Raw genomic sequence first — 143,680 nt, forward strand, 5'->3', positions numbered from 1 at the left:
TCCAGCATATACAGGACCAGTGATCACAGTAACCCATTATATGTGTCATACATAGTGTATTGTGAGTCATAATTCCAGCATATACAGGACCAGTGATCACAGTAACCCATTATATGTGTCATACATAGTGTATTGTGTGTCATAATTCCAGCATATATACAGGACCAGCGATCACAGTAACCCATTATATGTGTCATACATAGTGTATTGTGTGTCATAATTCCAGCATATACAGGACCAGTGATCACAGTAACCCATTATATGTGTCATACATAGTGTATTGTGTGTCATAATTCCAGCATATACAGGACCAGTGATCACAGTAACCCATTACATGTGTCATACATAGTGTATTGTGTGTCATAATTCCAGCATATACAGGACCAGCGATCACAGTAACCCATTATATGTGTCATACATAGTGTATTGTGTGTCATAATTCCAGCATATACAGGACCAGTGATCACAGTAACCCATTATATGTGTCATACATAGTGTATTGTGTGTCATAATTCCAGCATATACAGGACCAGTGATCACAGTAACCCATTATATGTGTCATACATAGTGTATTGTGTGTCATAATTCCAGCATATACAGGACCAGCGATCACAGTAACCCATTATATGTGTCATATATAGTGTATTGTGTGTCATAATCCCAGCATATACATGACCAGTGATCACAGTAACCCATTATATGTGTCATACATAGTGTATTGTGTGTCATAATCCCAGCATATACATGACCAGTGATCACAGTAAGCCATTATATGTGGCAGTAGGTCCATCCTGTCTGAGCTGAATGTTGTTATGTCAGATGTGTCACCATTCCTGAGCATTAGAGCAAGTCCGGGAGTCTGAGGGAGCAGCAGAAGAACCCAGCACTGCCCTGGATATATATGTACATATCGGTCTCCTTATGTACTGGATAGTGTATTATTATACAGTATTAATAATTAACCCTGTTGATGGTCTATAGCAGTGCACCCCTAACAGTGCATGTTTACCACATCTCCTAGTTGGTGCACAGGTGTATTTATTACTGGCTGACACATTTAATTTATGATACTGAGAAGAACATGCAGCACTAGTAACATTCTATTATATTACTATTTCTATTGTGGTCATGGTATATGCTGGGGAGGGGGGTTTCCAGGCAGATGGAAACCCCCCCTGCGTTTGCCTATGCTGTCAGGGTCCTCTTCCATACCCCCACACCGACTCCTGATTGGCGGACACTTACTCCAAGACAAAGCTTGTAACCCCCAGCATATCTGGATAGAGTGGTGCCTCTCACCTCTTACTCCGAGCCTGAGTCCCCTAAGCATCCGCTGAGACTCCCCAGCGGCATACACTAAGGTGGTGTCCAGCACATCAGGGCCGCGTCTGAGGAAGTCCTGCTATGTTTATCAGGCACCCAAACTCCATGGCGCCGAACACGGTGAGCTGGGGCGGCGCTGTGGGCGGAGAGCGATATATGAAAGTTGAGGAGAGGCGCTGACACCAGGCCGAGGACCTTGGCAGCACTGAGCGGGGCGTTGTAACCAGTGATGTCTCTCGGCCACCGCATCCCTGTTTAAAGTGCACAGACCAGCGCTGTCCGGGCAGAATCTACTAAACTCGTTGTGGAGATCACCGGGTCTCAGCGGTGGGCGCGGTGTGGGCTAGGTACTGCAGCGTGGGCTCAGGCAGCTGGTAGTTCCTTTTACCATGGAGGATTGTGCTGGTCCCCTCGGAAGCTTGGGGCCCGGAACATGTTTTCCCCTAGCCCCCCCCTCCCCCCCCCTGTCGCTGGGCCTGCTTAAGTATAAATTACTGTATATAGCAAAGGAAAAGAAAAAATAACTCAGATATCGGCTTCCAACCATCAATATGTTATTCTGCCTGATCTAGAGCCTTAGCTAAGCAATGTCTATAGGCGTGTCTTGTTCTAGATTGTAAGCTTCTATGGTTCTCATACACAGGAACTGCAGACAGCAGTCACAGAGACCCCAGTACACTCACCTGATTTGGGATAGGTGTCTATCAGAACATCTCCGTCTCTCGCCTGGAAGTTCCAGATTTGCTCCCAGTTTTCGGCAATGCAGTCAGCAATGGCCATTCCCTGGATGAGTGTTAGTTTTCCCCGCATCGTGGCACCTGGGCTGACAGTGTGTGAAGCTCAGTGATGACTGTCCTTGACTGTGTGTTCCAAGCCGGAGAGACCTATAAACTGCTAAATGGGTGTGACTACATAGTTATTATCAGGCCAGAAACACAGCAAAGCACTAAGGCAAGTCCTGTAACATACACTCAAACACTGCAGTGAGAGCAAAGGTGCTAAGTCACCTCACCAGCTCTACAGGTATCTACAGAGGCTTGCAATAGTATTCAAACCCCCCAAAGGGTCAACAGACTTGTCTGTATTACAAATGACACTTAAGCTGGGTACACACTGACAGATATATTGGGCGATCAATTGATCGCCCAAAATATCTGCTGCCCGTCGGCCAGTGAGTACCCGCGATATGTTGGTGAACGGCGACGTTCACCGACACATCGCATTGGCTGTGCTGCACAGCTGATGGACAGATATGTCTGCAGACTGCCAGGACACACAGCGGCAGCCGCGGGCAGTGGGACTGGACACGCCCCCGACCCGTCCTCCCGGCCAGACACAGATGATGGCCGTTCAGTGAGTACTGACGACCATCATCTGCAGATATATCTGTATAGTGTGTACCCACCATGACATAGTATTGTGAACCAGGAGGTTCTTAAAATAAACAATTTCACTCTCATAATTCATTATTTGTTTGCAGATTTAAATAAATGCTGAAAAATGCTGCTTGCACAAGTATTCAAACCCTGGTAGAACCGCTTCTTGCTGCAATAACAGCTGTAAGCCTGTTGCTACCATGTTTGCGCACTGCTTGGGAGCGATTTTTGCCCATTCGTCCTTGCAGATTTGCTCCAAGTTGCTCAGGTTGGTTGGATGATGCTTGTGGGCTGCAATGTTCAAATAGTGCCACCGATTCTTAATTGGACTGAGATTTGGGGGGCTTCCGGTAGGCGGAGCATCGTGATGGCCGCATTTTCAACAGTGGCAGCAGACATAGAGTTGTGCAGGAGAAGATCAGTGATTTCTAACAGACTTGTCATCGGGGTGAATGGATCAATATTGCTACCGGAATCCGGCCTGTGCAGTTTGAGGCCTACCAGCACACTGGTGGCGTGGCGTGAGATTATCCTCATAAAAGCTCCAGTCTTCCCTACCTACATCCTATGGTAGATTGAATACTGCGGGGCAAATATTAATACGAATCCTGGAATTATTCACAAAAACAGGCCCCAGCTGACGACCACCGTCATATCCTGAGGTACGACCACCGGAGATTACATAGTGCCGACTAATCTCTGGTTCCCTGTGGTGCTTCGAACGTACATCCTCCAACAGCTACTTACCTGGGTCTGAATCCTAGTCGGAGGTGCCAACCCGCCGGGGGAGAGCTGCGGACATCGGTGTGAGAGTGGCCCCCTGAAGTGGTGACAACTCAACTGTGGGGTGAAACCGATGTGTGGCTCATCGGTGAGCCCAAGACCTGCTGTCCCTGGCCGGATCTGCTGAGCTCTGCCTGAGCCAATCCCCCTGGCTGTCCCATCCGCCTGAAAGCGGCACCCTACTTTGTGCAAGGAACTGAACATTAGACCCCCACTACCAACATTGGGCCTGATTCAGAGCCGCTCGTAAGCGGCCGCTCGTTCGCTCCGAGCAATGTTTGCCCAACTGCGCATGCGTATGGATCGTTATACGCATGCGCGAACCAGTCAGTGCGGTCGAAATTCATGTGCTCGCAAAATAGCGAATACCTGATAATTTGAGTGACAGAATGAGGCGTATGTGGGTGGCAACAGGGGAAGGTGCTTGAAAACGGGGAGTGGAGATCCGAACGCAGGCGTGCTTAAAGGTCAAAACGTGCGTTTTATGGGTGTGCATAATTAATACAGCAGCGTCATCGGCCACGTCACTGGGTTATTTTATAGCCAGAACTGCTCGCAAGATTGTGGTAGCAAAAACCAACCACAAGAATAGCGAGCAGTTCATACGCTGGTCGATGTACTCGATTAATCTAATAAATAGCGGACATGACGTAGGATGCGAGCGGCCAGGGGGCGTATTTATCCAAAAAACTACCGCAAGTTTTGTTCGCTCGCTCAGACCTAGAGGCGTGAACAGACCGCAAAGAGCGAACGGTTCATTTGAATAGCCACCCCTATTTTCTGGATGAGCGAGCGCTAATTGCGTCCGGCTCTGAATCAGGCCCATTGTGCTCTCCGGTGACAGCGGGCCTCATACCCTTCTAACCTCTGTCACACCTACAATAAGGCCACTTTCACATTTGCCGGTTTTGGCCGGCCAGGCAAGAACCGGGCGGTAGCAGGCCGGATTTTTACAGGCATTGTGTGCCTTTCACAAGCAGCGGCTTTGAGCCGCTATTTATGGGTTGGGGTTTTTTTGGCAATCAATTGGGCATGCGCAGCAGCAGCCAGTGTGTGTGAAAGGAAACATTGGCGTGCAGGGATGGCACGGCCACGGCACCGTCCTGCACAGTAGATATTTCCGGCTGTTGGACAGCCACCGTGCTGTGTCCGTGCCGTCTGAAAGGACCCACTGATTCCCTGCATTTACTAGATGTCACACCCGGCTAAAAACCGGCAAATGTGAAATAGCCCTAACAATCCATTGTTCCCTGTCCTATGCATTGATCTGTGCGACCTAACCCTATTCCCCTCCTTTCATACCTATCTAACTTCCCTCCCCATCAGGGACTTAACTAGGGTATTTGAAGCCCCCGTCCAGTAGGTGTGCACATCGAAGGAGTGTGGCAGGAAAAGTGGGCGTGGTCACTAGAAACTAGGGGCGTGGCAACATGACACCACCGTTACACGTAATTCATGGAACATTCCTTTCCATTCCATAATGCACCTTAATACCCCAAGTAGTAGTGCCCCTTATGCAATGTCCCCAGTAGCAGTGCCCCCAGTAATGCACCCTTATACAGTGCCCCCAGTAATGCCCCTAGTAGTAGTCCCCCAGCAGTACCAGACAAAGACACACGTAAAAAAAAAAAAAACTACCCACCTACCTGAATCCCAGGTCCTGCACCCGCCGCCGCCTGCTCCTCCGTCCTCCTGGGCCGGCCCGCTCTGCATTATGGGAGAGACGTCATGACATCTCTCCCATCACCCACTGCGAAAGCCAGAAGATGAAGCTCATGAGTGAGCTCCAGCCCGACTCCGCAGTGGGCGCAGCAGTCAACAAGAGTCTGTCTGACTCTCATTGGCTGCCATTACAAACACACCGCCATCAGGAATTACCGCGGCCGGTGCCACACGGTATTCAATTGTTTTCTTGCACCCGATCTCCCGTCTAAAGTGACAGGAGTTCATGGGGTGAGTTTCAACTGATTAGAACATCGCGCCAATCGCGCCCCATCAAGGTCGGGTTTAGCCACGTAAAATGGCTACAACCGACCAAAGTGCTGGGCGCGATCGTGAAAAGTGCCATTTGGTTACTTTTCGAGCATTTCAGCTCGCACCCCCTGGTGGGTGCGAGCTGAAATGCCGACGCAGGCAGCTGATTGCACCCTACAGAAGCAACAATTGAATAGCATCGTCGGGCATGTAGGTGGTTGCAAACAATTGAATTGCGCCCTTTGACATCGTAAAAACATTCGCCTTTTTTTTGTACAGCCGTGCCTGGGTTCCTGTTGCCTTGTGCTTGGGATCATTGTCCTGCTGACAGGGGAACCTCCTCCCAAGCTCTCGTTGTCTAGCAGACTGATGCAGGATGTCTTGCGGTATCTTCCTGTGTTTTGCACCATCCAAGCGTCCATCGATATTAGCAAGTTGCCCAGTCCCCGCTGAGGAATATCCTCCCCACCACATGATGCTGCCACGCCTATACGTCACTTTTGGGATAGTGTTTTCTGAGGAATGGGCAGTATTAGGTTTGCACCACTCACAATGTTCTGAATTGGGACCAAGAAGCTCAATTTTTGTCTCATCTGACCCCAAAAACCTTCCCCCACATTATACTTGGGTCACTCTGATGTTTCCCGGCAAACTCCAGACCTGGCTTGACGTGGGTTTTCCTCAGTATTGTCTTCTTTATTTCCTACCCTCCCATGCCGGCCAGGTGTGTGCGGAGCTCCTGCTATGGGTGACTAGTGCACCCTCACCCAAGTCTCAGGGGGTCATTCAGACCCGCTCACGAGTGAAGGTCGCTCGCAAGCGGGTCGATGTTGGGCGCATACGCATGACGGAGGGAGCTCCGGCGAGCGACGAGAAATACGTCGCTCAGGGTCTCGCACCAAAGGGGGCGTGCTGTCGATGGTGACTGACAGCAGGCCCCCTTTGGGGGGCGTGCCGGGGTCGTGGCTGCCAGACGGAGACGTTCCCATGGGAACGCCTACCGTCTGGATCCGGCCCCACTGACATCACTAGGGATGTCAGTGGGAGTGATTTTGGCTCTGATAGAGCCAAAATCACTCCAGGGCTTGCGGTCACCGAGACCCTACCGCAAGGGTCTCGTCGCAAGCCCGATGGTCGTGACAATCGCGACCATCATCATGGACGCTCGCATAAGCTGTGGGTGGTAACCCACAGCTATGCGAGCGTCCAAGAGGCCGCTCCATTTTTAGGGAGGAGGGCCCAGATTCAGAGCGAGCGCTCTGGTCAGAGCGTCCGGCTCTGAATCAGGCCCTCAGCCACTGAGCTCTGTAGCTCCTGCACAGTGACAGTGGCCTCACCATGGCTCCCTCACACGTCTCCTCCTTGCTCTGATGCGGAGTGCCGAGGGACGGATATGTCTAGACAGCAGCCGGGGGTAGGATGCAGCTTGCATTTCCTCACAGTTGATCCAACGGTGCTCACTGTGATATCCCAGCACTTGAATGTTATTTTGTAGTCTTTTCCTATCTTGTGCATGTCTGTAACATATACAATATCTTTCATCAATGCTCTTTGGTCGTCATTTTCCCAGCTTTAGGTCACATTCACAGTATGACCAAAGTTATGTGATTTACGGGGCCTTTTATCCATAAAAGCTGGCTTTTTTAATGATTCACAGCTAGAGCTAACTGAAAGCCTATTGTAAGGGCAATATCCTTCATCTGTGCAAACTTGGAGCTTCCACAGCACAGAGGGTTGAATAGATCTGCCAGAAGCATTTTGCAAGTTTTCAATAAAATAAAAAATAAAAAACACTGCACACAAATAATGAATTTTAAGTTCTAAAATACTGTCTGGAACAATCAGTGTCTTTTGTATTACCGACAAATCTGTTCACGTTGCAGGAGGTCTGAATATTTTTGTAAGCAACGTTAAATAGGAATTTAACCCCATCGCTGCTTCTAAATAATCTTACTAGATGGTCATTTACCTGGTTAAGGGCATCAAGAGTGTTAACTAAACTGTCCACGCTACTCCTTTGTGCCGGCTGTGAGAATACTCAGGGTTGTGTATCTCTTTCTGGACCTGTCACATATCTAATGCCGCCCAGCTGCTGTATTATAAGAGGATATCAAACAGGAATAAAGAAAATATAAGCAGCGCCATAGTGGTGTCAATTAATCGCAAATACATATGGGTATAACACCTTATTTATTCAAAAATATATAAATATATTATATCAATCAACCTATAATCATAAGCATCCTGCACAAAAACTTATTTGCAAACATACAGTGTACATACGAAGTACATCGACCAATATGTATAGCAATCTGTGCGAATATATAAAAAAAATCTATTCATAGTTAGCTCAATGATTTAAGTTCAGTCCAGAGCAACGTGAGAATAAAACCAGAAAGCCGTCTTTGCTAGTAAATATGTTAGCAAAATGATTGATGGAGCCGGCTTGCAACCTGCCGTGTGCTCCAATACAGTCACTCACCGCCGGTATCCAACCACTGTGGTGTATTAAAGGGGCAAACGGAGCTGGATTGCGACCTGCCAGATGACGCTCCTATGCGATTGTATCCCCTGATACCTCCAGTATACACTCTTGCTGGTCTCCAGATATTGAGATGTGTAGTAATGAGGGGGCCAGCAGAGCTCTGATGCGAGGGGGCCAAATGTAGCTCTGATGCGACGAAGACCCCTGATATTTACTAAAAATGAATTGTGAAAAAATACCTGGAGATGGCGTTATCCAGGCTTTCCCCCAGTTACCGGACTCCTGCTCCGCTCTAACAGGCAGAGCAAAGCCCAGAGCCGGCCCCAGGGATCAGCTGTGTGGTCACTGCTAGAAAAAAAAAAAACTTACCTGAGTCCAGGGCCGGTGATCCGGTGATGTCCTCTGTGGCTCTGGTCAGCTGGTCACCCATCCTGCACTGTGACCCGGGTCACAGTGCAGGATGGGAGACCAGCTGACCGGAGCCACGGAGGACATAAACGGAGCACCGATCACCGGACGTAAGTGAAATTAGGGGGGGAGGGTTTAGCGGTGGTCGGTCGGTGCATGCGCGGGCACCTTGTCACTGTATTTTTCTCAGAAAAATAGTGATAAGGCTGCGGAGGGATCCGCAGGGACAGAGCTTTATCGCAAGCTCTGTTCCCTGCAGGGGATTTTTAATAAATCCCTGTGATATTGCCTGAATTCGCAATGTGAATTCAGTTGGTAATATCACACTACAATCTGCATTTGAAGGCGTATTGTAGTAAATAGAGCCCTTAGAGTGTACAGGAAGTGGAACCTATCCATCACGCTGGCTTATAAGGTGCGCAGTTACCAACAGAACAGAATGAACAACAGGTTGTAAATGGGTTTACAACACATGAATAGGACTGTGACATTTAAAAATTAACCACAGTAAAAGGAGAAGTTACAGCAAAGTGTTGCTTGTGTGGTTCTTAAGGTGGGTACACACCTGACAGATACATCTGTAGATGGAGTGATCTGCAGATGTATCTTTAGATGATGGTCGTTCATACACACTGAACGACCATCATCTAACTTGCAGCCGCAGGTCCCGCTGGACAAGGAGGGGGGCACCCCCCCTGCAGCTGTCGCTGTACGTGTGGTCTACAGACAGCCCGTACACACTTGCCGATGGACAGATGTCTGCAGACCGCCCATACGCACTTGCCAATGGACAGATATGTCTGCAGACCGCCCATACACACTTGCTGACACAGATATGTCTGCAGACCGCCCATACGCACTTGCCGATGGACAGATATGTCTGTAGACCACCCATACGCACTTGCCGATGGACAGATATGTCTGCAGACCACCCGTACGCACTTGCCGATGGACAGATATGTCTGCAGACCGCCCGTACGCACTTGCCGATGGACAGATATGTCTGCAGACCGCCCGTACACACTTGCTGATACAGATATGTCTGCAGACCACCCGTACGCACTTGCCGATGGACAGATATGTCTGCAGACCGCCCATACGCACTTGCCGATGGATAGATATGTCTGCAGACCGCCCGTACACACTTGCTGATACAGATATGTCTGCAGACCACCCGTACGCACTTGCCAATGGACAGATATGTCTGCAGACCGCCCATACACACTTGCCGTTGGACAGATATGTCTGCAGACCGCCCATACGCACTTGCCGATGGATAGATATGTCTGCAGATACATCTGACCATCAGCTATGCAGCACAGTCAATGCGATGCGTCTGTGAACTCAATACCTCCCCCCCCATGCCCTCTCTCCTCCTCACCTGCCTCCCCCCCTTCCCCACTGGTCAACGCTCTCTGCCCCTCACAAGTGCCCCCCCCCCCCCCCGAGCTGCCACCGAGCTTTGGGAAATTTCTGGGGAGACCACTGGTAAAGTCTCCGCAAATCCCACATTTATGACACGTATGTGACAGGCCATTTATGACACGTATGTGACAGGCTTTATCAGTTTGTACAGTGTAATAAAAAAGTAATTTAATTTCGAAAGTTTCACAATTACGGCGTTAGTACAGGGTGTGCGGGCAGCGGCGTTAGTACAGGGTGTGCGGGCAGCGGCGTTAGTACAGGGTGTGCGGGGCAGCGGCGTCAGTACAGGGTGTGCGGGGCAGCGGCGTCAGTACAGGGTGTGCGGGGCAGCGGCGTCAGTACAGGGTGTGCGGGGCAGCGGCGTCAGTACAGGGTGTGCGGGGCAGCGGCGTCAGTACAGGGTGTGCGGGGCAGCGGCGTCAGTACAGGGTGTGCGGGGCAGCGGCGTCAGTACAGGGTGTGCGGGCAGAGGCGTCAGTACAGGGTGTGCGGGCAGCGGCGTCAGTACAGGGTGTGCGGGCACTGCAGCGGCGTCAGTGCAGGGTGTGCGGGTGGGGCAGCGGCGTCAGTGCAGGGTGTGCGGGGCAGCGGCGTCAGTGCAGGGTGTGCGGGCGGGGCAGCGGCGTCAGTGCAGGGTGTGCGGGCCAGCGGCGTCAGTGCAGGGTGTGCGGGCCAGCGGCGTCAGTGCAGGGTGTGCGGGCCAGCGGCGTCAGTGCAGGGTGTGCGGGCCAGCGGCGTCAGTGTAGGGTGTGCGGGCCAGCGGCGTCAGTGCAGGGTGTGCGGGCCAGCGGCGTCAGTGCAGGGTGTGCGGGCCAGCGGCGTCAGTGCAGGGTGTGCGGGCCAGCGGCGTCAGTGCAGGGTGTGCGGGCCAGCGGCGTCAGTGCAGGGTGTGCGGGCCAGCGGCATCAGTGCAGGGTGTGCGGGCCAGCGGCGTCAGTGCAGGGTGTGCGGGCCAGAGGCGTCAGTGCAGGGTGTGCGGGCCAGAGGCGTCAGTGCAGGGTGTGCGGGGCAGAGGCGTCAGTGCAGGGTGTGCGGGGCAGAGGCGTCAGTGCAGGGTGTGCGGGGCAGAGGCGTCAGTGCAGGGTGTGCGGGCCAGCGGCGTCAGTGCAGGGTGTGCGGGCCAGAGGCGTCAGTACAGGGTGTGCGGGCACTACAGCGGCGTCAGTACAGGGTGTGCGGGCACTGCAGCGGCGTCAGTGCAGGGTGTGCGGGCACTGCAGCGGCGTCAGTGCAGGGTGTGCGGGCCAGAGGCGTCAGTACAGGGTGTGCGGGCAGCGGTGTCAGTACAGGGTGTGCGGGCACTGCAGCGGCGTCAGTACAGGGTGTGCGGGCACTGCAGCGGCGTCAGTACAGGGTGTCCGGGTCAGTGGCGTCAGTGCAGGGTGTGCGGGGCAGCGGCGTCAGTGCAGGGTGTGCGGGGCAGCGGCGTCAGTGCAGGGTGTGCGGGCCAGAGGCGTCAGTGCAGGGTGTGCGGGCCAGAGGCGTCAGTGCAGGGTGTGCGGGCCAGAGGCGTCAGTGCAGGGTGTGCGGGCCAGAGGCGTCAGTGCAGGGTGTGCGGGCCAGAGGCGTCAGTGCAGGGTGTGCGGGCCAGAGGCGTCAGTGCAGGGTGTGCGGGCCAGAGGCGTCAGTGCAGGGTGTGCGGGCACTGCAGCGGCGTCAGTACAGGGTGTCTGGGTCAGCGGCGTCAGTGCAGGGTGTGCGGGTCAGCGGCGTCAGTGCAGGGTGTGCGGGCACTGCAGCGGCGTCAGTACAGGGTGTGCGGGCACTGCAGCGGCGTCAGTACAGGGTGTCCGGGTCAGTGGCGTCAGTGCAGGGTGTGCGGGACAGCGGCGTCAGTGCAGGGTGTGCGGGGCAGCTGCGTCAGTGCAGGGTGTGCGGGCCAGAGGCGTCAGTGCAGGGTGTGCGGGCCAGAGGCGTCAGTGCAGGGTGTGCGGGCCAGAGGCGTCAGTGCAGGGTGTGCGGGCCAGAGGCGTCAGTGCAGGGTGTGCGGGCCAGAGGCGTCAGTGCAGGGTGTGCGGGCCAGAGGCGTCAGTGCAGGGTGTGCGGGCCAGAGGCGTCAGTGCAGGGTGTGCGGGCCAGAGGCGTCAGTGCAGGGTGTGCGGGCCAGAGGCGTCAGTGCAGGGTGTGCGGGCACTGCAGCGGCGTCAGTACAGGGTGTCCGGGTCAGCGGCGTCAGTGCAGGGTGTGCGGGTCAGCGGCGTCAGTGCAGGGTGTGCGGGGCAGCGGCGTCAGTGCAGGGTGTGCGGGGCAGCGGCGTCAGTGCAGGGTGTGCGGGGCAGCGGCGTCAGTGCAGGGTGTGCGGGGCAGCGGCGTCAGTGCAGGGTGTGCGGGGCAGCGGCGTCAGTGCAGGGTGTGCGGGGCAGCGGCGTCAGTGCAGGGTGTGCGGGGCAGCGGCGTCAGTGCAGGGTGTGCGGGCCAGAGGCGTCAGTGCAGGGTGTGCGGGCCAGAGGCGTCAGTGCAGGGTGTGCGGGGCAGAGGCGTCAGTGCAGGGTGTGCGGGCCAGAGGCGTCAGTGCAGGGTGTGCGGGCACTGCAGCGGCGTCAGTGCAGGGTGTGCGGGCCAGCGGCGTCAGTGCAGGGTGTGCGGGCCAGAGGCGTCAGTGCAGGGTGTGCGGGCCAGAGGCGTCAGTGCAGGGTGTGCGGGCCAGAGGCGTCAGTGCAGGGTGTGCGGGCCAGCGGCGTCAGTGCAGGGTGTGCGGGCCAGCGGCGTCAGTGCAGGGTGTGCGGGCCAGCGGCGTCAGTGCAGGGTGTGCGGGCCAGAGGCGTCAGTGCAGGGTGTGCGGGCCAGAGGCGTCAGTGCAGGGTGTGCGGGCCAGAGGCGTCAGTGCAGGGTGTGCGGGCCAGAGGCGTCAGTGCAGGGTGTGCGGGCCAGAGGCGTCAGTGCAGGGTGTGCGGGCCAGAGGCGTCAGTGCAGGGTGTGCGGGCCAGAGGCGTCAGTGCAGGGTGTGCGGGCCAGAGGCGTCAGTGCAGGGTGTGCGGGCCAGAGGCGTCAGTGCAGGGTGTGCGGGCCAGAGGCGTCAGTGCAGGGTGTGCGGGCCAGAGGCGTCAGTGCAGGGTGTGCGGGCCAGAGGCGTCAGTGCAGGGTGTGCGGGGCAGAGGCGTCAGTGCAGGGTGTGCGGGGCAGCGGCGTCAGTGCAGGGTGTGCGGGCCAGAGGCGTCAGTGCAGGGTGTGCGGGCCAGAGGCGTCAGTGCAGGGTGTGCGGGCAGCGGCGTCAGTGCAGGGTGTGCGGGGCAACGGCGTCAGTGCAGGGTGTGCGGGCCAGAGGCGTCAGTGCAGGGTGTGCGGGCCAGAGGCGTCAGTGCAGGGTGTGCGGGCCAGAGGCGTCAGTGCAGGGTGTGCGGGGCAGCGGCGTCAGTGCAGGGTGTGCGGGGCAGCGGCGTCAGTGCAGGGTGTGCGGGGCAACGGCGTCAGTGCAGGGTGTGCGGGCCAGAGGCGTCAGTGCAGGGTGTGCGGGCCAGAGGCGTCAGTGCAGGGTGTGCGGGCACTGCAGCGGCGTCAGTACAGGGTGTGCGGGTCAGCGGCGTCAGTGCAGGGTGTGCGGGTCAGCGGCGTCAGTGCAGGGTGTGCGGGGCAGCGGCGTCAGTGCAGGGTGTGCGGGGCAACGGCGTCAGTGCAGGGTGTGCGGGCCAGAGGCGTCAGTGCAGGGTGTGCGGGCCAGAGGCGTCAGTGCAGGGTGTGCGGGCCAGAGGCGTCAGTGCAGGGTGTGCGGGCCAGAGGCGTCAGTGCAGGGTGTGCGGGCCAGAGGCGTCAGTGCAGGGTGTGCGGGCCAGAGGCGTCAGTGCAGGGTGTGCGGGCCAGAGGCGTCAGTGCAGGGTGTGCGGGCCAGAGGCGTCAGTGCAGGGTGTGCGGGCCAGAGGCGTCAGTGCAGGGTGTGCGGGCCAGAGGCGTCAGTGCAGGGTGTGCGGGCCAGAGGCGTCAGTGCAGGGTGTGCGGGCCAGAGGCGTCAGTGCAGGGTGTGCGGGCCAGAGGCGTCAGTGCAGGGTGTGCGGGCCAGAGGCGTCAGTGCAGGGTGTGCGGGCCAGAGGCGTCAGTGCAGGGTGTGCGGGCCAGAGGCGTCAGTGCAGGGTGTGCGGGCCAGAGGCGTCAGTGCAGGGTGTGCGGGCCAGAGGCGTCAGTGCAGGGTGTGCGGGCCAGAGGCGTCAGTGCAGGGTGTGCGGGCCAGAGGCGTCAGTGCAGGGTGTGCGGGCCAGAGGCGTCAGTGCAGGGTGTGCGGGCCAGAGGCGTCAGTGCAGGGTGTGCGGGCCAGAGGCGTCAGTGCAGGGTGTGCGGGCCAGAGGCGTCAGTGCAGGGTGTGCGGGCCAGAGGCGTCAGTGCAGGGTGTGCGGGCCAGAGGCGTCAGTGCAGGGTGTGCGGGCCAGAGGCGTCAGTGCAGGGTGTGCGGGGCAGAGGTGTCAGTGCAGGGTGTGCGGGGCAGAGGTGTCAGTGCAGGGTGTGCGGGCCAGCGGTGTCAGTACAGGGTGTGCGAGGCAGAGGTGTCAGTACAGGGTGTGCGGGGCAGAGGTGTCAGTACAGGGTGTGCGGGCAGTGGTGTCAGTACAGGGTGTGCGGGGCAGTGGTGTCAGTACAGGGTGTGCGGGGCAGAGGTGTCAGTACAGGGTGTGCGGGGGCAGAGGAATGTGCTATTTATGTAAAATCACAATATTACTCTGCTCTACTCACAAACTACCCTACATGACTCAGGCTCTGGATGCTTTATATGTGGCCAGGTCTAAAAAAACCCAAAAACCACTGTTACAGCACCTCAGTAATACGGCCAGGATGGTTCTCTCAGTTCCTCCCCCGTCCTCCTCCTTCCCGCAAACACTGGGATCAGAGGATTGAGAACATTTTGTCCATGGAAGATGTCCGCCTGTCTGCGGCAGATACATGTACTGGGACTTGGTGTCAGTGGCTGGAATACAAAGCCTCAGATAGTTATATATAAGCACCATGTATCCTTCCTGCCTCTTCCTCCCATTACTTCTCCTGCAGCCCTGGGTTCCCCGACTCCTTTGTAGCTTCTACTCACTTTCCGGTTCCCCTCACCGCACCTCTATATGGGGCCTATTTATGTATTTATCATTAAATATTTGAAGCATATTTCCTGAAAACACCCGTTATCGGGGGATATGCGAAAATATTAAGTATCCCACAGATGTATTATGGAGGGATTGCAGCAGATACCTGTGTCTCCAATATCTCCTGCTGTCCCTCCATTTCAGACATCTGCAACCCCCATAAGTTTCTATAGAGAAGGTAAAGCTGTCACATTTACCAAGCTCTGGAATACGGCGTTTGGTCCTCGCAGCTTACGTCATCTAAAGATGGCGCTGTGCTGCTTTCGCCTATGGGCTACACTTCGCTATATTTACCAGGAGTGGGTTCCTCCGGAAGCCTCCCCAGCAATGGCGGCCGCACATGTGGGGTCTGTAGACCAAGCAAGCACAGTAGTCCCGATAGTGAAGAGAGCGTTGATGCGGTCACTTCACTCCGTGCACAATGCAGGGACGGGCCCCTTTCTGAGTGCCTGTCCCTGCGTGCGCTATTTCATACATTCTGCCGATATTATCGCATACGGCAGTGTGATCATAGGTGCTAATATCGCGCCCAGGTCGCACGGAGTATGTGATCAGTGATATATGAGCCCTTGTATCTCATTAGTCATGTGGCCTCTGGGCCCAATTCAGAGCCGGACGCTATTTGCGGACGCTCGTTCTTAAAAAGGGGCCGGATATTTAAATTGAGCGCTCGCTCTTTGCGGTCTGTTGACGTCTCTATGTCTGAGCGAGCGTCCGAAAAATGCGCTCGCTATTTTGTAAAGACGCCCCTTTGCCGTTCGCATCCTACGTCATCTCCTGTATTTATTAGATTAATTGAGTACATCAAAAGGCATCTGACCTGCTCGCTATTCTTGTGGTAGGATTTACTTCCCGCTATCACTGCGAGCAGTTCAGGCTAAAAGACAACCAAGTGACGCAACCAAGTGGTCGATGACGATCCTTTACTAATTATGCACTCCCATTAAACGCCGTTTTGACCGTTTGGCACGTCTGCGTTCAGATCTCCACTTCCCCGTTTTCAAGCACCTTCCCCTGTTACCACCCACAAACGGTACATTCTGTCAATCAAATAAGCAGCCCCACGTTTATTTACGAGCGCACGATCGCAATGACTGGTTTGTGCATGCGCATTACGACCCATACGCATGCGCAGTTGTGCGAACATCGCTCAGAGCGAACGAGCAGCCGCTTACGAGCGGCTCTGAATCAGACCCTCTGTTTTATAGTTTGTCTTAGTTCTTAGTGACGTCGTTCTCCCGTGTCTCCAGCATGTAAGAGACCCAATGTCAGATTCCTTTTATTACTTACTGTTTGTACTCTTGCCAGTATTAAAAACAGTTGTACAAAAAAAAAAAAAGAAATGACCCTAAATGACGCACAAGTCTGAGGGGAAGGCAGAGACGTGAGGACCGCCCCGATCTGTTGCGAATTTACACCCTATTTGTTTGTCATTTAACAACCACATTAGCTGGTACCCCTCCCTCCCCCCTACCGCTCCACCTTGCCTTATGTCAATACTGATACAGAAAATACCGGGATTCCATAAGGTGCTCACCGGTAACGCCACATAGGTTTATACCGTCTCTCAGGGAATAACAGGACTATTGGCGCCAAAGGGCTTATTTCATGAAATGGTGGCTGATTTAACTGCACCATAAGGCTTTACCAGTACTGTCAGATCTGCAGGGCGGGTTCCTGTTACTATATATACCAGAGGGTTCCCAAACGTGGTCCTCAAGGCTCCCCAACAGTTCAGGACAGCCACGGTTGAGCACAGGCGGTTAAATCAAATTGGCTGAGATACTAATTAAGTCACCTGTGCTCAACCATGGCTATCTCTAACACCTGAACGGTTGGGGAGCCTCTGCTATATACATACAATTAATCTGATTATTACATCGGTTGTGTGGCTTTAACTGCATCAACGGTGAGAAGAGGAGGTCAGAATTAATCACCGACAGCAACCAGTAATATATCAGCTTTCATTATTCTCGCTTGTTCACTGATGTGAGATGATATCTGATTGGTTGCTGTATGCACAACATAAAAGGAGCATTGTACATATTTGCAGTTTTGTTAATTTTTTTTATTGAGTAATTCACAGTATAAATGTCACAAGGAATGAAAATCAACAAATATTCCCGACACTGCTGGCGATTCTCCTTCTAGCCACAGGGGGGCGCTCAATCTTCACTTTGGGTCCTGAAATTTCAAAGTGCAGCCGCTCATCATTTTCTTGTAATGCTCTTCAAATGCCTCGTTCTGCTGAGCCGTAAACACGGTCTTCCAGTCTCCCACCGTACCTGTCAGAGTCCAGAACAAAGTGCATCTATCAGCACAAAAACATAACCCGTGCCAGGTGATCACTGTACTGTGTACGACGCGTTTCATTGAACAACCTCACAGTACATCGTCACATGTTACTCTGCAGTTACTGCTTGGACATCCCTTCTCTAGTAAAATGAAACTCGTGCAAAAGTAAAACTGCGGCTGTAATGTAAAGAATGCCCGTCAGCTATGCGTCAGAGTCAGTGCCACACATGTGCCAGTATGGGCTGCCGGAGGTCTAAAGGTAAAAATATTTTTAAAAAAGGAGCATAGAGACCACAGTGTGTAACGCCAGCGAGCTTTTCAGTACTTTATAAACTGGAAATAAATGCAGGAAATTGCAGAGAGACTTAAATGGTGATATATTAGGCCCCTATTTCCAATAATCAGGTTCCAGCTATCATTATCCTGCAATAATCAGATGGAAGCTGATATATGATTAGTTGATATTTAGGGTCAGATACATATTTAAATGGACGCCAGTTGCACAAATTCGCACAGTGCATGCTCCAAAAGTAGGGCGGGCATGTCTTGGGGATGTATTTAGAGCCTGAGGGGTCTATTCATCATAGTTTTGTACCTGTCGTACGCTGGGTGCTGGTCCGCTATACGTACCCTCTGCCAGCGCTGCAGGGGAATCTCCATTCCTGGTCTGTCCCGTCTCTGGGAGCAGTTTGGGACGGAGACGGGATAGGTCATAGCGCATTATTATATAAATATTTGCCCCCTTATGTAGGTGCCTGTCTCAGCCTAAAGACTCACCTGGGGCTGTTGCCTACCAGGGGTCAGAGGGGCATGTGATCACATCTTCCAATCAGAACTCAGCACGCGCTCTTCTTACACCTTGTGCTGTGCCCTTAGGACTGACTGCGTGATAGAGGCGTCAGGCCCGCCCCTGGCGCCATGACTATGTGTAGCCACCAGCCTGCTATATGATCAATGCGCTGCAGCACCTGACCCTCCCTTTTACCAGTAACAACAGACGGCTGCTGATGTGGGCTGCGGGTATTGGACCAGTCCCCTAGGACCCATGCTGAAGGAGGGGGCGATTTCCCTTTGCAGCGCTCCAAAGAAGATTGCTGGTACACACTTAAAAGATTTAAAGAACGATGGAACGATCACTTCATTAATATGTACAGCCTCGCATGCGATGGCGTGAGATTGGCCGTGCTGCATGACCAATCACACGATATCGCATGCAACCCACGGGAGCGCACAGTCGGACATAAACACTGCATGATATGCAAGTGTGTACCCACCCGGAGACTGTGCTATTCAGGATATGTTGTAACACTGTTGTATAAAGATACAACTCAGATATTCAGTATATAATGATATATGTATAATATAGTGATTGTGGGTTTTAATTCGCCTTGAATCAGTAACTACTGTGCAGATAACTGAGCGTTGTATACTATGTACAGTAGCGAGAAGGAATGGAGCAGGCCATGCACCGGAAACCAGGCAAAAATCCAAAACTGAGCCAGGATCACAATTTTTTGTAAAATAATTGCAAATTACTTAGCCCCATCCTTCCATCCCTAAATTATCCCCCGGCCGATATCACTCTGCCCCTAAACAATCTCGTTCTTGCAAGAAGGACAAAGCCATTAAGGTTCGGAGAACAGAAGCACCAGTCAGTTTCCCGTATTAGGGCCGCCAGAACGGATCCCAGGTTCCAATGTGAGCAATCGGCACGCGGAATGGATTATCACTCTTAGGGCTGCATTTAAGAACGAGTCGTAACCCCTTTAGCACTGGTTTAGGGAGCTACGTCCAATGTTCTCTATTTAGCAAACATCAATAAGCTGAACTAACAGTCACAAATATATCTCCGGCACTGAAACACCACAGTCAGGGCAGGACTGGCCACGTGGCACTCCTGGTAAAGGCCGTCTGGCACTTCTGGTGGGCTGGTCTGGAACGAAAGCCTGGACGAGCAGCTCCGCCTCCCGGTACTCTGTATGGCCAACATGCAGAGAGACGATGCGTGCCACAGGGCCACGCCCCCGTGAGGCGTTGGTCACACCCCTTTCCCGTGCACACAGAGGGATGCCGGGGCCGAATTACAGCCCCAGTCCGTCCCTGCTTTTTTTTTTTTATAAATATGCGCAGTCTCTGCAATTTAACCAGGACGTGATCTAAGAACCAACGCCTTGAGGTTCCGTGTAACCTGGCGCTAACATTACACATCTCACCTTTTCTCATAAAGCCGCTCTGTGATTGGTCAAGTATGCTTTCGGGGAAGCCAGAGTAATTGGCCATCGGGTTGTTCCTCATGTGCTCGAAGGTGCTGAGTTTTGCGATCTTGTTTAGTACGTCATCCTGGAAGTCTTTGCCCAAGAATTGCGCCACCTTCCGAATCTCTTGCAGGGGGTTCTGTGGGTTGCAGAGGATGGGAATGAAGCTTAATTACAAAAAGATAAATGACAATGTAATGTCAGCTCTATGATCGTCCTGCTCTGGCAGAGGTTCCACAACCGTATTACGCTCCACGCGCTTTTCTTCCGGAATAGTAATGGACAACTTTATAGATAAGTGGGAAATTTTAAATATTTGTGGGGCCTATTTCCCTGATCTCTAAGTAATAAATAACATTAGTTTTACCATCAATAGACGCTTTCAGTTCTGCATCGTAATCTCACTCTCACTGGTACCAATATATAAAGGAGCAATACACACAAATATATAAAATACTAAAGTATATACGTCTTAAATTACCATTAATAAAATTGCAATGGTTCTAGGGAATCCTTGAACGTGAAAATAGAACAATAAATCTGGGTAAATCCAATAAAATAGTGAAACAAATCTGCGTCTCAATAATAAAGGTCACTATTAGATGGAGAGCGCTGGTATTTCGGTATAGAGAGCGCTGGTATTTCGGTATAGAGCGCGTATATGAGTGTAAGTGCTGGTTCCCTGGCGCAGATATGGTGATAATATTATATTATTACAGGAATAGAGAATACAAACGGCTAAATGCTGAATTTAGCACCAAAACATCGTTATTTTCTCACCTTTTTCATGTCCTCAAAAAATAGATATAAAACGTTGCGTTTGTCTCGCTGTTCCCAGAATCCTTTCACGTGCTCATACCAGGAGCCCCATCCCACTGCGAATATAGGAACCAGCGTTTAGGGAACACATCAAAGGCACAAGCTCATTACTGATTACTGTATACACATATAGGGGTGTGTTCAGCATTCCCTAATTTCTACATAAGTATAAACATTTTCACCTACTTTTGTAGAAATTACCTATTGGCATGGCCATAACTAGGGTGGTGCTGCTGGTGCGCTGGCACAGAGCACACATGCCCTCTGGACGGAACTGCTTGCCTCCACCCGTAATCACGGCCAATACTTCTAACGCCCGCTACAATGTATAATAGTAGCGGTGTGTCCGCGGCTCTTTATCTGCCGGGCGAACCGCTACTATTACACATTACTGCGCTGCAGCTTCCTGCTCCTGTGGTCCGCCCCCTCCCTGTTCAAGTAGTGTCACTATCTCAGGGAGGGACTGGGAGAGATGTCATGGCGTCTCTCACAGTACAGTCCCCTGCGCCGAGGAGCCGCCGGGAGGCGAAGGCGCTGCTGCTGCTATTCCTCTGGTGCCTGCTCCTGCCGGATATCCTGCGGCACAGTGGGCATAATGTATAATGGGCATTACTACTGTGTGGTTTAATTGTGTAAGGGGCATTACTACTGTGTGGTCAAATTGTGTAAAGGGCATTACTACTGCGTGGCGTAACGTATATAAGAGACACTACTATGTACTGCAATGTAAATAAGGGGCACTACTGTGTCTCATAAAGTGAATTGGGGGTACTATAGTGTGGCCACACCCTCTCTCTATGAGACCACACCCTTTTTTCGGTCATGCGCCTGTGACGCGCACTGTCCCTGTTTACAATATGGGGAGGGGGGCCACCAATTCACTTTCTGGCACAGGGCACCAAATTGTCTAGTTACGCCTCTGCCCATCGCTACCATTCATTATAGAGGTAATGCAGGAGATATCACTGATACCTTTCAGTCCCGATCTGCCCACATACAATAGTATCGGGGACCTAAATTTACCAAACTCCGATCAAAGAATTCTCTGTTTGATGCCGAGATTGTGATATTTGCCACAGTCGTAGGATTCTTTTTGATGGCTGACGCTAGGAAGGTGACACTCGGCCTGATTCTTGGTCGCACATTATTTGAGCGATTTTTTTTTTTTACTGTGCGCCACGTCTGTGTTCGTACAGAGTCGCAGCTGCGAGTTCAGATGCACGCAGAAATGTACAGAGCATTCCTGGGCGTGGAATGGAAGGTGTGTATTCAGATGCACGGAGACGGTCTTACGGGAGTTTTGCGGGCATGATGCTGAAGTGTTGCGTACACTGGCGCTTAATCGCTCACATTGGAGTCCATGCTCTGACGAAAGATCTGCACTTAGCACCTTTGCATGCGCACGAGCAAACTATGGAATAGTTTACACGCTGGTGGCGGTATGTCATCCTCAGACATATTGCGATGGCGGTGATGACCCCACTATTTGATGGCCCCATTCCTACTCCTTTAAGATGCTTCCAGCTGACCAAAAGCTAAATGACAACGTGGGTGATGTCACTACGCGGCGGAGCCCACCTTCCGTCCCGCTGCCCAGGTCCCTCCACTCACCGTCACCCTTCATAAACCGTTCCACGTAGTTCTCAAAGGACATCGGCTCAGGGTGAAACTGTAGAATATGATCAAAGTGATAAAAGGAAGTCGCAGTGTCTCGGGCGTTCCGGGCCACGTAGATCACCTGGAGAGGACAACAACATTCTAACGTCCATCCCATTTCTGGCCAACCAGTAACCAAACCACCAGAGACAGCCTGTACCTTGCAGTTGTGCTTCCAGAAAGACGGGGGAACCAGCTGGATGGGGAGGTGGCTCTTCAGCACTCGGGGGGACGGCATCGCATTCACCTCTTCTATTCCTGCAATGATAAGATCATAGGACCGACATTCAGTCACCAGAACACTCACAGGGGAGACACTGCTGTCCCCGAGCCTGGGAAGTGTGGTCACATCTCTACCGATCTGGTGTAACTGGCTGATCTATACACACATTACAGGGAGACACTGCTGGCTCTGAGCCTGGGAAGTGTGGTCACATCTCTACCGATCTGGTGTAACTGGCTGATCTATACACACATTACAGGGAGACACTGCTGGCTCTGAGCCTGGGAAGTGTGGTCACATCTCTACCGATCTGGTGTAACTGGCTGATCTATACATACATTACGGGGAGACCCTGCTGGTCCCGAGCCCGGGAAGTGTGGTCACATCTCTACCGATCTGGTGTAACTGGCTGATCTATACACACATTACAGGGAGACACTGCTGGCTCTGAGCCTGGGAAGTGTGGTCACATCTCTACCGATCTGGTGTAACTGGCTGATCTATACACACATTACAGGGAGACACTGCTGGCTCTGAGCCTGGGAAGTGTGGTCACATCTCTACCGATCTGGTGTAACTGGCTGATCTATACACACATTACGGGGAGACACTGCTGGCCCCGAGCCTGGAAAGTGTGGTCACATCTCTACCGATCTGGTGTAACTGGCTGAGCTATACACACATTACGGGGAGACACTGCTGGTCCCGAGCCTGGGAAGTGTGGTCACATCTCTACCGATCTGGTGTAACTGGCTGATCTATACACACATTACAGGGAGACACTGCTGGCCCCGAGCCTGGGAAGTGTGGTCACATCTCTACCGATCTGGTGTAACTGGCTGATCTATACACACATTACAGGGAGACACTGCTGGCTCTGAGCCTGGGAAGTGTGGTCACATCTCTAAAGATCTGGTGTAACTGGCTGATCTATACACACATTACAGGGAGACACTGTTGGTCCCGGGCCTGGGAAGTGTGGTCACATCTCTACCGATCTGGTGTAACTGGCTGATCTATACACACATTACAGGGAGACACTGCTGGCCCCGAGCCTGGGAAGTGTGGTGACATCTCTACCGATCTGGTGTAACTGGCTGATCTATACACACATTACGGGGAGACACTGCAGGCCCAGAGCCTGGGAAGTGTGGTCACATCTCTACCGATCTGGTGTAACTGGCTGATCTATACACACATTACAGGGGAGACACTGCTGGTCCCGAGCCTGGGAAGTGTGGTCACATCTCTACCGATCTGGTGTAACTGGCTGATCTATACACACGTTACAGGGAGACACTGCTGGTCCCGAGCCTGGGAAGTGTGGTCACATCTCTACTGATCTGGTGTAACTGGCTGATCTATACACACATTACGGGGAGACACTGCAGGCCCAGAGCCTGGGAAGTGTGGTCACATCTCTACCGATCTGGTGTAACTGGCTGATCTATACACACATTACAGGGGAGACACTGCTGGTCCCGAGCCTGGGAAGTGTGGTCACATCTCTACCGATCTGGTGTAACTGGCTGATCTATACACACATTACGGGTAGACACTGCAGGCCCAGAGCCTGGGAAGTGTGGTCACATCTCTACCGATCTGGTGTAACTGGCTGATCTATACACACATTACAGGGGAGACACTGCTGGTCCCGAGCCTGGGAAGTGTGGTCACATCTCTACCGATCTGGTGTAACTGGCTGATCTATACACACGTTACAGGGAGACACTGCTGGTCCCGAGCCTGGGAAGTGTGGTCACATCTCTACTGATCTGGTGTAACTGGCTGATCTATACACACACATTACAGGGGAGACACTGCTGGCCCAGAGCCTGGGAAGTGTGGTCACATCTCTACCGATCTGGTGTAACTGGCTGATCTATACACACACTTTACAGGGGAGACACTGCTGCCCCGTGCCTGGGAAGTGTGGTCACATCTCTACTGATCTGGTGTAACTGGCTGATCTATACACACATTACAGGGAGACACTGCTGGTCCCGAGCCTGGGAAGTGTGGTCACATCTCTACTGATCTGGTGTAACTGGCTGAGCTATACACACATTACGGGGAGACACTGCTGGTCCCGAGCCTGGGAAGTGTGGTCACATCTCTACCGATCTGGTGTAACTGGCTGATCTATACACACATTACAGGGAGACACTGCTGGCCCCGAGCCTGGGAAGTGTGGTGACATCTCCACCGATCTGGTGTAACTGGCTGATCTATACACACACATTACAGGGGAGACACTGCTGGCCCAGGGCCTGGGAAGTGTGGTCACATCTCTACCGATCTGGTGCAATGCAACTAGGGGGTCTCGTATTACATTTGTATTTTGGCAATGTCTGGTTCTACAAGTGTCATTGCTTCTGAAGCACAAGAAATTTAATATTAAAAGGTTAGAATTTGCGAGCGCAAAGCTTGGCGTCCATTCATACTACCCCAGTGCTTAGTAGTACTTCACCATTTGTCCTTTCTGTGTCTTGTCGCCTATATGCCTCATATATCTTGAGAGACTTCATGGAAGTGATTCTGCTCATAAATAGTTTATGCATGGCCACCCATGGTGCATCTGCTTAGTGTAACCCACGTGCGCTCTATTGAGGGCTGTGTGCGATTACCACTGAAGGGCGCCATTTTACCGGTGATTTGTACAACTCTGTCTACACCGCTGATGCGAGACTCTGGAGAGGAAAGTATAATACATGGGTGCAGGATGGGCCCATGAGAGAGAGATATATCTGCCAGCAGTTTGCTGTCTCAAGCACCAGTTGCCAATGACTGCTTTAATATTTATATTATATTGGTCTTGGCACATGCTGGGTCACCCCGGTCTGCCCACTGCTCCGCCCCATCTACCACTGTATATACTTACCCCTTCCCTGAGCAGGTATATTATAATATGGTGGTTAATTTTGCTTTTCATTTTAAAGATTATAACGTATCCCTTGATTTACAAAAGTGATTATTCCTCTTTTTTTGTAGAAGAAAGTAGAGGAAATCTGAGTGACAACAGAATGCATGACCATGAAATCCAGGATAGGGGGGGTGGGTGACACCCGTGCCCATGCAATGTTCTAGCAGTTCTGTAGTGAGTACAGAACAGTCTCGGGATGAGGAATTCAGTGGGCCACGCATTTTTCATGGCGAGTCTGAATTGGACTTTGCATTCCAAGGCCCAGGAACCTGGCCAAGCCAAACTTCCTGATACGCAGAGAGGTGCTTTGTAACACGCATTTGGGCAGAGAGTAACGGAGACTGAGCTTGATCAGAGTAACAGTCCAAGGGCAGGAAGAAACCTCACAGAAAAAATAAATAAATATGTTTTCTTTTTGTTTGTTTTTTTAAAGAGCCGCCAAATGGGCAGAGAGTAAGCGGATCATGGCTGGCATATAGCGTGTAAACAAAAACAGACCATACAGACCGTTTTCCCATCTAATTTCAAGACCAAAACTAATTTATTTGGCTAAATGGAAATAAAATACTGAGGGACAGAATTCCAGCAACTGAAAATTCCTTTAATCGCAAAATGTGTTTTTGTTCTTTGAAAAACACTGGCGCCTTCATTAGGCGAGGGCGGCATTTGGTAAAGACCTTGACGACCGAACAGCACAAGAAGAAAACCAATGGGGATCTGTTCTTTATGGATGCGATATTGTACTTGGCTGAGCGGAGTAGTCCACCGCGAGCATCAGGTAAACATCTGCTTTGTAAACCCTACAATGGAAAATACAATTCAACGCGTTTCGCACTTGCTGCCCCGTACTCAACAAATTCTGAAAAATGAAAGTAGTAGTTTGTTCAGGCGCCATCCTCAGATGGGGCTAGTTCCCGGAGCCCCACACCTTCATACTGGAAGGGGTTTCGGAGTGCGAAGAGGGATCAGTGTGGATCCCACCGTCTCCAGCGTCCCTCTCTGCGCAAACCCAAGCGTGAAGGCAAGTGCGCTTATGCTGCCCGGCTGTGTAAACTATCTGTCCCCCAACTGGAACAATGCTGAATTGTTCCGAAACTTTAGAATCTGCTGCCAAAACACGCTGCAAATTGAACACTCAATTATTAGGGGCCAATCAGGGCTGGTTAATTAAAAAAGTCCCCTATAACTCCCACCTGCATGGACATTTGTACCGTCCGAAGAAAGGTCAAGTCAGCTACTTGGCATCTGATATTCAAAATGTATTTTTGGACATCATCGCTGGGAAGATAAGGGGTCAGACACTTAATGACATCACAGCGGCAAAATTATTTTTTCTATGGCGTTTGACTGCACACCCGATGTTAGCCTTGTGGAACAGATGTCTGAAGCCATTAAAGACGTCAAAGATAGCAAACTTCGCCCTTAAGTTGTTGAAAGATTTATAGATTTTTTTGGTTTTACAGTAGGTGAGACGACCGACCTCTCTCTCAGTGAACTAATCCTGCAGGAAAGAGGGAGAGACGGATTAAATCTTAAAACTTGTTGTGGGCAGTCATATGATAATGGTGCCAACATGGCTGGAAGGTACAAAGGGGAACATCGCGGGGGCTTCCAGAAAATAACTTTGCCTATTGTGTACCTTGTGCAGCAAAGTGGCATGACTTGCTTGGAGTACCTGGTGCTAGAGTGACTTCAGAGGGAGAGACCATGATCTATACGCATTTGTTGTTGCCTATACTTCGTGTAATGGTTACTCTCATATCCCTAAGTAAGACCAGATGTCACAGGAACTAAGATGATGTAATGGCCATCTACATTCACTGCAGGAAAATCATTGATGCATTAAATTTACCTTCCTAAGCTCCATCCTTCTAACACATGCAGAAATGATCTGCATACCTGTGCCAGTGTCCCCTGACTGTGACATCGGTGATTCCAGACATCTCTGGCTCCTGACCCTTAAGGGACAATTCTCTGACTCGTCCTGACCCCTGGCACTGTATGGGACAACTCTCTGGCTCCTAAACCCTGACACTTTAATGGACAACTCTTTGGCTCCAGATCCCTGCCACTTTAAGGGACAACTCTCTGGCTCCTCGTGACCCATGGCACTACATGGGACAACGCTCTGGCTCCTGAACCCTGGCACTGTATGGGACAACTTTCTGGCTCCTGACCTCTGGCTTTGTATGCGGCAACTCTCTGGCTCCTGCTCCCTGGCATTGCATGACACCGATTCCTGCTCTGTTGGCTCTGCCATTCCTCACTCCACCCCTTGTATTCCTGGCTGTGCACTCAGTGACATTTGGCACAGATTCCCTCTGCTGCAACGTGCTCTATTCAGATAGATACCAAACGCCTGTAGTATCCATTGGCTCCTGTATCAGGCCCTGGGGGGCTCTGCGCAGGGATGGTGCAAGGTTTCTCAGCACCCTAAGCCAAACTTCAGCCTTCTGCCCCTACTATGAGGTTACGCCTTACCTCCCTATTCCTCCCCCTGACCAGGAGCAAATTACTACATTTCTGTCAGATAGAGAACTATCCGGAATAAATGTATTTATGGACACGTATAAGGACTGGGCACAATTTGGAACTAAATATTGCAACAGAAGTTTTAAGTGTCGCTGATACATGGGGCTGTACGGGTAATAAAAGTATATTCGCCTTCATCCGGGTGGTGTGACGTACAGCGGCAGAAGTTGAGTTTTCCCATTTTACATGCACCTTGAAGTTCCTATTTGCAATGTCCATAACAAAGGACAAGACTGTATCTATACACTAATATTCTGGACCTGTTAGTCACTAGATTGCTAGCCTCTGTGCCCGGTGGTGCCAGGGGTTCTTTTTCATCTTATAATATTATATATTGCACAGCTTGGCACCATTCTCTCTGTGCACCAGGATTTGATCTGAATGTTTAATTCTCCAAATTTAGATAAAACCCACTGAGCACCACTGTATGGAATTGCTGTGGTCTTGTGAATACAAAAAAAACTATATAAAAAAACAAAATAGGATTCTGAATGTATAAATCTACATTACCTGGCACTGCTGTGGGCAAAGCCGCCTCAGGACCTGCCAGCCAGTGAGGGGTTAACTTGCCTATTGCGAGATATCAGCCTGAAATGACCCATTCCCAGCCTATTGCTGAAATCTTGGAACCCTCCCAGCACTGGTGCAGAGTAACAGTAATCCCCAGACACTGCTGAGAAAGAGGCAGCCCTGAGACGCAGGGAAGGAGGAACCAGGGACAGGTGATGCTATTCACTAACATCTGTATCTGAGGAATTATTGGGGTGTTTGCGGAGAGTGGAGATTATCTCAGGGGTACAGATCCATCACAGCTGGTAATAAGAGACGTATCAGATATACGGAGTACTATATAATATATATATAGGAGAGCGCTGTATTATCACAGTGTGTATATTTATTTACGTCCTATACATGTAATCTGTGTTACACACTGGAATCTTATTTATATGTATTATAATGGTGCGATGGGGCTATAACAATATTATATGTGTACAGTTATATAATATTAAATATAGGTGCTATAGTATCAGTGATACTATATAGTGATTATATAGTGATTATTTTATTATATCCAGTACAAGTAATCTGTATGTATCTTTTTCTAGTATACTTTGTACGTTGTTTGTGTCCTGTGTTTATTTTAATATTGCTTTTGCTGTGGGACTACAGGTACCAGTGGGCCCGTAATGCCCCACATGCTTGTACTTGTGGTTCTCCAGGTACCATCAAGCGAGGAGGGGCTTGCTGGGATCTGTAGTTCCACAGTAAAAGACTATATTTTTACTTTTATCAAATGCACTACACTACCAACCCGGCGCCCACCGCCCCAGGGGTGCCGGGGATAGCCCCAGGCTATCAGCCTAGGCCTGGGGTGCCATGGAGAGGGGGACCCCTTTATTTGGGGGTCCCCAGCTCCCCAGGAATCCCCGGCCTTGGCCGACTAGCGGTCAGGATTAATGCTTCGGCTGGGGGGCCCGGTGAAGGGGCTCCCCTGGCTGTGGCATTAGCCCCCCGCTAGAAAAAGTCCGGTGCTGGTTCCGGATAATACAGGGGGACCCTACTAATTTTTTCCCCGTATTTCCAGAACCAAGACCTGGTCAGAGGCCAGTGCTGGTTGCGCAAAGTACGGGGGACCCCTACGTCGTTTGTCCCCTGTATTTTGGCAACCAGGGCAGGTTCTGAATAGCCCGGTGCTGGTTGTGCTTAAGTACAGGAGACCCCTACATCGTTTGTCCTCTGTATTTAAGCACAACCAGCACTGGGTCACTAAAAGCCCAGTGCTGGTTGCTCTTTTTGGGTGGGCAAGACATTTTTTTTTATTTTTGTACACAGGTTTTTATTTACCGCAGCAGCACAGACAGGTGTCTCTGATCCCGTGCCATTGAAATACACGGCAGCACAGAATGGTCTCACTGATCCCGTCCGTGTTTCTGGTCCGTGCTACATGCATCTGTGTCATATCGCACTCGATCTAATGAATATGCAAATCATTAGATCATGCACAACAGATTGGGTGAAGACCGTTCACTTCAGCTATTGGGGTGGGGGGGTTCAAGGTCGATTGCATTGGATACAAATCGCACCGTGTATGGGCACCTTAAGACTAGCACACAAGTCAGGCTCTTGTCGGCCAAAATATAAATACACCTTACTGGTCATCTGCCTTCCTCCTCTCATATATTTGCTACACAGTATCTATGTAGTTTAAACAGTAATTAAATTAGCGTGTGACTTAATCAAATATGCCTGCTGTACAAATAACACAGAGAGCGGGATGCACTATCCTCTACTGACCACATTCTCATAGGCACCAACTTTGGCCGCATGGGCAAAGCAATCTGCAGATGGCGTTGCCCAATAGAAGACTATGGACTTCTTATCACATTCTGACCTTAAGGGATCCAATTAAATTCCTCCCAGTGTCCCCCGCGGCGCACATCATTCTGCGCATGCGCAATAGGACGGCAGAGGGACTTCTGGGTTTTAAATCCCCGGAAGCCCCCCTCCATCACAACGCACAGCTCTTATCAGGAGAGTGGTCTTTAGCGATTGTCTTCATGTATACCGGCTTTATTTACGCCCGGTTACATGTGATGAGTTGCGGGATGCGCGGTGGTTGATGCATCTCGCCCATGGACACACAGGAGACCCCCTTAATGTGCATTTTAAAGAAAGTGCTGTAAATTAACATTAGTCCTTTGATGATCTCAGGATACAGTCAGTAACATTACACTTCCTATGTGACAATGTCCCAGATGGCAAAGCCGTATACAACAACATACCTGTGATATACATTCCTAAGGTGCATTTCTTACTTATTGTATACACCTTTACATTCCCACACATTAAACCCACCATACATATACACACACTGTGCCCACTCTGCCAGTCTATACACATTGTGCCTACTCTGCCTGCCTATACATTGTGCCTACTCTGCCCGCCTATACACACACTGTGCCTACTCTGCCCGTCTATACACACACTGTGCCTACTCTGCCCATCTATACACACACTGTGCCTACTCTGCCCGTCTATACACACACTGTGCCTACTCTGCCCGTCTATATACACACACTGTGCCTACTCTGCCCGTCTATATACACACACTGTGCCTACTCTGCCCGTCTATACACACACTGTGCCTACTCTGCCCGCCTATACACACACTGTGCCTACTCTGCCCGCCTATACACACACTGTGCCTACTCTGCCCGCCTATACACACTGTGCCTACTCTGCCCGCCTATACACACTGTGCCTACTCTGTCCACCTATACACACTGTGCCTACTCTGCCCGCCTATACACAATGTGCCTACTCTGCCAGTCTATACGCACTGTGACTACTCTGCCAGTCTATACGCACTGTGACTACTCTGCCAGTCTATACGCACTGTGACTACTCTGCCAGTCTATACACACTGTGCCTACTCTGCCACTCTATACACTGTGCCTACTCTGCCCGTCTATACACACTGTGCCTACTCTGCCCACCTATACACACTGTGCCTACTCTGCTCATCTATACACACACTGTGCCTACTCTGCCCGCCTATACACACTGTGCCAACTCTGCCCGCCTATACACTGTGCCAACTCTGCCCGCCTATACACACTGTGCCTACTCTGCCAGTCTATACACACTGTGCCTACTCTGCCCGTCTATACACACTGTGCCTACTCTGCCACTCTATACACACTCTGCCTACTCTGCCACTCTATACACACTGTGCCTACTCTGCCACTCTATACACACTGTGCCTACTCTGCCACTCTATACACACTGTGCCTACTCTGCCACTCTATACACACTGTACATACTCTGCCCGTCTATACACACTGTGCCCACTCTGCCTGGCGCTCAGCACCAGACATTAGGCACCAGGTTCTGCAGCACAGACGCAGGGAGTTCCAATGAATACACTTTATACATGTAATATATCTATACATATCGATACTGGGGCACAGGACTGCTTATTACATATCTTGTTTCTATATAATGTACCCTGGTCCTGGTGCCGGAAGGTCATTTGAAGCTGTTGCCTAGCGCTGTTAGTACATTTGATAAGCATAGGGGGGTTATTATAACTCTTCCCTAAGGATGTAATTAATACTTTGGGAGATTTGTATAATCCCGTCCTGGAAAACATATAAATGAGTAGTCTTCGGAAGTATACTAGAACGTTTCCTCCGTGTCTCAGTATTTGTAGAGGGGGATTCTCCAGTTACTGCTGCGCTCGCTGTGCACTTACCTGGTTTCATCATGTGCATGAGCTCGATGAAGGGGATCCGCTCATAAACGGGGGCTCTCTGGCACATCTGCTCGTCAGCATCATGCATGATCAGGTCAACAATCTCCTGCATCCAGGTGGTTCCTGATAACCAGACGGGACACAATATTTACACTTAGAGAAATAATAATCCTTTAATACTGAAATCCTTTCTTTACAAAAGGCTGTTTCTACTTCCAAAAAATGGGACTAATGCCAGGGCGAGGGGAGGGGGAGCGGAGGGCGAGGGGAACGGGAGCGGAGGGCGAGGGGAGGGGTAGGGCGAGCTGAGACATCAGGAGAGAAGATTTAAAGAAAAATGCTGAGAAACTGTAAATATGTAACTTTATGCTTTGGACAAGGAAATCCCGGCTTCCTATTTATATCATTACTGGACGTTTGCAGTGTATATCTCATCCTATAACAGTACAGACTGCAGTCTGATAGCTCTGTATATACCAGAACAAGGATATTCATTTCTAGATCTACTGCATAAGTATAAATTACTGTTTATAGTAAAAGGAAAAACTAATTTGACTCAGATGTCGCTTTCCAATCACAATACTAAAACATCAATATATTCCCCAGAGCCTGAACTAACCAATATCTGCACGTTCCTTCTTCTAGATTGTAAGCTTCTATGGTTCTCATACACACAGGACCTGCAGACAGCAGTCACAGAGACCCCAGTACACTCACCTGATTTGGGATAGGTGTCTACCAGGACATCTCCGTCTCTCGCCTGGAAGTTCCAGATTTGCTCCCAGTTTTCGGCAATGCAGTCAGCAATGGCCATTCCCTGTATGACGGTTAGTTTTCCCCGCATTGTGGCACCTGGGCAGTCGGTGTGTGAAGCTCAGGGCGGCTCGGTGATGACTGTCCCGGACTGTGTGTCCAACAGCATGTGCCAAGCCGGAGAGAGCTTTAATCTGCTGGAATCATGCCCCAGAGGCAGTGGGTGCGGCTATATAGTTAATATCAGACCACAAAAATGTCTGAATAAAATCCAGGGAACACGAGAGAGACAGAGCAAACACAGCAAAGCACTAAGACAACCCCTGTAACATACACTGCAGTGAGTGCAAAGGTGCTAACCCTCCTCACCAGCTCTACAGGTATCTACAGTGGCTTGCAATAGTATTCAACACCGTATTACAAATGACACTTACACAGTATTGTAAACCAGGAGGCTCTCAAAACTCTATTTGTTTGCCGATTTAAATAAATACTGAAAAATGCTGCTTGCATAAGTATTCAAACCCTGCACACTGGTACTTGGTAGAACCACCTTTTGCTGCTGCAACAGCAGCTGTAAGCCTCTTGCTACCATGTTTGCACACTGCTTAGGAGCGATTTTTGCCCATTTGTCCTTGCGGATTTGCTCCAAGTTACTCAGGTTGGTTGGATGAGGCTTGTGGGCTGCAATGCTCAAATAGTGCCACCGATTCTAATTGGACAGAGAGTTGGGGGCCTAATCATCATAACATAATTATCATTAGTTCAAAGACTCGTTCAGAGCCATTCATCATTCCTGTATCACTTCCGAAAAGCTGCTCATTTTGCGGAGTCATCTTTTCGGACTCCGATGTCCGTTCCGGCCCCCCTCCCTTTCCCCGCGCCCTCCGTTCAAGACATTCCTCCCATCCCCCCTCCCCCCGCAGGTGTCAGATGCCCCCGCCGCTTGTCTAGACAGCAGCTGGGGGTAGGATGCAGCTTCCAATTCCTCACGATTGACCCAATGGTGCTCACTGGGATATCCAATCACCTGGATGTTATTTTGTAGCCTTTTCCGATCTTGTGCAGGTCTATAATGATGTCTTTCATCAATGCTCTGTGGTCGTCCTTTTCCCAGCTTTCCTTCACATTCACAGTATGACCAATGTTATGCGATTTTTAATGATTCACAGCTAGAGGCTAATTGAAAGTCAATTGTAAGGGCAATATCCTTCATCTGCGCAAACTTGGAGCTTCCACAGCACAGGGGGTTAAAAAAAAAATATATATTTTGCAGGTTTTAATAAAAAAAAAAAAGACTGCACACAAATAATGAATTTTACATTCTACAATACTGTCTGGAACAATCTGTGTCAGTGTATTACCGACAAATCCATTCACTTTGTAGGAGGTCTGAATACTTTTGTAAGCAACTAAATAAATAGGAATTTAACCCAATCGCTGCTTCTAAATAAGCTTTCTAGATGGTCACTTACCTGGTTAAGGGCAACAAGAATGTTAACTAAAGAGATCGTCTTCTGATTGTTATATAACAGTGTCTAGTACACGGGAATGTATAGACTTGACTAACCCGCCGCGCCACTCCTTTGTGCCAGCTGCGGGAATACTCAGGCCATGAAATCATACCTGTTCTCCAGTGTCACATATCTAACGCCGCCCAGATGCTGTATTGTAAGAGGATTATCGAACAGGAATATGCCTGACAAGCTCAGGAAAGTGAGCGGAGGATCAGGTGCCCAGGAAGCAGAATGGCACTCCCGTAGAAAATACCTACAGAATGGCGATCCTTGCAAGCTGATGAGATAACCCCCTTTCATCGAAAATAAGTCCTCCATCAATATTTATACACATTCATTAGACAAATATAAGGGGGACAAAGCACTTTCGAAGGGTCCACTATTCTAAGGCCAAACTTTGTTTAGTTTGAATGATCGTGAAATTGATAAAATCCACTGAATGAAGCTTCAGCTACACAAGTCACTCGCGCACAGTGAGGATGCCACTTTAATGTGAGGCTGCGTTTACGAGACAGGATGAATTGGTATGAAATACCGGTTCGATTCCCGGCAGCGGCAGTCCGACATCAGCAGAGTTCCGATCAGCGGAAGCCCGACAGCGCTGGAAATCCCGATCGTGGATAGGTGAGTATCTACTAACCTAACCTAACCCCCCCCTAACCCTCCTTAGGGGTGCCTAACCCGAACTTCCCCCCCAAGTGCCTAACCCTAATCCCCCCTCTAAGTGCCTAACCCTAACCACCCCCTTCCCCGCTGCCTAACCCTAAGTCCCCCCGGGGTGTGCCTAGCCCTAAGTCCCCCCCCCAGGGGTGCCATACCCCAACCCTCCCTCCCCCTAGCCTAACCCTGAGTCCCCACCGGGAGCCCTAAACCTAACCCTCCCCCCCCCCCCCCGCGGCTGTCCGCTCGCGGCGCCCGGCATCACTACGATCGGGATGCCGGGCGCCGGTCTCGGGGAAATGCGTCTACATCTAGACGCCCGGCATTTCACCCTTGCCGGGATATGACAGTCGGGAAGCCGGCTGCCGGTATTTAGGCAGTCGGCTTCCCGATTGCATACCAGACAGGGGATATAATGAAAGATAAGCAATGAAACAGTGCCCCCAGTGGCCAGTGATGCAAGACTTTCTAGGTTCTAGGTAAAAATTTAGAACATAGCATCTCAAGTCGGGAACATTTCATATACTAATTGCTTCTTTCCCTATTGGGGAACCACTGTGTGTGTATTTGTCCTCTACAAAAGCCTCTTTGGGTAACTGCAAGAGATCTCGCAGATGGAGGCCTGCACACGTGCAGTACACATCTTGCCTGGGGCGTTTCTAGAGAGGAGGGGGCCCCTGTGCAGTCTCCGGCCAGCGCCGGAGTTATAGACTCTGGACACTAGAGTGTGCCCAGAGTCTATAGTGTATGCACAGGTCACCGGGAAAATGGCCGCGGCCATTTTCCAGTCGTTTTACAGCGCCAGACACCTGCGCCGACGTGGGACACCTGATAGGCAAGATTATGGGTGCAGTGTGTGCGGTGTGTTCCCTGCACACCCTGCACCCATTATAGATACGCCCCTGCATCTTGCGCATACACAGTCCTCCCATCATCGGCGATGTACGCAAACCATCGGATTTTGCATTCATCTCTGAATGAGGCCCACAGCACGGAGCACATCTCAGGCGTTATTCCCACCGACCAGAGTTCACTCCAGTTTGGTCCCCCAGGCTGGAGTACTGCAGAGTCCCAGCACCAATAAACTTTGATTATGTGCCAACACTGGGGATGCTGGCCTGGAGACTGGGTCACCCCATGTAACTCTCTGCACATCTCCTCCCTCTGCCTACATGGCCCCACAGCAGAGATAAACTTTGTTCCAGATCTGATTTACTTTTTTTGTTTATTTATTTAAGGACTTAAAGTGTGCAGGAAGTGGAACCTATCCATCGCGCTGGCTTACAAGGTGCGCAGTTACCATCAGAACCAAAACAACTACAGGTTGTAAATTGGTTTACAACACACGAATAGGATTGTGACATTTAAAAATGAACCACAATAATTGAGAATTTACAGCAAAGTGTCGCTTGTGTGGTTCTTACAGTTACTGCTCTATAGGAGAGTGCATGTGTGTGTATGTGCGTGTGCGTTTGTGTGGGCGGGGGGGGAAGGTATGGGAGCAGGAGTGGGCTGGAACATGTCGTCTGGGACGGGTCACCTGCAAATGGCGTTGGGCCCATGTCATTCATTACTACAGTGTTGGTCCTACAGGGCCTCCGACTGTGATAAAGGAGGGTGACGGAAGGGAGGAAGGAGGTTCGGATCCTGGACAGCTGGGAGAGAAGAAATTCCCCCTCCCATGCCCTCTCTCCTCCTCTTCCTCCTCTCCCCCACTGGTCCACGCTCTCTGCCCCTCACAAGTGGGGGTGGGGGGCGCCAATGCTCTCTCTGGCACAGGGCACCAAAAAGGTCTAGTTACGTCTCTGTAGTGAAGAGAGCGTTGATGCGGTCACTTCCCTCCGGCACAATGCAGGAACGGGCCCCTTTCTGAGTGCCTGTCCCTGCGTGCGCTATTTCATACATTCTGACGATATTATCGCATACGGCAATGTGATCACAGGTGCTATTATCGCGACCAGGTCGCACGGAGTATGTAATTAGGGGTAAATGAGCCCTTGTACCTCGTTAGTCATGTGGCCTCTGTTTTATAGTTTGTCTTAGTTCTTAGTGATGTCGTTCTCCTGTTTCTCCAGCATGTAAGAGACCCAATGTCAGATTCTTTTTATTAATTATTGTTTGTACTCTTGCCAGTATTAAAAACAGTTTGTACTAATAAAAAAAAAAGAAATGACCCTAAATGACGCACAAGTCTGAGGGGAAAGGCAGAGACGTGAGGACCGCCCCGATCTGTTGTGAATTTACACACTGTTTGTTTGTCATTTAACAACCAGATTAGCTGGTACCCCTCCCTCCCCCCTACCGCATGGCATCTCACTCTCTGTAAATCAGATGTTAAGCGCAGTCTAACAGAGCGGAATCACGGTTGATAAGTTAAACATCATGATTGGTGATCAAAATGGCAAATTATGCCACAATTCTGCACTTATATGAGCTCTATATATTTTACTGTAATTGGGCCAATTCATCAAGCCTTACATTGAGTTGTGTAATTACCTTTACCACCATTCATCGGTGTCCTTGTTGTTTTAGTGTTTGTGCTGCCAGATAACTCAGCTGTCACACTGCCGCTCCCTGCTGCCAGGCACACCAACTGCCACCCTTACTGCCGTCACGCTGTGCCCCAATGCCAGTCACCTATGCTCTCGCTAGCGCTGATAAACACATTTTCGCTTCATTCTACTATAATCTAGGCTGGTCTCCATGCATAGCTTTCATAGAGAAAGAGAGAAGAGTGACAGGAGGCATTTGACATGTTTAGACCCATTAGGCTGGGTCAGCTGACACGATTAGGACTGGGGTAGTAGTTGGGTTTCATAGGGTTAATTGGCTGTATGGTTTTTATAGCCTGTGATTGGTTGGGTGTAGGAAGGGGTGGAGCTGGGCTGTGTATTAGGTTATTTGTACCCTGTGTAGAATATTCAGATATTCCCTGACTGTTAGATATTAGGAGGGGGGTTGGATACCTTGCGTGGAGTATGATGGGTGGGCAGGCGGCCTCCTAGGTAGGCCTGGGGCGCTGATGTGACAGATGGTGATACTGTGAGTAGGGATGTTCTATTTTCTCCACCATACTTCTGTATTAAAATTGAATTATTTGCCTCCGTGTCATTATTTAGGATAAGGTTACGTGTATGTTACCTGTCTGGGAAGTGTGGGCTGACATCACTTTAAGGGGCCCATTTATCATTGAATATTTGCAGCTTAATCCCCAAAAAACACCCGTTTTCGGGGGTTAACCGCAACTATTAGATTTCCCCCAAATGTATGAAGGAGGGACCGCGGCAGATATCCCCAGTACCTTCTCCAATCCATCCATTCCCGCAGGCAGCCGCATCCCGCATCGGTTTCTATGGGAGATACGATGCTGGCAGATTTACCAACATCCGCAATGTGTTGCATTCCCCATATTGGCCCCCGGAGCTAACGCCATCCTCAGATGGCGTTAGCCCATTGTAGCCTGTGGGCTACACCGCGCATAATTAGCCGGGACTGGCGGCTGCGCATATACCGTCTGCGGGACTGAGCCCCGGGAGCTCTCCGGGCACATCGCAGGGACGGGCGCCATTCCAAGTCCTTGCCCCTGCATGTGCCAGATGGTACAGTCAGGTGAGATGATCGCATTTTGCAATGCGGTCATGGGCGGTTTTATCATTAATAAATGGGCCCCTAACAGAGAGAGATAGGGCTTATTTATCAAAAAAATATTTGTTGTGGTATTAGTATAAAGTCAGACATGCGGCCATCAATAGGTGCTGCTGCGCCTGACGGAGAATCCGGCCCTATATGACCACCCCACTACCATCTGTCGCCATTTAGGTATTTATTCATTATTTAGGATTAAAGGGATAAAATACCATTAATGATTGAATGTGATTTTCACCATAGTGAAATATGAATATATATAGATGTTCAGTAGATGTGTTACATGTATACATACTCGTATAAACTAATGTATCAAATAGGGAATTACTTAAATAATCAAGTTTATATGTCTGATGTACATCAAATGTATTATTGTAAGGGGAGTTTGAACAAGGTTTCCTGCTTAGGGCATAGAGTAATGATACGGGCACTGCTATGCACAGGTGTGTGCAGACAATTAAGATCAAAAACAGTGTAGCAGACAATGGTCATTTATACAACGAGTTAATCCATTGTTCAGGCCAGGGCCAATGACAACAGGGGCAATTTAGCTACTATACCACCAAGAGGTCACATCTATTGATGCCAACACCTATAGGTAAAACAGATATATCTGCACATCAAACGTTATAATTCCAAAATACCCTCCTTGCTCGCCACCTAGAGGGCAAAAGTGAGCTGAAACCTTTACAACTCTTTGAATCTGGTTTAGGGAAACCCGTAATTATCTGCTACATTGGACAGAATGGGAGATGGCAAAATGCTTCTCTTTTTCTATATATATTACAATTATTAGTTTAGTCACGTATACACACACACTTTTGCTGCAGCACAACAGGACAGGTTGCTGATGGGGCTGGGGCTGGGGCCGGGTATCAGTATCAAAATGACGCAATTCACACAGAATAGTTTCATATTAGTCCCGCCCCCTTACCACAGACACAAATTGCTGCAAGAGGTTGGGGCTTCAATAACGGGGCGCTAGCCCAAGTACAAATTAAAATGGACCCATGAGGGGGGTCATCTGCGTGCTCAGGCCAGGGTACCCCGCTCCACAGTCTCTAACGGTTTCGCTGTTTCTAATTGTCTTGTGTTAGTGGCTGTAAGATGTAACAAAGGATATGATTTTGGTAGCATGCCAATGTTCCATTTTTTGGATTTCGCAAGAAGTGCTCCTTAATCCAGTCCAGTCGTTCTGCTAAAGCTGTTGTTCATCAAAGCTGGAACCTTATTCCAATATGAACTGATTCCCAACAGCACAAACATTTGGATAGATCTCTGTTTGGCCCTCAGACATGTATCCGCACTGGGACCCATCTGCGTAGGAACGCTCTGCAGAACGGACAAATGAGGTCAGAGTGTTCCTTGTTGATGCTAAAATGTTTTCATACAAATTCCAGCTCAGCCTCAGCCAGGAACATTCTCATGTTACACGTTCTAAGGTCCTCATCCAGCCTGAGCCGTGGTCAGAACATGCGAGGCCCACATATTAATACCTTATCCTGGGAGCAGGGTGCTCATGAGCAGGGCCGGCCCTGACAAATTTGATGCCCTATGCAAGAAATTATGGGTGCCCTTTTCCCTAGTACTGTATGTCCGTGGAGCTACCTCCTGTGTGCCATGAGCCTAACACCCTGGTGGTCTCGGGTGCCGAGTAAAAGGTGTCCCACTGGGACCTTACCTGCTCTACCAACCTTATTGGGCACATAGAGCTACCCTCTGCATCGGCCCTTCCCAGGCGTGGTCAGCGTCGCTCCTCAGCTTGCCAAGCTCCGAATCCTCTATTGCTTCTCGGCACTGGCTTGATTCCACCAGCTACTTAACTCTGCCGGACTTCACCTGAACAGCGAGAGGACCAATATAAGACCTTTCACAAGAGCCCATTTGCCACCAGAGCATAGGACCTGGAGTCTTCTCTCTTCCTTCTGCTGCGATGTATCGGTGCAACGTATTGTCGCCTCTTCAGGACCTCATCTATGCTCCCCCTACGCTGTCGTACTTACTGGCTTTGTACCGCTCGCACCAATAAAAGCCAGAGCGATGACGTGGCTGCTGGTCTGCGAGTGGCTCAAGGCCAAGTTTGAAAAGCTGCTCCTCCTCCTTTAGCGCTGGTGGCTCGTTCCTAGTGTTTTCTACAGATTCTCTGCATCCGTCAGGTGGATTCCCAGACTATCTGAAATAATCCCAGATTGGTGGCGTCGCCCATGGACAGCCCTCTTCATCAAAATAATCAAAGACTGTAATGTATCCGAAAACCTCCAGGTATTAGCTGCAAAATCAGGGTGACCTTGTGGCGGAACAGTAAATACATGTAGGATTTATCCTTTAACTGTAAATGGAAACTTTACATAGTGTCCCCTGGATCAAAAGAATATGCGATCGCCACGGAAATCGGTATGATTTACCGCTGGACGCATGTCCGGCAGGTGAAATCCCGACACCAGCATCCCGGCAACAGTGGAAATCCTGATCGTCCTCAGGAAAGTATTAGCCAACCTAATTCCACCCCCTAACCCCCCCCCCCCCGTCCCCTAGTCTAAACCTAACCTCCCAGGGGGGTGCCTAACCCCAAATCCCCCCCCCCGGAAACCCTAAACCTCCCCCCCCCCCCCCCGCGGCTATCTCCGCTCGGCGTATGTCTAATGACAGGAGTATCGACGCCTGTCTTTAGACCCTTGCCAGGATATAACAGTCGGGAAGCCGGCTGTCGGGATTCGGTCCGCCGGCTTCCCGACTGCATACCATTGCCGCTATGCCCTTGTTCCTCAATCCAGGACTATTCTGACTGATTCAGACCAGGAGTAAGGCTACCTATGGCACTCCAGATGTGAGGGACTACATATGCCAGCATGACCGAACAGTAAAACTTTAGCATATATATTTTCCAGATTTCAGAGTTCACAATAATTGCTTATTTAAAATAGTCCAAAATAAAACATACACTCGCAGCTACCCCTCCTCCTATCTGTTCCAGATCACAATTGTACACTTCATAGAAATAAAAGGGGGTAGAGCGCGCCTATGGGTCAATTCAATTAAGAGACTTGCAGCACAATTCAAACTCACAGTTCTGAGGTTATTTGAGGTTTTTTTGTGCGCACTTACCTGAGCAGGTACAAAAGGTTGGGAAAATCTTTATCTGAAGGTAAAAATGTCAGGGCAAAGTGCAGAACATCTCTTGTACACCCCTCTGAATGAATACACTTGGAGGGGTTTAAAAAGCATAGTTTGGCCAATAAAGACATGTCAGTATTCAAGTGAATTTTGCTAAAAAGCTCAATAATGAGTGTAAATGACGGGGGACATGTAGGGGGGAGGTGTAAATGATGGGGGACAGGTAGGTGGAGGTGTAAATGATGGGGGACAGGTAGGTGGAGGTGTAAATGATGGGGGACAGGTACGTGGAGGTGTAAATGATGTGGGACAGGTACGTGGAGGTGTAAATGATGTGAGACAGGTATAATGAGGTGTAAATGATGGGGGACAGGTATAATGAGGTGCAAATGATGGGGGACAGGTATGTGGAGGTGTAAATGATGTGGGACAGGTAGGTGGAGGTGTAAATGATGGGGGACAGGTAGGTGGAGGTGTAAATGATGGGGGACAGGTAGGTGGAGGTGTAAATGATGGGGGACAGGTAGGTGGAGGTGTAAATGATGTGAGACAGGTATGTGGAGGTGTAAATGATGGGAGACAGGTATGTGGAGGTGTAAATGATGGGAGACAGGTATGTGGAGGTGTAAATGATGGGGGACAGGTATAATGAGGTGTAAATGATGTGGGACAGGTATAATGAGGTGTAAATGATGTGGGACAGGTATAATGAGGTGTAAATGATGTGGGACAGGTGTAATGAGGTGTAAATGATGGGGGACAGGTATAATGAGGTGTAAATGATGTGGGACAGGTATAATGAGGTGTAAATGATGTGGGACAGGTGTAATGAGGTGTAAATGATGGGGGGCAGGTAGGTGGAGGTGTAAAGGATGGGGGACAGGTAGGTGGAGGTGTAAATGATGGGGGACAGGTAGGTGGAGGTGTAAGTGATGGGGGACAGGTAGGTGGAGGTGTAAATGATGTGAGACAGGTATGTGGAGGTGTAAATGATGTGAGACAGGTATGTGGAGGTGTAAATGATGGGAGACAGGTATGTGGAGGTGTAAATGATGGGGGACAGGTATAATGAGGTGTAAATGATGTGGGACAGGTATAATGAGGTGTAAATGATGTGGGACAGGTATAATGAGGTGTAAATGATGTGGGACAGGTGTAATGAGGTGTAAATGATGGGGGACAGGTATAATGAGGTGTAATTGATGGGGCAGGTAGGTGGAGGTGTAAATGATGTGGGACAGGTACGTGGAGGTGTAAATGATGTGAGACAGGTAGGTGGAGGTGTAAATGATGGGGGACAGGTATGTGGAGGTGTGTATGATGTGAGACAGGTATGGGGAGGTGTAAATGATGGGGGACAGGTAGGTGGAGGTGTAAATGATGGGGGACAGGTAGGTGGAGGTGTAAATGATGGGGGACAGGTAGGTGGAGGTGTAAATGATGTGAGACAGGTATGTGGAGGTGTAAATGATGGGAGACAGGTATGTGGAGGTGTAAATGATGGGAGACAGGTATGTGGAGGTGTAAATGATGGGGGACAGGTATAATGAGGTGTAAATGATGTGGGACAGGTATAATGAGGTGTAAATGATGTGGGACAGGTATAATGAGGTGTAAATGATGTGGGACAGGTGTAATGAGGTGTAAATGATGGGGGGCAGGTAGGTGGAGGTGTAAAGGATGGGGGACAGGTAGGTGGAGGTGTAAATGATGGAGGACAGGTAGGTGGAGGTGTAAGTGATGGGGGACAGGTAGGTGGAGGTGTAAATGATGTGAGACAGGTATGTGGAGGTGTAAATGATGTGAGACAGGTATGTGGAGGTGTAAATGATGGGAGACAGGTATGTGGAGGTGTAAATGATGGGGGACAGGTATAATGAGGTGTAAATGATGTGGGACAGGTATAATGAGGTGTAAATGATGTGGGACAGGTATAATGAGGTGTAAATGATGTGGGACAGGTGTAATGAGGTGTAAATGATGGGGGACAGGTATAATGAGGTGTAATTGATGGGGCAGGTAGGTGGAGGTGTAAATGATGTGGGACAGGTACGTGGAGGTGTAAATGATGTGAGACAGGTAGGTGGAGGTGTAAATGATGTGAGACAGGTATGTGGAGGTGTAAATGATGTGAGACAGGTATGTGGAGGTGTAAATGATGGGAGACAGGTATGTGGAGGTGTAAATGATGGGGGACAGGTATAATGAGGTGTAAATGATGTGGGACAGGTATGAGGTGTAAATGATGTGGGACAGGTATAATGAGGTGTAAATGATGTGGGACAGGTGTAATGAGGTGTAAATGATGGGGGACAGGTATAATGAGGTGTAATTGATGGGGCAGGTAGGTGGAGGTGTAAATGATGTGGGACAGGTACGTGGAGGTGTAAATGATGTGAGACAGGTAGGTGGAGGTGTAAATGATGGGGGACAGGTATGTGGAGGTGTGTATGATGTGAGACAGGTATGGGGAGGTGTAAATGATGGGGGACAGGTAGGTGGAGGTGTAAATGATGGGGGACTGGTATAATGAGGTGTAAATGATGTGGGACAGGTGTAATGAGGTGTAAATGATGGGGGACAGGTAGGTGGAGGTGTAAATGATGTGAGACAGGTAGGTGGAGGTGTAAATGATGGGGGACAGGTATAATGAGGTGTAAATGATGGGGGGACAGGTGTAATGAGGTGTAAATGATAGGGGACAGGTATAATGAGGTGTAAATGATGGGGGACAGGTGTAATGAGGTGTAAATGATGGGGGACAGGTAGGTGGAGGTGTAAATGATGTGAGACAGGTAGGTGGAGGTGTAAATGATGGGGGACAGGTATAATGAGGTGTAAATGATGGGGGGACAGGTGTAATGAGGTGTAAATGATGGGGGGCAGGTAGGTGGAGGTGTAAAGGATGGGGGACAGGTAGGTGGAGGTGTAAATGATGGGGGACAGGTAGGTGGAGGTGTAAATGATGTGAGACAGGTAGGTGGAGGTGTAAATGATGGGGGACAGGTATAATGAGGTGTAAATGATGGGGGACAGGTATAATGAGGTGTAAATGATGGGGGACAGGTATGGATGTGTAAAATGATGTGGGACAGGTATGTGGAGGTGTAAATGATGTGGGACAGGTAAGTGGAGGTGTAAATGATGGGGGAGAGGTAGGGGGAGGTGTAAATGATGGGGGACAGGTAGTGGGAGGTGTAAATGATGGGGGACAGGTATGTGGAGGTGTGTATGATGTGGGACAGGTATGTGGAGGTGTAAATGATGGGGGACAGGTAGTGGGAGGTGTAAATGATGGGGGACAGGTAGTCTCAGCTGTCACCAACAGCCTTCTATATGGTGCTGCTATCTCAGTTGTCAAATTTTTTTGGGTCCAGGATGGTTTCCCCGTTTTTTCATGCTCTTCTCCCAGGTTGCCTATTGTAGAAAATCTCATTTCTCGGGTGCACGCTTTCACATGATGTACGCGGGTTTCATGATACACGATATTTATGATATAGATTCGCTTTCACAAACTCGCTCCTAATTAAATTGACCCCCTAGTGTAACATGTATAACCGTTTCACCCTTATAGAGTGCTGCCGTATTTATGTGTATTTTGGATCAAAAAATTTAGTTTGTTTGAAATCACTTTTCAAAACTTCAAAGCCAAGCATTCCAATTCGCTGATCCACCACAGTATCCTCCTGTAATAAGCAAACACACTCTGGTGCTACTCCGTACAACAAAGGGAATATATTCAATAACAAAAAAAACAAAAAAAAAAAAGAAACACTTGCAAATAAAATATGCTCACAAGACAATAAATTCAGGCTTATCTGAAGTAGCATCCGCGCTAGGGGAAATCGCCAGACTCATTCTCAGACATCAGTCACAAGGAATCTGACCAAAACAAAATCCAGCTGATTTCAAAATGTGCTCCTCTTATCACCAGAAAAACAGTGGGAGGCCACGGAACAGGTTTTGTTTCTCAAAACCTCATCAGGGGTGTGACCTCCCACCTCCGATTCTTCCATTTTATTGTAACCCACTAAGTGCTTTATATTGCCATAATTAACGCCAGTGCCAGCATAAAAACACATTGTGTGTGTGTGTGTGTGTATATATATATATATATATATATATATATATATATATATATATTTATTATATAGAAATCCAATGGTCCTGCACTCATGTCCAATAGGTCCAGCAGAGGGGTGCGACCTCCCAAGACTAGCGTGTAGTCCCAATATATCCAAAAGAAGTCCTTATACAACAAGAACAGAGGGCACTCCCCAAAAGCCAGTAATTTATTTTATTCCAATATCTCACATGGGTGAATAGATTTGATCGACGTTTCGATGCCGGAGGACCTTTGTCAAGATAATCATATGTATTCAAAAGATAGTTGTTTCACCAGCACACGTGCATCACCCATAGCATCATAACATATATTAAACACTGGTCCCCATATATACCATACCTGTTACCGCCGTGTGTCTAGTCCCACATGGAGCGCATCACGGAAGTGACGAGCACTTCCTGTCATGTGACACGGGCAACACGCTATATCACGGCGCATTGCAATGCGACCAGATAGACATTGGTCTCCAATGCGCTGCGGGCACATGACCTGTTAATCAGCACATGTAGCACGCTGTGTCTCCGCGCATTGCTAGGCAACCAAGAAACCACCGATCTAACTCACAGGGCTTGTACAGGACTAACGTCACCTATAAACAGCGTGACAGCCATGTAAACAAACATCAATTACTATACCACTGCTGAGCATCATGGAGCTATTTACACAAACTATACACCATCGTTTCTAAACCCCTAACTCACAAATAGTAAACGCAAGCACTAATGATCCTAATTATGGCGGATGTCAAAGGCAAGATACAAATGAGGACCAGTAGTACATAATGAAATACTAATACAACTATAAAAACACACCTATAATAAAAAAAAGAACATTAGTCCAAAAAAAAGGACTATTATGATGACCCACTATCACTGCCAAAGGACCCTGCAACTTATTTCAAAAACATAGTCATTGGATTGGACTCATTTAGTCCACGTGGGGTTAGTGTCCCAAGTCGAAAAATCCACAGACTCAATTTTGCGCAATTTCAGTACCCTATCCCCTCGCCTTACGGGGGGTGGTACCCAGTCAATCAGTTCACACCCTCAGTGTGGCTACCTGATGGTTCAACTTCCAAAAATGTAAGGCCACCGGTTTGTCTGATATTCCTGAGGTTAGGGCTTGGCGAATGGATAGCCGATGATTAGCCATCCTTTCTCTGAAGCATCGCGTGGTCATGCCAACATATCCCAACCCACACGGACATGCGAGTAGGTATATGACATGATCCATTGTACAGACCAACTTCTACTTAATCTTTATCTGACGCCCAAAGGATGTGGAAAAGAGGGACCCGTCTGCATTGCGTTTGAGGTGACGCCTTCCGTACACCTGTAGCACCCAGGTTTCTGGCTATGTAGCCAAGTAGACGTATACTCTGGTGTTGGTCTCAGTGTAGTCCTCACTAGCATCTCCTTGAGGTTAGGTCCTCTCTAATAGGACATCAGAGGTGCTCGCACAACAACCGCCTCCAGCTTTTTATCTGAGGAAACAATGGGCCAATGTTTTCTCAACGTTTTCCTGACCAATGGTGTCTTATATGTACTTACGTACACCATCCGTTCTTGTTTTTCAACAATGTTTCCTTGTATTCCCGTCAGGGCATGACGAGCTTTGGCGAGGCACCTCTGTATCACATCTTTTTTATAGCCACGTTCACTAAATTTCATCGTCATCTCGGTCAGTTCTTCCATTCTAACACTATCCGTGTTATTACGAAGGACCCGGAGATATTGTGAAACCGGTAGACTTTCCAATAGATGGATAGGATGAAACCTGGTAGCATACAAGATAGTATTCCTGTCAGTGGCTTTTGTGTACAGGGTAGTCCCCAATAGGTTTCCATCCTTGTAAATTGAAAGATCTAAAAAAATTCACCTTCGCCACATCGATTTGATAAGTGAATTTCACTGGGTTATATAAACATACATTGCCGCGATCCTGCAAGCCGGCATCACAGAAATCAAACAGGTTGGATTTCGGCAATTTGACGATCGCGATCAAAAAATTATCACAATTGTCAAATCGACGACATTTAACATGACAAATTCCTGTGATCCGGCGACGGATCGCAGAACATAGATGGTGGGAGGTTGGCGTTTCCACCCCGACACGCCGGCATTTCCTATCGCATCGTGACAATCGCTGAAGTATGGGCACCTTAAGGCCCACACATGAACCCATTTTTTATTTTTTTTTCAATACTTACCTCTCCGGAGGTCCTGCAATGGCTGTGGCAGGGGGTATTCAAATCACCAGGAAAATAGTGCGGCAACCATTTTCGCACATGCGCAGTAGAAAAGTAAATTGCTGGGAAAATGGCCGCCGCACCATAACCTCGGAGACCTGAGCATGCACAGTAGAAAAATAAGAATTGCCAGAAAAACGTCCACAGTGCCATCTTCCCGAGGACCATGGTTTGCACAGTAGACTTTGGTACAGCACCAGCCTACTAGCGTTCACTAAAGGTGGGTACACACTATACAGATATGTCTGCAGGTGGTCATTCATACACATTGAACGACCATCTGCTTGAGGTCGCAGCTCCGCGCCCCTCCCCGCAGACTCTGCTGCATGTGTACGGGCGGTCTGCAGACACATCGGCCATCGGCTCTGCAGCAGAGGTCTGTTAATGATGTCACTCAGATAGATCGCTGGTACACACTGGCCGACGGGCAGCAGATATATTGGCCAATCAACTGTGGCATCATATAAAAGGATAATCCACATCATATTATCAGACGATCGGTCATATGGCGTGTACTCAGCTTAAACTTATACGGTGAAGGGTTTATTTAAAAAAAAAAAAGTGTGGGTTCAAAAGTGGTAGACATCTGTGCGACCGAACAGGGCCCAAACCACACACTGTTACATAGCACCCGCGCTATATTAGGTGCACCTGAAATAAGACAGATCTCTGCATATTCCCAGCACTGTATAGTGGGGTCTACACATCCTCTCAACTCTCGCCTGTGCGAGAATGCCGCATTGCCGCTCTGTTACACCCCTTAGTTGCAGGTAAGCGGAGACGCACATGACTCGAAATTGCCTGTAGAGGAAATCATACAGTGCATCCGGAAAGTATTCACAGCGCTTCACTTTTTTCCACGTTTTGTTATGTTACAGCCTTTATTTCAAAATGATTTTTGTCCTCAAAATTCTACACACATTACCTCATAATGACATGTAAAAAGTTGAGTTTTTTGCCAATTTAATTTAAAAAAGAAAAAAAAAAAAATACGTAAAGAAATCACATGTACGCAAGTACTCACGGCCTTTGCCATGAAGCTCAAAATTGAGCTCAGGTGCATCCTGTTTCCATTGATCTTTGAGGTGTTCCTACAGCTTAAATTGGAGTCCATCTGTGGTAAATTCATTGATTGGACATTTTGAAAAAGGCATACACCTGTCTATATAAAGGTCCCACACTAGACAGCGCATGTCAGTCAGAGCACAAACCAACCATGAAGTCTCTGTAGACCTCAGAGACAGGATTGTCTCGAGGCACAAATCTGGTGAAGGGTACAGAAAAATATCTGCTGCTTTTGAAGGTCCCATTGAGCACAGTGGCCTCCATCATCCGTAAAAGGAAGAAGTTTGGAACCACCAGGACTCTTCCTAGAGTTGGCCGGACGTCTAAACTGAGCGATCGGGGGAGAAGGGCTCTAGTCAGGGAGGTGACCAAGAAACCAATGGCCACTGTCAGACCTACAGCATTCCTCTGTGGAGAGAGAACCTTCCAGAAGGACAACCATCTCTGCAGCAATCCACCAATCAGGCCTGTCTGGTAAAGTGGCCAGACGGAAGCCACTCCTTAATAAAAAGCACATGGCTGCCCACCTGGAGTTTGCCAAGGACTCAGACCATAAGACACAAAGATTGAACTCTCTGCCATGAATGCCAGGCATTATGTTAGGAGGTAACCAGGCACCACTCATCACCAGGCCAATACCATCCCTACAGTGACGCATGGTGGTGGCAGCATCATGTTGTGAGGATGTTTTTCAGTGGAAGGATCTGGGAGACTAGTCAGGATAGAGAGAAAGATGAATGCAGCAATGTACAGAGACACCCTGGATGATAACCTGCTCCAGAGCGCTCGACTGGGGCGACGGTTCATCTTTCAGCAGGACGACGACCCTGAGCACACAGCCAAGATATGAGAGGAGTGGCTTCAGGACAACTCCGTGAATGTCCTTGAGTGGCCCAGCCAGAGACCAGACTTGAATCAGAATAAACATCTCTGGAGAGATCTGAAAATGGCTGTGCACCGACGCTTCCCATCCAACCTGATGGAGCTTGAGAGGTGCTGCAAAGAGGAATGGGCGAAACTGCCCCAAGATAGGTGTGCCAAGCTTGTGGCATCATATTCAAAATGACTTGGAGGCTGTAATTGCTGCCAAAGGCGCATCAACAAAGTATTGAGCAAAGGTTGTGAATACTTTATGTACATGTGTTTTGTTTTTTATTAAATATGCAACAAAAAAATATAATCTTAGTTGTCATTATGGGGTATTGTGTGTAGAATTTTGAGGACAAAAATGAATTTATTCCATTATTGAATAAGGATGTAACAAAATGTGGAAAAAGTGAAGCATTGTGAATACTTTCCAGATGCACTGTAGGGCATAAAATCACAAGTTTCGCAACTTCCTAAGGGGAGGTAATGTTCCGCATATTTAATTGTTTACCATATTTTGAATTTGAGGCATTACTACGCGGCATCATCATTCGATCAATACAGGACACTGCTGTGAGACCGTATTGACAGAAGTCCTCATTCAGGTCACTACACTTGAAAATCTACTGCACAAGTTTACAACTAAAATGACAGTGCCTTATAGTGGCCATTTTGCCAGTCGACATAGGGCCCGATTCAGAGCCGCTCACTCTGAATCATGGCCCTCCTCCATTAAAATGGAGCGTCCTCTTGGACGCTCGTATAGCTGTGGGTCACCACCCACAGCATATACGAGCGTCCAAAAAGATGGTCGCGATGGTCTTGACCATCGGACTTGCGACGGAAACCCTGCGGTAGGGTTTCCCAGCCACAAGCCCTGGAGTGATTTTGGCTCTATCAGAGCCAAAATCACTCCCACTGACATCACTAGTGATGTCAGTGGGGCCGGCTTCAGACGGCAGGCGTTCCCATGGGAACGCCTCCGTCTGGGAGGCACGCCCACCAAAGGGGGCGTGCTGTCAGTCACCATCGACAGCACGCCCCCCTTGGTGCGAGACCTGGAGCGACAGCTTGGTTGTCGCAGTCCGGGTTTCGCGCATGCGCACGACGGAGCTCCCTCCGTCGTGCACATGCGCAGTGGGGAACATCGACCCACTTGCGAGCGTACTGCTGCTTGCGAGTGGGTCTGAATGACCCCCATAGTTCGCACTTGTGTGATCAAAGCAAGGTGTTCACAGGAATCCCATCAGTCAGTGTAGCCAAAATACAAAAAAACTCAGTTAGCTGAGCAGTGTCACTAGCCAGTCAAAAGCCGCATACACCCCCTTAAATGTACTTCTGATTTTCCGCTAGTTCTGCAGCTCTTAAAAAAAAAAGTTAAGTCAGTCAAACCCACGCGCACTTGTTTATTTCAATAGAAGACTAGCAGTAGTGTTGTAGCCGATTTTAAGTTTGACAATCGCTTTCACTATCCATATATTCCGACCTTATTGTGCCAACTCCTCCCTCGCCCATATGATACTGGACAGGGTCACCTAACTTTAGTGTAAAACTAATGGCAAAAAAATAAAATAAACTTTCAAATGTGCAAGTAAATTTTACACAAACCCTAGTGGTGCATTAAGAGATCCAGCTACATCTAGGTGGTATTGTGTACCCGTTACGTTGAGTCGGTGGGACAACCATCACTGGTCATACAGTGTGGATATTGGGGGTCCTGTAGTGACAATCAGCAACCTCACCGCACACAATGCACCTTAGTCATGGAAGGCAGGCCTCTGATTCGATAGGTCACTCTCAGAAGGAGGGATTGGAGGCCAGATACTAGCGTATAGAGTTTTAACCATTTAGTTTATACCCATGTGTGGAATTTAGTGCAGCAGTAACCACCGTGAGAAGCCTGGAAAAAAGCCACATTCACATAAAGACAGTAAAAATGGATCTTCCGAAATGGTTTTTATTATGTACAGAACAGATCGGTGACACCTGGTACATTTAACCCAGCTTGGTGGCCAGTTCCTTGGCCTTCGCCTTCTCAAGCTTGGCAATTCTGGCCACTGACTTCGGTCCAAGGATTCCACCGCCCCAGTGACGACGGATCTAAGGAAGGAGAGAAAAAAAAAAAAATACATAAGTTCATTTCAAGAAGGAAAAGCGATATATGTAATCTCATCCTGTAGTGTATCAGATCATTGTCAAGAAACCCACTAGGGACAATGGCACCAATGTAACATCCTTACACATTAACTCTGCAGAAAGGTATTTTGTGGCTTCAGAAGAGCCAATGGTTTCCAATAAGACTAGCGGTCCCATAAGCCGTACAGGACGTGGGGGAACTCCAGTAGGGAAGTGCTGCTGATAGCCCTTAAGGACCTGCAGATTCTTATATAAAATAGGAGTCTCCAGTTTTAAGACTAAGTCACCGAATCTAAGGAAAGCAAAGTTACATAAACTTTTCATGTTTAAGACCATTACCACCTAGATTGAAAAGTAGCTGGTAGGCATCTCCTCTCACTGGAGCTTCAGGAGACCCGTTGAGAAGCCTCAATGTAATACTTTCATATCACACCCAGCTCAGATTTAGGTCCTCAGAATACCAGAACCAGTTTAGATACTCTGAGAAAGCCAGTGTTCTGCAATATATGCATTTAATCCGTGCCGAGTATATCTCAGAAGTAGCTGCAGTGTGTCCTGGATCCGCTGTATAAGCGCGATAAAATAAAGTTCTGCATCCATGAACGTTCAGAAGGGTGGAATGTAAGTAGCTTCAGAAAGGGAGCATCTATCACGGGAGAGCTGCAAAGTAGAAACCCGCCTACACCCATGCCTCTTACCTCATCATGTCTTTCATTGTAGTTGGTCTTAACCGATTCCACCAGCTTAGCGAGTGCCCCCTTGTCTTCCCTGTGAATGAAAGCAAAGGTCAGCGTTGTGCACCAGACATAACCCCCAGTTCATTACAGTAGCAGAACCTTCGCTGCTCAGGGTTAAAAAGCTCTAGGAACCACACGGTGACATTCAGGTAAAGAAATTCTGTTTACATCATTGCTCAGAAGGTGGTCACACACACACTGGGGTAAAGACACCCCAAAAGATGAGGACACTTACGGGTTGACTTGTGTGAAAGCGACGCTTGTGCAGGTCTTCCTGTGGACCAGGCGCCCCAGTCTAGCTTTGCCCTTGACGATACAGTAGGGTACCCCCATTTTGCGGCACAATGCAGGCAGGAAGACGACCAGCTGGAAGACCAGAGGGTAAAGCAGGCTGAGCAAAGCTCTTAAATAATAAATTTTTACACACACACACAGTATAAGAAACTGGATGCTATCAGAGGGCAGACTTGGGATTGCTCAGGGTTAAAAAGCTCATTTTTGATCTTCACAATTGATCAGGTGAAGAAATTCATACATCATCGCAATCTGCAAGTTCCGCCATAACCAAGAGAGAACTTCTATCTAATTCACAACTATGGGAGTCCGTGATCAATAACAACGACTCTATACAGTGACCAGGCATCTGCCGGGGCCATTATACTCATTACAATTAAGCCAATGTTAACCCCTCCACACACCTCGATAGGATCCACATCGTGTGAGATGACCACCAATTGTGCCTTCTTGTTTTCCACCAGAGTGGTCACAGTGTTGACACCTGAAGGAGAAAACATTCGCTCAGCTTTTCGCATGATCAGGAAACACGGCCGTACAAGTCCCGAGCGTCATTGCTCAGGGTTAAAAAGCTCGTGTTATAATCCACACGGTGTACTTCAGGTGAAGAAATTCATACATCATGGCAATGAGCACGGCGAGGACGCACTACAAGAGCCCTGCGGTCTACCTGCTCTGATTACAGGGGGCCTCTTGGTGGGGACGTCCGGTTTGCCAGCCGCTTTCTGTTCGGCGCGCGCCAGAAGCCTTTTCTTCTTCTCCTGCTTCGTTTCAGGTCGGTATTTGTGGGCCAGTTTAAAGAGCTGAGTGGCTGGGAGGGGGGAGAGAGAGCGAAGGAGAGACGTCAGTGGCCAGCCTGCCAGAACAAGGCGCACACTATGCATTTAGCACAATGTGCATCAGAGATCTTGGTGGAAGAGTGTAATCACCGATATTCAGATAGCAAATATTAGTGACATCATTTGCACATGAATAACCAGCCATAGGCAGGAAAAAGCCAATACAGCAAATACAACAGTACAACCAAAATTGAAATAAAAATAAACCCCACAAGCCACGCACCCACTGACAGAAAAACAAAAACACAGGCACCTATGTAAAGTTTAACTTCGGTTTTTGGCATCATCAAGAGTTCAGATTATGGGGTCTATTTACTAAGCAGTGTTATGAGAGAGTGAAAAGTGATAAGAAAGTGATAAGGTACCAGCCAATCAGCTCCCAACTGTCATTTTTCAAACAGCCTGTGAGATGACAGTTGGGAGCTGATTGGCTGGCACCTTATCACTTTTCACTCTGTCTCCTAACCCTGCTTAGTAAATAGACCCCTTAATTACATAAGTGATTCTTAAGATGCATATAAAATTAACCTCTAAAGGTGCATACACAACGATTTCTTGAACGATTTAACTAAAACGATAGTTGAAAAAAAAATCGTTCAGTTTCTGAGTTATAACGTTCATGCGCGTTCCCGTTTGTAGTTCATTCTGACTGACCAATTGAACGATTTTCATTAAAGGGAAGTTACAAAAATCGTTTGTAGTTCAAAAAAATGGTTCATTACACTTTAGAAAATCTGACAGAAAATCGTTGGTAACAAAATAGTTGTGTGTGTATACAGCTTTAGTACTAACACAAATAGGTTTCCATTAAACCCTATTGTTTGGCTACAGACACCTCACCAGTGACAAGGGGGCACAGCTATACAATCAGTTCCCAGCACACTATAATGTATCCTACAGATTGGCCACTAGCACAACGCAGGACTATATAACCTCCCTCCTGCATGATACCCAAAAAAGGTTAGTGTCTGGTAATAAAGTTAATACAGGAAACTTGTAGAAAAGAAAACTAAGTGACTTCTATTTTTCGCTTTGTGTGTACAATATACAATTCTTATTTAGATGGTCAATATAGTCAGCGGTCAAAATACACAGACTAATTTTGCACAGATTAAACAAATGAACTCCATTAAGTGCAGGGATTTGTGCGTACTAAGAGCCAATATAGCCACCACCATAACAGAGCACAAGCTTCTCACCCGTCTGCCGGTCCAGGGCCTGGGTGAACTGGTTGATGGCGGGCGGGACCTTCAGGCGCTTGTACAGGATAGATCTCTGGCGCTGGAGCCGGACATAACGAGGCCATTTCACAAATCGGGTCAGATCCCTCTTGGGTTGGATGTCTTGACCTGGATTAGATGCAATAAACCAAACATGGATGAAGGAGACGCCACAAACAGGAGGCGGCCACACAATGCAGCCTCTACACTGTGCATCAGCGATCTTGGTGGAAGTGTGTAATCACCACTAACTCAGATAGCAAATATTGGTGACATCATCTGCACACGTGTGACGGCGTTTAACAAGGTTTTCACCAATGGCATGTAGATGCCTCTTAGTATACAAGATACAAACATGCCTACAAATATACTGTACAACCATGACATCATTACATGAGCATAAGCCACAGGCGCTAGCTCAGAGGTGGGAAGCATAGGATAATATTAGTAGCTATGACACCAGCAATTTACAGAGACTGAGGTTCCCAACAGCATTATACACCTGGCACTATGGAAAGGTTCATGTAAAAACCAACCGCAATACAACAGTTCAGTCTGGACTAGCATCTACCACCATGTACATTTCCCATCAACACCTGCCGCCATATTGTTTTCACATCTCATTTACACTTGAATCAACCAAGAAACCCCCTTGTATATATACACCCACCAATGAGCAGCAGAGCCTGGCTCACCCAGCATACAAATGCCCAATAGCAGTAGTACAAAGTGATTAAACAGCCCCCGGAGCAGAACATGGAAATCTACATCTACCCCAGACGTACAGGGCGCACGTTACACTCACCAATCCCATAGTTCTTTGGCCTCTTCTCAAAGAGAGGGTTCACAACCTTCTTTGCTTCGACCTTCTTGACCACAGAAGGGGCCGGTGCCACCTTCTTCCCCTTGGCCTTCTTTCCCTTAGGCTGGCAGGGGAAAAAAATGGCGACAGGCGTAAGCAATCAATAAGCTCAGCGCACACATCATGGCATACCCTCGAAGTATGCTACATACAAAACCCCATAACCACACTGGGTGGACAGGAACTAGCGCCCAATGGTTGTGCATCAGCGATCTTGGTGGGTAAATGTGTAATCACGGGTTCAGACAGCAAATATTCCATCACATCATCTGCACACCTCAGACACGGCATGTCAGCGAGAGCAACACGGCATGTCATGCCAGCAAGGGGAGGGGGGCACAACACGGCATGTCAGCGAGAGACAACACGGCATGTCATCTCGGGAGCAGCACAACATGGCATGTAATTCCAGGGGACTACATAGAGCCAAATAGTTAACTATCTGAACAATACATACAACACTATATAAAAGTTATATCAAGCATCATACACAGAGAACACTATAACAGTGTCACACACACACATACAGTAGAGGGGACATCATACATATCTCCATAGTATATACACAATGCATGTATACAGCAGTAAAGTGGTGCATGATAGAGTTTATACATAGTTTAGATAGACCTAACCTCGCAGCGGATGTAACAGTACACACACACACACACATACATACATATCCCCCCACACACACACACATATCCCTACACACACACACACACATATCCCTACACACACACACACATATCCCTACACACACACACACACATATCCCTACACACACACACACACATATCCCTACACACACACACACACATATCCCTACACACACACACACACATATCCCTACACACACACACACACATATCCCTACACACACACACACACACACATATCCCTACACACACACACACATACATCCCTACACACACACACACACACATCCCTACACACACACACACATACATCCCTACACACACACACACATATCCCTACACACACATACATATCCCTACACACACATACATATCCCTACACACACATACATATCCCTACACACACATACATATCCCTACACACACATACATATCCCTACACACACACATATCCACACACACATCCCTACACACACACACACATCCCCACACACACACACACATATCCCTACACACACACACATATCCCTACACACACACACACATATCCCCACACACACACACACACACATATACATATCCCTACACACACATGCACACACACTATGCGGAGATACAGGGGAAAGGAGGTTAGAAGTTAGGACAGGCCGAGGCCTCTCCGGGGTGAGCAGGCCGCACGGAAGCCTGGCGCTGATAACGTGACCCCTGCCCCATGGACAGCGCTCAGCGGCGGCCTGAGTAGCCCGGAGAGGCCGCGGTGTGAGGTGACCAAGCGCCGCCCCGTGTAGGTGGGAGATACCCCCGGGAAGCAGGAGAGCGGAGCCCGGGGCACACACGGAGCGGTGACCTGGCCGGGATGGGGCCCGGGGGGAGGAGGATGGAGCCGGATACGGGAGCCGGGATCTCAGCGCACTCACCATGGCGGACGGGGGCAGAGAGAGGAAGACCAGGGCATTGTGGGTAATATTTGTACTGCGCGCCAACTCTCGCGAGACTCCCGGCCAGTGAGCGAGATCTCCGGCCCAGCTACAGGAGCAGCGTCATACAGGGAGTAACACAGGGAGATGAGAGGCTGCTACATTGTATCACCTGTCTCATAGTAACTGCAGCATATACACTATATAGTGATGTCACCGCCCCATGCAGCGTCATACAGGGAGTAACACAGGGAGATGAGAGGCTGCTACATTGTATCACCTGTCTCATAGTAACTGCAGCACATACTACACTATATAGTGATGTCACCGCCCCATGCAGCGTCATACAGGGAGTAACACAGGGAGATGAGAGGCTGCTACATTGTATCACCTGTCTCATAGTAACTGCAGCACATACTACACTATATAGTGATGTCACCGCCCCATGCAGCGTCATACAGGGAGTAACACAGGGAGATGAGAGGCTGTTACATTGTATCACCTGTCTCATAGTAACTGCAGCATATACACTATATAGTGATGTCACCGCCCCATGCAGCGTCATACAGGGAGTAATACAGGGAGATGAGAGGCTGCTACATTGTATCACCTGTCTCATAGTAACTGCAGCACATACTACACTATATAGTGATGTCACCGCCCCATGCAGCGTCATACAGGGAGATGAGAGGCTGCTACATTGTATCACCTGTCTCATAGTAACTGCAGCACATACTACACTATATAGTGATGTCACCGCCCCATGCAGCGTCATACAGGGAGTAACACAGGGAGATGAGAGGCTGCTACATTGTATCACCTGTCTCATAGCAACTGCAGCACATATACTACACTATATAGTGATGTCACCACCCCATGCAGCGTCATACAGGGAGTAACACAGGGAGATGAGAGGCTGTTACATTGTATCACCTGTCTCATAGTAACTGCAGCACATACTACACTATATAGTGATGTCACCGCCCCATGCAGCGTCATACAGGGAGTAACAGGGAGATGAGAGGCTGTTACATTGTATCACCTGTCTCATAGTAACTGCAGCACATATACTACACTATATAGTGATGTCACCGCCCCATGCAGCGTCATACAGGGAGTAACACAGGGAGATGAGAGGCTGCTACATTGTATCACCTGTCTCATAGTAACTGCAGCACATACTACACTATATAGTGATGTCACCGCCCCATGCAGCGTCATACAGGGAGTAACACAGGGAGATGAGAGGCTGTTACATTGTATCACCTGTCTCATAGTAACTGCAGCATATACACTATATAGTGATGTCACCGCCCCATGCAGCGTCATACAGGGAGTAATACAGGGAGATGAGAGGCTGCTACATTGTATCACCTGTCTCATAGTAACTGCAGCACATACTACACTATATAGTGATGTCACCGCCCCATGCAGCGTCATACAGGGAGATGAGAGGCTGCTACATTGTATCACCTGTCTCATAGTAACTGCAGCACATACTACACTATATAGTGATGTCACCGCCCCATGCAGCGTCATACAGGGAGTAACACAGGGAGATGAGAGGCTGCTACATTGTATCACCTGTCTCATAGCAACTGCAGCACATATACTACACTATATAGTGATGTCACCACCCCATGCAGCGTCATACAGGGAGTAACACAGGGAGATAAGAGGCTGCTACATTGTATCACCTGTCTCATAGCAACTGCAGCACATATACTATATAGTGATGTCACCGCCCCATGCAGCGTCATACAGGGAGTAACACAGGGAGATGAGAGGCTGCTACATTGTATCACCTGTCTCATAGTAACTGCAGCACATATACTACACTATATAGTGATGTCACCGCCCCATGCAGCGTCATACAGGGAGTAACACAGGGAGATAAGAGGCTGCTACATTGTATCACCTGTCTCATAGCAACTGCAGCACATACTACACTATATAGTGATGTCACCGCCCCATGCAGCGTCATACAGGGAGTAACACAGGGAGATGAGAGGCTGCTACATTGTATCACCTGTCTCATAGCAACTGCAGCACATACTACACTATATAGTGATGTCACCGCCCCATGCAGCGTCATACAGGGAGTAACACATGGAGATGAGAGGCTCTCTCTGGCACAGGGCACCAAACGTCTAGTTACGGCTCTACAAATATATGTTCAGTAATTACATTATTTCCACAATCGATCTATTGGTCTGTGCTATTTATAGAATAACCCATCACATCATGTAATAATATCTTATGCCTCAGTACAGGCGCTGTCGCTTTAAGACTCTGTTCGATCAACCCAACTTGAAACGGGGCTCTGGTCGGCTGAAATGACTGACGTTTTATAGTCAGCCAAGGAGAAGTTAAGGAGTGACATTGCAGCCAATCAGCGAGATGTGTGGGCGAGGCTGTTATGGGGCAGCGGCTAGCAGGGTAGTCAGTAACAGTGCATCGGCTTAGCAGCAGTCTGCGGGGCCCGTTGCCGGGTAAGTTATGGGGCGCTGACCGGCCTGCGCTCCATAGACTGTGGGGGCGGCTGCACATTGTGTGTGGGTTGCTCTGCAATGCTTCATCAGCTGGGGATTAGCAGTTTATTCAGTGCTCTAGTATAGACTTGTTATTGGAACTACCCAACAGCATAGGGGTCTGCACCTCCCCCCCCCCCCACACTTCCTCTGGGTCTGCACTCTATGGGGAGCTATATAGATTGTAGTAGCCCAGCAGCAATGTTAGGGGTGAACATTGCAGCCCTCCAGTGAACAGTGGAGGGGCTTTGTCATCAAATCATGCACTGATGACTAACCATTACATAGGGGCCCATTTATTAATGATGGCATTTGCAGTGTGATCTGGTGCAATATTAGCGCATTGTAAGATGCGATCATACTGCCCAGGTGTAACAAAAAGCACCCTGCAATGTGCCAGGATTGAAGCGACCGCGTTCGCGGTCTCTACTCTCCTTTGCTGAGACTCCAGCGCATGCGCTGCAGCCATTGCCGAGGGGTGGGTTTCTATGGAACCCTCTCCAGGTAGATTTTGCAATGTGTAGCCCATAGACTTCCGCATCTTACACCATGGTGGTAGCCAATCTCCAATACGCAATACATTCTGTAAGTTGGAAAACATAGCGGCATCGCATCCCCGGTGGGGATGGAGTGATTGCAGCAGGTATCGTAAATATCAGCTGCAGTCCCACTGTCATACATTTGGGGAATGCTAAATATTTTCAGTCCACCCCCCCCCCCCCCCCCCCAAACAAAAAGGGTTCTTTTGGGTAATAAGCTGCAAATATTTATTAAATGGGCCTCAATGTCCATTTGGTGGGATAAACAATCACTTCCATACTATTAAAGTTAGCACATACATACTAGGGAAAACCCCTAACTATACAGGTATTATAAATACATTTAATAAGACATTAACATTAAATGGCTATGCTAACCAAACAGAAATATAAACCAGTACTAATAAAATACATCCTATTAATATGATGTCCTACCATCCAAATCCTGGGATTGCCACTTGCACTTCCCACTGGCTGTAACACGTTTCCACCTTAGACAGAACCAATAGTTGCTCACAGGGGAGATTAGCGCTACTCCAGATCTATGTAATATATCACAAGTTCTCAAACTCTGTCCTCAGGACCCCAAACAGTGCATGTTTTCCAGGTATCCACATAGAATCACAAGTGAAATAATTAGCTCCACCTGTGGATATTTTAAAATGTCAGTGAGTAATGAGTACACCTGTGCACCTGTTGGGTGACCTGGAAAATGTGACCTGTGTGGGGTCCTGAGGACAGAGTTTGAGACCCTCTGTAATATATGAATGAAAGGAACCAGGATGAAGCAAAATCCTCAAATCCAGTTGGACTCTGCTATAAGCACCTATCATAGCAATTTTCTCTACAGCAGAGGTTCCCAAACTCCACCATTACAGTCCAGGTTTTAAGGATGTCCATGTTTAAGCACAGGTGGCTTAATTAGCAACTCATTCAATTTAATTTAACCATCTGGGCGTGGAGTGTGGGACCCTCTGCTCTACAGGAAAACGCATCCCCCAGCAAAGAATGTTTCATGATTTAAACTCATTTGAACCAATAAGGTGCTAGAATGTCATAATTATCTAAACTGCACTTTTTTTTTTTTTAACCCTTCATCTACTCATAAAATTCAAGAGTTCTTGTAAAGGCATAGGGCAAAATTTACTAAGCGGCGGTTTCTATTCTATTGTAAACCCTGGCGGTTTGGTGGCGGTTTCTATTCTATTCTGCAGCGGTTTCTAAATGACAGCCCTGTTCTATTCTAAAATGTGTCTTGACTGTGGTTTGGCGGCGGTTTTGCTATCTGTAGATTTACTAAGTCCAAAACCCCTGCAAAGCTGCCATCAAAACACATTTTAGAATAGAATAGAACAGGGCTGTCATATAGAAACCGCTGCAAAACGGCCACCAAACCGCTGGGGTTTAGAATAGAAACCGCCACCGAACCGCCGGGGTTTAGAATAGAATAGAAACCGCCGTCAAATCGCCGCTTAGTAAATTTTGCCCATAGTGTACAAGATATCTAAAAGTAGGAAGAGGATCTTCTGTGCCCTAAGGGCGCATGCAGACTGGATGATAATTGTGAACGACATATCGTTCAGTGTGTATGCAGTAGACGACGGACGATGCGCGCTCCCGCTGGTCGTTAATTATATCCCCAGTCGTCTGAACATGCAGCTCAATCTGGGCATATAGTTAGAGATGCAATACTGCCGAATGCAGCATGGCCCCGCCGTCGTTGCCGGCTTCGGCAAGTATGTATGCACGTACCGATGCCAGCACCCCCCGTCGGGCCTGCCGCTGACTATGTTGCTCACTGGACACATCATCCAGTATGTATGTGCCCTAAGGCACAGGTTCTCAAACTTGGTCCTCAGGACCGCAAACAGTGCATGTTTTCCAGGTCTCCTCACAGAATCACAAGTGAAATAATTAGTTCGACCTGTGGATCTTTTAAAATGTGGTTGTTGTACGCTGATCAGCTGTCACATTACTATATCGCTGTCTCTTATTCTTTTTCAGTGAAGTGAAGTCATGTCCCAGCAGAGAGTGCTACCACAGAGCAAGGAGACGCTGCTACAATCCTACAACAAGAGGCTCAAAGATGACATCAAATCCATCATGGACAATTTCACAGAGATCATCAAAACCGCCAGGGTCAGTATTTCACATATCTCTATATGAGCTGGTCCTCTGTACCGTATGATCTCTGTATAGGAGCTGCTCCTTAGTACTGTATGATCTCTGTATAGGAGCTTGTACTTAGTATTGTATGATCTCTGTATAGCAGCTGGTCCTCTGTACCGTATGATCTCTGTATAGGAGCTGCTCCTTAGTACTGTATGATCTCTGTATAGGAGCTGTTCCTTAGTACCGTATGATCTCTGTATAGGAGCTGGTCCTTTGTACTGTATGATCTCTGTATAGGAGCTGGTCCTTTGTACTGTATGATCTCTGTATAGCAGCTGGTCCTTAGTACTGTATGATCTCTGTATAGCAGCTGGTCCTTAGTACCGAATGATCTCTGTATAGGAGCTGCTCCTTAGCACTGTATGATCTCTGTATATGAGCTGGTCCTCTGTACTGTATGATCTCTGTATAGCAGCTGGTCCTCTGTACCCTATGATCTCTGTATAGCAGCTGGTCCTCTGTACCGTATGATCTCTGTATAGGAGCTGCTCCTTAGTACTGTATGATCTCTGTATAGGAGCTGCTCCTTAGTACTGTATGATCTCTATATAGGAGCTGGTCCTCTGTACCGTATGATCTCTGTATAGGAGCTGGTCCTCTGTACCGTATGATCTCTGTATAGGAGCTGGTCCTCTGTACCGTATAATCTCTGTATAGGAGCTGGTCCTCTGTACCGTATGATCTCTGTATAGCAGCTGGTTCTTAGTACTGTATGATCTCTGTATAGCAGCTGGTCCTCTGTACCGTATGATCTCTGTATAGGAGCTGGTCCTCTGTACCGTATGATCTCTGTATAGCAGCTGGTCCTCTGTACCGTATGATCTCTGTATAGCAGCTGGTCCTTAGTACCGTATGATCTCTGTATAGGAGCTGGTCCTTAGTACCGTATGATCTCTGTATAGGAGCTGGTCCTCTGTACTGTATGATCTCTGTATAGCAGCTGCTCCTTAGCACTGTATGATCTCTGTATAGCAGTTGGTCTTTAATACAGTATGAACTCTAGCATGGGATATATAAGTTTCCCCTTAATGGCAGCTCTTACATTGGCTTCTCCATCCAATGACTCATTAAGATGTAAGATGGTAAAATCACTTGTTGTATAGAACTGACTATAGTGTCGCTGTGAGCAGTCCTGCAGGGCAATCTCTCTAAGCTGGCAAGTAACGGGTTTATATTGCAGATTGAAGAAGAGCATCAAGTCACCCGTTCAACGCAAGGAGAGCAAGACAACTACGAGATGCACGTCCGATCGGCTAATATAGTAAGTATGGCTGCCAGCGGACGATTTATCCATCACCTTCCTTCACAATCAGGGATTAGTACATTTGGAGTAAGTGGAAAGGAATAATGCTAAATGTTATGCGTTACCTGCACCAGTTTCTGGGCTATAGTCATTGTTGGAGGTTACATGGTGTCTGTAAAGGACAGATTCACTTAGCCGCCTGTTTCGTGCGGTCTCTTTACCTGCGCCAAGTGCCTGGAGCTATTAAATTAGAGACCAGTCACCGGCCCCGAGGCAGCACTTTACGCTTATTTCTATTCGTAATTCCAAATGGTGAAATCACGAATAAACTGCTGGCTCGGGGTTGATCGCTGACCTCCAATTAGCTCCGGACACTTTACCCAGGAGAAGAGACCATGTGGCCAAGCCTTCGTGTTGGAAGTTACGCAGGGTTTGTAATAGTATAAGTTACACAAACCTCCTGAAATTCAGTCTCTGTATCACCATTATGCCATGGGTTCCAGCCTGGCAGTATACTTGTATCATTTGACTACACACTAATGCCTCTACCTGTAATGTAACTAGCGTTCCTCTTATTACCAGCGTTCTATTTAAAGGTTTCCAAAGCGGGCCATACATCTAAACGCAAATTCCAGTTCTGCCATTGCTGATCCATGTACTCCGATGATCAGCAATTTGTCGGGGATCGGCAAAAAAACATGTTAACAATCCCCGACTTGCCGATTTTGACCATTTTCAGGTCGGAATTGGGAAATCGAGATTGTCCAACATGTTGGATTTTCATGATATCCCGTCCTAGGCGTGGTCAGAACGGAGAATTGTCCCGATAACCGCTAGATGTATGGACCCCATCAGCCTAAATGCATATCTGCACATTAGGCAAGAACTCAAAGTATCTTTCAGTAATGGATATATTCCTATACCAGGCAGTAATAAAGGGTTTCTACCTTCAGAAAATATTTTGTGATGCAATATATAGGGGACAATTAATTTAGTGCTTTTCTGTCCCCATCATGACGATAGAAGCTGGGGTAACTGTGGGGGTCTCCTGTGGGACGTTCGCTCTCTCATGCAGAGATATTGGATCTATTTCACTCTGGGACTGCTCAGTCGCTGGAAACAGACCTGCGGTACTGTAGAAGACTCCATCTGCTCGAAGCAGAACTACAGGACTTCCTATGTGGGATAGCAGGCACCCAAAAATTATTTCCAGTTACCCCGTTGCAAATCCGGTGTCCCTTCCAATGATCGCAGACCGGATAGTTGGTTATCTTTAAATAAATTATCCACACACCATATAATGAAAAAGAAAGCATGATAGCATGGTTTATCTGTTTATGCACCAAGTGGTCTCTGCAGTGTCCTTGAATAGTGTTACAGGTGGTAGGTTTGGTGTGTATAGGGTTAATGTTTCCCTTGTGTTATGTTGATACTGGGAGATATTGCACTGGCTGTTACTGGAGCCGCTCTCCTACCCAGTAACAGTGTAGGGACAGGTCGGAGGTGTCGCTGGCATTGGCGATGGGCAGGTAGGTGCCTTAATCCTTCCTTCCTGTGTGTTCCAGGTCCGGGCAGGGGAGTCCCTCATGAGACTGGTGTCTGATTTGAAGCAGTATCTTATCCTGAACGACTTTCCCTCTGTGAACGAGGCCATTAACCAGCGGAGCCAGCAACTGCGCGGCCTACAGGACGAGTGCGACAAAAAGCTGATTTCACTGCGGGACGAGATCGCTATAGACCTTTATGAGCTCGAAGAGGAATATTACTCCTCCAGGTATAAATAGGGTCCTGGAAATTTGCTCCTCTTCTTAAGGGGTCCTCGTCACCCATCTTGGACTAAGTTTCCAATGTTAGTTTACTCGGCTGGAATGAAGTCTGACCGCTGTGCCTTACCGGGGACGGCTAATGTCCATGAAAAATAGATCCCTGTTGGTATATATCATTTAAATTTTTTTAATATACATCTCTATTCAGCATCACGTGCAGATTATATTCCACTTAGACCTTTATATATACAGTACAGTATTTTTCTGTAATACTACAAGTTTCTATGAAACTTTAACTATCTGACCTAGATGAGAGGGTTCCCGTAATTATACAGACTTGTCACATGACCTCGTCATTATGGTGCCTGAATGTAGAGCTCAGCCAATCCAATCACAGGGCCATCCTGGTTACACCCCGCACGCAGAGGGCATTTATGACAATTGTCTTTTTTTATCTTTGTGCTGAATTCCCTGTTTTATTTTGCACAGTGTACTCACTTATGTCGTTCTATTTTAAACTACTTTAAAGATTTGTATAACGACCCGACTATTATAACTTGTCCGGTTCATCTGCCTTAAACAGTTTGTGTATATATAAATATATTTTAGCTACCAAAGTCCTTTCTATGCCTCTCGGCCTCAACAAATTTTTATATAGCCTGTCTATATATTAATATATGAATAATAAAGTGAGTTCTGTATTAAACTTCCTAAACTGTTTGACTATAGATTTAATGTACAATAGAATCTGCTGCTCGCAGTATGGGAGGAGGAGAAGTTATAAAACACATTATTACAAGTTATAAGCCGCTAAAGTACCTCTAAGTTGTCTTTTATATTTACGGACTATTTCTAGTTTAAAGTGATTGTCCTTTTTTCATGTTGGTTATTTGCTGTTTATCCCCCATTTTTGGGAGTACCAACATTAGAAGCACATAAGTATAACAATAGTAATGGATACGTCCTTACAGTGCTCTATTAATTAAACCTAATTAATCTCAACCATTATAATCCAGTTAAAAAGAGGATAAACTGAATATTTGGGCATCACTGAGCTGTTCCCCTGCTGTTAGGATTTGTACGGTGCGCACACAGACTACAGGGTTTAAAATGCTGGGGGTAAATTTTATGTTTTATTTCTCTAATCTTGTTTGGAACCTTTTGGGGTCCAAGTTATCGGCAGCCGTTACAGCAGCCAGCAAATCGCGTATTTCATACGCACCCCTATGGGCCTGCAAAATAATATGCGCAATTTAGGGACTAGACCTGGGAGATTTAGGGTGCGGCTTTGCACCAAACGCCATTGCAACAACCCATCACCTGCATTTCGCCCCTCATTGAATTGACCTTACAGTGTCCATTTTGGCTACCTAACAATGGCTCCCTGTTATAACCAGGTGGTCACTATGTAGCATGTATGCCCACATGTTGTACGCAGACAGTCACTAGACAGCTGCAGTCTCCTGCTGACCCATCTCTTACCTAAATCTCATTTACTCATCCAGAAACATTGATAATTAACAGCAGGTTAGAGGATGAGCAAGAGAACCAATAACATATATTTATTTAGCTGTGAGTTCTGTGATGCCACCCTTTATAAATAAATCTATGTAAGTACAGAAATAACTACATAACAATGACCTCTTGTTTGCAAAGAGCTGTTCTCATATATATATTCCCTATTTATCCTCCTTGTCCCTCCTCCCTGTTATCTATTATACCTGTCACGGGCGATGTGTGAGACGCAGGGTAACTACAGAGACTGCTACAAATCATTGTAACATTACAGTTTAAACAAACAGTCGTCCAGTAATTCCTTATTCTAAAGCCGCCAGTCTCCTCTATAAATGACACTTTAATGAACATTGCATAAAAATACAGTGAATACTAAGCCGCTTTTATCTCTTTCTGTTATGTAGGGAGAAGGAGAAGATACTGCTCCTGGGAAATTTACATATAATTATAATTTAGTAAAGCGTTGTAGGAGGAATTTAGACCCCATTTATAAATGTAAACTATTTCCTATTACCGTTGTAAGTTGAAGGTGATATCCTGTAGCCCTGCCCTGTTTCCGGTATTAATGATTAAATTCTAGTTTATTTACCGGCTCTTGTATAACTGCCCCCACTTATTTTATGACAACATGATTACTGTAATAAGTGTAGACATCACAGGGGGGGTTATTCCCATTCTGTGGGAGCACTGATTAGCAGAACAGGCGTTCAGATATAATCACAGATAGGCTACGCCAGCGGTTCCCAAACTTGGTCCTCAAGGCACCCTAACAGTCCATGTTTTAAGGATATGCATGCTTAGGCACAAATGGTTGAATAAAACGGAGGTACTAATTAAGCCACCAGTACTTAAGCATGGATATCCATAGAACCTGGTCTGTTAGGGTAGTTCAGTAACACAGTGGAGTTCTCACCTCTTTCAGCACAACAATTCCGCAAAGAGAGACAATAGATTGTAACCCTTACTGACCACCAAACAGGATAGTCACCTCTGAGTACTGTCACATAGAGGCTGATTATTGGAAACCTGGGGGTCTAGTTACTAAGCAGTGTTAGGAGACAGAGTGAAAAGTGATAAGGTACCAGCCAATCAGCTCCCAACTGTCATCACACAGGCTGTGTTTGAAAAATGACAGTTGGGAGGTGATTGGCTGGCACTTTATCACTTTCTTATCACTTTTCACTCTGTCTCCTAACACTGCTTAGTAAATAGAACCCCTGGAGTGTTGGTTGTAAAGAATGGTCCAGATCCTCCTATTTACCCCCACAAGCTCCATCTTGCCAGCTCCTGCCAGGCCCAGTAAGGTTTATAGGTCTGAAACTTGTTGAGAAAATTCAGTGCGTCAACAAGACTCTTCCATTATGGAATTGATGCTTGGCTGTGATTTAAATGGGATATTGGCTGTAGGGGGTAGCATGTTTGCTATTTTTGTGGTCTATGCAATGAGCAATGTAACAGTCCTGTCTATGGACGTGGAAATGAATTCCTGCCGCTGATTTCTTAACGCTTTGCTTCTGTCTTGCTTTTTTTTTTTTTCTCTCTCTCTCTCCCTCTTCCTCTCTTGTCTTCCTCTCGCTGACCTGGACACTGTCTGTTTTCCCTGCTGGGCTTTGTGTTGTAAGCTACAGTGTGTGTGAGCCAAGCAATCTGCCGCTGTGCGACGCGTACATGATGAGGGACAGCCTCGACTCCTCTCCGCAGGATCTCTCCACCCCGCTGGTGTCCATAACGTCGGAGGCAAGTTCCACCGCCAGCCAGATACACACGTCTCCTCACCTGAACGGGCACGGTGCTGGCATGTTGGAGCACAGCTGAGGGTAACCGGGAGCGCACCTCGCTTCACCGTGTAGACCACGCTGGCTAGCACAAGAATATCTCCACTGGAGGGATACCAATCCTTTCCCACTCTAAGTTGCTCAGTTTCCTGGCTGATAATAACGTAGATGGCAGGTAAAACCGGATCAATGCGGGCACCAGTTTCGCAGTGGGGCGTATTTAGTAAAATAGTGCTATGATGCAAATGTGGCCCAATGATGTTTAGAAATTGAAAGCCGCGCTTCGATTATAGCCCGATACTGCACATCTTATTAAATAAGCCCCACTGTCTCTAATTGGCATATATTTGCTGGGACAGAATGGACAGTCTCCCATTAGGTGCTTTTAACCATCAGTACATGGAAGGCTTGGCGTCAGTAGATCGCAGAATATATTTTGGGACAGTATTATCCTAGTGACAGAAGAACCATGAGGACAATTGCCATGTGTTACTGGTTTGCACGACAGCTGGAGATGACCAAAGATCTCCCGTCACATTAGAGGCAGCAATGTAATAGCTCATTCCCTCCGACAATGAGTCGGGTTTGGACTTGATCACGTTAAGCACTGAACTGGGTGAGTTTCCAGGCCACTTGGGTCAGAGGGGAACATTCAATGTTGTGTTGCGGGAATATTAGGTAGATGAATAGTTTATGTAGGAACCAGGTCGCCGACTTGTCTGAGGACGTCACGAGATTTAAATTGTATTTGTCTTGTAGACATGTTTGTGTATAAGCTTCGGATGGGGAAATAAAGAGTGTATTTGTAATTCTTGTGCGGGTTTACTAACTGCAGAAACATGTCAGGGCTTAGACTTGCTGGATATGAATCTGAGCGCCAAGCCGGCATTCACGCAAATGGTCGATGTTTTGTGCATGCGTCTGATTTGCTAAAAACTCGCACAGCGCTAGTGCGCAATGCACTGTAGTGGGCAGAGGCTATTTGGACGCACGGAGCCTTTCCAAGTGTTGCTTAAGTGTTGAGAACTCAAATGCAAGAATGGAGGCCATAATCTGACGGAGAATCTGCACCTAGCGTGGGGCAGATGCAATTTTCGATGGCGCGACCGATCTTTACCTCTAAAGACAGAGTGGGTGTCTCAGTCCTTGTACATTTAGACACAAGGATGTACACCAGCATACATTCGCATGTAGTTCTGAAAGAATGACAGACATCCGTTGTAGTTCTGAAAGAATTGACGCAAATCATTTCACATGATTTGTTACATTATATTAAACTGATCATCACATCCTGAGGTTTGGTGATTGCAGGCTCTGTATAGGGTCTAGACTTGGTCATGTGTGCTAGGCTATAGCACCTGGTCTATCCAAGCATGGAACAGGTGAGCATTCTAATATTCACTAATACATAGCAAACAGCTTATATATCATGCTAGCCATTTACTTTCCATATTCCCCTTTTTCTCGTATCCCTCCATTAAATAAGATGAGATGCGTTGGGCGCCATTTTATCTGTAACATAAAAGATGGCGGCTGCTGGGTCCTTGGGAAGATAACGCTACATAAGATGCTGATTTCACATTTCACGCTTACAGGCGTCGGGGAAGTACAAGACTCGCAGTCCAACGTTAAACAAGATAAATATGAACCCTATTTATGATAAAAGATCATCACCTGTGACCAGACATTACATCGGTACTTTCAATATATGGGGTGAAGATATATGTACAGGATGTTACTAATGCAATGACATAACATTATACATTAAATTCTGCAGGTACATGCACTAATTACAGAGGTAATATGGGTAAGAGGCGCAATTTCTTCTTATGTGATCACAAAAAAAATAAAAACATTTCCAGCGACTACTGTGACCAAAATGCTGTACAAAAATAATTTATTAAGCTGCGCACACACAAGGGAAAAATGAACGAAAATAGTTTCCTAAAATCGTTAATTTACTAAATGTAATGAACGATTTTTTTTTTTTAACTACAAACGATTTTGGCATACTCCCTTACTGAAAATCGTTGGTCAGTCTGACTGAACTACAAATGTGAACGCGCATGAACGATAATCGTTCATCATTTTAACTCAGAAAGTGAATGATTTTTTCCACAATTGAACGATAAACGATATCGTTAATCGTTCAAAAAATCGTTGTGTGTGTGTGTGTGCACCTTTATTATTTATTACCAGTTATTTATATAGCGTACACATATTCCGCAGCGCTTTACAGAGAATTTGGCCATTCACATCAGTCCCTGCCCCAGTGGAGCTTACAATCTATATTCCCTACCACATGTACACACACACACACACTCTATGGATAATTTGCTGTGAGGCAGTAACGCTAACCATGACACCGTCTGTGCATCACAAAATAACGGGTGTAGTCCCCCTCCCACTGATGAAAGGCCAGCATCCAGGGTCTCCGACCAGTCCCCCATGTGCTCACCACTGCCCACTTTCTTCATGCAGGCCTCGGCCGTTGGGCAGGAGTGTGGGCGCTGCGGCAGACATGACTGGACTCTTGCCGCTGCTGCTGTCCCATTTTATTTCTCAGACAACAGTCAGAGGGTCCCGATTTAGATTCGTCAGTCAGACGCAGACGTGGCCGCATTGCAGGCTCAGAGAGGCCCATGTCCGTCTGTATTCAGACTTGGCCACATTACTTCTATCCATCTGATTTTGAAAGTAGCCACCGTCACTATTGGTGCGTATTTGCACCAGTCCTGTCCTTTGTGCAGGTGATCCCCTGCAATCAGGCGGATCTCTGAGCGCGGTCACCTCTACCCAGCTGACCTCCAGCTACACCCTCACAGCCGCAAGGGCATAGCCTGTAGTTGCTCAAATTGCACAAGGTCAGCTATGAATATAGAAAGTTCCATCTGCAAAATGTGTTATCCAACAAGAACATGCTGGCTGCGGGGGAGCGTGCATGCTGGCTGCGGGGGAGCGTGCATGCTGGCTGCGGGGGAGCGTGCATGCTGGCTGCGGGGGAGTGTTCGGGGAGCGTGCATGCTGGCTGCGGGAGTGTACCGGGGGCGTGCATGCTGGCTGCGGGAGTGTGCGGGGAGCGTGCATGCTGGCTGCGGGAGTGTTCGGGGAGCGTGCATGCTGGCTGCGGGAGTGTATGGGGAGTGTGCATGCTGGCTGCGGGGGAGCGTGCATGCTGGCTGCGGGAGTGTGCGGAGAGCGTGCATGCTGGCTGCGGGAGTGTACGGGGAAGGTGCATGCTGGCTGCGGGGGAGTGTACGGGGAGCGTGCATGCTGGCTTTGGGGGGGTGCATGCTGGCTGCAGGGAGTGGGCAGGGAGAAGGACAGTTGTCCAGGTACATACAGGAACCCAGGTAAAATAAATATACTTATGCTGTTTGCCATCAAATCCATTATAATTATTGAATCCTATTATAGCAAATACAGACAGACATCGGGTTTTTAAAAAATGTCCAAGACGTATTCACATCCTATTGAGGGTGATTATAGTGGTAATCGGTATGAAATGCCACCGGCCGCATGGCCGGCGGTTCGATTCCCGGCAGCCCGACATCAGCAGAGTTCTGGGCAGCGGAAGCCCGACAGCGCTGGAAATCCCGATCGTGGATAGGTAAGTATTGTCTAACCCTAACCCTTCTTAGGGGTGCCTAACCCTAACCTCCCCCCCCAAGTGTCTAACCCTAATCCCCCCTCTAAGTGCCTAACCCTAACCACCCCCTTCCCCGCTGCCTAACCCTAAGTCCCCCCCCGGGTGCCTAACTCTCCCTACCCCTAGCCTAACCCTCCCGGGAGGGTGCCTAACCCTAAGTCCCCCCCGGGAGCCCTAACCCTCGCCCCCCGCGGCGCCCGGAATCACTACGATCGGGATGCCGGGCGCCGGTCTCCCAGCGTCGGGGAAATGCCGGGCGTCTACATCTAGAGGCGCGGCATTTCACCCTTGCCGGGATATGACAGTCGGGAATCCGGCTGCCGGTATTTAAGCAGTCGGCTTCCCGATTGCATACCTTATAGTGTGTAGTATTTATACAGCACAGAATAACCATCCTGATCTGCCCCATGTTGGCCCTTACTTTCCCCTGGGCTCCCTGTAGAAGAAGAATACAGGGTGAGGAAAGCACATTGCTTACCAACCACTATAGGCCTAGGGTGCGAGTTTGGCCAATGCCTGTTTTCCATTCATCAATGGTGATTTTTACACGTATTCTCCTTAATCATCAAATCGCCAGTAAGATATTACTATTACTACATTCTATAAGTGTTCCGCAGCGCCATACACAGGGTAAAACAGGACAGTACAAATAGCGCCATACACAGGGTAAAACAGGACAGTACAAATAGCGCCATACACAGGGTAAAACAGGACAGGACAAATAGCGCCATACACAGGGTAAAACAGGACAGGACAAATAGCGCCATACACAGGGTAAAACAGGACAGGACAAATAGCGCCATACACAGGGTAAAACAGGACAGGACAAATAGCGCCATACACAGGGTAAAACAGGACAGGACAAATAGTGCTATACACAGCCACTGATGCAATGTGCGCAAATTAAATGTACAGGGGGCCTGATTCAGCTTGGGTCGCAGTTGCTAATGTGTACGGAATCGGTCGATTGTTGCGTATTGCGCATACGTATGCATCGCAGTGCATGTGCGTGAACTCGCCATTGCGAATGCACGGACTCCACGCAGGCCATTAGCAGATTGATTGACAGGCAGAGAGCGTTTGGGGGTGGTGGCAAGGGAAACGCAGGTGTGACCTGGAAAGTTAGCAATTTGTGAGTAGGGTCTGACCTGCCGCAATGCTGGGTGTGGGGTGATGTCCATCGATGTTTCCGATGTTTGGGCTGCAATATTGGGTGTGGGGTGATGTCCATCGATGTGTCCGATGTTTGGGCTGCAATGCTGGGTGTGGGGTGATGTCCATCGATGTGTCCGATGTTTGGGCGATGTTAGCCCTGAGACAGCATTGCGAATGCAGCATTTGCATATATTCGCCTAAGACCTGCCTACAGAATTGCGCACAAGTTAGCAACTGCGATCCAAGCTGAATCAGACCCAGAGTCAGCTGAAACCTGTAGCTGTCACTGGCTGTAAATGACGGCTCTAGGTCATCTGAAAAAAAATAAAAAAGCAGATGATTAGGGTCCAGGGGCTGAGAGCCCGAGGAGAAGGTGTAGCAGGTGTGCATGAGGAGGAGGTGAGGAGAACTGGAGGGAGGAGGGCCCTGCTCATGGAACTTACAGTCTAAACTGCAGGGGTGGGCAATAAGCTGCCCTTAAGGTGTTCTTGAACTACAATTCCCAGCATGCCTTGCAATAGTTTTAGCATGGCAAAATGGCAAGGCATACTGGGATGTGTAGTTCTGCAACAGCTGGGAGGGCGCTAATTACCCACCCCTAGTCTAAAGGGATGGGGGAGACATAAGGAGTGATCCAGTGTAAGGGGAGCTAAGGGCAGGAAGCAGGACTGAGGGAATTGGAGAGTGCAAAGGGGTGAGGTAAACTATGTGGTGACATGGTTAAGTGCACCGACTCTGTTTGACACAGGATATAGGTGCAGAGCTGTTAGACATGGGATATAGGTACAGAGCTGTTAGACACAGTACTTACATGCAGAGCAATTAGACACTGGATATAGATGCAGAGCTGTTAGACATTGGGTATAGGTGCAGAGCTGATAGACACGGGATATAGGTGCAGAGCTGTTAGACACAGTACTTACATGTAGAGCTATTAGACACTGGATATAGATGCAGAGCTGTTAGACACAAGATATAGGTGCAGAGCTGTTCGACACGGGATATAGGTTCAGAGCTGTTAGACACGGGATATAGGTGCAGAGCTGTTAGACATTGAGCTGTTCGACACAGTACTTACATGTAGAGCTGTTAGACACGGGATATAGGTGCAGAGCTGTTCGACACGGGATATAGGTTCAGAGCTGTTAGACACGGGATATAGGTGCAGAGCTGTTAGACATTGAGCTGTTCGACACAGTACTTACATGTAGAGCTGTTAGACACGGGATATAGGTGCAGAGCTGTTCGACACGGGATATAGGTTCAGAGCTGTTAGACACGGGATATAGGTGCAGAGCTTTTAGACATTGAGCTGTTCGACACAGTACTTACATGTAGAGCTGTTAGACACAATATATAGGTGCAGAGCTGTTCGACACGGGATATAGGTTCAGAGCTGTTAGACACGGGATATAGGTGCAGAGCTGTTAGACATTGAGCTGTTCGACACAGTACTTACATGTAGAGCTGTTAGACACAAGATATAGGTGCAGAGCTGTTCGACACGGGATATAGGTTCAGAGCTGTTAGACACGGGATATAGGTGCAGAGCTGTTAGACATTGAGCTGTTCGACACAGTACTTACATGTAGAGCTGTTAGACACTGGCTATAGATGCAGAGCTGTTAGACATTGGGTATAGGTGCAGAGCTAATAGACACGGGATATAGGTGCAGAGCTGTTAGACACAGTACTTACATGTAGAGCTATTAGACACTGGATATAGATGCGGAGCTGTTAGACACAAGATATAGGTGCAGAGCTGTTCGACACGGGATATAGGTTCAGAGCTGTTAGACACGGGATATAGGTGCAGAGCTGTTAGACATTGAGCTGTTCGACACAGTACTTACATGTAGAGCTGTTAGACACGGGATATAACGCAGAGCTGTTAGACATTGGGTATAGGTGCAGAGCTGTTAGACACAGTACTTACATGTAGAGCTATTAGACAAAGGATATAAGTAGAACTCTATTAGGCAATATGTAAGTGCACACTATATTACACTTCCTCTCACACATATTCTGGGACACTCGTTAAGGAAAATAATTATTTGGATATTTTCTCCAAATGACCGTTTCTTCAAACGACCCATCACCTTGGGATGAAAGAAAGCATCAGGACCACCTTCCATATTAACAAACAACAACCTTACTCTACCCAACTCCCGTCAGCTGGTGCAAACTATCATCCAATTTAGTGGGAATCTGGGAGCATCTCTGGAAGTGGAACTGCTCAGCGTCACCAGTGAGCAATGTCTCTTCTGTCTTGGTAATTTTGCTCAATATTCATGATGCCCGGTGGCGTCAGGACGAGGCACATGGAAATCATGTTTGTCTCCGAGATTTTCACACAGTATTAGCAGCAGATACAGTATGAGTGGTGACTATATAGGCACAGAGCTCTGTTAGACATGGTATATAGGTGCCGAGCTCTGCTAGACAAGATACATAGGTGCCGAGCTCTGCAAGGTACAGTATATAGGTGCCGAGCTCTGCAATGCACAGTATATAGGTGCAGAACTCTAAGGCACATTGTATAGGTGCAGAGCTCTGTAAGGCACAGTATATAGGTGCAGAGCTCTGCAAGGCACAGTATATAGGTGCAGAACTCTAAGGCACAGTGTATAGGTGCAGAGCTCTGTAAGGCACAGTATATAGGTGCTGAGTTCTAAGGCACAGTATATAGGTGCAGAGCTCTGTAAGGCACAGTGTATAGGTGCAGAGCTCTGTAAGGCACAGTGTATAAGTGCATAGCTCTGTAAGGCACAGTATATGGATGCATAGCTTTGTAGACTCAGTATATAGATGCAGAGCTCTGTTAGACATAGACTATAGGTGCAGAGCAGTTATACAAGTATATAGGTGCAGAGCTGTGGTTCACACTGTCGAAATGTGCCTAGCTTTGTTAGACACAGTATTTTGGTGCAGAGCTATAATACAGAATATATTGTAATATATGTGCAGTGTTTTGTTATACACAGTATATAAATGCAGAGGTGTGTGTGACACAGCATTTAGGTGCAGTGCTGTTCGAGAGTATAAAGATGCAACGCTCTGCCAAACACAGCATATAGAAATAGGTGCAGAGCTTTGTTATACACACAGGGGCATATGTACCAAAGCTTGATGTGAGATAAAATTGTGAAATATAGATCACCAACCAATCAGCTCCAAACTATCATTTCTTAAACACAGCCTGCAAAATGTAAGTTAGAAGCTGATTGGTTAGTGCTATATATCTCACATCAAGCTTTGATACATATGGCCACAGTCAGTATAGGTGCAGAGCTCTGCATAAAGGAACAGCCTTGTGCACATAATCACATATTAGACCTCCAGCATCCCATCATGCTCCGCGCAGCAGCCGATCTATCTTACAGCAGCACCACAGAGATGTAACCAGTCTGCAGACCTGTGGAATCGATTGCAGAACGACGAGTCCCTCACTGAAGCGGAAGACTGTTTACTAGATGATATCTATGCTCAGTTACTCTGGTCTGAGACTCCATGTGTTGGGGCTTCCTGCGTGGCTGTGACTGTGAGCAGTGTTACATTGTATCTAATAATATATACCTTATCTATAGGGGTATAGTACAGTGTTACATTGTATCTAATAATATATACATCTATATTATACATTATCTATAGGAGTATAGTACAGTGTCACATTGTATCTAATAATATATACCTTATCTATAGGGGTATAGTACAGTGTTACATTGTATCTAATAATATATACATCTATATTATACATTATCTATAGGAGTATAGTACAGTGTCACATTGTATCTAATAATATATACATCTATATTATACATTATCTATAGGAGTATAGTACAGTGTCACATTGTATCTAATAATATATACATCTATATTATACATTATCTATAGGAGTATAGTACAGTGTCACATTGTATCTAATAATATATACCTTATCTATAGGGGTATAGTACAGTGTTACATTGTATCTAATAATATATACATCTATATTATACATTATCTATAGGAGTATAGTACAGTGTCACATTGTATCTAATAATATATACATCTATATTATACATTATCTATAGGAGTATAGTACAGTGTCACATTGTATCTAATAATATATACATCTATATTATACATTATCTATAGGAGTATAGTACAGTGTCACATTGTATCTAATAATATATACCTTATCTATAGGGGTATAGTACAGTGTTACATTGTATCTAATAATATATACATCTATATTATACATTATCTATAGGAGTATAGTACAGTGTCACATTGTATCTAATAATATATACATCTATATTATACCTTACCTATAGGAGTATAGTACAGTGTCACATTGTATCTAATAATATATACCTTATCTATAGGGGTATAGTACAGTGTTACATTGTATCTAATAATATATACATCTATATTATACCTTACCTATAGGAGTATAGTACAGTGTCACATTGTATCTAATAATATATACATCTATATTATACCTTACCTATAGGAGTATAGTACAGTGTCACATTGTATCTAATAATATATACCTTATCTATAGGGGTATAGTACAGTGTTACATTGTATCTAATAATATATACATCTATATTATACCTTACCTATAGGAGTATAGTACAGTGTCACATTGTATCTAATAATATATACCTTATCTATAGGGGTATAGTACAGTGTTACATTGTATCTAATAATATATACATCTATATTATACATTATCTATAGGAGTATAGTACAGTGTCACATTGTATCTAATAATATATACATCTATATTATACCTTACCTATAGGAGTATAGTACAGTGTCACATTGTATCTAATAATATATACCTTATCTATAGGGGTATAGTACAGTGTTACATTGTATCTAATAATATATACATCTATATTATACCTTACCTATAGGAGTATAGTACAGTGTTACATTGTGTCTAATAATATATACATCTATATTATACCTTACCTATAGGAGTATAGTACAGTGTTACATTGTATCTAATAATATATACATCTATATTATACCTTATCTATAGGAGTATAGTACAGTGTTACATTGTATCTAATAATAATTACATCTATATTATACCTTATCTATAGGAGTATAGTACAGTGTTACATTGTATCTAATAATATATACATCTATATTATATCTTATCTATAAGGAGTATAGTACAGTGTTACATTGTATCTAATAATATATACATCTATATTATACCTTATCTATAGGGAGTATAGTACAGTGTTACATTGTATCTAATAATATATACATCTATATTATACCTTATCTATAGGAGTATAGTACAGTGTTACATTGTATCTAATAATATACGTATAGTACAGTGTTACATTGTATCTAATAATATATACATCTATATTATACCGTATCTAGGAGTATAGTACAGTGTTACATTGTATCTAATAATATATACATCTATATTATACCTTATCTATAGGGAGTATAGTACAGTGTTACATTGTATCTAATAATATATACATCTATATTATACCTTATCTATAGGAGTATAGTACAGTGTTAGATTGTATCTAATAATATATACATCTATATTATACCTTATCTATAGGAGTATAGTACAGTGTTACATTGTATCTAATAATATATACATTTATATTATATCTTATCTATAGGAGTATAGTACAGTGTTACATTGTATCTAATAATATATACATCTATATTATACCTTTTCTATGAGTATAGTACAGTGTTACATTGTATACCTTATCTATGAGTATAGTACAGTGTTACATTGTATCTAATAATATATACATCTATATTATACCTTATCTATAGTATAGTACAGTGTTACATTGTATGTCTATAAGTATAGTACAGTGTTATATTGTATCTACATTGCATCAACTTATATACAGTGATGTTTATTTAGTAATTTTCTGTTGATATGTTGCACTATTGAGTGAAAGATCAAACACCCCCTAGTTCTGCATCTAATCCAGATCTAGCGTCACCGAGGCTCAAAGTCTGAGTTTTAAAACTCATGATGTATGATAAATGATGCTCCAGCCAATCAGCTCCTAACTGTCATCTGTTTAAAAAATGACAGTTGGGAGCTGATTGGCTGGAGCACCATTTATCATACACCATCAGTTTTATCACTCGTAGCATATGATAAAACTCATTGGTAAATGGGCCCCTTAGTGGTATCTTTTTCTAAATAGCAGCTTTTCAAAGTTGGTGGTTTTGCCAGCAGAATTTAAAATGGCGGAACCAGACGTGTTATACATTTCGTAGTATTGCCGTTTTAAATTCTGATTGCAATACCGTCTACAATCGGCAACTGTGAAAAGCCGCCATTTGGTAAGTTCCCATTATGCTGCTTGCAGAGTTATACACTCTAGTACAGGTCTAATATGTGCCTTTGGTTCCCCGGAATCCCTTTATTTCTCCTAGGGGGCGATTCAAATGTTTTTTTGTTCGTGATAATTAATGAGCGCCCAGTTTGCTATTCAATTTTTCTGGGCGCTCATTAATTATCACCCTCTTCGCCGACAACTAGACGAGGTTTAGCCATGTAAAAGGCGCCCTAACAGGGTGTTTCAGACACATTTCTGCTCGCACCCTCCTGAGTGCGTGCAGAAATACCGGCACCTATCGCGCACTGACAGAGCAAAAACAGTTGAATCGCCCCCCTAGAGTCTTATGTCAATCAACTGAGCTTTGATATTCCTCTCTGAATAGTTTGGGCTATGTGCTATGTCCTAAAATACAATAGAAAACCGACAAGGTGGCAGACCTAGCTCACCCAAGTGTGACGAGGTCTAGCGATAATATATGGTATAACTTCCGCTAGATAAAGTTATTTGAGGTTAGAGCCCATTAGCTTGTCAGCGTAGACTCATACACAGCCATGGTGTTTCTGGGGGCTACTATGATCTATTATATTCTGTATTTTTCATTGTTATGTGTTCTTTATTTGAACACAAATCACATAACGTTAAGTAATATATGTATTTTCAGGTGCCAATGGCCTCCCTGGTCAGCAAGGATTCCTTCTTCCAGAGTCTTGGCAGGAAAGTGTGCGCTCAGCAACCTACAGAGCCGCGGAAACGGAAAACTGGTGAGAGCCAGGAGAACTCGGTGCTATTGGTGGGGCCGCCTTTGTGGCTGGTGCTTTGTGCTGTAATCTGATGATGGCACCAGTCAAATTCCTTCACATCAGACGGTATAATAAATAAGCCATGATAAACAATATACCTGGAACCAGGTGTCGTTCCTAGCGCTAAGCTCCGGTAATGTCCTGTAAATACTCAGCCGTCTTGTAACATTATTTTATAACTGATGCTGATGATTATTTCCAGCTCTGGGCAGCTAATTGCTCGTATTAGTACATGAAAAATATTAACTAAAAATAAAATATTTCCTTTGTGAAATCAACTCTGTCTGCATCAGTAATATGTGTAACCCTGTCATTTCCCAGCATTTAATGGCGGTGACTCGGAGGACAGCAGCGGCCCCAAGAAAAAAAGGAAGAAGAAGCCACGGAAGCTAAGAAACAACCGAGTGACAAAGGGGGGTCCCCAGATACTGCCCCCAATTATCCCAAAACCACAGAGAAAAGGTGAGCGTAATCTGTATATAGGGCCTGATTCAGAGCTGCTCGTTCGCTCCGAGCGATGTTCGCACATCTGCGCATGCGTATGGGTTGTAATACGCATGCGCCAACCAGTCAGTGCGGTCGGAAATCGTGTGCTCGCAAAATAGCGAGTGCCTGCTAATTTGAGTGACCGGATGAGGCCTTTGTGGGTGGTAACAGGGGAAGGTGCTTGAAAACGGGGAGTGGAGATCCGAACGCAGGCGTTCCAAACGGTCAAAACGGGCATTTTTAGGGTGTGCATAATTAACAAAGCAGCGTCATCGACCACGTCAGTTGGTTGTCTTTTAGCCTGAACTGCTCGCATGATTGCGGTAGGAAAATGCTACCACAAGCACTGCGAGCAGTTCATACGCCTTTCGATGTACTCGATTAATCTAATAAATAGCGGAGATGACGTATGATGCGAGCGGCCAGGGGGCGTCTTTACAAAATAGCGAGCGCATGTTTCGTTCGCTTGCTCAGACATAGAGGCGTCAACAGACCGCAAAGAGCGAGCACTCAATTTAAATAGCCAGCCCCTTTTTCTGAACGAGCGTCCGCAAATAGCGTCCGGCTCTGAATCAGACCCATAATGCACACGTTTTCCCGATACTGATGTCACAGCTCCATCATGCTGGAATAGGCATTGTTCATCACCAAGCTGTTCTTGGATGGTTGGGAGAAGTTGCTCTTGGAGGATGTTTTGGTGCCATTCTTTATTCATGGCTGTGTTCTTAGGCAACATTGTGAGTGACCCCCTCCCTTGGCTGAGAAGCAACCCCACACATGAATGGTCTCAGGATGCTTTACTTACAATACATTTTTAGCCCACAATGTAATAATCCCCTCAGTACGGGTTCTTACTGTCTCCACCGCTGGGATCCATCTTGGCCAGCCAGGCATTATTGGCCAGTAACGCCCCGTCATTCGTGGTTATTAATGATATTCCCAGTTTGTTCACCAATTTACTGTTTGTGCGTTTTGTATTGATAGATCATTAACTTCAGATTTTTGGGGAATATTCTGTTTTTGGATGAGGTTGAGGGGCTTCTGAAGAAAAAGTTGTCGCCCTCTCTAGGGCCTGATTCTGAGTTGCACGCGGCAGCTATTGCGCAGTCACCCCTCTGTGCCTTTATGCAAACACAGCTACAAACTCCGCCCCTTGTGTACATCCGTTCAGCCGAATGTGCAATAATGTAAACTTTATTATATCTTCCTCTCTCTGTGTAGACGCAGATCCGATCTCCTTCTCTACCGTTGATATATTAAAGAAACGTCTCCATGATAAGATTGAGGAGTCTCGCGGTCAGGTGAGGAGGTTCCCAGTAATCTGCATGTTGTAGCTGTAAATACACCTAAAGAGCCACCTGTGGCCCTCATGTATGTAAATATGTGTTGCTGTCCTGAAGTTGATATTTTCCGGTGGGTGTCTTGCATCACTGGTGGCCAGGGATCCATAACTCATGCCTGTATGGGAATCCGTAGTGTTCCCCGCATTCTATATAGTCCTATAGAAGGATTAATACTAAATTCTTTCTGAACACAGGTTTCCAACAAAGCTCTGTCTGCTGAAGATATAGAGAAAAGACGACAGAAGAGAAAGCATGAGAGAGAGAGGAAGAAGAGGAAGAGAAAGGAGCTGAAGATGAAGGCTCTACGAGCAGCAGAAACAGATGTAGCCCCCAAAGTGGAAGAGATTGTGGAAGAAGCTAAAGAGAAGGTCCAAGCACCATTGGTCTTCAACAAAGTGGAAGTCCATGACGAACCTCTCAACATAGTCATGCGGAAAAAGGAGAAGAAGGAAGCGGTGAAAGGAAACATTACGCCCATGACCGGCAAGAACTACAAACAGCTGCTGAGCCGCCTGGAACTGCGCAAGAGCAAACTGGAAGAGCTGAAGGCTAAAGACCAGGAGAAAGCCAAGGAATTTGAAGCCAAGATCAAATGGACAAACGTGTTGTACAAGGCCGAGGGGCTGAAGATCAAGGACGACGAGGGGATGCTGAAGACGGCGCTGAAGAGGAAGGAGAAGCAGCGGGAGCAGAGAAAGAAGCGCTGGGACAAGCGCACGGAGCTGACGGCGGAGAGGGTGCAGCAGAGGCAGAACAAGAGGGATCGCAACATCAAGAAGAAGAAAATGAACAAGCTGGAGAAGAAGAAGAACCGGGCGCGGAAGAGAGGCCGCGTCATGCCCGAAGACCTGGCCAAAGCGAATATTAAGTGAACTGTGACTCGAGTTTTATAATGAGCCGCCCTCCCGCGTACAGAGCGAGTCCGCACTGTACTATATATTCGGCCACTGCCAAGTTCGTTATCCTTTACCCGGATCTAGAAGAGGAGACGTTCCGGGAGATCGTGTTACAGTGACCAAGATGTGTAACTGCTATTCTCAGATATAATATAGATGTCTCTATCGGTAAGGGAGATGTGATGAAGATTAAATGTCACTGAGTAAGTGGCTTCCCTTTATGACAACAGTGTTGGAGAATGTAAATTTGCTTTTACGAGTCCTAATATAAATAAAAAATTTCTTAATAACTTGGAAAGTGCGATGTTCTGCAGACGCTGATATTCTGAAATAGCCGATCTCTGTAAATGTAATATAGACAAATTGATAAAGCAGATATGCATTGGTTTCTGTAACACCATAAGGGTTATTCTATAAAGTTGTACAATACCTCAAGTGTATGAAATATCAACCAATTTAGTATCGGCTCTCATTACCCCTTCTCACTTTAGACTGATGAAAGCTGCAATCTCATAGGTTGCTGTGTTGACGACCTCATGTTACTAATCTAGCTGTCACTTATTGCGTAGGGGAGATGACGGTTTTCCTTGTCAGATGAGTTGTGTGTTTTTATCATTTTACTCTCCATTATCTCTGTTTTGTTGGCTCATTTACCAAACGTAGGAAGAGTTTGCTCCACTGCAAATGCTGCGATCCCATCATGCTCCGTTCCCAGTCTTGCAGTGCTCCCCTGTACCCAGTGCACGATATAGACCACCGTCTGAAAAGGGGACATGGCCTCACGGGAAAGGGGTTTGGCCTTGTGATTCGCCTCCTTCCCCCAGTTTTGTCTCCATGCACTGCTGGCTCACTGGGCACATGGCACAGAAGAGCCCCCCCCCCCCACTAGTGATGCCACTGCCTTTACCCGTGTTTGGTCTTGTTCAGACGTTCCTCAAATAAACAATTATTTTAAATATCTTCTGAGTTAGAAGCAGGGGCAGATGGAAGATGTGCAGAGTGTGTAAGATTTGGGAGGGGACGTGTCCTAACTCAAATCTAAATAGCAGTGTAAAAATAAAGTTACTCTGCATCTGTGGGCTACATGCAAAAGTAGCCAGTAGTTATGCTGCATGCAAATTAATAAATGTATCTGCCTCCCCCCGCCCCTTGTATTGGAACATGATTTGTCCAGGTGCAAGTCACCTGCTCCTGTTACATTGCTCCCAAGTCAATCAGCTTCTTAATATGTGTGCGTGTGTGTGTGTGTGTGTGTATATATGTATGTGTGTGTGTGTGTGTGTGTTTATATATATATATATATATATATATATAATCGACAGGAGAGTGGCACTCACGGCACATCAAGCAGAAGAAATGGCACAGACACACAGACAGTTTGTCTTCAACGTTTCATTCTATAATCAGAATTTGGTCAGGAAGCATATACAATACAAAAAACACATCTTACCTTATACCCTCCACCCAGCGTGTGAAGCGACCTCCCGCGAACGTCACGGGCAGGCGCTCATATATGACGTCATCGCGTATCAGCGCAATGCACGTCAGTGTGTACAAATACCATAGTGACAATCACCATAGATACAAATACAAAGAATATAACATTCAATAACAAACAGGGCTACAGAGGCCATCAATATGACATATAAAAGGGACATAAAATATGCATTTAAGAGAGAAACCAGCAAAAGACCTTGTTATATTTATATTTTATGTCCCTTTTATATGTCATATTGATGGCCTCTGTAGCCCTGTTTGTTATTGAATGTTATATTCTTTGTATTTGTATCTATGGTGATTGTCACTATGGTATTTGTACACACTGACGTGCATTGCGCTGATACGCGATGACGTCATATATGAGCGCCTGCCCGTGACGTTCGCGGGAGGTCGCTTCACACGCTGGGTGGAGGGTATAAGGTAAGATGTGTTTTTTGTATTGTATATGCTTCCTGACCAAATTCTGATCATAGAATGAAACGTTGAAGACAAACTGTGTGTTTGTGCCATTTCTTCTTCTTGTTGTGCCGTGCGTGCCACTCTCCTGTCGATATCCTTGTGCGTGATCGCATTGTGGAGGCACCCGGCTGCTATTACATTCTGTGTGGGAGTGCTGGACCATTTGATAGAGATATATATAAATATATATAATATATATTATATTAAAAATTGTACATTAAATATCAATTGTGTATTATGCAGCGATACTAGAAAGTTTGTGAACCTTTGAGATTTCTGCTGAGATGTGACCTTTAAATGTTTTCGTCTCTTCTTCCGAGTCATAAGAACAACTGAAATGTTGCGTGACTTATATCACTGCTCCTAGTGTTAATTCTAGCACCCTGCACCTGTCACAACCTGTGCAGTTCCTTTTTCCTGCCTGGGATGTCGCTCTCTGCTCTGGTGCTTCTAGCACACTCTGGTCTGTATGTCAGCAGTTTTGTTGCATCAGCTGAGTGTGCTAGAAGCACCAGAGCAGAGAGCGACACCCCAGGCAGAGAAGAGGAAATGCACAAGTTGTGACAGGTGCTGGAATGAACACTATGGCCCTTATTCAGGTTGGATCGCATGACTGTGTTGAAACGCACTCGCTAGCTGTGAAAATATGCTACTGAATGCAATCGCGCGGCAACCGCAGCACTATACCAAGACGCCCATCACTGTATAAAGCCGCCCACTTCCCATGACATGCATCCGCAACTCAGCGAAAACATCGGTAACATCGGAACCATTCGCACAGTTGTGGTTGACCTGACCCTACCGCACAAACTGCTAAACTTCCTGTCGCCATCTAGACCTCTGCCAGCGTATACAATCGCAGGGGCTTATTTATGCACGCCCCTGTAACGGCGTTCAAACGCACAGGCACGCCTGCATTTCTTCTACCACCCCCCCCTCTCCGCCCCCAAATGGTTACTTCATGTCAATCACTATGAGTTGGGACTGCGTGCTCACTGCGATCGCTTCCCGATCATGCGCAGGGCACAAACTCCTTCCTTAGACAAACCATTTGTTTTTTTTTGTTTTCATTTTATTTAAAATTTATTTCTACTTCAGGGTCCATAGGGGGTCCACAGGGTTGACCTTGGGGTTATAGCTGGAACAGGATCCATGGGCACCACACAGTTAAGCTTTTAGCTCCCAGGATGCACTTGGGTCCTCCTCTATACCCCGCCCCCGAGCCACAGGCACCTCAGTGTAAGCTGGTGCCCAGCCGGAGTCGGTCACCGCGCAGGGGGGCACCCGCCCCCAGAAGCTTTTTATTTTAAGTTAGATTTTATTTATTTTAATCTTTTTACTACAGACGGCAGCGAAGGGCTGTCTGTACAGACGCCCACGCTGCCGCTCTGATCCCCGACTGGCGCCGCGACGCCAGTACTGATCTGGGGATCGCGGCGGGAGGGCAGAGTCCGTACTAGCCGGACTCTGTCTACCTCCCAGGACTGCTGCCGGAGTCGCCGGGGATTCAGGTAAGCCGCGCGTCGCTGGCTAGCGGCGGCGCGCGGAATGCCTTAAATGCAGTCCTTTAGCCTCCGGTCCTGGGGACAGACCAGAGGCTGCTGGTAGTGGCGGCGGGCCCCCCCATAACCCCTGGGACCACTAGACCACCAGGGATAAAGGGGCAAGCGGGAAGCCAGCATCCCTGGGGTTATGGCCAGCCAGGGGAGGAAGCCTTCCCTGTCAGCGGCTCCTCCCCTCAGCTCAGCGCGCCTTTCAGCACGCAGTCTGGCGTCGCTGAGCTGCAGTTACACGGCCACTCCTCCTCTGAGGTCTCCAGCGGCCATTTTCCCAGTGGCAGCGCAGATCTCAGGGAGCACGCGGACCGGTCCCCCTGTGTACCTCTCCCCTGATTAAGGACAGCGTACACAGCACTATAGCCCTCCCAGACACTGAATCTGGGCAGGTTGATTGTAGTGTAAAGGTGCAGTGAGTATATCTTCCTGCATGGTATGTGACTATTGCTAGTGCTGCCGTCTGTGCTTATTTTCTACTTACTGTCAGCTTATACCTATCCCTTTACTTCTCCTACAAGCCCTACAGGTGTGTGGGGGAGGGGCGTTTCTACTGACCTCACTTATATAGATCACGTATTTGTGAGGTCCGTCACATACAGTTGTGTGCTACTCAGTGCCATATTGTGGGCTGTTGTTCAGCACACCGGTGAGTGCGTTTTACTTCTACCCTGGTGCCAGATATATAATATATTCTGTCATGTCAGACGAGGAGGTTGAGCGCTCAGTGGCTCCGGTGTTGGCCTCCTGCGGACGCTGTTCTGCAGGAGTAGATAGGGAGGATTTGTCACAGGATGGCCTGTGTAGTCGATGCCAGGTGGCTCCTGGCCCATCCAGACCTTCTCTGGCGCAGGAACCACCGTGGGCGATGTTTTCTCAAGTGCTGGTGTCTATTGCGGACCGTCTGTCGGTCCCGACTGCTCTCCCTACTAGGGCGGTGCCCCAGCCGACCATCCCCCATTCCCCGGGTGTCCCGCAGTTATTGCGGAGTCCTCCTGGGTCTCAATCAGTAGGTCCCTATGCGGGGTTGCCTATGTATATACAGGCTTCCCCTGTGCCGCAGCAGCCTGTGGTACCTTTTCAGGACCCTATGGCGACTCCTCCACCATGGGTGGATGTGCTCTCCAACTCCGTGCAAAATTTAGCGGCCGCTTCCTCGGCTTTTCAGTCAATGTTGCAGACTGACATGCCTTCTAGGATTTCAAAACGCCCACTCATGACACGGGCTGCTCAGGTATCGGACTCAGAGGGTTCCTCAGATGATGGGGAGGTCCCTGATGACACTGACTCGGACGCCTCGGTCCAGGAAATGGATACCAAGTCGTCCATTAATGTGCGAGCACTAGTTAGGGCGGTGCGAGCTATTCTTCTTATAGAGGATGAGGCACCGGTTCCTAAGTCGAAGTTTCCTAGTTTAAAAAAAAACTAAGGTGGCTTCTGCGGTGTTTCCCCTGTCGGATCAGTTGACGGATCATATGGCGGTAGCTTGGCAGGCGCCCAGTAAGAGATTCCTTCCTCAGAAGCGGTTGGCTTCTAATTACCCCTTCCCTGAGGCACATTGTAAAAAATGGGAAACTCCACTGGCGGTGGATTCCCATGTCACCCGTTTAACTCGGGGCGCCACCTTACCATTACCGTCGATATCCTCGCTGAAGGATCCCACGGACAGGAAAGTTGAGACTTGCTTAAAGTCTATTTACTCCCTCTCCGGGGCGGTGGCCCGACCGTCCATGGCCATCTCCTGGGTGGCCAAGGCCATTGAGGGGTGGGCCAATGCATTGGAAGATACCTTCCCAGACGACGCTCCGGATGTCCAGCGGGCGTTGTTGGGACAAGTGAGGGACGCTGCTTCTTACATTGGTGAAGCTTCTTTAGATGCTAGTCTGCTGACCTCGCGGGTATCGGCTGCAGCGGTGTCTGGCCGCCGATCCTTGTGGTTGCGGTCCTGGAGAGCGGACTCTGATTCAAAGAAGGGTCTGGAGGCCTTACCTTTCAATGGGGAATTACTATTTGGTCCGGACTTGGACAAAATAGTGGACACCCTGGCTAAATCCAAGTCGGCCTTCCTCCCTTCGGCGGCACTGCCGGCTAAGGTTCGGAGTTCGGCTTTTCGTTCCTTTCAGGTTCAGGGTAAGGCGAAAGGTCAGTCCTTCCCGAGACAGTCTGCGAGTAAGACTGCCTCTAAACCCAAGAAGCAAGCCTGGAGTGCTCGGCGCCCTTCTTCCAAGCAGGAAGATAAACCTGCGGCCTGATGGGACGGGCCTCCCTCTGGGGGACCTCAGAGTGGGAGGCCGACTTCTTCTATTTGCCCAGTGCTGGCACAATACCACCACGGATGCCTGGGTTCGAGAAGTGGTCTCCCAGGGGTACGCCCTGTCTTTTCGGCACAGACCACCCCACCAGTTTTTCTGCACAAGTCCTTCTCAGGGCAAGACCAAGGCGTTACAGGTTCAGGAGGCTATAGAGTCCTTGCTGAAAGCAGGGGTCATTGTTCCCGTTCCTCTATCACAACGAGGGACGGGGTATTATTCGTCTCTGTTTCTGGTGCAGAAACCCAATGGTTCTCATCGCCCTATCCTCAACTTGAAGTCTCTGAACAAATTCCTCAGAGTTCCCAAGTTCAGGATGGAAACGTTACGTTCCATCATTCTGGCGATGGAACCGGGGGATTACATGGTGTCCCTGGACATCCAGGACGCCTACCTCCATGTTCCGATAGCATTTTCACACCAGCGGTATCTGAGGTTCGCTATTCTTCAACACCACTATCAGTTCCGGGCGCTACCCTTTGGTCTCTCCACGGCACCAAGGGTGTTCACGAAGATTATGGCGGTCATGGCCGCACATCTTCGGAACCAGAATGTACGGCTGCTGCCGTATCTGGACGACCTCCTGTTGCTGGCGAGCTCCCCGGAGGTACTGCTTCAACATCTCCACCTGACAATCGCTTGCCTGCAAGCACACGGGTGGTTGATAAATTGGAAAAAGTCCTCCCTGATTCCATCACAGCGGATGGTTCATTTGGGAGCCCTGCTGGATTCGCGTCAGCAAAGGATCTTCCTGACTCCGGAGAAGGTCGCCTCCCTACAGCTGCGGATACACAGTTGCCTGAGCCGTTGCCGTCTGTCGGTCCATTCGGCTATGAGAGTTCTGGGGTCCATGGTGTCGACATTCGACATGGTGGAATTTGCCCAGTTCCATTCCCGGCCCCTGCAGGGGCTGATTCTATCAGAATGGAACGGGTTACCTCACCGGATCCGCTCTCAGGTGCTGGTGTTGTCTCCGGACGTTCGGCAATCTTTGGCTTGGTGGCTTCAGACAGCTCATCTGGTCGAGGGGCGCCCATTTTGGATCCCGGACTGGGTCCTGCTCACGACGGATGCCAGTCTCCGGGGTTGGGGGGCAGTGACCGGCTCTTTGTCGCTTCAGGGTCGTTGGTCAGCGGAAGAAGCACTTCTCCCCATCAACATCCTGGAACTGCGGGCAGTATACAGGGCCCTGCAGTCGTCCGGCCCCGCTCTTCACGGAAGGGCGGTACAGGTGCAGTCCGACAACGCCACCACGGTGGCGTATATCAACCACCAAGGCGGAACTCGCAGTCAGGCAGCGATGTCGGAGGTGTCTCGTATCCTGACTTGGGCGGAGGGTCACATTCCGGCGATCTCGGCGGTCTTCATCCCCGGAGTCCTCAATTGGGAGGCGGACTTCCTCAGCCGTCACGACTTGCATCCCGGGGAATGGTCGCTTCACCCAGAGGTGTTTCAGCTACTCGTGGACAGGTGGGGACTGCCGGAGCTGGACTTGATGGCCTCCCGTCACAATCACAAGTTGCCCGTTTACGGGTCAAGGACAAGAGACGCAGGCGCAAGTCTGGTGGACGCGCTGTCGGTGAAATGGACGTTTCACCTGGCGTATCTGTTTCCTCCGCTATCCCTGCTTCCTCGGGTTCTGCGGAAATTCAAGCAGGACGGCGGCATGCTCGTGCTGGTAGCTCCGGCGTGGCCCAGACGTCCTTGGTACTCCGATCTCAGGAGCCTCTCCATCGACGCTCCGTACCTTCTTCCTCAGCGTCGGGACCTGTTGTCTCAAGGGCCCTGCCTTTACCCGGATCTGGGTCGGCTGTCTTTGACGGCGTGGCTCTTGAGACAGCCGTCTTGAGGTCTCGGGGCTTCTCCAGTTCGGTTATTGGTACCATGCTCAGGGCACGCAAGCCTGCTTCAGCACGGATTTATCACAGAGTGTGGCACACTTACTTTCAGTGGTGTGAGTCCAGACATTATGATCCTCAGGTGTTCAGAGTTTCCAGGATCTTGGAATTTCTTCAGTCAGGATTGGATCTCGGCTTACGCCTTGCATCTCTGAAGGTTCATGTGTCCGCCTTGTCCGTGTGGTTTCAACAGCGGATTGCAATACTACCAGACGTTCACACCTTTTTCCAGGGTGTTCTCAGGATCCAGCCTCCCTTTGTGCCTCCTGTGGCTCCTTGGGACTTGGCGGTGGTGCTACGGGTCCTGCAGGGTCCTCCGTTTGAGCCTCTTGAGGCGGTGGAGCTCAAGTGGCTGACATTTAAGACGGTTTTTCTCCTGGCAATTGCTTCGGCCAGGAGGGTGTCTGAATTGGGGGCGCTTTCCTGTCGCCCTCCTTTCCTGATTTTTCACCAGGACAGAGCGGTGCTCCGCACTCGTCCTGAGTTTTTGCCCAAAGTGGTCTCGAAGTTCCACATTAATCAGGAACTTGTTGTGCCAGCTTTTCAGTCCCCTGATCTTTCAGCTGGTGAGACTTCCTTAGATGTGGTCCGGGCGCTTAGAATTTATGTAGACCGGACGGCTTCGGTTAGGAAGTCTGATTCCTTGTTTATCCTCTTTGGTTTTCACAAGAGGGGTTGGCCTGCCAACAAACAAACGTTAGCCCGTTGGCTTCGTTCCGTTATTTGTGAGGCTTATGCACAAGAGGGTTTACCTGTGCCAGCCTCTGTTAAGGCTCATTCCACTCGTTCTGTGGGTCCCTCTTGGGCTGCTAGAAGTGGCGCTTCTGCTGTTCAGCTGTGTAAGGCGGCCACTTGGTCTTCTATTCAAACGTTTTTGAGGTTCTATGCGTTTGACACCTTCGCCTCTCAGGATGCTTCCTTCAGCGCCGGGTGCTCCTTTCAGCACAGGAGCGTCCCCGCCCTTAGTTGAACTGCTTTGGGACATCCCCAAGGTCAACCCTGTGGACCCCCTATGGACCCTGAAGTAGAAAACAGGAGATATGGTAAGAACTTACCTTTTGTTATCTCTGTTTCTACGAAGTCCATAGGGTCCACAGGGCGCCCGCCCTGACGCACCTGGCTTCAAATGGGCTGTGTGGCTGGTCACCGGTTTTCCGTTTCCTATTGCTGTGAGTATGGTTTCTTGTGTGTTCCAGTCTTCCTTCTCTCTGTTCCATATTCTCCTCCGGCCTAGGCTGCTTACCAACTGAGGTGCCTGTGGCTCGGGGGCGGGGTATAGAGGAGGACCCAAGTGCATCCTGGGAGCTAAAAGCTTAACTGTGTGGTGCCCATGGATCCTGTTCCAGCTATAACCCCAAGGTCAACCCTGTGGACCCTATGGACTTTGTAGAAACAGAGATAACAAAGGTAAGTTCTTACCATATCTCCTGTTTTTGATTGTTTTTTTTACAATTTTTTTAATTTTACTAGAGTATGCGTTTTAGGGTGCGAGTATATCAGAGACACAAGTCTTCTGGTGAAACACTCACAACTTGTAATGTGAGTTTAGCAGAAGCATACACAGATCAATGAGATCCATCCAGGATTCTGTGTATAAAAAGGGATTTCAAGGGTTAAAATAAAAAAATGACGTGATGTCCCCCTCCAAAAGCACAACCAGCACTGGGCTGTGTGAGCCGGTCCTGGCTGTGAAAATACAGGGGGAAAAAAAGTTAAGGGTCCCCATGTATATTCATCAACCAGCACAAGGCTCTAATTAACGGGGGTGTAATGCTGTAACCGAGGGACACGCTTCACGTGGTCCCCAGGCCAAAACATGAAGCACCCCATGCTCCAAATAAATGTCCTCTGCTCGTTTAAAATTGTTAAAGGGTGACTGGGGTGTGTGACCGGTTCCAGTGTCCTATACGCAAAGCCGAGATATTGGCATTTATGGAGATCATCTGATAAAAAATGGTGGCTGCACGTGATCTACTATAAATGGTAATATCTCGGCCTTGCATATAGGACAATGGGACCGGTCACGCACCCTGAGTTACAACCCTGCATATAGTGACATACTGAATGGGACATGTGCAGTAGATAGTTACACGTGTGTCTAGCTGATAACAGTTCTTAACCCATTTACTGTTGGCACTTTTTGGACTGGTCTCATGTTAGAGGCGCATTCTGCGCAGCCTCTGTTTGCCCGTTACAGTAGCCGCTGGGCACTTGTTCCCGTAGCGGCTCTCCACAGAGGCGCTACCTCCGACCCAACACTTCTGCACATGCGCGGCTACACTGTGTGTCTTCTCTCCTCTCTGTCCTGCAAAGTGGACATGCCCCTGAGCGTTCTCCTCCATACAGTATACATGTATGAGAGTGTGCATATACACCTAGCACACTGCAACGCCCAATATAACCCTAACGCTCCTGGCTGCAACTGGAGAATCCTTACAACCTGTATCTGCTGTTAACCCTTTACATGTTCCAGTCTCTACTTTGTGAATAAACCTCCCCCTGGTTGTCATTTTCCGTATGGACTAACCTCTATTTGTACGCCTCTGCCACTTACCACCGTAGTGTCGATGTCTTGTTCCAACATCAATATCAGTAATATTTTATGCAACACAAACTCCACCTGTTTTTGTATCAGAAGGCTGAATTTTCATAAAATAGTTCTGATGTGCTTATTCTAAAATATACCCAAAATGACAAAAAAAAAAGAAAAAGTGGGCTTATTTCATTGAAATTGCACAAAATTAGCTAAAAGAAAATGTGTATTATTTTTTTTTTATTATTCCAAACACCAATAAATTCTTTATTGCTCTTGTTTCAGCATGAAATGAAATCGGCAAACGCTGCAATCTACATGTAGGTTTTCCTAATGAAAGTAAAGCACAATATCAGTAAACTCCCCATCGCCTGATGAGTGTTCTCTCCTAACAGTGCAGGGTAAATCATCAACCATAGTCATAATGAAATAATGACACAGAGACTTATATAAGGGGAAAGGAAGGTCAGCTTTATTTAATTTTAAACTAATTAAACTATTTAATGTATAACTGAACTAACTAATAGAATAAGAAAGAAAGACAGACAAAGTATGGTGGCGCTGAAAGAACGTCCCCACAATGCAAGATCACCAGCTGCATACTCACATCGATCTTCTAAATGGGAGGTGGGCAGCCTGCCCATTACCACGCCCAAGGTATCCACCTCCCACCCCAATGGCACTACGTGAGGCTCACCTGGTTAGGTGGTTGCCGCTGACCCCTGTAGGGTAGAATCAACCTAAGCCATGTATTGGAAGGGAGAGCACCTCAAGCTCCAAAGACAGATGGCGACTGCTACCGTTCTTTCCCGCCACAAGAAAAGCTGACACCAAACATCTCAATGAATCGGAGGGAGGGCGGGAAACAGCCGACCAGAGAAATTTCTATAAAATGGCTACCAAGCAGCAACTCTGAAATAGCACTGACCCACCCCCTGCCATTCCTATAGGCTAACCTAACCCAACCCAACAACACTACCTCACTAAACAACTAGCCCCTTCTTGTCTAGAGGCCGACACCCACAGGCTCGGGTGTTTACTTTAACTCCTTGCATATGAAATGCACTCCGTCCCAATTCTTAGGTAGGTGGCTATGTAGCTTAGCGAAGATCAAGGTTAGCCCAAATCTGATTTGCGCTGGGTTTCCTGTGGGCAGGTGCTCAGTAATATGAAGCTGGACTCCGTGTAGTCAGGGATGGACTGAGCGTTTAATTTGGCCCCGCCATTCTCTGTGCACACGTATGGAGAAGGGATGTGGCCATGACTTGTGGGGGCGTGGCCACGTCTTGTACTGTAATCATTTTGCTATTTCTGAAAGTTTACTTAAAGCTTTAAAGACAAATAAAGGTAAATGTAAAGAAAACGCGTCTTTATTCTGCACACTGGACGGTCCTAGAAGTAAAATAGATTGTTGCATCCGGGACCTGCCCGTACTCTCCACCTGGCTGGAAACTTTCACTTACAGAAGTACCTACAGACCAGAACCTGCTCAGACACAAGTACAGTGATTTTCCACAGGGGCCGATGTACAAACTATTGTGTTTAGTTAACTGGCAAAAATGATCTGCACAAACCCATTAGAGTGTATTAGCCAGTACTGAGCGTTGTCCCTGTGCATACATACAGACGATTGGGGTGACAAGACTTAGGCAGGATGCGGGAAGGCAGTCTTCTGGTGGTCCGAGGGACTGCCTGCAAATTCGGGAGTCTCCCGCAACTTCCGGGAGAATGTGACAATATAAAATAAATCCACTCAAAACTAAAACTGAACTGTAACTACCGTTTCCACCGACTCTGAGGGTCCTATGTGTCAGTTCTTATGCAGTGTGTCCACTAGCCCAGGGGTTCCCAACCACAGTCCTCAAGGCACACTAACAGTCCAGGTTTTAAGGATAGCCATACTTAAGCACAGGCAGCTTAATTAGTACCTCAGATATTTTGATTAAACCATCTGGATATCACCAAAACCAGGACTATTAGTGTGTCTTGAGGACCGAGGTTGGGAATTGCTGCACTAGACAATATAATTAACGATATCGTTATCATTCAATCATTCATTATATCGTGCAGTGGATATGCTGTCAACGACCAGAAATGCGCGCTCCCGCTGGTCGTTGACGTCGCTCAGCACCCGAACCTGCTGTCCAACCTTAGGATCAGGGTTCGGGGATGAGGGAGGGTGTCTATACTGAACGATATATCGTTCAGTGTGGGCTCAATGTCCACTGCACGATATAATGAACTATAACGATATCGTTCATTATATCGTCTAGTGCAGTGGTCTCCAACGTTAATTGAGGTGTGAGCTCCTTCAGAAAAAAATAAACCTCCTGGAGAGCTACTAAAATTGTAGAAAACAAAATCTGGCTAATAACCGAACAAGTTACGGTAATTTAATGAAAAAAAAAATGTTTCATAGAAAATAAAAATGCTTTTATTTATTACAGTGATGTTGTAGTTTAAAAATAAAATGTAAGTACAGGCACATTTCACTGTAAATTACCGGCTCCAAGGAGAAACGTGCAGTAGAGGAGCAAAAGCTACTGTATAGGCAGAGCTAAGCGGGTGTCATTCGCTCCGCTGTAGCGTAGACGCTGTGGGTGGAAACACGTCACGTGATTGCTGTAGAGCAGTGATGCCCAACCTCGGTCCTCAAGGCACACTAACAGTCCTGGTTTTAGTGATATCCATGATTGTGCACAGATGGTTAAATCAATATAACTGAGGTACCAATTAAGTCACTTGTGCTCAACTAAGGCTATCCCTAAAACCTGGACTGTTAGTGTGCCTTGAGGACTGTGGGTGGGAACCCCTGCTGTAGAGGCTGCAGCAATCACCTGACGTGCTTCCCTGTGACTTCACCCATGGCGTCGATGCCAAGGGGGAGCACATGTCAGAGGTCACTTCCTCCTAGTTGACTCAGCAGTACTGCAGCCAGGTGAGCTACCAAAATAAAGACCGCGAGCTACAGGTTGGAGACCACTGGTCTAGTGGGTAGGTGGCAGAACTTGGGTATTCAATGAGACTCTCCCCAGAGTAGTATTAATAGGCAATTATTATACCAATCTATTAGGTGGCACAATTTTGAATTTCTACACCACTAACACCTCTTGTGTCTTGAGCTCTGATTGGACAACGATCAAAAAAAAAAAATATATGTATATATATATATATATATATATATATATATAAAATTTCCTGGCTGCTGTGTGACCTGTCCTGGCTACTGACACAGTGCAGGGAGGAGAGAGACCTGTACAGAGCACACACCAGTCTCCTGCTCTATCCCCTGAGTATTAGTGTGTAGTAAGTGGTGTGAGATCCCGGCTGCTGTGTGACCTGTCCTGGCTACTGACACAGTGCAGGGAGGAGAGACCTGTACAGAGCACACACCAGTCTCCTGCTCTAACCCCTGAGCATTAGTGTGTAGTAAGTGGTGTGATATCCCGGCAGCTGTGTGACCTGTCCTGGCTACTGACACAGTGCAGGGAGGAGAGACCTGTACAGAGCACACACCAGTCTCCTGCGCTAACCCCTGAGTATTAGTGTGTAGTAAGTGGTGTGATATCCCGGCTGCTGTGTGACCTGTCCTGGCTACTGACACAGTGCAGGGAGGAGAGAGACCTGTACAGAGCACACACCAGTCTCCTGCTCTAACCCCTGAGTATTAGTGTGTAGTAAGTGGTGTGAGATCCCGGCTGCTGTGTGACCTGTCCTGGCTACTGACACAGTGCAGGGAGGAGAGAGACCTGTACAGAGCACACACCAGTCTCCTGCTCTAACCCCTGAGTATTAGTGTGTAGTAAGTGGTGTGAGATCCCGGCTGCTGTGTGACCTGTCCTGGCTACTGACAGTGCAGGGGGGGAGAGACCTGTACAGAGCACACACCAGTCTCCTGCTCTAACCCCTGAGCATTAGTGTATAGTAAGTGGTGTGATATCCCGGCTGCTGTGTGACCTGTCCTTGCTACTGACACAGTGCAGTGAGGAGAGAGACCTATACAGAGCACACACCAGTCTCCTGCTCTAACCCCTGAGTATTAGTGTGTAGTAAGTGGTGTGAGATCCCGGCTGCTGTGTGACCTGTCCTGGCTACTGACACAGTGCAGGGAGGAGAGAGACCTGTACAGAGCACACACCAGTTACCTGCTCTAACCCCTGAGCATTAGTGTGTAGTAAGTGGTGTGATATCCCGGCTGCTGTGTGACCTGTCCTGGCTACTGACACAGTGCAGGGAGGAGAGAGACCTGTACAGAGCACACACCAGTCTCCTGCTCTAACCCCTGAGTATTAGTGTGTAGTAAGTGGTGTGAGATCCCGGCTGCTGTGGGACCTGTCCTGGCTACTGACACAGTGCAGGGAGGAGAGAGACCTGTACAGAGCACACACCAGTCTCCTGCTCTAACCCCTGAGAATTAGTGTGTAGTAAGTGGTGTGATATCCCGGCAGCTGTGTGACCTGTCCTGGCTACTGACACAGTGCAGGGAGGAGAGAGACCTGTACAGAGCACACACCAGTCTCCTGCTCTAACCCCTGAGTATTAGTGTGTAGTAAGTGGTGTGAGATCCTGGCTGCTGTGTGACCTGTCCTGGCTACTGACACAGTGCAGGGAGGAGAGAGACCTGTACAGAGCACACACCAGTCTCCTGCTCTAACCCCTGAGTATTAGTGTGTAGTAAGTGGTGTGAGATCCCGGCTGCTGTGTGACCTGTCCTGGCTACTGACACAGTGCAGGGGGGAGAGAGACCTGTACAGAGCACACACCAGTCTCCTGCTCTAACCCCTGAGTATTAGTGTGTAGTAAGTGGTGTGAGATCCCGGCTGCTGTGTGACCTGTCCTGGCTACTGACACAGTGCAGGGAGGAGAGAGACCTGTACAGAGCACACACCAGTCTCCTGCTCTAACCCCTGAGTATTAGTGTGTAGTAAGTGTGTGAGATCCTGGTTGCTGTGTGACCTGTCCTGGCTACTGACACAGTGCAGGGGGGAGAGAGACCTGTACAGAGCACACACCAGTCTCCTGCTCTAACCCCTGAGTATTAGTGTGTAGTAAGTGGTGTGAGATCCCGGCTGCTGTGTGACCTGTCCTGGCTACTGACACAGTGCAGGGAGGAGAGAGACCTGTACAGAGCACACACCAGTCTCCTGCTCTAACCCCTGAGTATTAGTGTGTAGTAAGTGGTGTGAGATCCCGGCTGCTGTGTGACCTGTCCTGGCTACTGACACAGTGCAGGGAGGAGAGAGTCTTGTACAGAGCACACAGCAGTCTCCTGCTCTAACCCCTGAGTATTAGTGTATAGTAAGTGGTGTGAGATCCCGGCTGCTGTGTGACCTGTCCTGGCTACTGACACAGTGCAGGGAGGAGAGAGACCTGTACAGAGCACACACCAGTCTCCTGCTCTAACCCCTGAGTATTAGTGTGTAGGAAGTGGTGTGATATCCTGGCTGCTGTGTGACCTGTCCTGGCTACTGACACAGTGCAGGGAGGGGAGAGAGACCTGTACAGAGCACACACCAGTCTCCTGCTCTAACCCCTGAGTATTAGTGTATAGTAAGTGGTGTGAGATCCCGGCTGCTGTGTGACCTGTCCTGGCTACTGACACAGTGCAGGGAGGAGAGAGACCTGTACAGAGCACACACCAGTCTCCTGCTCTAACCCCTGAGTATTAGTGTGTAGTAAGTGGTGTGATATCCCGGCTGCTGTGTGACCTGTCCTGGCTACTGACACAGTGCAGGGAGGAGAGAGACCTGTACAGAGCACACACCAGTCTCCTGCTCTAACCCCTGAGCATTAGTGTGTAGTAAGTGGTGTGATATCCCGGCTGCTGTGTGACCTGTCCTGGCTACTGACACAGTGCAGGGAGGAGAGAGACCTGTACAGAGCACACACCAGTCTCCTGCTCTAACCCCTGAGTATTAGTGTGTAGTAAGTGGTGTGAGATCCCGGCTGCTGTGGGACCTGTCCTGGCTACTGACACAGTGCAGGGAGGAGAGAGACCTGTACAGAGCACACACCAGTCTCCTGCTCTAACCCCTGTGTATTAGTGTGTAGTAAGTGGTGTGAGATCCTGGCTGCTGTGTGACCTGTCCTGGCTACTGACACAGTGCAGGGAGGAGAGAGACCTGTACAGAGCACACACCAGTCTCCTGCTCTAACCCCTGAGTATTAGTGTATAGTAAGTGGTGTGATATCCCGGCTGCTGTGTGACCTGTCCTGGCTACTGACACAGTGCAGGGAGGAGAGAGACCTGTACAGAGCACACACCAGTCTCCTGCTCTAACCCCTGAGTATTAGTGTGTAGTAAGTGGTGATATCCCGGCTGCTGTGTGACCTGTCCTGGCTACTGACACAGTGCAGGGAGGAGAGAGACCTGTACAGAGCACACACCAGTCTCCTGCTCTAACCCCTGAGTATTAGTGTGTAGTAAGTGGTGTGAGATCCCGGCTGCTGTGTGACCTGTCCTGGCTACTGACACAGTGCAGGGAGGAGAGAGACCTGTACAGAGCACACACCAGTCTCCTGCTCTAACCCCTGAGTATTAGTGTGTAGTAAGTGGTGTGAGATCCTGGCTGCTGTGTGACCTGTCCTGGCTACTGACACAGTGCAGGGAGGAGAGAGACCTGTACAGAGCACACACCAGTCTCCTGCTCTAACCCCTGAGTATTAGTGTGTAGTAAGTGGTGTGATATCCCGGCTGCTGTGGGACCTGTCCTGGCTACTGACACAGTGCAGGGAGGAGAGAGACCTGTACAGAGCACACACCAGTCTCCTGCTCTAACCCCTGAGTATTAGTGTGTAGTAAGTGGTGTGAGATCCCGGCTGCTGTGTGACCTGTCCTGGCTACTGACACAGTGCAGGGAGGAGAGAGACCTGTACAGAGCACACACCAGTCTCCTGCTCTAACCCCTGAGTATTAGTGTGTAGTAAGTGGTGTGAGATCCCGGCTGCTGTGTGACCTGTCCTGGCTACTGACACAGTGCAGGGGGGAGAGAGACCTGTACAGAGCACACACCAGTCTCCTGCTCTAACCCCTGAGTATTAGTGTGTAGTAAGTGGTGTGAGATCCCGGCTGCTGTGTGACCTGTCCTGGCTACTGACACAGTGCAGGGAGGAGAGACCTGTACAGAGCACACACCAGTCTCCTGCTCTAACCCCTGAGTATTAGTGTGTAGTAAGTGGTGTGATATCCCGGCTGCTGTGTGACCTGTCCTGGCTACTGACACAGTGCAGGGAGGAGAGAGACCTGTACAGAGCACACACCAGTCTCCTGCTCTAACCCCTGAGTATTAGTGTGTAGTAAGTGGTGTGATATCCCGGCTGCTGTGTGACCTGTCCTGGCTACTGACACAGTGCAGGGAGGAGAGAGACCTGTACAGAGCACACACCAGTCTCCTGCTCTAACCCCTGAGTATTAGTGTGTAGTAAGTGGTGTGAGATCCCGGCTGCTGTGGGACCTGTCCTGGCTACTGACACAGTGCAGGGAGGAGAGAGACCTGTACAGAGCACACACCAGTCTCCTGCTCTAACCCCTGAGAATTAGTGTGTAGTAAGTGGTGTGATATCCCGGCAGCTGTGTGACCTGTCCTGGCTACTGACACAGTGCAGGGAGGAGAGAGACCTGTACAGAGCACACACCAGTCTCCTGCTCTAACCCCTGAGTATTAGTGTGTAGTAAGTGGTGTGAGATCCTGGCTGCTGTTTGACCTGTCCTGGCTACTGACACAGTGCAGGGAGGAGAGAGACCTGTACAGAGCACACACCAGTCTCCTGCTCTAACCCCTGAGTATTAGTGTGTAGTAAGTGGTGTGAGATCCCGGCTGCTGTGTGACCTGTCCTGGCTACTGACACAGTGCAGGGGGGAGAGAGACCTGTACAGAGCACACACCAGTCTCCTGCTCTAACCCCTGAGTATTAGTGTGTAGTAAGTGGTGTGAGATCCCGGCTGCTGTGTGACCTGTCCTGGCTACTGACACAGTGCAGGGGGGAGAGAGACCTGTACAGAGCACACACCAGTCTCCTGCTCTAACCCCTGAGTATTAGTGTGTAGTAAGTGGTGTGAGATTCCGGCTGCTGTGTGACCTGTCCTGGCTACTGAAACAGTGCAGGGAGGAGAGAGACCTGTACAGAGCACACACCAGTCTCCTGCTCTAACCCCTGAGTATTAGTGTGTAGTAAGTGTGTGAGATCCCGGCTGCTGTGTGACCTGTCCTGGCTACTGACACAGTGCAGGGGGGAGAGAGACCTGTACAGAGCACACACCAGTCTCCTGCTCTAACCCCTGAGTATTAGTGTGTAGTAAGTGGTGTGAGATCCCGGCTGCTGTGTGACCTGTCCTGGCTACTGACACAGTGCAGGGAGGAGAGAGACCTGTACAGAGCACACACCAGTCTCCTGCTCTAACCCCTGAGTATTAGTGTGTAGTAAGTGGTGTGAGATCCCGGCTGCTGTGTGACCTGTCCTGGCTACTGACACAGTGCAGGGAGGAGAGACCTGTACAGAGCACACACCAGTCTCCTGCTCTAACCCCTGAGTATTAGTGTGTAGTAAGTGGTGTGAGATCCCGGCTGCTGTGTGACCTGTCCTGGCTACTGACACAGTGCAGGGAGGAGAGAGCCCTGTACAGAGCACACACCAGTCTCCTGCTCTAACCCCTGAGCATTAGTGTGTAGTAAGTGGTGTGAGATCCCGGCTGCTGTGTGACCTGTCCTGGCTACTGACACGGTGCATGGAGGAGAGAGACCTGTACAGAGCACACACCAGTCTCCTGCTCTAACCCCTGAGTATTAGTGTGTAGTAAGTGGTGTGAGATCCCGGCTGCTGTGTGACCTGTCCTGGTTACTGACACAGTGCAGGGGGGAGAGAGACCTGTACAGAGCACACACCAGTCTCCTGCTCTAACCCCTGAGCATTAGTGTGTAGTAAGTGGTGTGAGATCCCGGCTGCTGTGTGACCTGTCCTGGCTACTAACACAGTGCAGGGAGGAGAGAGACCTGTACAGAGCATACACCAGTCTCCTGCTCTAACCCCTGAGCATTAGTGTGTAGTAAGTGGTGTGATATCCCGGCTGCTGTGTGACCTGTCCTGGCTACTGACACAGTGCAGGGAGGAGAGACCTGTACAGAGCACACACCAGTCTCCTGCTCTAACCCCTGAGCATTAGTGTGTAGTAAGTGGTGTGAGATCCCGGCTGCTGTGTGACCTGTCCTGGCTACTGACACAGTGCAGGGAGGAGAGAGACCTGTACAGAGCACACACCAGTCTCCTGCTCTAACCCCTGAGTATTAGTGTGTAGTAAGTGGTGTGATATCCCAGCTGCTGTGTGACCTGTCCTGGCTACTGACACAGTGCAGGAGGAGAGAGACCTGTACAGAGCACACACCAGTCTCCTGCTCTAACCCCTGAGTATTAGTGTGTAGTAAGTGGTGTGATATCCCGGCTGCTGTGTGACCTGTCCTGGCTACTGACACAGTGCAGGGAGGAGAGAGACCTGTACAGAGCACACACCAGTCTCCTGCTCTAACCCCTGAGCATTAGTGTGTAGTAGTAAGTGGTGTGAGATCCCGGCTCCTGTGTGACCTGTCCTGGCTACTGACACAGTGCAGGGGGGAGAGAGACCTGTACAGAGCACACACCAGTCTCCTGCTCTAACCCCTGAGTATTAGTGTGTAGTAAGTGGTGTGAGATCCCGGCTGCTGTGTGACCTGTCCTGGCTACTGACACAGTGCAGGGAGGAGAGAGACCTGTACAGAGCACACACCAGTTACCTGCTCTAACCCCTGAGCATTAGTGTGTAGTAAGTGGTGTGATATCCCGGCTGCTGTGGGACCTGTCCTGGCTACTGACACAGTGCAGGGAGGAGAGAGACCTGTACAGAGCACACACCAGTCTCCTGCTCTAACCCCTGAGTATTAGTGTGTAGTAAGTGGTGTGAGATCCCGGCTGCTGTGGGACCTGTCCTGGCTACTGACACAGTGCAGGGAGGAGAGAGACCTGTACAGAGCACACACCAGTCTCCTGCTCTAACCCCTGAGTATTAGTGTGTAGTAAGTGGTGTGATATCCCGGCAGCTGTGTGACCTGTCCTGGCTACTGACACAGTGCAGGGAGGAGAGAGACCTGTACAGAGCACACACCAGTCTCCTGCTCTAACCCCTGATTATTAGTGTGTAGTAAGTGGTGTGAGATCCTGGCTGCTGTGTGACCTGTCCTGGCTACTGACACAGTGCAGGGAGGAGAGAGACCTGTACAGAGCACACACCAGTCTCCTGCTCTAACCCCTGAGTATTAGTGTGTAGTAAGTGGTGTGATATCCCGGCTGCTGTGGGACCTGTCCTGGCTACTGACACAGTGCAGGGAGGAGAGAGACCTGTACAGAGCACACACCAGTCTCCTGCTCTAACCCCTGAGTATTAGTGTGTAGTAAGTGGTGTGAGATCCCGGCTGCTGTGTGACCTGTCCTGGCTACTGACACAGTGCAGGGGGGAGAGAGACCTGTACAGAGCACACACCAGTCTCCTGCTCTAACCCCTGAGTATTAGTGTGTAGTAAGTGGTGTGAGATCCCGGCTGCTGTGTGACCTGTCCTGGCTACTGACACAGTGCAGGGAGGAGAGAGACCTGTACAGAGCACACACCAGTCTCCTGCTCTAACCCCTGAGCATTAGTGTGTAGTAGTAAGTGGTGTGAGATCCCGGCTCCTGTGTGACCTGTCCTGGCTACTGACACAGTGCAGGGGGGAGAGAGACCTGTACAGAGCACACACCAGTCTCCTGCTCTAACCCCTGAGTATTAGTGTGTAGTAAGTGGTGTGAGATCCCGGCTGCTGTGTGACCTGTCCTGGCTACTGACACAGTGCAGGGAGGAGAGAGACCTGTACAGAGCACACACCAGTTACCTGCTCTAACCCCTGAGCATTAGTGTGTAGTAAGTGGTGTGATATCCCGGCTGCTGTGGGACCTGTCCTGGCTACTGACACAGTGCAGGGAGGAGAGAGACCTGTACAGAGCACACACCAGTCTCCTGCTCTAACCCCTGAGTATTAGTGTGTAGTAAGTGGTGTGAGATCCCGGCTGCTGTGGGACCTGTCCTGGCTACTGACACAGTGCAGGGAGGAGAGAGACCTGTACAGAGCACACACCAGTCTCCTGCTCTAACCCCTGAGTATTAGTGTGTAGTAAGTGGTGTGATATCCCGGCAGCTGTGTGACCTGTCCTGGCTACTGACACAGTGCAGGGAGGAGAGAGACCTGTACAGAGCACACACCAGTCTCCTGCTCTAACCCCTGATTATTAGTGTGTAGTAAGTGGTGTGAGATCCTGGCTGCTGTGTGACCTGTCCTGGCTACTGACACAGTGCAGGGAGGAGAGAGACCTGTACAGAGCACACACCAGTCTCCTGCTCTAACCCCTGAGTATTAGTGTGTAGTAAGTGGTGTGATATCCCGGCTGCTGTGGGACCTGTCCTGGCTACTGACACAGTGCAGGGAGGAGAGAGACCTGTACAGAGCACACACCAGTCTCCTGCTCTAACCCCTGAGTATTAGTGTGTAGTAAGTGGTGTGAGATCCCGGCTGCTGTGTGACCTGTCCTGGCTACTGACACAGTGCAGGGGGGAGAGAGACCTGTACAGAGCACACACCAGTCTCCTGCTCTAACCCCTGAGTATTAGTGTGTAGTAAGTGGTGTGAGATCCCGGCTGCTGTGTGACCTGTCCTGGCTACTGACACAGTGCAGGGGGGAGAGAGACCTGTACAGAGCACACACCAGTCTCCTGCTCTAACCCCTGAGTATTAGTGTGTAGTAAGTGGTGTGATATCCCGGCTGCTGTGTGACCTGTCCTGGCTACTGACACAGTGCAGGGAGGAGAGAGACCTGTACAGAGCACACACCAGTCTCCTGCTCTAACCCCTGAGTATTAGTGTGTAGTAAGTGGTGTGAGATCCCGGCTGCTGTGTGACCTGTCCTGGCTACTGACACAGTGCAGGGAGGAGAGAGACCTGTACAGAGCACACACCAGTCTCCTGCTCTAACCCCTGAGTATTAGTGTGTAGTAAGTGGTGTGAGATCCCGGCTGCTGTGTGACCTGTCCTGGCTACTGACACAGTGCAGGGGGGGGAGAGAGACCTGTACAGAGCACACACCAGTCTCCTGCTCTAACCCCTGAGTATTAGTGTGTAGTAAGTGGTGTGAGATCCCGGCTGCTGTGTGACCTGTCCTGGCTACTGACACAGTGCAGGGAGGAGAGAGACTTGTACAGAGCACACACCAGTCTCCTGCTCTAACCCCTGAGTATTAGTGTGTAGTAAGTGGTGTGAGATCCCGGCTGCTGTGTGACCTGTCCTGGCTACTGACACAGTGCAGGGAGGAGAGACCTGTACAGAGCACACACCAGTCTCCTGCTCTAACCCCTGAGTATTAGTGTGTAGTAAGTGGTGTGATATCCCGGCTGCTGTGTGACCTGTCCTGGCTACTGACACAGTGCAAGGAGGAGAGAGACCTGTACAGAGCACACACCAGTCTCCTGCTCTAACCCCTGAGTATTAGTGTGTAGTAAGTGGTGTGATATCCCGGCTGCTGTGTGACCTGTCCTGGCTACTGACACAGTGCAGGAGGAGAGAGACCTGTACAGAGCACACACCAGACTCCCGCTCTAACCCCTGAGTATTAGTGTGTAGTAAGTGGTGTGATATCCCGGCTGCTGTGTGACCTGTCCTGGCTACTGACACAGTGCAGGGAGGAGAGACCTGTACAGAGCACACACCAGACTTCCGCTCTAACCCCTGAGTATTAGTGTGTAGTAAGTGGTGTGATATCCCGGCTGCTGTGTGACCTGTCCTGGCTACTGACACAGTGCAGGGAGGAGAGAGACCTGTACAGAGCACACACCAGTCTCCTGCTCTAACCCCTGAGTATTAGTGTGTAGTAAGTGGTGTGATATCCCGGCTGCTGTGTGACCTGTCCTGGCTACTGACACAGTGCAGGAGGAGAGAGACCTGTACAGAGCACACACCAGACTCCCGCTCTAACCCCTGAGTATTAGTGTGTAGTAAGTGGTGTGATATCCCGGCTGCTGTGTGACCTGTCCTGGCTACTGACACAGTGCAGGGGGGGGAGAGAGACCTGTACAGAGCACACACCAGTCTCCTGCTCTAACCCCTGAGTATTAGTGTGTAGTAAGTGGTGTGATATCCCGGCTGCTGTGTGACCTGTCCTGGCTACTGACACAGTGCAGGGAGGAGAGAGACCTGTACAGAGCACACACCAGTCTCCTGCTCTAACCCCTGAGTATTAGTGTGTAGTAAGTGGTGTGATATCCCGGCTGCTGTGTGACCTGTCCTGGCTACTGACACAGTGCAGGGGGGGGAGAGAGACCTGTACAGAGCACACACCAGTCTCCTGCTCTAACCCCTGAGTATTAGTGTGTAGTAAGTGGTGTGATATCCCGGCTGCTGTGTGACCTGTCCTGGCTACTGACACAGTGCAGGGAGGAGAGAGACCTGTACAGAGCACACACCAGTCTCCTGCTCTAACCCCTGAGTATTAGTGTGTAGTAAGTGGTGATATCCCGGCTGCTGTGTGACCTGTCCTCACTACTGACACAGTGCAGGGGGGGGAGAGAGACCTGTACAGAGCACACACCAGTCTCCTGCTCTAACCCCTGAGTATGAGTGTAGTAAGTGGTGTGAGATCCCGGCTGCTGTGTGACCTGTCCTGGCTACTGACACAGTGCAGGAGGAGAGAGACCTGTACAGAGCACACACCAGACTCCCGCTCTAACCCCTGAGTATTAGTGTGTAGTAAGTGGTGTGAGATCCCGGCTGCTGTGTGACCTGTCCTGGCTACTGACACAGTGCAGGGAGGAGAGAGACCTGTACAGAGCACACACCAGTCTCCTGCTCTAACCCCTGAGTATTAGTGTGTAGTAAGTGGTGTGATATCCCGGCTGCTGTGTGACCTGTCCTGGCTACTGACACAGTGCAGGGAGGAGAGACCTGTACAGAGCACACACCAGACTCCCGCTCTAACCCCTGAGTATTAGTGTGTAGTAAGTGGTGTGATATCCCGGCTGCTGTGTGACCTGTCCTGGCTACTGACACAGTGCAGGGAGGAGAGAGACCTGTACAGAGCACACACCAGTCTCCTGCTCTAACCCCTGAGTATTAGTGTGTAGTAAGTGGTGTGATATCCCGGCTGCTGTGTGACCTGTCCTGGCTACTGACACAGTGCAGGAGGAGAGAGACCTGTACAGAGCACACACCAGACTCCCGCTCTAACCCCTGAGTATTAGTGTGTAGTAAGTGGTGTGATATCCCGGCTGCTGTGTGACCTGTCCTGGCTACTGACACAGTGCAGGGGGGGGAGAGAGACCTGTACAGAGCACACACCAGTCTCCTGCTCTAACCCCTGAGTATTAGTGTGTAGTAAGTGGTGTGATATCCCGGCTGCTGTGTGACCTGTCCTGGCTACTGACACAGTGCAGGGAGGAGAGAGACCTGTACAGAGCACACACCAGTCTCCTGCTCTAACCCCTGAGTATTAGTGTGTAGTAAGTGGTGTGATATCCCGGCTGCTGTGTGACCTGTCCTGGCTACTGACACAGTGCAGGGGGGGGAGAGAGACCTGTACAGAGCACACACCAGTCTCCTGCTCTAACCCCTGAGTATTAGTGTGTAGTAAGTGGTGTGATATCCCGGCTGCTGTGTGACCTGTCCTGGCTACTGACACAGTGCAGGGAGGAGAGAGACCTGTACAGAGCACACACCAGTCTCCTGCTCTAACCCCTGAGTATTAGTGTGTAGTAAGTGGTGATATCCCGGCTGCTGTGTGACCTGTCCTGGCTACTGACACAGTGCAGGGGGGGGAGAGAGACCTGTACAGAGCACACACCAGTCTCCTGCTCTAACCCCTGAGTATTAGTGTGTAGTAAGTGGTGTGAGATCCCGGCTGCTGTGTGACCTGTCCTGGCTACTGACACAGTGCAGTGAGGAGAGAGTCTTGTACAGAGCACCAGAGCCGGATTTAGACCTCCTGGGGCCCTAGGCAAGATACCGATTTGGGGGCCCCCTTCCTCAAACAATCCTGTTCAGAAATTACAGTAGGTGTCGCTAGAGCAAGATACACATGGGATAAAAAACGGCACTCGGAAAAATCTTCATAGGCAAAAATACAGTGTATTAGGAGCAATGTTTCGGGTTGTAACTCCCTTTGTCAAGTCCACACCACTCACTGTGACAGACATAGAACACTTACCCCAATAAATACTCACGCAGATACATGTGTTGTCCATGCCACCATCACCACTCACTCATCAGCCGGAAACACCTAGCTGACGCACTTCCGGGTTCTGCGTTCCAGTGTTTCCAAGCAATAGCAGGCTTGCGTTCCAAGGCCGCCCGTATAATGCTTCCCCAGGCGCTGCCAACCTGCCAGGCTTACAGATTGCACAGGGCTCACTGGTCACACTGTACCAGAAATACTAAATATTACCATACATGGAATATCGCTACATAACAACACAATCAATACAAAACATATAAAAAAAACAAAAGTAACACTCATAGAAGCCAAACAAAAAATATATAGTGAAACACAATTCTCATACCTAAACAGTATGATAGGTGTATCTTGCTCCAGTGACACCTATTGTAATATATGCACAGTTATTACAGCGTTACTAGATCACATATATATATATTTATATATCATCCTGTAAAAAAAATTTATATGTAGCCAACTATGCAAACACATGTATATGTATTAAAGGGGTATATATATACCTCCAGGTGCGGCATTCGGCGGACTTGTTAAATAATCATATCTGCACAGAGATTACTGCAACGTTTTGGGCTTAATTCACCCTTCGTCAGGCTACATATTACAAAGGGCGAATAAAGCCCGAAACGTTGCAGTAATCTCTGTGCTGATATGATTATTTAACAAGTCTGCCGAGTGCCGCACCTGGAGGTGTATAGATGGTAGATCCGGCGATACGATGAGCCTAAGACCCAACAACTAGCCTAGTGCCTGTAACCACCAACTGCTAAGAGCCAACAACTAGCCTAGTGCCTGTAACCACCAACTGCTAAGAGCCAACAACTAGCCTAGTGCCTGTAATCACCAACTGCCCAGAGCCAGCAACTAGCCTAGTGCCTGTAACCACCAACTGCCCAGAGCCAACAACTAGCCTAGTGCCTGTAACCACCAACTGCCCAAAGCCAACAACTAGCCTAGTGCCTTTAACCACCAACTGCTAAGAGCCAGCCACTAGCCTAGTGCCTGTAACCACCAACTGCCCAGAGCCAACAACTAGCCCAGTGCCCGTAACCAGAAACTGCCCAAAGCCAGCAACTAGCCTAGAGCCTTTAACCACCAACTGCCCAGAGCCAATATCTAGCCTAGTGCCTGTAACCACCAACTGCCCAGAGCCAACAACCAGCCTAGTGTCTGTAACCACCAACTGCTAAGAGCCAACAACTAGCCTAGTGCCTGTAACCACCAACTGCTAAGAGCCAGCAACTAGCCTAGTGCCTGTAATCACCAACTGCCTAGTGCCTGTAACTACCAACTGCCCAGAGCCAGCAACTAGCCCAGGGCCTGTAATCACCAACTGCCCAGAGCCAACAACTAGCCCAGTGATCGTAACCAACTGCTAAGAGCCAGCAACTAGCACAGTGCCCGTAACCAGAAACTGCCCAAAGCCAGCAACTAGCCCAGTGCCCATAACCACCAACTACCCAGAGCCAACAACTAGCCTAGTGCCTGTAACCACCAACTGCCCAGAGCCAACAACTAGCCCAGTGCCCGTAACCACCAACTGCCCAGAGCCAGCAACTAGCCTAGTGCCTGTAACCACCAACTGCCCAGAGCCAACAACTAGCCTAGTGCCTGTAACCACCAACTGCCCAGAGCCAGCAACTAGCCTAGTGCCTGTAACCACCTACTGCCCAGAGCCAGCAACTAGCCTAGTGCCTGTGATCACCAACTGCCCAGAGCCAGCAACTAGCCCAGTGCCTGTAACCACCAACTGCCCAGAGCCAACAACTTGCCTAGTGCCTGTAATCACCAACTTCCCAGAGCCAACAACTAGCCCAGTGACCGTAACCAACTGCTAAGAGCCAGTAACTAGCACAGTGCCTGTAACCACCAACTGCCCAGAGCCAGCAACTAGCCCAGTGCCCGTAACCACCAACTGCCCAGAGCCAACAACTAGCCTAGTGCCTGTAACCACCAACTGCCCAGAGCCAACAACTAGCCTAGTGCCTGTAACCACCAACTGCCCAGAGCCAACAACTAGCCTAGTGCCTGTAACCACCAACTGCCCAGAGCCAACAACTAGCCTAGTGCCTGTAACCACCAACTGCCCAGAGCCAACAACTAGCCTAGTGCCTGTAACCACCAACTGCCCAGAGCCAACAACTAGCCTAGTGCCTGTAACCACCAACTGCCCAGAGCCAACAACTAGCCTAGTGCCTGTAACCACCAACTGCCCAGAGCCAACAACTAGCCTAGTGCCTGTAACCACCAACTGCCCAGAGTCAGCAACTAGCCCAGTGCCTGTAACCACTAACTGCCCAGAGCCAACAACTAGTCCAATGCCCATGATCACCGCCTTGGGATGCTCCAGACAGTGCTGTTATTCCCGATGCTGCTGGCCCTGAACCCTCTGCATGACGTCATCTGCTCAAGGGGCGTGGCCAGCACAGAAAAGCCCTGTTACGGTGCTGGCTTTTCACATGGGCCCCGCTTACAACGAAAATTCTATCTTCAAAATGTTTTCCATGGAAATATATATAAATATTATACAGTCATATATATATATATATATATATATATATATATATATATATACACACACACATACACATAAAAAGTGACCTTATGGCGGCAGTCCAGAACTTTCAGAACAGATGATTCTACACACTCCTGTTTGCCAACATTATAATAAGGATTTACTTTCGTCAGGGATCCTTACTAAAACGCTGGCAAACAGGAGTGTGTAGCTTCATATTTTCTGCGAGTCCCGGTGTGCCTCCATAAGGCCTCATTATATGAGGAAATGCCGACTGGCAGCCATCGATGTTCCGCGATCCGTCGCACGATTGGTGAAATTCGACATGTTAAATTTCACCGATGTGCCAATCACGATCATGTTGGATTTCACCGATTCTGCCATGCCGGGTTGCCGGATCGTGGCAATCTGCCGCAGATGTATGGGGGCATTTACACAGGTTCTGGGGTGGGCGGGCTGCAAGTCTCCATTTCACTTGGTGTTAATCAGCCACAGACCTGTGTAATGCACGTGTCCCTTATTAAAGGGATAATATAGCAAGCCTGTAATATGGTGCAAGTATTGTGTTTTCAAGCTGATTTGAGTGCCGACTTACATACATACATACAATTTTTTTTATTTTTTTTTAAATATCTTTTTATTATATCCAAAACTCAGTACAAGTTACATACATTCAAAAATGGTTGCAACAAATGTATATCTTGCAATATAATGAACATACAAATGCAATAAAGTACATACATTTTATAAAATATTGAGTATCTGAATTTTGTCTTTTTTACTTTTTATAGGGAAAAGAAATAAGTTTAAATAATAATAAAAATACAATAAAATAAGTAAAGATAAAGAAAATAAAATATAATGAAAAGAAAAGAAAAAATGAAGATGAATGGTTTTACAATCCTCATAATATATAATATAATAATTATATATTCTGTTAGGTATTCCTTAATAAGAATAAGTCCTACAAAATGATATCATTATGTACCGTTCCAGCCATCAAGTTAGTCTTCTCATCAGAGACCAAGTGGTATTGTCAAAAACTTTCAGAATATTATCAGATGTAGTAATGGGTAAAAAGTCTAAGGGGCCCATTTATTAATGATCGCATTTTGCAATGCGATCAGGGCATGCAGTACCGCCCCTGATCGCATTGCAAAATGCGATCCTATCTGCCGGATGTATTATCCGGGACATGCAGGGAGACGGGCTCCGAAAAGAGCCCGTCCCTGCGATGTCTCCGGAGGGCAGTCGGGGCTTCTGCGCATGCGCAGTCCCGCGGACTGCACATGAGCGGCGCCCATTGCCGGCGGAGGGATCTGGCACATCCCTCCGCCGGCTGATATGCGGTAAGTCCCCATAGGACACAGCGGCTAACGCTATCTTTAGATAGCGTCAGCTGCTGGGGCCAATATCGGGAATGCTTCGCATTCCCGATATTGATACATTTAGCAGCATCGCATCCCTCATAGAAATCTATGGGGGAGGCGGCTGCCGGCGGCAATGGAGGGATCGCAGCAGGTATCGGAGATACCTGCTGCGGTCCCTCCTTCATACATCCGGGGGATACTTAGTATTTGAGGTAAACCCCAACAGGTGTTTTCTGGGAATTTACCTCAAATTCCCTTTGATAAATGGGCCCCTTAGTATATTTCCCATTTCAAAATAAAGGTCTTGACTCCCCTTTCAATATCAAAAAGAGCAGCACGCCTATCAAAATATATTACATTCAACAATTCAATTTTCAACATTTCTAAAGACGGGACTCCTCTTGATAGCCAATACTGTAAAATCATTTTTTTTTGCTAGGGTTATAATGGTCGTTAATAATGGCAACAATGTATTTTGAATTAGATTTGGGGCCCAGGAGGAAAAATCTGCTAATAGGAATGCTTCCCAAGAAAAAGGAAGATTGCTCTTTGTAATCTGTTGGACAAAATTATAAACTTTGTACCAAAATTTCTTGACCTTAGAGCATTGCCATATACATACAATTTTTTGACATTAACAATTTGGGAACTAGCTCCCACAAATGAAACACCTGCCATCCTTTATGAATAGCAAACCCTCAAATATCAACAACAATAAGCTTTGAATAGAACCCGCTGGTTCTAGAATTAACTAAATAATAGTAATATTCCATAGCTGTTGCCTTGTATTGATGATCGGAAAATATACCTTTCTTAAGGCAGAAGCTGCTTTCCATAGATTTGCAGGCACCTGCTCCAGTCCCAGGTGAGCAGGAGGAGGAGCCAGTCCTGCCTGTATCACACCTGTAGCTCTGTCAGCTGCAGGACTACAGAACTCTCCCAGCCCTGCTAATATGTTCCTGGAGATATGTAAGTACATTGGATAACGGGGGTCACTAATAGGATGGTACAAGCAAATGCTGGGTCACATGTGTAGCAACCTAAACAGGTGGGAGATGATGAGGTGCTTTTTACTGACCATAGTACATCATACATCTACTTGTACAAGTGTACTACAGATCTATGTAGGATTATACATTGATGGTCACCAGTTACTGTTTGATGCCGAATTCCTGCCGTTGTTGCAATGAAGATTTTAATACTTTCCTATGGGATATATTTGCGAAGCGTTGTTAGAAAACCTGGGACTTCTGATTGTGTTTATGTCTGATATTTAAAAGGTCAGAGCTTTAATTAGCAAGACCCTCTAGAGAAGGAAAAGCAATGCTGATTTCACTTTGCTGAGTGTGTGTATAATATATATATATATATATATATATATATATATATATAATCACTTTAAGCACTAAGATTATTTTACAGATGTGTTATACTTTTGCAATAATATAATTTCTATAATATAACTATTACAGTAAAGCTGAAGTTCTTAAGGCACAGTTTGATTACAGTGTGGATTCCCCTGTACCAGGACGGGGGAGCGTCATTCAGGTGGGATCCTACACTAACAATGTATATGATGGGACACCGCTCTTTAGGGTTTATTTAGCAAGTGGCAGCTTCCCCTGCCTGGCATGTTTAAGCCTGAAATGTAAAAGGTCAATGCTTTTAATGGCAAAACACATATATTAGAATTCCTGCTTAAAATGTGCTTCTCCTGCATTTTGCATTGTGCAGTGTAATGTCAGTCATAGCAGGTTAGGCACCTGTTAGTAATATGTTTGCAAACCATCCCCCTGGAATTCTATCTGTATATAAAATATTTAATGCAGTACAACCATGGTAGCTGAGCTAGGCTATGCACAAACAACCTCACAAGTGCATCTGCAATATTTGTACTCAATACTCCAATAAGAATCTCCACTTTCCTGTTATAGAGGAGTACAAAACATACAGTACACAGCGCTACTTATAGTGCTCCCATCTCATATGCACAGTGATGGCAAATGTTCCTGAGAAAGCAGCCTAGGAACCAGTGACTGAATCCAGGAATATATCAGTGAGGATACTGACTACATCTTATTGTAGTCATAGGAAGGGGAACTAAGATCCGGACAAACTTATTAGCCCATCAGAGTGGGAGCATTGTGCTGTGAATAGGCATACTGAGAAAAGGGGTGTTACCTAACCTCTCTGCTCATTACATCATCTGTCATATGCCTGTGGCTACCATGGTAACTGTAAATAAGTGACAGCAGCCTGATGGAAAAAGAATGACATTGTTATGAAACTCATGCACAAGATTTTCACCCTTAGCGAACTCTAACATGTGCATGTTTTCCAGATTGTCTAGCTGGTGCACGGGTGTGTTAATTGACTAACACAATAAATCTAAAGGTGTTACCAATTATTCCTGAGGATACCTTGAAAACACGCACTGTTAGGGTTGCATGAGGACTGACTTTGAGAAACACTCTCACAATCCAAAAAATATATTGGTGTTTGTGTGTGTATATAAATGTGGCAGGGAATCTAGATTGTATGCTCCACTGGGACAAGGACTGATGTGAATGGCCAAATCTATAACCAAAGCACTGCGGAATATGTGTGCGCTATATAAATAACTGGTAGTATTACTGATAATAGACTATCCAACAGTATACAAGATGCAGTACCCAAAGGTGACCAGTAACACAGTTTGGCAGTATAGAGCACAGTCACAGAAGAGGCAAATGTAGCAAGTGGAAGTTGGCAGAATGCAGCAAGCAACTGAAAAAGCAGAGTAGTGAGGAATACCGAGTGCAGTCCGGTGGACAACATTTATTGAAGCAAGGTGATTGGTACTGTTGTAGATCAGTCCAGATGGGGTATGCAGTGGCATAGGCAGGAGGATACCACAGCTGCCAGGCACCTATCACAGTCCCTGGCGCACTTTCTAAGTTTAGTTTTAAGTGGCGCTGGCTCCAATGGCCCAGTGCCTCTAATTTCCCAATGTACTGGAGGAAGGTGCAGGCAGGCTCAGATGATTGGCTCCTGCGCATTCAGTTACATCCCCTGTATTTAAAACGCACATTTCTCAGGATTCATACCCAGTACTCAAACTCACAACCTCACACATTGCAGTCCGACACCGAACTATCTCAGTCTAGTTTAGGATCCAGTTGTCACATTGTAGTATTGTATGTATTATGTGCCCAGCGTATATATGTGTCCCTGGAAACGGCGGGGAAGCTCTGTAAGTGTTAGCATTCGCTAGTATTGCACGTGGCTTGTAGAAGCACACGCCGGGGTTGTCGTTTGGACAGATCATTTCCAAAACATAATGTCCAGTCTGGCCTCCTCCAGACGTTGCCAAACATTTCCCATTTAATAAACATTTTATAAAAAGTAGCCTGATTGATTTTAGTAACTTGCAGAAGTCGTCCAATTGTTCTCATTTTCTTCCCTTCCAGATGACAAGGGCTGTGGGAAGAAATATTGCTATCTCCTCAGCTATGCTGTGATTATAATTCTGATTTACTGTGTGTGGTGAGTATTATAGATTTATTCTTACCCTAAGAGAAATTCACACAAATTAGTAGTGTTCATTCTAGCATCCTGCACCTGTCACAACCCCTGCGGTTCCTCTTTCCTGCCGGGGGTGTCGCTCTCTGCTCTGGTGCTTCTAGCACACTCAGCTGATGAAACAAACTGCTGAGATATAGACCAGAGTGTGCTGGAAGCACCAGAGCAGAGAGTGACACCCCAGGCAGGAAAGAGGAACTGCACGCGTTGTGCTAGGTGCTAGAATGAATACTAAATCAGCCAACACCAAATCAATATGGTAAGCACAGATTATAAATAAGTCCTCACACTGCTTTAAGCCCACTACCACTGGTGTCGGAATACATGATTACGGGAATGGAGGTAATTGATTATAATGCTCGCTGCACTCTAGCGTTTGTAATTGCAGCCAGTAGTCTCTGCATTGTGACGCCATTTATTTGGACACTGTCTGCCCCATGTACTTTGCGTATTCTCCACTGACCCCTCCAGCCCACGCCTGCAAGTGGAAGCGCTCATTATCACCGTATGACACAACAAATTTTGGCTGTTTTTTTTTAAAGATAATTTTTTTAAATTTATTATTATTATTATTATTATTATTATTATTATTATTATTATTATTACTATGTGCATTTTTCTGTCTTGCACATACACACAATTTTGTAAGCATATAACAGAAAATATTTTGTGTTATTCAGTTGCTTCAAAAGCCGTTGTAATAAACCTAAGCTATGATAGCTACGCCCATGCGTGTAGTAGTTATTGATAGTTAATTGGAAAGGGATTTATGAGTCTTATGATTGGCCATTTCAGGTACAGTATGAAAAATGACGCATGGCGTTCCCGGCTAACGCTGTCCTGCGAAGCACAGTGAGTAATATCCTTGTATATGTACTTTGTTACGTTTTATATATGTGTAATGCGTGTCAGGGCTTGGGGAAGGCAGAATTGTTTTTGGAACCCAAACTCCAGTAACATTTGGCTTCAAAGGGCTCTATTTATTAACATTATTTTTACTAAAATAAAGTGATAAAGGCTGTTTTGTGTTTTCACACCCTTTTCACATTATTTTAGTTTCACCTGTAGTTATTACAGGGCAATTGGAGTAGAATTAGTAAAATTCTACTCCAACCCCTAGTATCACTTATTTTTAGTAAAGCAGATCGCATTTCCCATAATTGTAATGGGAAATGTGATCCGACCAGAGTTACTAAATATAAATTGTAAAAAAATACTGGGGGAAGCCCTGTGATAATAACGCCTCCTGGAGGTGGCGTTATCCAGGGTCTCCCCCGGTTACCGGGCTCCCACTCTGCTCTAACGGGGAGAGCAGAGGCGGGAGCCGGTACCAGTAATCAGCTATGTGGTCTAAACAGACCGCAAGCTGATTGCTGTAAAAAAAAAGAAAAAAAAATGTGAAACTTTTTTTTTTTTTTTACTTACCTGAATCCAGGGACCAGTGATCGGGGCTCCGGTGATGTCTCCTCTCCGGTCAGCTGCTCTCCCACAGTGCACTGCTGCCCGGTCATCAGGTGATCGGGCCCCAGTGCAGTATGGGAGATCACCTGATCGGGAAGCCCGGAGAAGATCACCGGAGGCCAGGAGGATGCAGGTAATTGTAATGAAGGGAGGGGGGGGTCGCGGGGGTCTGCGATCGTGGGGGGAGGGGCTTAGCGTCGGTGGGGGGTAGCAGCGATTGTGGGTCGGCGCATGCGCGGGCTCTTAGTCGCGGTATTTTTTCTGAAAATACCGCGACTAGAGTAGAGTGTGGATGGGATCCGCAGTGACAGAGCTTTATCGCAAGCTCTGTCCCTGCAAGGGATTTGTAGTAAATCCCTGTGATATTGCCTGAATTCGCAATGCGAATTCACTCGGTAATATCACACTACAGCCCGCATTCAATATGCGGATTGTAGTAAATAGAGCCCAGTGTGTTAATTTTGTCGTATATGAAAGTGGAAATTATGTAACATTTTTAGGAGACTAAAATGATTTCCCCTTCTCTGTACAAACGCCTGGTCATTGCTTGGTATAACACATACTCTGCAGCACAGGGGGGAGCTATTACACTTGCATTTATTGCCTCTTGGTTATAGACCCCACTATACAATGTATAGGAGCAGGCTTGTGTCTCTTGCCCTTATCACTTCCCGTTTTTGCGCTCAAGTTACTGCTGATGTCATTAACGCACCAAATTCAAACAAGGTGGTTGCTTGTTTGTCATTTTTTGGCTTCCGGGTCAGCGACAGTACCATCCCGGCAACAAAAATGGTAAAGCAAATTCTATCTTTTGATAGAAGTGGCGCCAATCTGTGATTTAAAAAGTGGGTCCAGTTTAAAGCGCAACTTTTTTTTTTTTCTTTGCAATCTGTTTTTTATTAAGATTTTACAGTATGTAAACAAAATCAAATATACATTGTACATGTATCGGAGCAATACTCGGTCATTAAAGAGCGTGGTCACAAGCATGTCCAAATATATAAAATAAACAACAACAAAAAAGAGAGACAAACTAACCAATGCAAAAAAGAGATATTAATAGATGACGATGGGAATAGAGAAAGAGCTAAGAGAAAGAGAAAGGAAAGAATGGGTATAAGGGGAAAGGAAAATTAAAGCGCAACTTAATGTCGGGTAAACCGTTATTAAGGCAAACTCCATAGAGGAATAAACGCTTTTATCGGTTGAGAACCGTGATGTGTAATACTCGCTCTCTCCACACAGGGGCAGCAGTAATAAAGTCACCACCAACTCCTCGCAGCTGGACCTAGTTAAAGAGGTTGCTCTGCCAAGGTAAAACCTTTCTTCAGAGGGGGCTATAGATCATCACCTCGGGGTATTTAAAATTGCAACTAGTACGCCTCCCCCTCCTCCCCTTCTACCAGTCCCCTTATATGTTTTGGTTTATTGTCAATAACTTTATTTAAAAATAGCCCATTTGTAAGGCTTATTCTGTTTGTCTTCCATATCTGTTTTTGTGAGCTTTCTAGATTAGGAATTTAAAAAAATAAATAAAATCGCAACTAGCTGTCTGTATATTGGTGGCAAAAAAAATGTAGATGATGGTGTTTCTGTGTTTTATACATAAAATATATATGTATATATGTGTATATATATATATATATATATATATATATATATATATATATATATATAAAAATTGCCCTTAGGAGGATTTTATCTGGTTATTATGTTTAATTTATTTAAGTGCAAATAATACATAGACATTTTCACCAAATTCGTTTGACTCGTTTACTGAACGTTACATAGTTATTACAGCTGTCTGCAATTGTATATAAATTGCAAACAGGTGCCCCCCTAATACCAGCTCTGTATACTCAGTGTTTCTAGGTATCTGGGAGGACACAGGGTGCGGTCTTTCATCAGTTGTGGTAGTGACATCACAATATGACATCACCAACTTTGTATGGGTACAGGAGCTCTGCCCTGCATTTAGACACCAGGCGGCTTCAGCAGTGTCCAGTGATGACGGCACCATCTTAAACGCTTTAATCCATGGAGGGTGTCTCTATTTGTTACATTTATTTATTGAAAATGTTTCAAATAATATAAAGAGCAAACCAAAATCATCATAAAAGTGATCATGCAAATCACAGAAGGCCAATGAAAATCAAAACATCATGGGGTTCAGTATCATTAATAAGGAATATAGGTTAACCAATTGGCAATATGTTTCATTAGTGACTGAATGAGAGTATGGGCCCTATTTATTAACATTATTTTGAGTAAAATAAAGTGATAAAGGCTGTTTTGTGTTGTCACACCCTTTTCACATTATTTTAGTATCACCTGTAGTTATTACAGGGCAATTGGAGTAGAATTCGTAAGATTCTACTCCAACCCGTAAGTATCACTTATTTTTAGTAATCAGATTGCATTTCCCATAATTGTAATGGGAAATGTGATCTGGCCAAAGTTACTAAAAATAAATGTGAAAAAAATACATGGGGAGGCCCTGTGATAATAACGCCACCTGGAGGTGGCGTTATCCAGGGTCTCCCCTGGTTACCGGGCTCCTACTCTGCTCTAACGGGAAGAGCAGAGCCGGGAGTCGGTCCCAGTGATCAGCTGTGTGGTCTAAACAGACCGCAAGCTGATTACTGTAAAAAAAAAAAGAAAAAAAATTGACTTACCTGACTCCAGGGACCAGTGATCGGCCTCCGGTGATGACTCCCCTTCGGTCAGCTAGTCTCCCATAGTGCACTGCTGCCCGGTCATCAGGTGATCGGGTCCCAGTGCAGTATGGGAGATCACCTGACCGGAGGCATGGAGAACATCACCGGAGGCCCGGATCAAGCAGGTAAGTGCAATTAAGAGGCGGGGGGGTCCGCGATGGCGGGGGGCGGGGCTTAGCGCCAGGGGGGTAGCAGCGGCGGCCGGTCATCGCTCGCGCGAGCACTTTGTCACGGTATTTTTTGCAAAAATACCGTGATAAGGCTCCGAAGGCGATTCGCAGGGACAGAGCTTTATCGCAAGCTCTGTCCCTGCAAGGGAATTGTAGTAAATCCCTGTGATATTGCCTGAATTTGCAATGCAAATTCAGTCGTTAATATCACACTACAATCTGCATTCAATATGCGGATTGTAGTAAATAGAGCCCTATGTGTGTTAAACCACATATTTTCCATCAGTTTGTAGATAACGTCTCACTGTAACTTAACCATCGATCACAAAGTAAAAGTAAAGATAGAGGGGGGGGGAACTGATATCCAACATACACATAAACTTAAGTAAATCTGATGCCCGGCATTTCACCCTTGCCGGGATAAGACAGTCGGGAAGCCGGCTGCCGCTATTTAGGCAGTCGGCTTCCCGATTGCCTCCCGATGAGGTAAGGTCTGAATTATTTATTAGAACGTACTTCTGGAATATAATCAGCCGTCCTTAATTTCCAAAAGATCTCTTAGACTGGTTTGTAGGTCTACATTTCTTGATATGAAGTAGGGGCCCCACGTGCGTCTAAAAGTGTGGGGGCTCGACTCAACAGTCGAAAAGATGTCCTAATTATCAAAGCACATATATCTCAGCAGTAGTGCTTCCACTTCTCTTAATGAAGGGGATTTGGACCTTATTCAAGTGTTAAGGATCGATTTCTTTGCTACTGTTACTATCATGGTTAACATGGGTAATAGGGATTTTTCCTGTGTGTTAAGATGCCAGGCTTCAAAATTTACAAATAATAACGGTATAGGATGTAGATGTACGTTCAGGGAGAATGTGTGATTAATGAAGTATACCACCTTAAACCAAAACTTTTTGATACGTCCACAGGCCCAGAAGTCATGGAGGGTGTCTCTTTAGGATAGTTGGCTTCAGCAAAGCTTTCCAGGCACTGCCGGGTCCCCTGTTTAGTATCGCTGTGATACAAAGGAAAAATTGACTGGTATTTAATAATACTTACCCCTCCGGCGAGGTCCCGCGAAGTCCTCCTCCTCCTCCGCTGGGATTCTGGCAGCCTAACGCTGCCAGCGATGGGGCACCACTGTTATGCGCATGTGCGACGTACATGACACAGGGACCCGGTAATGCCTGGAAGGTTTTGCTGTAGCCGGAAAGCCACCGCCATCTCTATTACCAGTTATGGGGCCCGCATCGCTCTCGCCATCTAAAAGATGGCGAGAGAGCGATGCTTCACAAACATCGGTAATCTTAGATTACCGCTGTTTGTTAAATACAGAAACCTTCATTGATAAATGGGGACAATAGTGTCTAATACTCTAGAATGCTGACAACTTCCAGAAATATTTTCATGTTCTGTATTTGGGAAAGAAGTTAGATACTAGTATAATCCATTTGGCTCCAGATAAAACATTGTCACATCACGGAGAAAATTTCCTGTCCCATCCCCCCAAAAAATAAGTTTAATTATTAAGCCTGACCCCTCCCTGCCAATACTATACAGCATTTACACGTATACAAACGCTGCTTTGGAGACCCTAGGGACCTTTTACCTCGCTTCCATATCCCGTCTGCTGTCTGCATGTAGTTACATCTTACAGTAACATTGTTCCCTAATATTTACTTTCCCCTCTGCAGTATGGTGTATGAGAAGCCGGACGTGCTCCAGCCCCTGTAAGTGTGGATTTTACACAATAAAGTAAATTCATTACAGACGTTTCCATATGATTTAAGAAGCCAACAGGAAAATGTAAAATGAGGGGCGATATCTGTTTCTCTTCATCCCAGGAGGTCCGACGTCTTGATGATGACTCCTTGGTTTGCTCCCATCGTATGGACCGGTACCTATAACCTTGAGATACTGAACGCGCAGTTCCGCCAGCGAGACATCCGCATTGGCCTCACTGTGTTTGCAATTAAAAGGTTCGTTCATGTAAAATGTGGTGGAAGGAGGAGTAGACACAAAGACCGCCACATCACCTGGTGGTGGCGGATGGTGGGAAGATGGAGATTAAATCTTAGTGCTGTAAGTTACAGGCTGGAATTGGAGTTCTTAGAACCCAACAGTTGACTCTCTTAATAACTGTACATTATCATGACAAGCAGGAGATGCTCTGCAGGATATGTAGCCAAATACAGTATTTCTAGATGGGGAATACTTTGCAGATAATTATAGCGGGAAAGAGCAAGAGCCCAGGAGGGATGGGACTGGTACTAGGGTGGGAGGTAGGTTTCTTTTAACTAAAACATCAAAGGCTTTGAAAAAGTAACATCATTGTAGCTGCAGTCACTAGTGGGAAGATGTCGCCTGCCATCAATCCGTCTCCTTTACTTGTATTATCTTCTGAATACTCCGGGCCTGATTCAGAGTTAGGAGTAAATAAAAGGAACAATTTGCACCTGGTAAAACCACGCTGCACTGCAGGTGGGGTGAATATAAAATATGCAGAGAGATTTAGAGTTGGGAAGGGCATGTCGTGGCATAAGCATTTTCCCTGCATGCAAAAATGTAAATGCATTTGCACCCCTTCCATTGCAACATGGTATGTTTCAGGAGCAAATTGCTCCTTGTATTTAATTGCTCCTACCTCTGAATCAGGCCTCCAGTGGGCAATGTATAAGAGCACCTGTATAAATGGTTCCATCGGAAGTAAAACCTTCAACAAAGGAGCTGCTGGTCTCCATATTGTCTTTGGTTCAATTAGGCATTCCAGGGTTAAAATTTTTGCATATTTACTAAGATCACCCTAAAATAAGTGAATGGATGAGCGGAGAATAAAAGTGAATCCGTGTTTCTGATGTGCCCTGTGGAGCATGGCATTACAGCCATTGCTACACCTCGGTAGGTTGACAATGTTTTGTACTAAACCAATGTATTTTAAAATGGCGACTTGTTCTTCAGGTATACCGTCTTCATCCCAACTTTCATCAAAACCGCTGAAAAGTATTTCATGAAGGGATACAAAGTTAAATATTACGTGTTTACGGACCGTGTCGGAGACATTCCCAACATTACCCTCAGTGAGGGGAGGCAGATGGTCCTCCTGGAAGTTCCAAGTTACCAAAGATGGCAGGAGGTGTCTATGAGGCGTATGGAGATGATTCGCAATTATTCACGTCAACAATTCGTCAACGAGGTGGATTATTTGGTGTGCGTGGATGTGGACATGAGGTTCAGCGATGACGTTGGGGTGGAGATCTTAAGCGACCTGTTTGGGACGTTGCATCCTGGTCTGTACGACAAATCTCGCCTGGGCTTCACTTACGAACGCAGACCGGAGTCTGCGGCCTACATTCCTGGAGATGAGGGAGACTTTTATTACGCAGGGGGGTTTTTCGGGGGTATCGTAGAAGAGGTCTACAAGGCAAGCAACTTCTGTCATAATGCCATTATGGTGGACAAGAAAAATGGGGTTGAAGCCATTTGGCACGACGAGAGCTATTTGAACAATTATTTTCTTTATCACAAGCCAACAAAAATTCTGTCACCGGAATATTTGTGGGACAATGCGTTCGGCGTTCCAGACTTCCTCAAGAGAAGAAGATTTGTTGCCGTTCCAAAAAATCATGCGGCAATTCGGAGCAGAAGGGAATTGTGGGATTGAGACCCAAACAATGCTTTTATACCAAACGTGATGTTTGTAGTGGAAGCTTCTGCTCTCTCCTTTATGTTAAAGCAACATTACTATAGTGTGGTTAAATGTCACAAATTGTCTGGATTATCATGTTTTTCCATAGTGTGAAAGTCCTTTTATCATTTACCATGCTCGGTATAGGGCATTCCTGCACCGATTACACAAATAAAGAAATACATTGAGAGATTTGGCTTTTATGACAACATGTATGTGCTGACAATTATTACTTTAAAACGTATTGGCAGGCAAAGTGCGGTAATCTGTCACTAACGTACAATAAGGGCAGCCCTGTTGAAATTATTACTTACTACAGTCAGTTGCATAGGGTTGCAGTTAATAGACCAGCGGACGCAATGCCGCCGGTCTAAATCCTGACTTGACCTGCCCGACAAGGGACTTAAGATAGGCGTCGAAATGCCGAACGCCTATCTTAATCCCGACGCCGGAGGACCGACCCCCGCCATCCCGATTGTCCGCTGATGGGTAAGTATAACACTTAGCCCGGGGATGGGGGGGTGAGCTGCCGGTATTTCAATCCCATTCCAGCTGCATATACCCAGTAGCACTCCAGACCCATACACTAAGAGCCTGATTCAGAGTGGACGCAAAACGGGTCTGTTCTGCGTGTTTGGTCGCAGCAGATATGAGAAAATATGCAAATGCTGCAGGATTCGGGGAGGGTTTTTATGTAAAGAGATGACTGCCAGTGGCTTCTCCAATCCAACCCTTGCGTCTGAAGACGCAGCATCGGACAAACATCAGGAATATCGGTATTGGTTGCGCTATTTGATCTCCTGAGTAACCTTGTGGTAGCTCGGAATGTCCGTCACAACTGACGTACTGGGGGCCAGAAGCACTGCGTCCAAAGATGCAGCCGCTGACTGCGACAAGTCCCCAAAACGGTCGTGACATGCCTGCATTTTAGTCGTCGCTCCTCTTGCTGTCGCAAGACCCTAACGACGCTTGCACAGTGAGGCTCAGATGACTAAACATTGGTCGGTGTATGAGATCCGTTAATGTATATATGAAGGTGGTACCTTTCATAAATTCTCATATAGATGCAGAAAAACTTTTTTGCGCACAAGTTCTTTCAGTCTCCTTGTCCCACTTCCACACAGCTGCGTGGTGACGTCCAAAGCGCAATATCGTCTGTGAATCGAGTAAGTTGCAACAATAGTTCCATAATTGGCAAACAAATGTCACCTCTGTACTCGGACTTCCGTGTAAGCTGTCCGGTGCGTTTCGCCTGGGTTAGACTTTTTTTCAAAAGTGTTTACTTTCAGCTGCTACAAATTTATAGAGCGGTCTTCTCAAACATGGAATAGAGTGGGCCTGATTCCGATTTGCACGCAGTGGTGTCCATAACACCCCCACTGAGCGAACCATGGCTGCGTGCACTACTAGCCACCACCCAGTCGCCGTCCAGGAACGGCCATCACTTTTCTGCAACATTTCCATTAGTCAGACCTGATCGCAACGGCACCTTGGTGCGTAGGGGTCTTCAGAATTTGCGCAGTTGCAAAAAAAAAATCAATCGACTACATGAACACTGACATTGCGCACAGCTCATTCACTCGCACACCCTCATTTGCTGGAAAACATTCTGATTTAAAGTGATTTCAGATTTTAAGATCTAGATCATGACATTACTATATTATTTCATTATAATCCTGATTAAACTGGAATTATGACACCACATTTTATGTTTAACACTTTTTATGTTTAATGAGTAATCTCAACTTGGTTTCTAAAAGGTCACCATTGAGTGGTTTCCATCCAGCTTAGCAGTAAATATGAGATGATCCTGTGTATCTTTAAGGTTATGGGGCATATTTATCAATATATGCGGCCAGGTCCGGATAATGAGGATTCCTTTATCACTGCAAATTTGCGGCAATAAGGAATCCATATTCGCCTACATGTATTATGACAATAATCGTCAGGACGGGGATTTCGAGAATCCCTGTCCCGTTGATCAGTAGAAATTAAGTGATGGCGTCTGAGATCACTTTCCTTTCTACTATGGCCAACTGCTACTCTACCGCGCATGGGAATGTGGTCAAGAGTTCTAATTGCCTGGGCTTGATGGTGGAGACCAGCGGGAGGCCCGGGTCAACTGCTCCACCCTTTCCTCCTTGTTGCGCCCTGGCCCCCTGGTTTTGCCCCTGGCTGAGAGGGGCACACGGCGTCCCTCTGTGGACCACACACTAAATACTTAATTTTTATTTTAAGGAGGCATGGCCACATTTGCGTTCGGTCGCGCCACCCAAATATTACCAGGGCCCGGCAAGGCTCACTACTGCCCTGGCTGCCGCGGCTAAGCTCCAGAATGCAAAGCATTCCAGAGATTGGTAAATCTATCAGCCCCCATAGGAACATGCTGGGGGGTTGAGGCTGCTGTTAGAAATGGAGGAACTGCAGGAGATATCGGAGATATCTGCTGCAGTCCCTCCTTTAAGGGGATCCTTCATATTTGTGAGTACCCCTGGAAAACGTGTGTTTTTGCAGGAGATCCCACAAATATTTCAGAAATAGGCCCCTAAATATGTTGAACACTAAACATTTCCAGAACTATTTTTACGTATCCTAGATCCGAGAAGTATTTGAGGCAGTTTTAATTCTACAAACATTACTTCTAGTTTAAACTTACAGTACTTGCCATCGTCCACAAGATGGCGCCGTAGGACATTTTTCTTTTTCTTTTGAGGTCTTGCAAATCAACAGTACAAACAATCACAATATCAGTGTAATCGTTTACAGAATACCGATAACAGGTATAAATGACATTAACTATGTAAACAATTGTCAGCTTCTTCTTTTTTTATATAAAATAATTGTCACCTTTTCCATTTGCTTATAGTCAAGAGAACTCTGCATATAGATTTAGAACAATTTCTGGTATATTTGGTTGCATAGTTTTTAACATGGTTCTATGAGCTCTGGAGGGGGACATCAGATTATTATTATTATTACCAGTTATTTATATAGCGCACACATGTTCCGCAGCGCTTTACAGAGAATAGTTGGCCATTCACATCAGTCCCTGCCCCAGTGGAGCTTACAATCTATGTTCCCTAACACATGCTCACACACATACACACTAGGGTTAATTTTTTATGTGTTTTGGAGCCAATTAACCTACCAGTATATTTTTGGAGTATGGGAGGAAACCGGAGTACCCGGAGGAAACCCACGCAAGCACAGAATATACAAACTCCACACAGTTAGGGCCGTGGTGGGAGTCGAACCCACGACCTCAGTGCTGTGAGGCAGTAACGCTAACCATTACACCGTCTGTGCTGCCCATCAGATGAATCGGAATCAATCGTTTAAGGAGACAGGCAAGTCTTGTACCGCTAATCTAGTGAGAGTTCTTTCAAATATTGAAGGTGACGACTGCTGGAGTCTCACAAGCACATATAACTGATAAATGTCATTAATAAATCAGAAGTAGTGGCAGCACAAGTATTGGGGTTACTCAAGCACCCACGTGTACAGCTGGTATAGCGCCTTATTCAGACATTTCTGAGCAAACATGTTACATACATGTCAATTAGTAATTGCACAGCCATGCAGCATGTGTTCCGTGTGTCAGGCATTACCTGGCAGCTGTGTATTATTACATGAGGAGTAATAATGGTACATACACGGTAAACTTGCTGTGAGGAGCTGTACTATGTATGGACCTGGGTTAATGGGTCTGAAGGGGCAGTTTTAGGCCTTTAATAATGTGAACAGACATTCGGGGATTGATTCAGAATCGCACGCGATGCCGATGTTCACGGAATTGAGCGTCATTTATTTATTGCTACTGTACTTGTACGAAAATCCCTAAAAACCCGTTCGGCGCATTTGTTAGGGTGTAAGCACAGAGGCGTAGTTGCAATTCACATCTACATTATCACAAATTTCTTGGTAAAGTGTTCGGCATTCCTGGGCGGTCGCTATTAAGACACGCAAAAATAGTGTCATGGGAGAGTCGCGGTGTTGATATACATTTGGATAATTTCTCTCAGACAACTTGTATAATGAAACATACACACCTTTTTGTTATATGCTAAAGGGCCCTATACACGGTACGATATGCACCTTGCGACGCAACGGCAGATCCGACGGCCGACATATCGGGCGGTCCCAACAACATGGAGCGATCCGGTGGCCGACCGCCGTATATGCCGGCACCCCCTACCCGCTGCATGGGATCGTTCATCGATCCCCCAGATCAATTGATCATACACAAAGATTTGGAGGAGTAATGGACGACCCCATGGGAGCGTGCGGGTGTGTCTGACCATTTAAACACCGTTCCATGGGTGTGTATAAATTAGCCATTGGCCTCTCCTTTGGAGAATGAGTCAGTGTCTGAGATAGGTCAGACTTGACTTAGAGGCTGCCCAATGTGCGTCGATGTTGCAAGTCGTCGGACAGATATGAGAAGGGAGCAGGGGGAGTCCCTATGATCTGGAAAGCTCTGCGATCCGTGAGAGATCTCAGTTGCGATTGTATTATTGTAAATCTCGGAATTCGGCCCTCAGTCAGGGGATGAATCTCAAGTGTCAAAATGATAGATGATACTTGCTGACTCTCCCTGAGTGTTATCTCCCCGAAGCTGGGCAAACAACGGTGCAGTTTGCAGAACCTAAATACTCTGGGCCTGATTCAGACCCGCTCACAAGCGGGTCGATGGTGACCCAGTGCGCATGCGCACGACTGAGCCGGCTCCTTCGTGCGCATGCGCGAGACCCGGATAGCGATGGGCAATCTGTCGTTCCGAGTCTCGTACCAAAGTGGGCGTGCTATCGATGTTGAGTGACAGCACGCCCCCTTTGCTGGGTGGGCCGGGGGTGTGGCTGCCCAGACGGAGGCATTCCCATGAGAACGCCTACCGTCTGGGGCCGGCCCCACTGAAATCACAAGTGATGTCAGTGGGAGTGCTTTCGGCTCTGTTAGATCCGAAAGCACTTTGGGGCTTGCGGCAACGAGACCCTACCACAAGGGTCTCGTCGCAAGCCCGATGGTCGCGATGGTCTTGACCATCGCGACCATCTTACTGCCCGCTCGTTATAGCTGTGATCACCCACAGCTATGCGAGCGGCCAGGAGGCCGCTCTGAAAAACAAGAAGGACGGCCCTGATTCAAAGCGAGCGATCTGTCGAGCGTCCGGCTCTGAATCAGGACCTCTGTTCAAAGCACAGCCTCCTGTCACATCTGCACCTCTCCCATTATCTAGCTGTAGCACAGCCTCCTGTCACATCTGCACCTCCCCCGTTATCTAGCTGTAGCACAGCCTCCTGTCACATCTGCACCTCCCCCGTTATCTAGCTGTAGCACGGCCTCCTGTCACATCTGCACCTCCCCCGTTATCTAGCTGTAGCACAGCCTCCTGTCACATCTGCACCTCCCCCGTTATCTAGCTGTAGCACGGCCTCCTGTCACATCTGCACCTCCCCCGTTATCTAGCTGTAGCACGGCCTCCTGTCACATCTGCACCTCCCCCCGTTATCTAGCTGTAGCACAGCCTCCTGTCACATCTGCACCTCCCCCGTTATCTAGCTGTAGCACGGCCTCCTGTCACATCTGCATCTCCCCCGTTATCTAGCTGTAGCACGGCCTCCTGTCACATCTGCACCTCCCCCCGTTATCTAGCTGTAGCACGGCCTCCTGTCACATCTGCATCTCCCCCGTTATCTAGCTGTAGCACAGCCTCCTGTCACATCTGCGCCTCCCCCCGTTATCTAGCTGTAGCACGGCCTCCTGTCACATCTGCATCTCCCCCGTTATCTAGCTGTAGCACGGCCTCCTGTCACATCTGCACCTCCCCCCGTTATCTAGCTGTAGCACGGCCTCCTGTCACATCTGCTCCTCCCCCGTTATCTAGCTGTAGCACGGCCTCCTGTCACATCTGCGCCTCCCCCGTTATCTAGCTGTAGCACGGCCTCCTGTCACATCTGCACCTCCCCCGTTATCTAGCTGTAGCACGGCCTCCTGTCACATCTGCACCTTCCCCTGTTATCTAGCTGTAGCACGGCCTCCTGTCACATCTGCATCTCCCCCGTTATCTAGCTGTAGCACAGCCTCCTGTCACATCTGCACCTCCCCCCATCTAGCTGTAGCACGGCCTCCTGTCACATCTGCGCCTCCCCCGTTATCTAGCTGTAGCACGGCCTCCTGTCACATCTGCACCTCCCCCCGTTATCTAGCTGTAGCACGGCCTCCTGTCACATCTGCACCTCCCCCGTTATCTAGCTGTAGCACAGCCTCCTGTCACATCTGCACCTCCCCCGTTATCTAGCTGTAGCACAGCCTCCTGTCACATCTGCACCTCCCCGTTATCTAGCTGTAGCACGGCCTCCTGTCACATCTGCACCTCCCCCCGCTATCTAGCTGTAGCACAGCCTCCTGTCACATCTGCACCTCCCCCGTTATCTAGCTGTAGCACGGCCTCCTGTCACATCTGCACCTCCCCCCGTTATCTAGCTGTAGCACAGCCTCCTGTCACATCTGCACCTCCCCCGTTATCTAGCTGTAGCACAGCCTCCTGTCACATCTGCTCCTCCCCCATTATCTAGCTGTAGCACAGCCTCCTGTCACATCTGCTCCTCCCCCGTTATCTAGCTGTAGCACGGCCTCCTGTCACATCTGCTCCTCCCCCGTTATCTAGCTGTAGCACGGCCTCCTGTCACATCTGCATCTCCCCCCGTTATCTAGCTGTAGCATGGCCTCCTGTCACATCTGCACCTCCCCCGTTATCTAGCTGTAGCACGGCCTCCTGTCACATCTGCACCTCCCCCCGTTATCTAGCTGTAGCACGGCCTCCTGTCACATCTGCATCTCCCCCCGTTATCTAGCTGTAGCACGGCCTCCTGTCACATCTGCATCTCCCCCGTTATCTAGCTGTAGCACGGCCTCCTGTCACATCTGCACCTCCCCCGTTATCTAGCTGTAGCACGGCCTCCTGTCACATCTGCACCTCCCCCCGTTATCTAGCTGTAGCACAGCCTCCTGTCACATCTGCACCTCCCCCGTTATCTAGCTGTAGCACGGCCTCCTGTCACATCTGCACCTCCCCCGTTATCTAGCTGTAGCACGGCCTCCTGTCACATCTGCACCTCCCCCCGTTATCTAGCTGTAGCACAGCCTCCTGTCACATCTGCACCTCCCCCGTTATCTAGCTGTAGCACGGCCTCCTGTCACATCTGCATCTCCCCCGTTATCTAGCTGTAGCACAGCCTCCTGTCACATCTGCATCTCCCCCCGTTATCTAGCTGTAGCACGGCCTCCTGTCACATCTGCACCTCCCCCGTTATCTAGCTGTAGCACAGCCTCCTGTCACATCTGCACCTCCCCCGTTATCTAGCTGTAGCACGGCCTCCTGTCACATCTGCACCTCCCCCGTTATCTAGCTGTAGCACAGCCTCCTGTCACATCTGCACCTCCCCCCATCTAGCTGTAGCACGGCCTCCTGTCACATCTGCACCTCCCCCGTTATCTAGCTGTAGCACGGCCTCCTGTCACATCTGCACCTCCCCCGTTATCTAGCTGTAGCACGGCCTCCTGTCACATCTGCACCTCCCCCGTTATCTAGCTGTAGCACGGCCTCCTGTCACATCTGCACCTCCCCCCGTTATCTAGCTGTAGCACAGCCTCCTGTCACATCTGCACCTCCCCCGTTATCTAGCTGTAGCACGGCCTCCTGTCACATCTGCATCTCCCCCGTTATCTAGCTGTAGCACGGCCTCCTGTCACATCTGCACCTCCCCCCGTTATCTAGCTGTAGCACGGCCTCCTGTCACATCTGCGCCTCCCCCGTTATCTAGCTGTAGCACAGCCTCCTGTCACATCTGCTCCTCCCCCGTTATCTAGCTGTAGCACGGCCTCCTGTCACATCTGCACCTCCCCCCGTTATCTAGCTGTAGCACGGCCTCCTGTCACATCTGCATCTCCCCCCGTTATCTAGCTGTAGCACAGCCTCCTGTCACATCTGCATCTCCCCCCGTTATCTAGCTGTAGCACAGCCTCCTGTCACATCTGCACCTCCCCCGTTATCTAGCTGTAGCACGGCCTCCTGTCACATCTGCGCCTCCCCCGTTATCTAGCTGTAGCACGGCCTCCTGTCACATCTGCACCTCCCCCCATCTAGCTGTAGCACGGCCTCCTGTCACATCTGCACCTCCCCCCGTTATCTAGCTGTAGCACGGCCTCCTGTCACATCTGCACCTCCCCCCGTTATCTAGCTGTAGCACGGCCTCCTGTCACATCTGCATCTCCCCCCGTTATCTAGCTGTAGCACGGCCTCCTGTCACATCTGCTCCTCCCCCGTTATCTAGCTGTAGCACGGCCTCCTGTCACATCTGCATCTCCCCCCGTTATCTAGCTGTAGCACGGCCTCCTGTCACATCTGCTCCTCCCCCGTTATCTAGCTGTAGCACAGCCTCCTGTCACATCTGCACCTCCCCCGTTATCTAGCTGTAGCACAGCCTCCTGTCACATCTGCACCTCCCCCGTTATCTAGCTGTAGCACGGCCTCCTGTCACATCTGCACCTCCCCCGTTATCTAGCTGTAGCACGGCCTCCTGTCACATCTGCACCTCCCCCCGTTATCTAGCTGTAGCACGGCCTCCTGTCACATCTGCACCTCCCCCGTTATCTAGCTGTAGCACGGCCTCCTGTCACATCTGCATCTCCCCCGTTATCTAGCTGTAGCACGGCCTCCTGTCACATCTGCACCTCCCCCGTTATCTAGCTGTAGCACAGCCTCCTGTCACATCTGCATCTCCCCCCGTTATCTAGCTGTAGCACGGCCTCCTGTCACATCTGCACCTCCCCCGTTATCTAGCTGTAGCACGGCCTCCTGTCACATCTGCACCTCCCCCCGTTATCTAGCTGTAGCACGGCCTCCTGTCACATCTGCATCTCCCCCGTTATCTAGCTGTAGCACAGCCTCCTGTCACATCTGCACCTCCCCCGTTATCTAGCTGTAGCACGGCCTCCTGTCACATCTGCATCTCCCCCGTTATCTAGCTGTAGCACAGCCTCCTGTCACATCTGCACCTCCCCCGTTATCTAGCTGTAGCACAGCCTCCTGTCACATCTGCTCCTCCCCCGTTATCTAGCTGTAGCACAGCCTCCTGTCACATCTGCACCTCCCCCGTTATCTAGCTGTAGCACAGCCTCCTGTCACATCTGCACCTCCCCCGTTATCTAGCTGTAGCACGGCCTCCTGTCACATCTGCACCTCCCCCCGTTATCTAGCTGTAGCACGGCCTCCTGTCACATCTGCACCTCCCCCCGTTATCTAGCTGTAGCACGGCCTCCTGTCACATCTGCACCTCCCCCCATCTAGCTGTAGCACAGCCTCCTGTCACATCTGCTCCTCCCCCGTTATCTAGCTGTAGCACGGCCTCCTGTCACATCTGCTCCTCCCCCGTTATCTAGCTGTAGCACAGCCTCCTGTCACATCTGCTCCTCCCCCGTTATCTAGCTGTAGCACGGCCTCCTGTCACATCTGCACCTCCCCCGTTATCTAGCTGTAGCACGGCCTCCTGTCACATCTGCACCTCCCCCGTTATCTAGCTGTAGCACGGCCTCCTGTCACATCTGCACCTCCCCCCGTTATCTAGCTGTAGCACGGCCTCCTGTCACATCTGCACCTCCCCCGTTATCTAGCTGTAGCACGGCCTCCTGTCACATCTGCACCTCCCCCGTTATCTAGCTGTAGCACAGCCTCCTGTCACATCTGCATCTCCCCCCGTTATCTAGCTGTAGCACGGCCTCCTGTCACATCTGCATCTCCCCCCGTTATCTAGCTGTAGCACGGCCTCCTGTCACATCTGCACCTCCCCCGTTATCTAGCTGTAGCACGGCCTCCTGTCACATCTGCACCTCCCCCCGTTATCTAGCTGTAGCACGGCCTCCTGTCACATCTGCATCTCCCCCGTTATCTAGCTGTAGCACAGCCTCCTGTCACATCTGCATCTCCCCCGTTATCTAGCTGTAGCACGGCCTCCTGTCACATCTGCACCTCCCCCCGTTATCTAGCTGTAGCACGGCCTCCTGTCACATCTGCTCCTCCCCCGTTATCTAGCTGTAGCACAGCCTCCTGTCACATCTGCACCTCCCCCGTTATCTAGCTGTAGCACGGCCTCCTGTCACATCTGCACCTCCCCCCGTTATCTAGCTGTAGCACAGCCTCCTGTCACATCTGCACCTCCCCCGTTATCTAGCTGTAGCACGGCCTCCTGTCACATCTGCACCTCCCCCGTTATCTAGCTGTAGCACGGCCTCCTGTCACATCTGCACCTCCCCCCGTTATCTAGCTGTAGCACAGCCTCCTGTCACATCTGCACCTCCCCCGTTATCTAGCTGTAGCACGGCCTCCTGTCACATCTGCTCCTCCCCCGTTATCTAGCTGTAGCACAGCCTCCTGTCACATCTGCACCTCCCCCGTTATCTAGCTGTAGCACAGCCTCCTGTCACATCTGCACCTCCCCCGTTATCTAGCTGTAGCACGGCCTCCTGTCACATCTGCACCTCCCCCGTTATCTAGCTGTAGCACGGCCTCCTGTCACATCTGCACCTCCCCCGTTATCTAGCTGTAGCACGGCCTCCTGTCACATCTGCTCCTCCCCCGTTATCTAGCTGTAGCACAGCCTCCTGTCACATCTGCTCCTCCCCCGTTATCTAGCTGTAGCACGGCCTCCTGTCACATCTGCACCTCCCCCGTTATCTAGCTGTAGCACGGCCTCCTGTCACATCTGCATCTCCCCCTGTTATCTAGCTGTAGCACGGCCTCCTGTCACATCTGCACCTCCCCCGTTATCTAGCTGTAGCACGGCCTCCTGTCACATCTGCACCTCCCCCGTTATCTAGCTGTAGCACAGCCTCCTGTCACATCTGCACCTCCCCCCATCTAGCTGTAGCACGGCCTCCTGTCACATCTGCACCTCCCCCGTTATCTAGCTGTAGCACAGCCTCCTGTCACATCTGCACCTCCCCCGTTATCTAGCTGTAGCACGGCCTCCTGTCACATCTGCACCTCCCCCGTTATCTAGCTGTAGCACGGCCTCCTGTCACATCTGCATCTCCCCCCGTTATCTAGCTGTAGCACAGCCTCCTGTCACATCTGCACCTCCCCGTTATCTAGCTGTAGCACAGCCTCCTGTCACATCTGCATCTCCCCCGTTATCTAGCTGTAGCACAGCCTCCTGTCACATCTGCACCTCCCCCCGTTATCTAGCTGTAGCACAGCCTCCTGTCACATCTGCACCTCCCCGTTATCTAGCTGTAGCACGGCCTCCTGTCACATCTGCACCTCCCCGTTATCTAGCTGTAGCACGGCCTCCTGTCACATCTGCACCTCCCCCCGTTATCTAGCTGTAGCACAGCCTCCTGTCACATCTGCATCTCCCCCCGTTATCTAGCTGTAGCACGGCCTCCTGTCACATCTGCACCTCCCCCCGTTATCTAGCTGTAGCACAGCCTCCTGTCACATCTGCACCTCCCCGTTATCTAGCTGTAGCACAGCCTCCTGTCACATCTGCATCTCCCCCGTTATCTAGCTGTAGCACAGCCTCCTGTCACATCTGCACCTCCCCCCGTTATCTAGCTGTAGCACAGCCTCCTGTCACATCTGCACCTCCCCGTTATCTAGCTGTAGCACGGCCTCCTGTCACATCTGCACCTCCCCGTTATCTAGCTGTAGCACAGCCTCCTGTCACATCTGCATCTCCCCCCGTTATCTAGCTGTAGCACAGCCTCCTGTCACATCTGCACCTCCCCGTTATCTAGCTGTAGCACGGCCTCCTGTCACATCTGCACCTCCCCCCGTTATCTAGCTGTAGCACGGCCTCCTGTCACATCTGCACCTCCCCCGTTATCTAGCTGTAGCACGGCCTCCTGTCACATCTGCACCTCCCCCCGTTATCTAGCTGTAGCACGGCCTCCTGTCACATCTGCATCTCCCCCCGTTATCTAGCTGTGATATCACCTGGAAAATAGAGAAACATCAGAGCCTTTATTATATACACCCATCAGCCATACCATTAAAAGTACAGAGAGGTAAAGTGTCCGAGCCATGGAGGCCGCACCTCGCTTCTTACAGGACTTAGAAAATCTGCTGCTAACGTCTGGGTGTCCGATACCACAGGACACCTCGGAGGTCTTGTGGAGCCTCATGCCTCAACTGATCAGAGCTGTTTTGGCGGCACGAGCAGGGCCTACGCAATACTAGACAGGTGGTTCTCATGTTGTATGTATGTATGTATGTATGTATGTATGTGTGTGTGTGTGTGTGTGTACATATATCATCCCTGGCACTCCAGTATCATAAATCAGGAACAACGTGCTCTGGCGCCCTCCTCTGGGCGATGCACCCCCAAATCCACTCCAATCAAAACAAGAGGCGACACTCGGAGACTTGAAAGAAGTGAACCCTATATAAGGGAAGGGGATACGGTCCCCGAAACATTGACCACCCAATAAATACCCTTATACAGGGCTCACTTCTTTCAAGTATCTGAGTGCCGCCTCTTGTTTTGGTTGGAGTGTAATAAATATATAGATGATAAAGGGACGGCACTCCAGGTCTCTCCTTCAAAATTGTATTACAACATAGAAAATATTAATCCATATATTAACCACTTTTTCAAGACCTCACATCAATAAATGCATCTACCTACAGTACAGGATCATTTATTGATGTGATGATATATTTTCCATTTATTATATGGATGGTTCTGGCAACCTGCAAGAGCGACTTCTTTATCGAGTGTCGAACCCTCTTTTGGATGTATATATATATATTTTAGGGGTGAGCGGGTTCGGTTTTACTCGGATTTACTCGGTTCTTATCGCCACTTTACCGCAAATTCGGATTTATTATATTGGCTATCCAAAACACATGATAGGCGATAGCCAATAAAATGCCGTTTAAAGATCCGAGTAAATCCGAGTAAAACCGAACCCGCTCACCCCTAATATATATATATATAAAATTATAGCACACACACCCAATGTTATTTTAATGTTTATCCCCAGCGTGTAGAGCACATTCTCACTCATTCACAGCCAGGCCCTCTAGGCTGCTAGTTTCCCATTTGGAGAGAAGATGTTTGCAGTAGATAATTACACATTTGCATCTGGCTTGTACACAGCAGTAATAGCCTGAGGTTATCTTACACGGTAATGCTCTGCTTCCATTGCTGCTCCTCTCATATGCAAACAGGGGATGCCACTGATGTTTTAATGATTATATTGCCTCTAACTGTGTAACCCTGTATAATATATATTTCTTTATTATGTATTCCTGAACCCACAAAGCCTTGCACAGACTGACTGGGTGCAAGGACTGGGAAATAGACGTCTAGAAGTATCAGGTTGTGCAGGTAAAGCTTGCAGCTCATTTAGATATCATACAGAGACTGGACGGATCGTTTTTCCATAGGTTTTTTTAATTGGATAAAAGGGAATGGGTTTGAAATGCCTAGTGGTTGTTTAGCCGACGGTTCAAATCCCAAAAGCGGCTGCCCGACAGGATCAAGATCCCGATAGAGGCAGGTGAGTACCCTAACCCTGCACAAAATTCCGTTATTGCGACAAGCAAAAAAAGAAAAAGACAAATATGTCTTAGTGGGAGCACTCTTATACAAAAATTAAAAGTGTGATGTATACAGAAAAGAAGTGAAAATAAAACTTAACATTTATTGAACTACTTATTAATACCCCTTTTACACCGGAGCTAAAACCCGGGTTTTTGAAGGGTTAACCTGGGCAGCTCCCTGGTGTAAAAGGGCAGAGGGTTGGATCGCCGGGTCGAGTGACCCGGCAATCCAACCCAGGTAACTAGCAGGGTTTTACATGGGCGTAGCCCGTGAAACCCTGCTACGGGAACAGCGCACTCCGGGTCACGATGACCTGGAGTGCGCTGCTAGCCGGCCGCTTGGTCCGGCTTCAGTGGCGCTTGGAGATGACGTCATCTCCAAGCGTCCACTTTCACTCCGCAAAAGCCGGGTCTATGCAGACCCGACTGCGGTGTGAGCGGCGCTGACTCGGGAATATCCCGAGTCAGCGCCGGCAAAATTCTGGGTCTGATCCGGATAGGAACTTTGGCCCTCATTCAGAGCCGTATGCTCTGAGCAGAGCGCACGGCTCTGAATGAGGGCCGGCCTCCATGAAAATGGAGCGTCCTCCCGGACGCTCGTATAGCTGTGGGTCACCACCCACAGGCTATACGAGCGTGCAGTTTGATGGCCGCAATGGTCTTGACCATCGCGACCATCGAAACTGCGAGCCGGAGCCTGCGGTTGAGGTTTTCAACCACAAACTCCGGAGTGATTTTGGCTCTATCAATGGGCCGGCTTCTGACGGGAGGCGTTCCCGGGGGAACGCCCCCGTCAGGGAGGCACGCCCCCGGCACGCCTACCAAAGGGGGCGTGCTGTCAATCAACATCGACAGCACGCCCCCTTTGATCAGACACAACGAGCGAAGGACTTTCCTTCGCTCATCGCGTCTGGCGCATGCGCACGACGGAGCTCCCTCCGTCGTGCGCATGCTCAGTCCAGAACATCGACCCACTTGCGAGCGGACAGCCGCTCGCGAGTGGGTCTGAATCAGGCCCTTTGTTCCAACTCCGGGTCAGACCCGGAATTTAGGTGGAAAAGGGGTATAAGATGAATTCCCATCAAGGGTGAAAATGTAAATAGGTATCAATCCAATGAGAGGTCAACGTACCTATATGAATCAAAAAGTATCACAAAGCATGCCTAAATAAATTGAATATCATGCTATATATAAAAGTGACTTTATACTCGATCTAGAATGACATGAAGTGTACACACATAGCAACGTTTTGTCATAATAAACCCTGAAGGAAGAGAAAGCAATTAGCATAAATTGAAAAACATATAATATATATATATATATCTCCTGCAGGGATATGATATGAAGTGTACACACGCGGCAAAATTATTCAGATAATAAACCCTGAAAGAAAAGAGACAAAATTCTTGTGGAAAACATAATATATGTCTCCTACAGGGATAAATGCCTACTCCAAAGTCTAAAATTGTATGACAATGAACAGCCTCCAATTGTGTTCACCTAAGGACAGTGACTGGCAACATTAATGGCTGTTACACAGAAGGTTTCCCTTGTTAAAAAAAAGGAGTTTCAAGATATACAAATGTAACAAATAATATTAGGCAGTTATCCAGAGCCACAATGAGGTAACAGCAGATATTAATAATAAGACCTCTTGCTGAACTCTATTGTTATTAGACACGGTATAAGGTGTAATGTAAACAATATTGGATTTATATATCACGTGTTGGAAGAAAAAAGTTAGATCCAGGGAGATGAGGAAAGCGACTAGCCAATTCTGCTTTCCCCTGTCTTGGGATCAAACAGGGGATGAGAGAGAGGGAGTCGCTTGAACTGGAGGAAACAACAGAAGTGCTTCTGCTGTCTGGGCAATCCGCCGCGTCTAACTCCTGTTACCGCTGGGCATTGCAGGAGAAGTCGCCGGCTGCGAGGGAAAGAGAAGGAAGTACCTTAGTCAAGGTCCGTGTGCAAGGGGGCTGCTGGAGTGGTGTGTGAAAATGATGCTGCTGACGCAGTAGGACGCGCATTTCGCCGGGAGGCTTGGTCACCTGATCGTCAGTGTTGACTCTAGCTTCCTGCCTTTTACATTACCTACATCCAATCACGGAGCTAGGCTTGAGATTGACTGCATTGTCAGCCAATGAGCTGAATGACTCAGACGGCCATTAATAGTAGTGCTAGAAAGAAACAAGGGAGTGTCCCAAATCTCTCATTACCATATGTAAACAAAACGGATTCCTATGAATAAAGAGCTCTGATTCAATCACATAAACAAAGAGGAATGGAAAGAAGCATCTTAGATCCTTATAGTGATTGATATAATCTCTATAGAGCCTATTAAAATAGCAATTTAATAAATAAATTCATAAATGAATATATTTACACAATATATAATAAATAAACATATATATATATATATATATATATATATATATATATTTGAGGACATACTTAGTGTTATAGCTGAACACAAGTAGTAATTAATAAAATTAAACAAGAATTCTAATAAGGATGTAATGATCAACTGGTGAGATAAGTGGAATTCTTAAATAATTATAATAATGTGAATGATTAAAATAGTGAATAATATATATTATTATAGACAAATTATAATTATCTATAAAAATTAAAAGGGATGAATATTAAATAGTATCAAATATATTTAATATATATTGACATATATACATCAGACAAGAAAAAATTGCTCTGATATAATTAATAGAGTGTGTGAGGATTATAGTGTGAAGAAGTAAAAAGTGATTCAAAATGGGGGATAGATGATTATAAAAAATATAAAAAATAAAGATGATAATAAGTCATATGTGCTAGGAGGTGTTAATGTGAAAAGTAAAAATAATGCTAAATAGGAGTATAGTGTAAGGGAAACATCAGATTAATTATGGACATGAGTGAATATATATGGGTGAAAAATAATAGATATATGTGAGTATATAAAAAAATATATAAGTGAAAAATAGAAATAAAAAAAAAAATATAAAATAAAGAAGAAAGCAAATGGCCTGAGAGATGAAGCAAGAGGGGATGAAATGTTGTGAGGTAAAGTGTGAACAATGGTAAATGAGAGATGTAAAAGTAATGAAGAAAAAAAGAAGAGTGAATTAATCAAATGATGCACAGGGTACAGAAAGAATAAACATAGATGTAATGACATAATAACTAGAAATCCAGTGTGAAAACCACATAATCTTAAAATCCATATGTTCAAAAGCATAGGGTTGTGAATATAGAGATAAAGGGATTCGAGAGTGGGAAATAAATGTTTGTTTACATGGTTATAAGGAGAGAGAGGAAGGGAGTTAAATGGAAAATTACGTAGGCTAATGATGTTATTCAGCCAAAAAAACAGTATAATTTATATTCTCGTTTAAGCCTCCAGGTATTAGTGTTCCTAAACGGAAAATCCATTCACTTTCTCTTCTCTGGAGGGCTCTGGTTATGTCTCCTCCTCTGAGTCCAAGTTTCACCTTCTCTAGACAAAATACTTTGAGGTCTTGTATCCTTACAGAATGTACAGAATGGAAATGCTTTGCCACTGTAGCGAGTTGTTTCATTTTAATGATATCAGTGGCGGCATTTCGGACATTTCCTATATGTTCAAGAATTTGGGTCTTCATCATTCTTGATGTCATGCCAACATATTTTTTCTCACATGTGCAGGTGATACAATAAATAACATTTGTAGTTTTGCAATTATGAAAGTCATTAATTTTCATCTCCTGACCGAATTTATCTTTAATCGTTTTGATGTTAAGTATGTGTGAGCATACTTTACAATTACCACATGGGTAGCTGCCTACATTTAGAAGAGGTTTTTTTGGGTTGTGAGGTAAAGTGACTCCTTACTAGTTGGTCTTTGAGGTTTGGTGACCTTCGCCAGCTCATATTTACCTTATCATCTAGGTTTTTAGCTAGGTCACTATCTGATAGAAGGATGTGCCAGTGTTTCTGCAGTGTGTTTTTGACTTCTTGCCAGCTATTGCAAAAATCCCCTATAAATCTGATCTTGTTGTTTTTTTCTCTTTGGGATTTTTCATTGAAAATGAGGGATTCTCTTGTTGTTCTCGAGACTTCGTTTCTTGCTTTCTTTATCAGTCTCTTACTATACCCTCTATCAATTAGTCTCATAGTGAGATCTTTGCTCAGGATTTCGAATGTTTTTTCATCAGAGCAATTCCTTCTTAGTCTCAAGAATTCCCCTTTGGGAATATTCTTTATAGTTGGTGGGAAGTGAGAACTGTCACTATGTAATAAGCTGTTTGTAGAAGTCTCCTTCCTGAAAATCTCAGTGTGAATTTTATTATTTTCTCCTCTGAGGATTCTGAGATCTAAGAATGAGATGCTCGTACTACTGCTGTCATGTGTTAGTTTCAAATTGATGTTATTCTTATTGAGATGTCCAATGAAATTGTCAAGTTGTATCTTTGATCCCTCCCATAGCATCAGGATGTCATCAATATAACGCATCCAGATGATTATGTGTTGGGTATAAGATTAATTTAGATCTTGAAACACATGATCTCTCTCCCACCATCCTAGGAAGAGGTTAGCGTACGTGGGAGCACATGCCGCTCCCATCGCAGTGCCCCTCGTTTGGATGTGGAAATGGTTGTTAAAGATAAAGTAGTTGTAATGTAGAACGAAATCCAGAAGTTCCAAAAGAAATTCTTGGAAGTCCTCCCTTAGTGGTGTCTAACCTCCCCCTCAGTGCCTAACGCTAACCTACCCCCGGGGGTGCCTAACCCTAACCCTCCCCCTTACTGCTCCCTAAACCTAACCCTCCTGGGGGGGTGCTTGACCCTAACCTCTCCCTGGGGGTGCATAACCTTAATCTCTCCCCCAAAACCTAGTCCTAACCCCGCTAGACTCCCTAATCCTAACCCTCCCCCCCGCGCGGCTAACGCTAAAGGAGAGCGCCCGTCACATGACTACATCCCAATAAAAGATATAGAATAAGAAAACAAACAAAAACATTGCACTGAGCCCCACTGATGTAGAGGAGATGCCCACCACTGTTGTCAGATGCTACTAGGGTGGAGAAAAAATAAATTTGTTTTGCTGAAGACAAATGAATTAATCCCATTGGACTACTTCTGTTATAATTGTTCAGTTGGGGGACAGTGTCCAACATGTATGATTTCTCCTGCTCGTTGGAACGACCTCTTTTGGCTGTTTTCCAGCATGTGGGAGCGAAACCAGTGATTACCGATTGCTCCCAACACCGTCAGATTATCGTTGCAACCTGCCAACTAGTTGGCGGGTTGTAATGATTATTGTTCTGGGTTACGGCCAGCATAAGTGGTAAGGTGAATGTGGGAACACAGGGCCTGATTCAGAGCCGGACGCTATTTGTGCTCGCTCGTTTAGAAAAAGGGTCCGGCTATTTAAATTGAGCGCTCGCTCTTTGCGGTCTG

The 143,680-nt window shown here is 47.9% G+C and overlaps 6 protein-coding genes and 6 non-coding genes across 17 annotated transcripts in view; 3 read left to right on the plus strand and 9 right to left on the minus strand.

The window, feature by feature from the left end:
- The window catches only part of LOC148481376 (sulfotransferase 1C2-like), a 47,513-nt gene extending 45,318 nt beyond the window's left edge, over positions 1-2,195 (minus strand). For both annotated transcript variants that reach the window (XM_088453552.1, XM_088453553.1), the window contains exon 1: positions 2,007-2,195. In XM_088453552.1, the coding sequence (XP_088309678.1) occupies positions 2,007-2,133 (127 nt within the window). In that variant the 5' untranslated portion in view covers positions 2,134-2,195. The remainder of the gene's footprint in view (positions 1-2,006) is intronic.
- Positions 2,196-16,886: 14,691 nt separating this feature from the next.
- Positions 16,887-34,728, minus strand: LOC148481377 (sulfotransferase 1C1-like). Its single transcript, XM_088453551.1, has 8 exons — positions 34,018-34,728; positions 32,507-32,771; positions 31,790-31,912; positions 22,017-22,114; positions 21,812-21,938; positions 20,162-20,256; positions 19,340-19,520; positions 16,887-17,116 (listed from the first exon to the last, which is right to left on the minus strand). Exons 2-8 carry the CDS (start codon positions 32,631-32,633, stop codon positions 17,004-17,006), a joined length of 864 nt encoding a protein of 287 aa, XP_088309677.1. The 5' UTR covers positions 32,634-32,771; positions 34,018-34,728; the 3' UTR covers positions 16,887-17,003.
- A 16,997-nt stretch (positions 34,729-51,725) lies between these two features.
- RPL7A (ribosomal protein L7a) lies at positions 51,726-57,551 on the minus strand. The gene is made up of 8 exons (XM_088453557.1): positions 57,446-57,551; positions 55,816-55,936; positions 54,990-55,139; positions 53,622-53,762; positions 53,356-53,435; positions 52,893-53,023; positions 52,619-52,688; positions 51,726-51,884 (listed from the first exon to the last, which is right to left on the minus strand). Exons 1-8 carry the CDS (start codon positions 57,446-57,448, stop codon positions 51,780-51,782), a joined length of 801 nt encoding a protein of 266 aa, XP_088309683.1. The 5' UTR covers positions 57,449-57,551; the 3' UTR covers positions 51,726-51,779.
- On the minus strand, positions 52,761-52,835 carry LOC148481379 (small nucleolar RNA SNORD36). Its single transcript, XR_015871920.1, has one exon. It is a non-coding gene; the product is annotated as a small nucleolar RNA SNORD36 (small nucleolar RNA).
- Positions 53,130-53,202, minus strand: LOC148481380 (small nucleolar RNA SNORD36). Its single transcript, XR_015871919.1, has one exon. It is a non-coding gene; the product is annotated as a small nucleolar RNA SNORD36 (small nucleolar RNA).
- On the minus strand, positions 53,505-53,580 carry LOC148481381 (small nucleolar RNA SNORD36). The gene has a single exon (XR_015871916.1). It is a non-coding gene; the product is annotated as a small nucleolar RNA SNORD36 (small nucleolar RNA).
- LOC148481382 (small nucleolar RNA SNORD24) lies at positions 53,847-53,918 on the minus strand. The gene has a single exon (XR_015871921.1). It is a non-coding gene; the product is annotated as a small nucleolar RNA SNORD24 (small nucleolar RNA).
- LOC148481383 (small nucleolar RNA SNORD24) lies at positions 55,222-55,294 on the minus strand. The gene has a single exon (XR_015871917.1). It is a non-coding gene; the product is annotated as a small nucleolar RNA SNORD24 (small nucleolar RNA).
- On the minus strand, positions 56,074-56,146 carry LOC148481384 (small nucleolar RNA SNORD24). The gene has a single exon (XR_015871922.1). It is a non-coding gene; the product is annotated as a small nucleolar RNA SNORD24 (small nucleolar RNA).
- Positions 57,552-59,824: 2,273 nt separating the features above from the next.
- On the plus strand, positions 59,825-69,795 carry MED22 (mediator complex subunit 22). 3 transcript variants are annotated; one of them, XM_088453556.1, is made up of 5 exons: positions 59,825-59,937; positions 62,520-62,654; positions 63,868-63,948; positions 65,496-65,704; positions 68,840-69,795. In XM_088453556.1, exons 2-5 carry the CDS (start codon positions 62,532-62,534, stop codon positions 69,024-69,026), a joined length of 600 nt encoding a protein of 199 aa, XP_088309682.1. In that variant the 5' UTR covers positions 59,825-59,937; positions 62,520-62,531; the 3' UTR covers positions 69,027-69,795. The 3 variants fall into 3 exon arrangements, with proteins under 3 accessions (XP_088309682.1, XP_088309680.1, XP_088309681.1); XM_088453554.1 differs by having other exon boundaries at positions 59,826-59,937; positions 68,834-69,795; XM_088453555.1 differs by lacking the exon at positions 59,825-59,937 and adding an exon at positions 61,473-61,558 and having other exon boundaries at positions 68,834-69,795.
- Positions 69,796-77,196: 7,401 nt separating this feature from the next.
- Positions 77,197-84,151, plus strand: SURF6 (surfeit 6). 2 transcript variants are annotated; one of them, XM_088453593.1, is made up of 5 exons: positions 77,197-77,331; positions 80,784-80,883; positions 81,244-81,384; positions 82,630-82,709; positions 82,946-84,140. In XM_088453593.1, the coding sequence occupies exons 2-5, from the start codon at positions 80,790-80,792 to the stop codon at positions 83,621-83,623; spliced, it is 993 nt and encodes a 330-aa protein (XP_088309719.1). In that variant the 5' UTR covers positions 77,197-77,331; positions 80,784-80,789; the 3' UTR covers positions 83,624-84,140. The 2 variants fall into 2 exon arrangements, with proteins under 2 accessions (XP_088309719.1, XP_088309718.1); XM_088453592.1 differs by lacking the exon at positions 77,197-77,331 and having other exon boundaries at positions 80,772-80,883; positions 82,946-84,151.
- Positions 84,152-113,873: 29,722 nt separating this feature from the next.
- LOC148481387 (histo-blood group ABO system transferase-like) lies at positions 113,874-124,837 on the plus strand. 2 transcript variants are annotated; one of them, XM_088453594.1, is made up of 7 exons: positions 113,874-114,023; positions 116,504-116,579; positions 117,411-117,467; positions 119,322-119,390; positions 122,655-122,690; positions 122,805-122,939; positions 123,919-124,837. In XM_088453594.1, the coding sequence occupies exons 1-7, from the start codon at positions 114,008-114,010 to the stop codon at positions 124,619-124,621; spliced, it is 1,092 nt and encodes a 363-aa protein (XP_088309720.1). In that variant the 5' UTR covers positions 113,874-114,007; the 3' UTR covers positions 124,622-124,837. The 2 variants fall into 2 exon arrangements, with proteins under 2 accessions (XP_088309720.1, XP_088309721.1); XM_088453595.1 differs by lacking the exons at positions 113,874-114,023; positions 116,504-116,579 and having other exon boundaries at positions 117,448-117,467; positions 122,777-122,939.
- Positions 124,838-143,680: the final 18,843 nt, after the last annotated feature.

This window comes from Taudactylus pleione, unplaced genomic scaffold (genome assembly GCF_031769625.1).
Source record: "Taudactylus pleione unplaced genomic scaffold, aTauple2 ptg000583l, whole genome shotgun sequence".
Lineage (NCBI taxonomy): Eukaryota > Metazoa > Chordata > Amphibia > Anura > Myobatrachidae > Taudactylus > Taudactylus pleione.

Excerpts from the sequence above, each read along its gene's own strand:
- LOC148481377 (XM_088453551.1), bottom strand. The coding sequence starts at position 32,633 with ATGCGGGGAAAACTAACCGTCATACAGGGAATGGCCATTGCTGACTGC. Across the intron at positions 22,115-31,789 it reads CATGCACATGATGAAACCAG|GAATAGAAGAGGTGAATGCG; the intron begins GTAAGTGCACAG and ends TTATCATTGCAG. Across the intron at positions 19,521-20,161 it reads TTTTTGAGGACATGAAAAAG|AACCCCCTGCAAGAGATTCG; the intron begins GTGAGAAAATAA and ends TGCAACCCACAG.
- RPL7A (XM_088453557.1), bottom strand. Across the intron at positions 55,140-55,815 it reads GCCAAAGAACTATGGGATTG|GTCAAGACATCCAACCCAAG; the intron begins GTGAGTGTAACG and ends CATCTAATCCAG. Across the intron at positions 53,763-54,989 it reads GGCCCTGGACCGGCAGACGG|CCACTCAGCTCTTTAAACTG; the intron begins GTGAGAAGCTTG and ends CCCCCCTCCCAG.
- MED22 (XM_088453554.1), top strand. The coding sequence starts at position 62,532 with ATGTCCCAGCAGAGAGTGCTACCACAGAGCAAGGAGACGCTGCTACAA. Across the intron at positions 63,949-65,495 it reads ACGTCCGATCGGCTAATATA|GTCCGGGCAGGGGAGTCCCT; the intron begins GTAAGTATGGCT and ends TGTGTGTTCCAG. Across the intron at positions 65,705-68,833 it reads GAGGAATATTACTCCTCCAG|CTACAGTGTGTGTGAGCCAA; the intron begins GTATAAATAGGG and ends TTGTGTTGTAAG.
- SURF6 (XM_088453592.1), top strand. The coding sequence starts at position 80,772 with ATGTATTTTCAGGTGCCAATGGCCTCCCTGGTCAGCAAGGATTCCTTC. Across the intron at positions 80,884-81,243 it reads GCCGCGGAAACGGAAAACTG|CATTTAATGGCGGTGACTCG; the intron begins GTGAGAGCCAGG and ends GTCATTTCCCAG. Across the intron at positions 82,710-82,945 it reads TTGAGGAGTCTCGCGGTCAG|GTTTCCAACAAAGCTCTGTC; the intron begins GTGAGGAGGTTC and ends TTCTGAACACAG.
- LOC148481387 (XM_088453594.1), top strand. Across the intron at positions 116,580-117,410 it reads ATTCTGATTTACTGTGTGTG|GTACAGTATGAAAAATGACG; the intron begins GTGAGTATTATA and ends TGGCCATTTCAG. Across the intron at positions 122,940-123,918 it reads ACTGTGTTTGCAATTAAAAG|GTATACCGTCTTCATCCCAA; the intron begins GTTCGTTCATGT and ends CTTGTTCTTCAG.